This window comes from Giraffa tippelskirchi, chromosome 10 (assembly GCF_054371585.1).
Source record: "Giraffa tippelskirchi isolate mGirTip1 chromosome 10, T2T-mGirTip1v1.2.pri, whole genome shotgun sequence".
NCBI lineage: Eukaryota > Metazoa > Chordata > Mammalia > Artiodactyla > Giraffidae > Giraffa > Giraffa tippelskirchi.
Genome location: NC_137284.1, coordinates 5,554,592 through 5,675,075, shown reverse-complemented (window position 1 = coordinate 5,675,075; position 120,484 = coordinate 5,554,592). Strand labels below are relative to the sequence as shown.

General features: G+C 57.4%; 12 protein-coding genes and 1 long non-coding RNA gene across 35 annotated transcripts; 5 read left to right on the top strand and 8 right to left on the bottom strand.

Annotated features, from left to right (window-relative positions):
- Nucleotides 1–10,315: 10,315 nt before the first annotated feature.
- Nucleotides 10,316–12,033, bottom strand: POLD4 (DNA polymerase delta 4, accessory subunit). The gene is made up of 4 exons (XM_081531955.1): nucleotides 11,775–12,033; nucleotides 11,465–11,554; nucleotides 11,146–11,257; nucleotides 10,316–10,811 (listed from the first exon to the last, which is right to left on the bottom strand). The coding sequence occupies exons 1-4, from the start codon at nucleotides 11,869–11,871 to the stop codon at nucleotides 10,787–10,789; spliced, it is 324 nt and encodes a 107-aa protein (XP_081388081.1). The 5' UTR covers nucleotides 11,872–12,033; the 3' UTR covers nucleotides 10,316–10,786.
- An 8,496-nt stretch (nucleotides 12,034–20,529) lies between these two features.
- On the bottom strand, nucleotides 20,530–30,189 carry CLCF1 (cardiotrophin like cytokine factor 1). 10 transcript variants are annotated; one of them, XM_081531951.1, is made up of 4 exons: nucleotides 30,078–30,189; nucleotides 28,586–28,878; nucleotides 23,797–23,963; nucleotides 20,530–21,969 (listed from the first exon to the last, which is right to left on the bottom strand). In XM_081531951.1, exons 3-4 carry the CDS (start codon nucleotides 23,947–23,949, stop codon nucleotides 21,475–21,477), a joined length of 648 nt encoding a protein of 215 aa, XP_081388077.1. In that variant the 5' UTR covers nucleotides 23,950–23,963; nucleotides 28,586–28,878; nucleotides 30,078–30,189; the 3' UTR covers nucleotides 20,530–21,474. The 10 variants fall into 10 exon arrangements, with proteins under 10 accessions (XP_081388077.1, XP_081388071.1, XP_081388075.1 ...); XM_081531945.1 differs by having other exon boundaries at nucleotides 28,780–28,878; XM_081531949.1 differs by lacking the exon at nucleotides 30,078–30,189 and adding an exon at nucleotides 29,704–29,787 and having other exon boundaries at nucleotides 20,530–22,397; nucleotides 28,780–28,878.
- An 8,375-nt stretch (nucleotides 30,190–38,564) lies between these two features.
- Nucleotides 38,565–43,425, bottom strand: LOC145522856 (uncharacterized). Its single transcript, XR_014066194.1, has 2 exons — nucleotides 41,373–43,425; nucleotides 38,565–40,818 (listed from the first exon to the last, which is right to left on the bottom strand). It is a non-coding gene; the product is annotated as an uncharacterized LOC145522856 (long non-coding RNA).
- Nucleotides 43,426–43,537: 112 nt separating this feature from the next.
- Nucleotides 43,538–48,992, top strand: RAD9A (RAD9 checkpoint clamp component A). 2 transcript variants are annotated; one of them, XM_081531940.1, is made up of 11 exons: nucleotides 43,538–43,709; nucleotides 43,795–43,865; nucleotides 44,357–44,485; nucleotides 44,935–45,049; nucleotides 45,140–45,239; nucleotides 46,627–46,736; nucleotides 46,851–46,960; nucleotides 47,042–47,106; nucleotides 47,198–47,338; nucleotides 48,053–48,269; nucleotides 48,532–48,992. In XM_081531940.1, the coding sequence occupies exons 1-11, from the start codon at nucleotides 43,676–43,678 to the stop codon at nucleotides 48,625–48,627; spliced, it is 1,188 nt and encodes a 395-aa protein (XP_081388066.1). In that variant the 5' UTR covers nucleotides 43,538–43,675; the 3' UTR covers nucleotides 48,628–48,992. The 2 variants fall into 2 exon arrangements, with proteins under 2 accessions (XP_081388066.1, XP_081388065.1); XM_081531939.1 differs by having other exon boundaries at nucleotides 46,851–47,106.
- A 256-nt stretch (nucleotides 48,993–49,248) lies between these two features.
- PPP1CA (protein phosphatase 1 catalytic subunit alpha) lies at nucleotides 49,249–52,695 on the bottom strand. 2 transcript variants are annotated; one of them, XM_081531941.1, is made up of 7 exons: nucleotides 52,570–52,695; nucleotides 51,922–52,053; nucleotides 51,545–51,775; nucleotides 50,812–50,916; nucleotides 49,990–50,213; nucleotides 49,774–49,908; nucleotides 49,249–49,696 (listed from the first exon to the last, which is right to left on the bottom strand). In XM_081531941.1, the coding sequence occupies exons 1-7, from the start codon at nucleotides 52,622–52,624 to the stop codon at nucleotides 49,586–49,588; spliced, it is 993 nt and encodes a 330-aa protein (XP_081388067.1). In that variant the 5' UTR covers nucleotides 52,625–52,695; the 3' UTR covers nucleotides 49,249–49,585. The 2 variants fall into 2 exon arrangements, with proteins under 2 accessions (XP_081388067.1, XP_081388068.1); XM_081531942.1 differs by lacking the exon at nucleotides 51,922–52,053.
- Nucleotides 52,696–53,703: 1,008 nt separating this feature from the next.
- TBC1D10C (TBC1 domain family member 10C) lies at nucleotides 53,704–59,563 on the top strand. Of its 2 annotated transcripts, none has more exons than XM_081531936.1 (10): nucleotides 53,704–53,732; nucleotides 53,989–54,167; nucleotides 54,880–54,979; nucleotides 55,189–55,296; nucleotides 55,383–55,489; nucleotides 55,695–55,809; nucleotides 56,508–56,573; nucleotides 56,685–56,874; nucleotides 58,426–58,580; nucleotides 58,875–59,563. In XM_081531936.1, the coding sequence occupies exons 2-10, from the start codon at nucleotides 54,016–54,018 to the stop codon at nucleotides 59,220–59,222; spliced, it is 1,341 nt and encodes a 446-aa protein (XP_081388062.1). In that variant the 5' UTR covers nucleotides 53,704–53,732; nucleotides 53,989–54,015; the 3' UTR covers nucleotides 59,223–59,563. The 2 variants fall into 2 exon arrangements, with proteins under 2 accessions (XP_081388062.1, XP_081388063.1); XM_081531937.1 differs by having other exon boundaries at nucleotides 53,891–54,167.
- A 6,698-nt stretch (nucleotides 59,564–66,261) lies between these two features.
- CARNS1 (carnosine synthase 1) lies at nucleotides 66,262–75,254 on the top strand. Of its 3 annotated transcripts, XM_081531928.1 has the most exons (10): nucleotides 66,262–66,338; nucleotides 66,779–66,816; nucleotides 68,130–68,403; nucleotides 69,190–69,279; nucleotides 69,537–70,024; nucleotides 70,259–70,433; nucleotides 70,519–70,604; nucleotides 71,310–71,541; nucleotides 71,651–71,931; nucleotides 72,991–75,254. In XM_081531928.1, the coding sequence occupies exons 2-10, from the start codon at nucleotides 66,814–66,816 to the stop codon at nucleotides 74,215–74,217; spliced, it is 2,856 nt and encodes a 951-aa protein (XP_081388054.1). In that variant the 5' UTR covers nucleotides 66,262–66,338; nucleotides 66,779–66,813; the 3' UTR covers nucleotides 74,218–75,254. The 3 variants fall into 3 exon arrangements, with proteins under 3 accessions (XP_081388054.1, XP_081388055.1, XP_081388056.1); XM_081531929.1 differs by lacking the exon at nucleotides 68,130–68,403 and having other exon boundaries at nucleotides 66,269–66,338; XM_081531930.1 differs by lacking the exons at nucleotides 66,779–66,816; nucleotides 68,130–68,403 and having other exon boundaries at nucleotides 66,270–66,338.
- Nucleotides 75,255–76,868: 1,614 nt separating this feature from the next.
- On the top strand, nucleotides 76,869–83,171 carry RPS6KB2 (ribosomal protein S6 kinase B2). Of its 4 annotated transcripts, XM_081531932.1 has the most exons (15): nucleotides 76,926–77,056; nucleotides 77,402–77,442; nucleotides 77,541–77,661; nucleotides 78,078–78,146; nucleotides 79,143–79,290; nucleotides 80,352–80,409; nucleotides 80,504–80,604; nucleotides 80,689–80,779; nucleotides 80,864–80,954; nucleotides 81,070–81,177; nucleotides 81,854–81,916; nucleotides 82,049–82,126; nucleotides 82,210–82,317; nucleotides 82,415–82,527; nucleotides 82,751–83,171. In XM_081531932.1, exons 1-15 carry the CDS (start codon nucleotides 76,979–76,981, stop codon nucleotides 82,938–82,940), a joined length of 1,458 nt encoding a protein of 485 aa, XP_081388058.1. In that variant the 5' UTR covers nucleotides 76,926–76,978; the 3' UTR covers nucleotides 82,941–83,171. The 4 variants fall into 4 exon arrangements, with proteins under 4 accessions (XP_081388057.1, XP_081388059.1, XP_081388058.1 ...); XM_081531931.1 differs by lacking the exon at nucleotides 77,402–77,442 and having other exon boundaries at nucleotides 76,869–77,056; XM_081531934.1 differs by lacking the exon at nucleotides 82,049–82,126 and having other exon boundaries at nucleotides 82,213–82,317.
- Nucleotides 83,172–83,264: 93 nt separating this feature from the next.
- Nucleotides 83,265–85,366, bottom strand: PTPRCAP (protein tyrosine phosphatase receptor type C associated protein). The gene is made up of 2 exons (XM_081531943.1): nucleotides 85,306–85,366; nucleotides 83,265–84,113 (listed from the first exon to the last, which is right to left on the bottom strand). Exons 1-2 carry the CDS (start codon nucleotides 85,306–85,308, stop codon nucleotides 83,502–83,504), a joined length of 615 nt encoding a protein of 204 aa, XP_081388069.1. The 5' UTR covers nucleotides 85,309–85,366; the 3' UTR covers nucleotides 83,265–83,501.
- Nucleotides 85,367–85,809: 443 nt separating this feature from the next.
- CORO1B (coronin 1B) lies at nucleotides 85,810–91,139 on the bottom strand. Its single transcript, XM_081531935.1, has 11 exons — nucleotides 91,084–91,139; nucleotides 90,107–90,306; nucleotides 89,577–89,699; nucleotides 89,324–89,453; nucleotides 88,978–89,159; nucleotides 88,766–88,885; nucleotides 87,980–88,084; nucleotides 87,750–87,895; nucleotides 87,437–87,494; nucleotides 86,356–86,634; nucleotides 85,810–86,196 (listed from the first exon to the last, which is right to left on the bottom strand). Exons 2-11 carry the CDS (start codon nucleotides 90,302–90,304, stop codon nucleotides 86,071–86,073), a joined length of 1,467 nt encoding a protein of 488 aa, XP_081388061.1. The 5' UTR covers nucleotides 90,305–90,306; nucleotides 91,084–91,139; the 3' UTR covers nucleotides 85,810–86,070.
- Nucleotides 91,140–95,427: 4,288 nt separating this feature from the next.
- Nucleotides 95,428–103,680, top strand: LOC145522847 (calcium-binding protein 4). 2 transcript variants are annotated; one of them, XM_081531927.1, is made up of 7 exons: nucleotides 95,428–95,538; nucleotides 97,592–99,838; nucleotides 100,224–100,254; nucleotides 100,340–100,483; nucleotides 101,857–101,966; nucleotides 102,289–102,436; nucleotides 102,548–103,680. In XM_081531927.1, exons 2-7 carry the CDS (start codon nucleotides 99,461–99,463, stop codon nucleotides 102,574–102,576), a joined length of 840 nt encoding a protein of 279 aa, XP_081388053.1. In that variant the 5' UTR covers nucleotides 95,428–95,538; nucleotides 97,592–99,460; the 3' UTR covers nucleotides 102,577–103,680. The 2 variants fall into 2 exon arrangements, with proteins under 2 accessions (XP_081388053.1, XP_081388052.1); XM_081531926.1 differs by lacking the exon at nucleotides 95,428–95,538 and having other exon boundaries at nucleotides 99,628–100,254.
- GPR152 (G protein-coupled receptor 152) lies at nucleotides 95,987–98,649 on the bottom strand. Its single transcript, XM_081535390.1, has 2 exons — nucleotides 98,554–98,649; nucleotides 95,987–97,441 (listed from the first exon to the last, which is right to left on the bottom strand). The coding sequence occupies exons 1-2, from the start codon at nucleotides 98,647–98,649 to the stop codon at nucleotides 95,987–95,989; spliced, it is 1,551 nt and encodes a 516-aa protein (XP_081391516.1).
- Nucleotides 103,681–108,420: 4,740 nt separating the features above from the next.
- Nucleotides 108,421–113,443, bottom strand: TMEM134 (transmembrane protein 134). 5 transcript variants are annotated; one of them, XR_014066192.1, is made up of 8 exons: nucleotides 113,204–113,443; nucleotides 112,205–112,269; nucleotides 111,684–111,773; nucleotides 111,451–111,527; nucleotides 109,413–109,970; nucleotides 109,198–109,242; nucleotides 108,938–108,991; nucleotides 108,421–108,825 (listed from the first exon to the last, which is right to left on the bottom strand). XR_014066192.1 is itself a non-coding variant. In XM_081531922.1 (8 exons), the coding sequence occupies exons 1-8, from the start codon at nucleotides 113,375–113,377 to the stop codon at nucleotides 108,743–108,745; spliced, it is 624 nt and encodes a 207-aa protein (XP_081388048.1). In that variant the 5' UTR covers nucleotides 113,378–113,443; the 3' UTR covers nucleotides 108,421–108,742. The 5 variants fall into 5 exon arrangements, 4 of the variants coding, with proteins under 4 accessions (XP_081388048.1, XP_081388049.1, XP_081388051.1 ...); XM_081531922.1 differs by having other exon boundaries at nucleotides 109,413–109,448; XM_081531923.1 differs by lacking the exon at nucleotides 109,413–109,970.
- Nucleotides 113,444–120,484: the final 7,041 nt, after the last annotated feature.

The following is a 120,484-nucleotide window of genomic DNA, read 5'->3' as shown; positions in this document are numbered from 1 at the left end:
ATTAAAAAATAATATAAAAAGTAGAACCACTTTGGAAAACAGATGAGCAGTTTCTTGTAGAATTGAATGTATATTATATTACGCCTCCCAGCAATTTGACTGACTGACATCTACCCGAGAGAAATGAAAATGTCCACCCTAAAGGAGATCAGTCCTGGGTGTTCATTGGAAGGACTGATGTTGAAGCTGAAACTCCAATACTTTGGCCACCTCATGCAAAGAGTTGACTCATTGGAAAAGACCCTGATGCTGGGAAGGATTGGGGGCAGGAGGAGAAGGGGACGACAGAGGATGAGATGGCTGGATGACATCACCGACTCGATGGACGTGGGTTTAGGTGGACTCCGGGAGTTGGTGATGGACAGGGAGGCCTGGCGTGCTGTGATTCATGGGGTCACAAAGAGTCAGACACAACTGAGCGACTGAACTGAACTGAACTGATACAAAGACTTGTACCTAAATATTTACAACAGCTTGATTCATTAGAGTCCAAAACTAGAAATAACCCAAATGTTCATCAACTGATAAATGGATAAGTAAGTAAGTAAGTGTTAGTCATTCAGTTGTGCCCAACTCTGCGACCCCATGGACTACAGCCTACCAGGCTCCTCTGTCCATGAGATTTTATAGGCAAGGATACTGGAGTGGCTTGCCATTTCCTTCTCCAGGGGATCTTCCCAACCCAGGGATCAAACCCAGGTCTCCTGCACTGCAGGCAGATTTTTTACTGACTAAGCTACAAGGGAAGCCTGCTACATTTTAATATATTCATACAATGAAATATTACTCAGCAGCAAAGATGAATGAGGTGCTGATATACAATAACGTGAGTGGATCTCACAGATACTTACTATATTGAGTTGACATCAGCCAGATATGCTGAATGGTGGCATTTATATGAGTTCCAGAAACAGCAAAACAAATCTTTGATTATAGGAATCAAATTGTCTAAGGTGGGAGAAGAGAGAGAGACTATGTGCAAAGGAGAGTGGGGGAACTTTCTGGGCTGATGGAAATGTCCTAGATCTTAATTGGGTTGGATTGGTAGTTACACTGGTGAATAACTGTTATCTTGGTGGTGCAGCCAAAATAAAAAAATAAATAAAATCTATGTAGTTTTGTTGTAGATAAATAATACTTCAATAAAGTTAATTAAAAAAAATTCAACATACTGATACCTCCAGTTCAACTCCAACACTTCAGGACTCTTCCCCACTTCCCCCATTCCAATTCTTTTTCCCCTCTACATGGCTTCATGGCTTGCAGGATCTTAGTTCCCTGACCAGGGATCAAACCCATGCCCCCTGCAGTGGAAGTGCAGAATCCTAACCAACGTACTGTGAGGGAAGTACCCCTCAATTCCGTATTTTATCTCCCTTTTTTCACAGTGAAGTCTCTGGTTCCCAACATCTATATATTTATTCATTTTTTTCTATTTTTAATACTAAAACAAACAGTTTTAGAATTTATATACCAATACCATTTATCAACAACAAACCTACTAAGAAAAGCTCAAGATTTCTTTTGTGTATGGTTCTTTTGTTCTCACAAAGTCCATGAATGTGTTCAAAATTTACAATTCTTATATTCTTTTTCTGTGAGGTTATATTATTAATGTAACATATAGTTGGATTCATTTGCTACCATTTATATTCAACTTTAGGATTTTTGAACATCTCTTTTGATATATTTTTAAATATGCAAAATGTTTATGTGGTTCAAGAGCTGAAATTATATAAGAAAGTATATTTAGGGACTTCCCTGATGGTCCAGTGGTTAAGACTTTGCCTTCCAATGCAGGGGGTACAGATTCAATCCCTGGTTGGGAAGCTAAGATCCCACATGCCTTGGAGTCAAAAAACCAAAACATAAAAACTAAAGTGATATTGTAACAAATTCAACAAGGATTTTAAAAACGGTTCACATGAAAAAAAAATCTTCAAAAAAAAAAAAAGAAAGAAAGTATATTTAGAGAAATCTTATTCCCATCCTATCTCATCCACTCTCTTCTTACCTACCCCAAACAGTAACCATTTTATTTGTTTCTAGTTTACTCCTCCAGTGTTTCTTTTTTCAGATATGTATCTCATTTCCCATTCTTTCTTACCCAAAGGTAGTATGCTATGTATTTAACAATTTGTCCTGGTAATCACTCCATATCAGCTAATAGAAATCTTCCTCATTTTTCAAAATAGCTACACAGTATTCCACCGGAAGGGTTTGTTTAATCTGTGGACCAGAATTTAGGGTGTTTCCAATATTCTGCTTTCACGAATAATGCTGGTGAATATGCTTTTGCATATTCTGTTTCATGTTTGTCTAAGTGACTTTTCAGGGTAAATTCCTAGAAGTGGGGTTACTGGGTCAAAGGTAAATGCCGTGTTGTCTTGTCAGTGCTACCAGATTCCCCTCCGTGGAGGCTGTGACGTTTTCTGCTCCTGTGTGTTTCCCCCAGGCCTTGTCAACAGAATACACTGGCCAAATGTTTCAGCTTTTACCAGTCTTTTTTTATTTTCTTATGTATTTATTTATTTTTGGCTCTGCATCGCTGTGCAGGCTTTTCTCTAGTTGTGTTGAGTGGGGGCTACTCTTGGTTGCAGTCCTCCGGCTTCTCATTGTGGTGGCCTCTCAGGTCATGGAGCGTGGGCTCTAGGGCGTGTGGGCTGCAGCAGTTCTGGCATGTGAGCTCAGTATTGTGGTGCACGGGCTTAGTAGCTCCGAGGCGTGTCGGATCCTCCCGGACCAGGGATCGAACCCATGTCTCCTGTATTGGCCAGGCGGGTTCTTTACCACTGAGCCAGTAGGGAAGCCCTTTTGCCAGTCTTATTTGGAATGAAGTGGCACATTTTTTGATGTATTTAAGAGTAGACTGAAAACTCTTTTAGGCTTGGGAGCCAAGCCACATATTCCACACACTACTCACGCTAGCAGATGCCCCATCTGCATTTGTTAAATGAATAAATGAATGAACTGGTTGGACTTATATTGGACTCATCATGTTTGCACTCTTGTGAAACCTGTTCCCATGTCATGTTGCCTCTTGTCCCAGTGTAGGGCAGTGCCTGCCTGGCAGAGGTCTAGTGAACAAGGAGATGGGCCAGCTAGAAGGAGTGAGTCCTGGACCTTCCCACTGCCAAGACCCCACCATACGGACAGGTAGAAGCCCCTTTTCTCCCTATATTCTCCCAGTGGAATGTAGTTAAAAGAGTGTGGCATCATGAGTGCAGAGTATGCACAAGACCATCATAGTGCATGATACAAAACCCTTGTATGCTAGTGGAATTGTTTCTATTGTTTTTATTTGTTTTGTCCATCTCCAGGCAAGAATACTGGAGTGGGTTGCTATTTCCTTCTCCAGAAGATCTTCCCAACCCAGGGATTGAACCCGGGTCTCCTGCATTGTAGGCAGACGCTGTACCAATACATAAAGAGTTTCCTCAAATTTTTCACAGGGTACAGTATCCATCATGGACTACTACTTACTTTCTGGTTGCCTTATTGATAGGTGTTTAGGCAGTTTATAGTCTTTGCTATTGCAAACAGTGCTATAATGTTATTTTATACATACAAGAGTATCTGTAAGGTACATTTCTACATACGAACTGAAAGGGATCTGTGTCCTGGTAATTGTGATAAACAAGGCCAAATTTGTGTCTTTGGGGTTGTACCAGTTTACACACCAGCACTATGGGGGTGAAAAGGATCCTGGGCATCTGTGCTCTTGAGACCATGTAGAGACGTTGGCTGGATGTTGTCTCCACTCCATTGAGAGGTAGTGGTGGTGGTTTAGTCACTAAGTCGTGTCTGACTCTTGTGACCCCAGGCTGTAGCCCAGCAGGCTCCTCTGTCCATGGGACTCTCCAGGCAAGAATACTGGAGTGGGTTGCCATTTCCTTCTCCAAGGGATCTTCCTGACCCAGGGATTGAACCCAGGTGTCCTGCGTTGCAGGCAGATTCTTTACCAACTGAGCTACAAGGGAAGCCACGGGACCTCAGATGAATGCTCAGTGGGCTGGCCCAGAGAGGGCACAGGCTTCAAAGCAGGAATTGAACAGAATCCTGCTTCAGAAGTCGACAGCCTTGATTCCTTCCTTGACGAGAAGGCTCTAGGAAAAGACGGTTCCTGCCATCGAGGTCACACAACCCCAAGAAGTGACTTAGAAGGAGACCAAATTTCACTGGAGTTCAGTACTGGTCTTCAGAACTGGGACCTAAATGATTCTCACAGGCTGGACGGGACCAGCAGATCAAAGAGTAGATGCGAGTGAAGCAGGAGGGTTCTTTCAGCTCCGAGCGCTTTGTTGCTGTTGTCCAGTCGCCCACTCGTGTCTGACTCTTTGCAGCCCCATGGACTGCAGCACACAAGTCCTCCCTGTCCCTCACCATCTCCTGGAGTTTGCCCAAGTTCATTGCATCGGTGGTGCCGTCCAGCCATCTCATCCTCTGATGCCCTCTTCTCCTTCTGCCCTCGATCTTTCCCAGCATCACAGACTTTTCCATTGAGTCATCTGTGTGCATCAGATGACCAAAATACTGGAGCTTCAGCATCAGTCCTTCCAGTGAATATTCAGGGTTGCTCTCCCTTAAGATTGACTGGTTACTATGCAGCAGTGCCTATTCTGGTTACTCTGGTGACAAGGATAAAATACTCTCCAGCAGTGGAGATGCTGAAATAAAATATGGGCTTCCCTGGTGGCTCAGATGGTAAAGAATCCACCTGCAGTGCAGGAGACCTGGGTTCTATCCCTGGGTCAAGAAGATCCCCTGAAGAAGAGAATGGCAACCCACTCCAGTATTCTTGCCTGGAGAATCCCATGGACAGAGGAGCTTGGCGGGCTATAGTCCATGGGGTCATGAAGAGTCAGACACGACCGAGTGACTAATACTTTCACAGGAGGAGGGGGAACCCTTAATTCTCCTCAGGGAAAGAACCTGGAGAGAAGAGAGCATGCAGTCAGTGTGGGACTCGCAGGAGGAGGAGCCAAGGGAACCTCCTGGTGAGGTGAGAGGCTTCCTCCTCATAGGAGGTCTCTAGGAAATGCCTGTCCCTTCAGAAGAGAAAGGACCGAAGTAGGGCTCAAGAATTACCCAGGAGTTGTCCACCACGTGGAAGCCCCTACTCATCCTTGAATGCTGAGCTAAAGGGCCATTCTCTGGAAGTCTGAGTTCCCAGAGTTCAGTTTACACCCATCTTGTGGCAGTGTTTACCATCCTTTGGCACATCTTTTCTCTGTCTATCTCCCATTGTAGTAAGCTCTTGGAGCTTAGGGACTAGGGTTCTGATCTGCCATGACCAGCACAAGACCAGCACAAAGCTGTTTTCTAATTTAGGACTCAGGTGGATGAACTGGAGGCCGGCCTACCTGCCGAGGAAACTAGCAATCATGTTGCAGATCCCCTAAGTCCTCGAGGTGGTGTCAGCCCTGCTCAAGCTGGCACTGCTGTGGCTTCCATCTGCTTCTAGACTAATTCAGAAACATCTTCCTTTCCCTGTTGACTCAAGTTTCTTGGTAAATTAGCTCCCTAAGCCCTCACGCTACCAGCGAGTTTGTCTGAGTTTGAAGGTGGATAAACGTTGCCACACCTGAGTCAATAAAGAATGAATCAGTGTGCCCCTCATTGATGGGTGTGGCATGGTGGTTACTATGACAGCTGAGATGCCAGTGAGAACCGCAAAACAGGGACAGAGGGAAGTAGGAAATATGGGGGCCAAATTAAGGTGAGCCATCCCGTTCCTTTCCATCTCCTCCTAACGAGATCTTCCTTGATGTCTCGGCATCATCACACCAGCGCTACCACGTGTGAAGTTCTCGGGAACCTCCCGGATGCGACATGGCCTCTCCTGCCACTCTGACCCTCTCCCCTCCTCTTTGCTAGTCTTATTCTACCTTCTAGAGAGACTTTTCCCAAGTGTGACCTTTGGTCCTATCCTTGCCACCTCCCCCTGTCTCCCTTTCCTCTCTCAGAGAACTCATCCATGCTCATGGGCTCAAATGTCAGTTCCAGGCACGTGATTCCCCTCAGTCCCCTGGATTCCACACACTCTCTGTCCTTGCTTCAGCACTTGACCTCTGGCTTCCCGTTGCCTAATAGATGTTTCCATTCGGACGTCCTGTTGTCATCTCAAACTAAACATGCATGAAATCAAGCCTGTCTTCCCCTCCCAGTTTCCATTTTATTTCTGCCCACAGCACCAGCATTCTCTCATCCATCCACGCTCAAAACCTGAGTCATGTTTGACCGCTCCTCCCCATCCTTGCCTTCCCAAAAGCCAGTCTTGCCAGCTTCCTTTGTGACTTCTCTTATAGTTCTTTGTCCTCTGCATTGTTTGCTCATCTGGGTCTCAGCACCCATGTTTTGAATATTTTAGAGCTTCTTGCTTGGCCCTCCTGCCTGCAGTTTGTTCCCCATCTAGTCTCTCATCCTTGGTCAGACAGATTCTCCAGAATGATTATTTTATCCCGCCCTTTTCTGCTCAGAACCCTTAGGCACTGTCATCACCATCGAGGAGTCCACACTGCAAAGGCCCCAGGCTCAAGCCCCTGTGTCGGTCAGCCCCAGCCCCCTCACTAGTGTCATCCCACACTATATGAATGCAGGCTGTGCAGCGGGACTCCGGGATCAAATCCTGTCCCTCACAGTCACGTGCTGTGTGATCCTGGGCAAGTACTTAACGTTTCTGTGCCTGAGTGTCCTCTTTAGATTGCCTTATAAAATGTTCATAATCGTTTCTAGGATTGCTGTGAGGATAAAGGGCACTTGGGACAGTGCTGGGTGCGTAGCAAGCACCAAAACGTTAGCTTTGGGCTGTGCTGATGTTCACAGAGCAAGCGCTGTGGTCCCCACACCTTTCCCCTGGGGGCACACACCCACCCCTCCTCACTCCCTCAGTCTAGGAGGTTTTCCTCTGTCTGCTGACTCTTACTCACCCGTCGAGGGCCACTGACCTCCCATTTCCTCCCAACACACACTCGTTGGGTGCTTTTTACCTTTCCGCTCAGCCTCGGCTGGTGGCAGTGGGTGTGTCATGGTATTTGAAACCAGCCGTAGGCCACACACGAATGCGTCTTCCTGGGGTTCATTTGACTTGATAAATAAGTTCAGCCATTTTTGTTTTGCTTTTGGCTGCGCGATGCACGATGGGGGATTTTCATTCCCCAACCAGGATTGAACCCACGTCCCTGGCAGTGGAAGCTGGGAGTCTTAACCGCTGGACCACCAGGGAGGGCCCAGGTTCAGCCGTTTTTATGTTACAGCAACTACTTCAGACATACCGTGGAGTAGAATATGCAAAATTTGCTGAAGATAAAACACAACTACTAAGAATATTCGGAGTGGTCCCGGGGTGAGTTATGCACTCACTCTGAGGTGGAAAGGTCTGGGAAGCAGGGGCCTGGTGAGTTGAGGGGCCAAGTGTGATGAGATTGAGCAGGGGTCACGCAGCAGGATGTGGCAGACCTGGGCTCAGGGCCCTTGCAGTGAGGGTCCCTGTAACACGCTGTGCTCAGTCCCTGCTGAGAACTCTGTCTATACCTTCCTACCTGCCCCAGGGTAGCGCTTGTAGGACATTGTTTTTTCACTTTCCACATGGGTAGGTCTTTTCGATGCCACCCTAAACACCTGGAGCGCAGGTGTGGGTGAGAACGCAGGTGTGGGGTCTCAGAGTGGGAAGGCAGACCTGGGTGGGGGTTGAGCCCTGGTGTTCACTGATGAAGCAGGGCACGTTTCCTCTCAGCCTCGGTTTCCTTATCTGTGAAAGTGGCTGATACCTAACGAGACTGTTCTGAGCAGTCAGCTGGGTGACGTGAAGTGCAGCAGAAGGCACGGGTCACTGCTCGGTAAACATCCGCTCCCTCCCAGCGTACCAGGCTGTCAGCAAACACCTGACTCTGAATGCTCCCTCCCCCGCCATGTCCTCTTCCCTGCATCTGCCCCCCACTCCCTCTGCCTCCCTTCCTGTCACTGTGGATGCTCTAAGGGCACACTCTTCCCTGTGCACTGGTCCTGGCCCTCCTCACCTTCACAGAGACTCCACTCATCACGCTGCCTCCTCTGTCTCCCGGCCTCAGCGCCCCACCCCATCGGATCTCTCCCTTCACCGGGTCACTGTGCTGCGCTATCACTCTGACACAAAAGATGGAACAAGTTCCTTGACCCCACATCCCCTCTAGTTGCCACTCACTTCTCTGCTCCCTTCACAGTAAAAGGTCCCTGAAAGGACTGGCCTGCTCCTTGTCTCCACTTCCACCGCCCCTCCCTGTGCGCCCACTCCAGGCCCAGTCCTATAACCACCAGCCCGGGGGACTGCTTGTCTCCAGTGACCGCCACGTGGCCAAGGGCAGTGTGCACTTCTCAGGTTTATTTTACCAGCCTGTCAGAAGCATCTGAGACCTTGAAACACCCTCTGCCCGGGCCTCCAGGCCCTCCTCTCTCCTGACTTCCTCCCGTCTTGCCCCTGCTCAGTCTCCTTGCTCAGGCCCTTGCCTCTCACTGTACTCACTCAGGTAATCTCATGCCCACACATGGCTTTCACTGCCACCTAAAAGATGCCCAAATTTCTACCTCAAATCGAGAGCTCTTCCTGGAATTCCAGACTTACGTATCCACTACTGCCTACTCCCCAGCTTGGATGTGTCACAGACCTCACATCTGAACTCTTAATTCCCCGCCCCACCCTCCCCTTCCCGCAATCTTTCCCATCTTAGTAATGGGAACTCTGTTCTTCCAGTTGCTTAAGCCAAACCCTTTGGAGTTATCCTTGGCTCCTCTCTCTCTTAAACCCCATAGCCAACCCATCAGCAAGTCCTGTCAGTTCTTCCTTCAAAATACAGAAGGAATCTGGCCACTTCCTACCTCCATCTGCTACCCTGGTATCCATCACCATCACCTCTCACGAGGCCAACTCCAGCAGCCTCCTGAGTGGTTGTGTTGCCTCTTCTGCCCCCCAGCCCCCACTGTTTTCTACCAACAGCCATCGGTTTGTCATCTGTTGGCTTAAAACCCATTGACGAGTTTCTCTCTCAGAACAAAATCCAGACTCCTCACCCTGGTCTGCAAGGAGCCCTGGGACCAACCTGGTTATCCCTCTGTCCCCGTTTCCCCTCACCCTCCCCTCGCTCCCTCTGCCACCGGCAGCCCTGGTCTCTGTGCTGCTCCTTGACCAGGCTGGAAGCACTCCTGCCTCGGGGAGGGTGTGCTTGTTGTCTCTTCTGCCAGAAGTCCTCCTGATGCCACCCTGTCAGAGAGCCTCCCCTCATAGCCTCTCTAGCACCCTTGGCACTCTTTGTCCTCTCACCCTCATTTTGCCCAGCACTGACCACTGCCTGACATAATACTTATGTGTTTGTTTTTGTCCATCTCCTCACCACTAATAATACCCCCAGAGGACCTCTTGAGTCTAGCACATAGCAGGTGCTCAGCAGCCAGGCAGGGGCAGGCGGAGACAGGAAGAGCCTAGTGCACATGACCCCTAGTCTCTGCACCACCACATACCTGCTGGTACTTCTGGGCAACTCTGCACAACAGTCTAGGCTTCAGTGTCCTTCTACGTAAAACCTACTGTGAAGATGTTTTTGGAAACTTAGAGATAATACATTCAACGTACTTGAGGCATGGTCAGTGCTCAATAAAATGGGGACTAAAAAGACCACTTGGCTGCCCCCTGGGCCTGCTTCCAAGGAATTAATAGTTCTGTCTCTAGCTGCCGCAGGACAGAGCGCTGAGGCATCAAATGAAGGTAACACCATTATGAGTAGTACTGATTGCATTCTCCATGTCCCAGGGTCCCCTAAGCGTTGTTTGTCGACACAGCCAGTTCTCCTCCATCTCCAGAACCTGTCAGTTCCCTACCGAAGCTCCTCAGATGATGGCCATCTCTGAGCAGGTCCTGCGGCTTGAAACCCTCCCCCAACCCTGCTTTGGAGCCAGGTGGCCCCCAGCGGCCAGTGGAGGTGCTTGCTGGGAATGTGATGTCTGTCTGGACCTTATAAGTGGGCCCATGGGTCCTGCTCCGACAAAGGACCCATTTTTGTGAGTTGAGCAGCCCTGGGCAGGCTAGGTGATGGGTTCAGCGACTTTTTCCTGGCTGGTCGGTGAAGGTGGCTAGAGGCGTTTTCCTGTGCACCACCAGGGGGCGCCAGAGGTTGCCCGGCGCTTGTGAGGACTTAACAGTTGTTTTTTTTTAAAGTGTGTCTCCTTCCTCTCCGGTCTGGGGTTAGGAGTGGAAGAGGCACAAACACCTTGCAGGAAAGCGTGGTGCTGGTTCTCAGCCACCTATCAACAGCCCCAGCAGGGCCACATAAAGAGACTGGTCAGGTTTCCAGGCTCAGAGTTCTTTATTGAAAAGCACTAGTGAACCCCTTGCCCTGTGAGCTCAGCCAGTTCTGCCCTCGGGTTCCCAGCCCGAGGTGAGGGTGCATCTTGGCCTCTGAGGTCATCTGCCTTCTGCCGGAGTCTGGTTCTGCCCAAAGCTGCGCCTGATTTGCCACATCATGCCAGGGACCACGGTGTCCAGGTCAGGGGTGTGGCAGGCTTCAGAAGGGTCATGGCCAGGCCCTCGTCCTCAGAGACCACTCTCCGTGTAGGGGGCACCTGGCTTCAGCTGTGGCGATTCTCAGAGGGGGCCCTGGAGCCCTGCTGGTTAGACCTCCAGATTCAGCCTCCTTCCTTCCCTGTGAGCCTCTTTCCTGCCAAATGTTCTCCACAGCAGAGCTGAGCCGAGGGGCAGCAACTGGCTCTTGCTTGTGTCCAGTTCTCAAGTAGCAGGCGGGAGGTCTTCAGCGGTGCGTCAGAGCGGGTAGAGATGCCAGAGGCTGTGCAGGGGGGTTGGGATGGAGGGAAAACCGAGTCAGTGAAGTCTCTCCATTTGCTCTCACCAGCCCCAGCTCTTGGCCAACCTTGGATAACCAAACAGTCCCTTGGGCCCCAGGAGTACTCTTCCTCAACCGTTAGCTCAGAGCTAAGAAGGCAAGCTTCTGCCTCCTGAGCCCAGCACCTTGTAGAACCTTCTTGCCTGCCCAGTGATGATCCCCAAGGCTGCACCTACTTCTCCCGCAGGTCAGGACAGCCCCCATCCAGGGCCAGCAGGCGGGTGGTACTTGAAGTCCCTGCCCCACCCCCCAGAGCTCTCCCCGGCTTGCCTCTGACCTGCACTGGAAGCGGGGGTCCCCAGGGTGGCTCTGCAGCACCTGACGCACTTCTGGGGGAGGCTTCAAGCCCATCTGCTCTGCCCGATGCCAGCGCTGCAACCGTGTGATCCCTGTCGGAGTGGAAAGAAGACAGTGAGGCCTCGAGGAGGGCAGGGGAAAGTCCAGGCTAGAGAGTATGTTTGGAGGGGAGTGTCAGGACCTGCACCCCCGGCTCAGGGGACAGTGCCGAGGGTCAGGCAGGGGCTGGGGTTGCTTGCGAGACGTGTGGGTGGCAGGACTGACCCCTGGGTGTGCTCTCGGGACTGAGGGGCTCTCACCTGTGCAGGGACCGTACTGCCAGGCCAGGTCAAACTGCCTCAGCAGCTCCAGCTCCGCTTCATCCACGCTCAGGGGTAGGGGCTCTTCCCCTGCAATGATATGCTGTTCCTCAGGCGTGCCCAGGCCTGTGCCCTGCCCCTTGCCTCACAGCTGACCCACTGTTCCCCAGCCCTCACCGCCCCTCTGCCTCTGGTGTAGGAAGTAGGCCGGGTGTCGGAAGTAGAGGACATACTTCACTTCCCCTTCCACTGCCCACGTCCTTTCATGTCCCTCACGTCCACTCCTCCCGCCCTCCCACATCTCAGAGACCTAGCTCTGGTGCCAGCTCCCCCTTGCTGTGCCCAGCGGAGCCCTCCCTCCTCTTCACTACAGGGTAGGAGTCAGTGATGAGCCGTTTCCGGCCCATGGCGGCCACCCAGGCAGGCAGAGGAGGAGGCGACTGCCGGGAAGGAGAGGCAGGCCAGCGGGCACGAGAGAGACAGCTGCTGAGAGAGAGGGCTGGGGCCAGAGAGCGAGCCTGGGGCCAGCGATGGGCAGACAGACGACCCAGACAAACAGCAAGGAAGTCGGAGGGTTCCAGGGAATGACGCGTCTCCCCCACCCCCGCAAGCATGCAAACAGCGAAGACCTAAGCCAATGAGAGGCCGCCTCTGTGGGGCGGGGCCTGGTCCCAGCCAATGGCAGGCGGTGCAGGCAGGGGCGGGGCAGTTGATGCAGCTGTGCTCTGTGGGAGGGGGGAAGGCTGAGGGGGGGGACCTGTCACGATGCCCCAGACGGCACCACCTCCTCCGGCCACCCCCCACTGGTCTGCAGTGGGTCTCGGGGGACTTATAGAGCGTTATCCTTGGCCTCTCACTTCCCGTTTTCCCTTCCTAGGCAAATGTTCTTTTCAGCCTCACTAATCCCCGTGGCCGGTCTGTAACTCCCCAGAGCCCAGCCGGAGACTTCCACTCCCGCCCCTTGGCCCGAAGAGCGTTGTGGGGGCAGGTCTGGAGGTCCGGAGAGAGTTTGGGCTAATCCAGACCCCTTCCCTGCTCCCACCCCACCCCCACCGGCCCCAGGAGACCTGGCTGGCCAGAGAAGCCCAGGGGTTCTGAAAGCTCATTTCTCACAGTCTGCGCCCAGAGATACTGCCCAGTCTTAGTCCAGGCAAGTGCTTGCCTCTTCAACTGTCCCGGGGTCGCACAGCCTGGCCCTGCCCACCCTCTGTTCAGGAAGATTCCACACGGTGCAGGAGGCCAGAGTGTGTTTGGACCCCTAGTCCTTTGTCAGTAAAATCTGTCCCAATGTGAGAGTATGAGCAGAAAATACCGACAATAAACCTAACACTTCCACAGTGCGCCAAGTTCTCTCCTGAGCACTTTCCCACATATTCTCTCAACTAAAATAGACAGAAATGGTTCTTGAAAGTAGGAAGTACTGAGGACTTCCTTGGCAGTCCAGTGGTTAGGACTCGGTGCTTACACTGCAAGGTGAACAGATTTGATCCCTGTTCTGGGAATTAAGATCCCACAAGCATCCCAGTGCAGCCAAAATAAAGTAACAGGAAGTAGGAAGTCACAGGCACTGTGGGGCCCTGGTGAAACCACTGTCCCTCTGTGTCCCCCAGCAGCTCACAGGCCAATAGGCAAGCAGGCAGACACACAAATGTCAGTGCAAGGATAAAATTCCTAACAAACTAGAAGAGGATGACAGGGTCAGAAATGGGTTGCACCGTGAGGCTGGCTTAGCACTGGAAGTCCTCCTGGAGGAGGTGGGCTGCTGTAAACAGTGTCTCTCAATGCTCAACCCATGACCTTTGTCCCCTGGGCTCCTGTCATCGCTGACTCACCCCTGTACCCGCCTCCTCCTCACCAACTTCCTGGCAGCAGGCAAAAGTGCTGGCCAGTGGGAGTCTGGGAATCAGTGCAGGGCCCGGCCCAGCGCTAATCACCCTCTACAGATCCCGTCCGAGGTTCTTTGGTTCTTCCTCCCAGGGGCACAAGGGCCTGCTCAGGGGCTTCTGTTTCCCCCTCTCCCACCGCTCTGGGGTCTGGGCTCTCTGTCTCAGGAGGAGTGTGGGCATAGGGGAGGAGAACGCTCTGGAGAACAGACCACCAAAGAGGAGGCGCAGGAGCAGGAACAGGCCGTGTGTCTTCAGGGGCCTCCTCCTGCCCGGCTCTCCCCATCCCTTCCTGGAGGAGAGCGGAGTGGAGGAGTGAGAGCTCCTGGGTGCACTGCATGGAGCTGGAGGGCCCTTCCCTGCTTTATTGTTTGGGCTGGGCCTGGTCTAATCCCCCCATCTGCCTCCTGGACTCAGTGGGGCCCACAGGGAGCGGAGACAGGGGCCCTGCTGTGACGGGGAGGAAGACAGGGAGGCCCTCTCCACCAGGCGTGGGAAGGGCTTCGCTGTGGGGTCCCATCAGGCAAAGAGTACTCCAGGGAGGGACGGTGCTCAGGCTCTGTGGGTCTGAACACCCCTCCCCAGAGGGCGTGTCCGGAGGTGTGTGGCACCCAGCTTCTGAGCCCACAAAGCCCTGAGGGAGTAAGGAGCCATGGGTGGGGCAGACCCCTCCTCATTCCCGGTCCCTCCCACCCTTGAAAGCTGATAGCCGTGGGGCCCTGCCACCGCCCAGGGAGCGTGAAATGGGGTATGCGGCTGGGCGGCCACAGTGGCTCCTACTGCCGCCTGAGCTAGTCCCTCTCCCCTCTGGCACCCCGGCTGGCTCCATGGGCACTGTCTGGGCCATCCCTGCCAGCTGCCCCCAGCCCTGCCTGATCCAGCCCGTGCTAGCCTGCCCTACTCAGCCTGGAAGATGTATCTCTTGGCCTTCGGCTTTTCCCGGTCCAGGTCATCAGTTCAAGTACCGGCACCCTAGGATGGGCTTTCTGGCCTGGAGTTGAGCAAACTCTCCACAGGCAGCGTGGCCTCCTTTCCTAGTCACATAGCAGTGGGCTCAAGCCCCAGGGCCTGGAGGAGTTGGCACTCAGGGGTTTGGGGGCCTTCTCTGTTGTTGGCATCCTTGCCCAACTTGGCATCTGGATTCCTAAGTTGTGCTGGCAGCTAGGCCAGACGTCTGCCTGCCCATCCTCAGGTGTTTTCCTTCTTTGCTCCCCAACCCTGTCTGCCTCTTTTGCCCTTCCTTCCTGGAACCTCTGTCCCTACTCAGGCAACCTCCTGGCCTAGCCCCAAAACCGCTGTCCTGGGGCCTGTCACGGTTCAGGCTTCAGGCCGGAAGGCCAGGCCAGAGGTCTGACTTGGGGGCTGAATTCTCTCTCTTTCGGGGAATTTCCTGAGACCCAGGTGTAGGTTCCTTGTCAGCCCTGATCCCCAGATGCTGGTGATGAGACTAGCAGGAACGACCTCTACACCTTGGCCTGGGAACACTCAAGGCCCTTGCCTCACAGCCAAGTCCAAAATCTTGCGGGAACCCAAGAGGAGAAGAGAGAAAAGATCTGGAATAGGATCCCAGCACCTTCCTGAGGGCTGAGGCCTGCCACTGACTGCTCCGAGGGGAAGGGGGATTAGGCCTGGTTTAGCTCAGACAATGAGGCAGGATGGGGGGCCTCAGCACTGCGCATGCACCCTAAAAGCCCTCTTCCCCCCCCACAATGGGGCCTGCGGGGAGGGCCCATCAGAGCTCAGCAGGGGGGGCAGGTGTAGAGAGGGGAGCAGCTGCCTGGGGCCCAGTGGGCGGTGGCGCAAAGCCGCTCTCCTTCCCTCCCCAACACCCCCCTTCCTCAGGCCCTCAGGCCCTGCCACCCACCCTGAGCTGGAGATTCTGGGCACCAGACTCACACCCCTGAGCCCCGTTTCCCACCCTGTGGGGCCAAAATTCTTTCAGGCAGCTCCTCCAGGTCCCTGCTGACCCTCTCAGACATCCTCCTTCCTCCTGCTCCAGGTTCTCTGGCCTCGTGGGCTTCAGGAGCCTGGGGGAAGGCAGAAGTTCCCCTGGGTCTGGGTTCCTGACGTTGGATGTCTCTTCTGCCCTGTCCCAATCACCCCATCCAAACCTCCCTCCCATCACCTCCCATTTCACCTTGGCCTTCCTGGCTCTAACGAAGTCCTAGGGGACTCTGAAAAGGGGCCTTTCTGGCCATTCCTCACCTTGGCCACCAGGTGTCAGACTTTGTCCAGCTGGGAGGAAGGTCCTCCTTGACGTCCACCCCATCAGCCTGGCCTTGTGGAGATGAGGGCCAGGTGGGGAGGGGCCTAGAGGTGACCTCTGAACTAGGAAGGCTGAGAGAGGGGAGAGGGCTGCAGCTCTGGTTCTAAAGCTCCCAGCGACTCCCTCACTGCCCCCACCCCCACCCCACTGACGAGGGCTTTGTCCACTGCTGGGAAACTAGGGAAACAGGCTGAGTCAGGGCGCTCAAGACTTGAAGGGACAAAGGCAGGGACAGTTGTGGCTCCAGAGAATAAGGGGGAGCTGAGAGGGAGCCACCCGTCAGAGTGCTCAACCAGGCCTGGATCACTCGCCCTTGCCCTCTAGGTTAGGAGGAACAAGGGCCTCCCTTGGCCCTCTCCCATGTGGCAAGCGGGTGAAGAATATGCGTTTGTGTGAGAGCGAGTGCTTGAATGAATCTCCCCACATACCAAGGGGGACCGAAGTCCTAGATGTGGGTCTGTATTTACAAAAGCAGGAAGCTGGCAAAGCATGACTACCCTCCTGCCACCTCCCAGCAGAGTCTACTATACCCGCTCCTGCCACCCCGAACAGTTGCCTCACCCAAGTCACAGTTCTCCTCCATCTGATAGGCGTCCTCTCAAACACAGGTGTGTTCACAGGCACCCAACATAGGGGTGAGATTTCTTCATGCGCTGTCGGGGAGGGGGCGACAGGGAGGAGGGCCTTCTCTCCTTCCCTCCCATCCTCCCTGGCCTTCCTGGGGACAGAAGGAGGTCTAGACGTAATGCCCTACCCCGCCCCCCCCATGACTGCGGGGCCCTGTATTTCAGGTTCTTAAATTGACCTCTGCCTCCCTGGGCCTCTGGCTATCAGTTCAGTTCAGTCACTCAGTCATGTCTGACTCTGCGACCCCATGGACTGCAGCACGCCAGGCCTCCCTGTCCATCACCAACTCCTGGAGTTTACTCAAACTCATGTCCATTGAGTTGGTGATGCCATCCAACCATCTCATCCTCTGTCATCCCCTTCTCCTCCTGCCTTCAATCTTTCCCACATCAGGGTCTTTTCCAATGAGTCAGTTCTTCCCATCAGGTGGCTGAAGTATTGGAGTTTCAGCTTCAGCATCAGTCCTTCCAATGAATATTCAGGACTGATTTCCTTTAGGATGGACTGGTTGGATCTCCTTGCAGTCCAAGGGACTCTCAAGCGTCTTCTTCAACACCACAGTTCAAAAGCATCAGTTCTTCGGTGCTCAGCTTTCTTTATAGTCCAACTCTCACATCCATACATGACTACTGGAAAAACCATAGCTTTGACTAGATGGACCTTTGTTGGCAAAGTAATGTCTCTGCTTTTTAATATGCTATCCATTCACAACTTTTCTTCCAAGGAGCAAGTGTCTTTTAATTTCATGGCTGCAGTCACCATCTGCAGTGATTTTGGAGCCGGAAAAAATAAGGTCTGTCACTGTTTCCACTGTTGCCCCCTCTGGCTATAAGATCATATTTACGAGGTGGAGCATGAGATGACCAATGACACTAACTAATGAAGATAATCAGTGAAAACTCGTCACCTCTCCTGAAGCATCTGTGGGTGGAGAACCCATGACAAACCCATTCACAGAAAAGCCTGACGAGCTGTGGTTTGTCAGGAGCTGCCTGCCTCGTGATCCACAGGGCCAAACCAAAAGGAAAGACTCAGCCCAGATGTCATAGTAAGGAACTACTCGGGGGAAAATGCCCTTTCCGGCTGGGTTCTCCTCTGAGTCCGCTGCCTGCCCCCTCACCCCGCCACCATTTCCCTCTGTTCCCTGCCCAGCACCCCTGCACACAACTCACCAGCTCACAGCCACTCAACATGCACTCTCTAGCCCTCTAGAGCCTCTCACCCCTTGATTCTCTGCCATCCCTGCCTTGCCAGTTCTCAACCTTGGAAGTAACCTCTCTTCACTCTGTCCGCCACCTCTGGCTCGCTAGGAAATGTCAAAGAATGTCACAATCCTGCCGAATAGTCCACAGCAGAGAAGTGTTCGCTGATGTCACTGGTGCCCCAGCAGCCCTTTTGATTCTCCTCTGCCTGTCCCTGATTCCACCCCCCAAACCTCTCAGTCCTTCTCCCCCACCACCCCTCACATAGCACCAATGTGTCCTGACCTCCTGCAGATAAAAACGCCCACAGCAAAGCACCCAAGCAAAACACCTCCTGTGATGCTGCTGCTCGCTTTAGATATTCCATTTGCCACCAAACTCTGGAGGAAATAGGTTTATTCTTCTACCTTCCTTCTCACCACCTCCTTCTTTAATCTCACAATTCACTGTCTCTCAACTGCTCTTGCAAAAGTGGCCTATGACTCCCTGGTGACCAAAGCCAGTGCAGTTTCTCCCCCCATCTCCTCTCCGATCTCCTGGGGCTGCCTCCTTGAAATGTTCCTCTCTGGGCTTTTCACATACTGTTGTCTTGACGCTCTTCACATCAGATCACTGAGTACTTTATCCTTGTGGGAAAATGCTTCAAGGATGCAACAGTGAATATACAGTGGAGCCTGCCCTCAAGATGCTACCTCGTTAAAAAGGAGGTGGACACAACCAGCCCCGGTCCTGCCCACCCTCCAGGAACAGTGTCCAGTCCCCCTCAGGAGCACCCGCTGTGTCCTGGATGCTGGGAATACAGTGGGGACTTCAGACGCCACTTCCTCCCCAGTGGGGCTGGCAGACCAGCAGGGCCCTCGCCCGCCTGGATGCCATCACTCCTTTCTTCAAATAGTATTTCACCTGCGTCCCTTTGCACTTAATCAAATTCTGCCTTGGATTCTAGCATTTGGCAGGGGGTGGAGATGGGGCGGGGGCTGGTCCCTTTTCCTGGACTGTTTAGTTCCACAGGCTTATTGAACACCTTCTTTGGGCTTGAGCTTGAGCCTGAGCTGCGTGCTGGAGAGGGAGATGGGGAAGATTCAGAATCTGCCCCCAGGAAGCACACAGCAGGCAGGAAGCACCTTCCTTCAGCCTGCATCCTGTTTAGCCCCTTGCCTGGTGCCTCACAGAACAACCTCTGCATGGAGACAGCCCAGATGCCCTTTTCTTTCTACCTCCTTAGGCTGGTGGGTGGTGGGACCTGCATGTGTGTTCTCCCCACTTGGGTCAGGTGATTCAGGGACCTTTGACAGAGCCCAGCTCACCCCGCCCACAAGCAGGAAGCAGGTTCGTGGCTCCTGCACCTATGCTCCCAGATGTCCGGCTTCCGGTGACTCTGCACTTGTCACCACCTCCCAGGGTCTGTCTGCAAGAGTAGGCTTTTGTGCTTTTCTTCCTTATCGGCTCAGGCGAGCCCAGTTTCTTCCCAGAGAGATTGCAGGCTTTGTAAAGGCAGCAGCCGAGTCAGGTCCTGGCCTTCTTTTGGCTCTTCTACACCAGTTAGCACAGTGATGGGCAGGTAATTAGGTCTTCAAAATATCTGTCAACTGGTTGACATCACCCTCATTTGTTACTCCCTTCGCTTAGGGCACTGCCTGCAAGAGGCCCTGGTAAAATATCCCCGTATTACCTGGGAATAATTAGCCCATTGATCCACCCAGCGGCTCTTCACCAGAGCATCCTGACATGCTGACATCAGTCATCTGTGATTATGGATTGCTGGTGCCTCAGCCAAGCATCTTACCTTCATTGTGTCTCTTATCCCTTCCAACATTCTTATAAAGGTGTTAATTTTAACCATTTTACAGATGGGGAAACTGGACAATAGAGAGCTTTAAATCATTTGTCCAAGGTCACCCAGTTGGTAGGTTATGGACCTGGAATTTGAGCTTAGGTCCTCCTCGACTGGGGCTTTCCAGGTGGCTCAGCGGTAAAGAATCTGGCTGCCAAGCAGGTGACCAGGGTTCTATCCCTGGTTTTCATCCAGGCTTCTATCCCTGAGTCGGGAAGATCCCCTGGAAAAGGTAGTGGCAACCCTCTCCAGTATTCTTGCCTGAAGAATCCCATGGAGAGAGCAGCATGGCAGGCTACAGTCCATGGGGGTGCAAAGAACCAGACAAGACTGAGGGACTAAACAACAACATCCTTGAACAGCGTCTGTCTTATTTGCTTGCATTGCAGTGTGAGTTCTTCTCTCTCCTCTACTAATTTTATGTTGTAAGAGCAAAGTGTAGAATCACAGCTGAGGCTTGTGACTTGGCCTCAGTCTGTCGTGCTCCCTGGGAGATGAAAAGTATCTAGAAGGTGAGGGTTACTGCTGGGGGAATCAGACAGGCAGCCACAGGTAGGGGTCCTGGGGAAGCTGAGGGACTTGGAAAAAGCGCCAGAGGGCAGACAGACAGCTTTGCACAGGGACAGACCTATGGGACCACTAAAATGATCCAGAGGAGTGAGGTGGATTAGCAAAGGCTGGGAGGAGGAAGGGAAGCAAGAGAGGGGAAGATATTTGGGAGGACTTCCTGGACAGCAAGGAGATCAAACCAGTCAATCCTAAAGGAAATCAAGCCTGAATACTCATTGGAAGGACAGATGCTGAAGCTGAAGCTCCAGTACTTTGGCCACCTGATTTGAAGGACCAACTCACTGGAAAAGACCCTGATGCTGGGAAAGGCTGCAAGCAAAAGGAGAAGGGGGCAAAAGAGGATGAGATGGTTGAGTCCACTGACTCAATGGGCATGAGTCTTGAGCAAACTCAGGGAGATAGTGAAGGACAGGGAAGCCTGGCATGCTGCAGTCACAGGTCACAGAAGTCAGACATGACTGAGGGACTGAACAATAAGAGGAGAGGGTGGGTGAGGGGCAGAGGCGTCTTCCCGGTGGACACAAGGGAGAGAGCCTCTTCCCCGGCGTCTCCTGGGTTAACCCTTGGGCTTCTGGCCCTCCACCAGCAGGTGTGGGAGCCTAGGCCTGGGGGTGGGCGGAGGGAAGGCCAGGAGAACACGGATGAGAGCCAGGGGCGGGGCAAGGTCAAGCAAAGAGATGACATTCTGGGGCAAGCATTTTATTTGTTAATACAAGAATAGAAATTCTGCAATAAATATCATCTAATAAATAACATCTCCAAATAAATAAATATTAATACAACAAACTTAAAAGAGTCATGAGTTGGGTGGGGCTGGGGGGCAGGGCCTAGGGGAGCTGCCCCAGTACCCCGAAATGCTACCGCAATGTAAACTTTCAGGAAATTCTGTGGCTGTGGCTATGGTTGCCCTCCCCAGCCTGGGCAACCCACAGATACCCTGGGAAAGGGGGTGGAGGGGAGGCACCCTGAAGCTGGCAAGAAAATTCAAGGCCATGTCCTTTTGGATGACACCCTGTGCCACGGATTGCCTTGGTGACCCCTGGGTCCAGTCTGTCCCTGCCCCTCTGCTTTCAGTATTACCTCCAATGCAGACCCCACCTCTTCCATTTTTCATCCCATCTCTTCCGTATGGACTTGGCCACTGTGTGTTTCCTGAACTGGATGCATTGAGTTGTTTGAGGGGTGGGGGAGCAACATCCATCTAAGGAGAGCGGGGCAGCCAAAGGGTTTCACCCCAGAAAGGCACATGTGATGGTGCCCCCTGTCCCTGCCCTACAGGCACGCTTCCTGGAAGTGCCACTCGAGGGGCTGGGTGGGCACTGGCAAGTGGTGGGCATGAAGCAGGAAGCTGCAAGAGCCTCACACCGACTGCAGCCACCCTGGGTGCCCTTGAGCGTGACGTCCTGTGGAAATGGGACGGGGCCTATTGCACCTCTTCCTCAGACCCGTAGGACTTAGGGAGGCCAGGAGGGGATGGGCCTTATTGCATCACACCCTCCTCCAAGTCCAGGGAGGCTAGAGGCTCATGGCTTCTGTCTCCTGCTCAACAAGTGTTGGTGTATGCGTTTCTCCCTCCTAGAGTGGGAGCAGGGCTGGAAGAAGGAGGGGAAGGAGAAGGTGGTCAGAGATCAGAAGCCATGGGCCTCCAGGTGCAGGGTGACCGCGGTGGCCGGAGGCTGCATCTTCTTCTTGAGTCGGTTGAAGTCCTTGGCCGAGCGCCACAGCCAGGTCTGCAGCTCCTTCAACAGCCAGAAGTCGTCCATCTTCTGGAGGAAGTCACTGTGGGCAGGGCCAGGGGCCCAGGTGGGCTCAGTCCCGGGCAGAGGCTGGGGCAGCGGGTAGCCCAGAGCTGCCATGACGCCCGCGATGCTGCCCAGCAGGCCCTGGAGGCTGGTGCAGAAGTGGGCCAGGCTGCGGCGCAGCTCGGCCGTGGCGGCCTGGCGGTTGAGGCCACGCAAGTAGCACAGGAGGTGGCTGTAGGCCTCGTAGTTCTGGGTCAGCCGCAGTTTGTCGTTGAGGCTTCGCCACACCTCCAGGTTGACAGTGGCCTTGGGCAGAGTCTCCACCCCCAGCCGAGGTGGGTTGAAGTCAGGCTCGTTGAAAGGGGGGCCCAGGTAGTTCAGCTGTGAAAAGGAGAGGACGATGGGGAAGGAGGGGGGGCGGAGGAGCCAGCTGGCCTGCTGGGAGATGCTCGCCCCCAAAGCTTCTATTTCCTGCGTCCCCTGACACTGGCCCCATCTCCATGCTAGGCCTTCCCTAAGTTTCTCCAGGGATGTCATTGGCATGGAGGTGACAGTTGAAGCAACGAGGGCGATGCGCTCCCCAATGGAGTAGTGCAGAAAGAGAAAAACACGCAGGAGAAACTCAGGAAGGACGTGCTGACTGGCTGAGAGCACAAGCCTTGGGAGAGCGCCCCGCGGGGGGGGGGGCAGAGCGGAAGAGGAGCCCTGAGGACCCAGGAGGCCAGGCCAGCCACAGAGGTGAAGGTGGACCAGGAGAGTCCAGAGCCAAGAAGAGGAGCTCGAGAAGGCAGCAGGGCTCAGCAGCGGGGCTGCAAAACAGAGCGAGGAGAGTGAGTCTCAGGAACACCGTTGGGCTTGGCAAGAACGAGGTGCCTGACGACCTTGGAGAGAACCGTTCCAGTGGCCTGGAAGCCAGATTGCAGGGGTTAAGGAGTGAGTGGGTGGAAAGGAAGTGGAGGCAAAGGGTGTAGACCACTCCTTCAAGAAATTTGGCAGGGAAAGCCCGGGGAAGAAAAAGGGTCGGGAGCTGGAGCGGGTAGCAGAGTCAAGCAGAGGTTTCCTGGACAGGAAGGCAGAGAGGAGCCCGGGTGGAAAGGCAGAGGGCCCGGGAGCACCCAGGCTACGCCTGCCCCTGACGAGCCGGGGCCACTCGCTGGGGGGCAGAGGCCACGGTCCTCGCTGAGGCCCCCAGAGAAGGGCTCAGGGGCGCAGGGCTGCCGGAGGCAGAAACGGGCCATCTCAAGAGCTGGGCAGGAGGAAGGGTATGAAGACAGTCTCGGGAAGAGGACAGAGCCTTGCCAACCCTCAGGGGAGAGGCCTGGGGCCCAGGGAGAGGGCGAAGGAGCCGGCTCAGCTGGGAGAGAGGGGGAGAAGCAAGGGGCGAGGCCTGGGATAGGCAAGGGCCCAGGGGGAGGTTCACACGCTGACAAGCTCAGAGACGAACTAATTTCCTCGGTGTATCCTGGGGCTGGAGCCAGCTCCCCCGCCACCCTCCTCCCCCTGCTTTCCCTGGCTCCAGAGTAGGGTCTGGGATGTGGAAGAGGAACACGGGAAGAGGGGCCAGTTCCCCACGGTCCTCGGCAACCCCGAACCTCCTCCCTTCTCTCCTGGGCTCTCCGAGCACCTCTGGACCGCTCCCAGATCCTGATGGCATAGCTTCCATCCGCACCCCAAACCCCCTGCCACTCCTGGCCGGGGTTCCCTCCAGCCCCCTTTCCCCCCCAAGTCCCCCTTAGGAGGCCCAGCTAGGATGGGAGAGGCAGACAGAAGGGGGGCCCATGGGTCCAGAGCAGCAGGGCCCCAGGTCTGGGGCAGAGACGAGCTGGAACACAGGCATGGGGGGTGGGGCCCTCCAGCCCCACCCAGCCCCACCCGGGCAAGAGACACCACAACACGGTGTAAACAGAGGAGACTTCCCCGGCCCTCGGGGGAGGCGGGCGGCCGGGCGGGCAGCCAGTGCGGCAGTGGGCCAAGGCGGGTGCGAGGCCTGCCCACATGCCTAGTCCTGGGGCCAGGGATGGGGAGGAGGGGGCACCTTCCCCAAGAGGGAGGGCAGGAGATGGGCCAGCCAGGGGGACTGCTGGGAGCCCACGCCCCTCCCCATCACACCCCGTCCTTCACCGGGACCCCCACTCTCTTGGTGTTCTCTCTTCCCCCACCCCTGTTCCCCACCCAACTCCCAGCCCCTGAGCAGCCCCGGATACTCACATAGGTCCCAGCCAAGCTGCGGAGCTGGTGCTCCAGGTAGCGGGTGAGGTCATAGGTTTTCTGGATGGAGGGGCCGGGCCCCGGGTCTCCTGTGCGGTTGAGGGCTGGCACTGCAGGGAGCTGCCAGAGCACAGTGCAGAGGCACGCGAGCATCCCCCACGAGTCCCCTGTGGACAGGACAGCGAGGGGCGTGAGGGTGGCCTGGCCTGGCCCAGGAAGCAGCTGGCCGCCCCTCAAGTGTGTCTCCTCACCTTGGGCTGGGAGGGGGGTGAGGGTGGGACACCAGATGGGAGCAGGCGGAATGCAGGAGGGGCGCTTCCCGGCCTGAGAAAGTGTGTTCGTGGAGGCGTATTTGTGTTTGAAGACGAGGACTTGGCCTGTGTCTACCAGGAGGTACTGGAGAGCATTTGTGTGTCAGCTAAGAGCTGCCGTGTGTGTGTGTGTGTGTGTGCGTGCGTGCGTGCGTGTGTGTGTGTGTGTGTGTGTGTGTGTATGTACGTGGGGGGACAGGCGGAGGGGCTGCGAATCAGAATCAGTCTTCCCGGGTTCCAGTGGTACCTCAGCCTTCTCCCCCACCCTCTGGGTCCCTCTGCAGCTTAGGGGGAGCCCAGGGGTTGGGAAACAGCACGTGTCAGAGATTCAAGTTGAGAGAAGTCAGCCCTGAGAGGGACGCGCCAGAGGCAGCCACGAGTGGGAGTCAAGCCAGAGGCAGGATGCAGGGTCAGACCACCAGGGTCAGAGGCAAAGTGTAGCTGTGGACACCAGGGCCGGGCGAGCTGAAGGACGTGGGGCTGGCTCAGGTCGGTGGTGGAGACTACATTCTGGGATTTGATTCCGGCGCGTGGAAAGTGTAGGATCGAGTTAGACTGAAGGAAATGTGGTGTTCACTCTGAGAGGCTGGCTGCAGTGAGATTTGCCCCATGCTCCTCTAGGGTATTGGATGGGGGAAAGTTAGACCTGAATGAGACCTGGTGATCGGTCTGCCTGCCGTGAAGACAGGGCGGGGGGTGGGGAGGAGACAGCATATGATGTATTTGATGACTCCCGCTTGTCCGCTGATGGTGCTGAAGAGTTTGGGCGCCACAGGATACCAGAGGCCAGGGGTCAGAGCTATGAGGACAGACTCGACAGTTGGGAAACATGATGTTCCCAGCTTTTAGGTGAGGTTCAAGGTCAAGAGCCCTAGACCAGGATTCAGTGGGCCTTGGGATTGGCAGTGGCAATGAGGGTTAGGAGAGAGTAAGGCTGTAATTGGCACTGGGCTAGATTAGGTTTAAGGACTGGGCTCCTTTTAAAGTTTCAGGTTAGTTTATTGGGATCTGGCTGACTGAATGTGGTTGAGGTTTGAGTCCAGCTGGGGGATGTGGTTATGTTTGGGCAGGCAGAGGGTTGGGTAGGGCTGAAGTTTGTGCATTTGTTGATGTAGCTGTCTGATGGGGTGATACATGGCGTGTCACTCAGAGTAGGGCTAGTTTGGGTTTTGAGCTTGGGGAGGTGTGAGGTTGAGAGTGGTTTCCTTCTTTTACTTTAGATTATATCCTGTCAAATTTCTACAATGACATATGTTGCTTTGATAGAAATAAGTTGGATACGGGTTTAACAAGTTGATTGTACTTAGAGTTATGGTAAGTGTGGAGTTAGAAAGGATTAAGACCAGGTAGGTTTAGACTTAGTCATATGCTGGGTCAGGGGTTTAGAGAGGGTTGCAGCCTCGGAGCGTTTAGGATTCACACGGTCTGGAAGGTCTCTGTGGAGGGCAGGGCTCAGGTGGGAACTTCTGCAGTGGCCTGCTGGTCAGTCTGACTCTTTCAGATAATCTACTGGCCGGCTGCACTGATGGAGCATGGTAACTGGGTGCCTCTAGTCTCAGGGATTCTGCCGTCTTGAGTGAAGGGCTCTTGTTTGAGGATATGTGTGTGCGTGCGTGCATGCACGCACGCACACACATGCCCCACCCATGTGTGTTTTAGGACAGAAGGCAGGGCCAGACCCATAACTGCTGCCTGGGGAGACAGGCTCCCCTTTTCCTCTTCTCCATTGCCTGTGGCATCCCTCCCAAATGGTCCTCTCCTCATCCTTCCTTTCCACCCCTAGCTCTTGCTGACTCTGAGTTCCCTTCTTTTTCCTCCCCCCCCTCTCTTTTTTCGGCTGTGCTAAGCAGCATGTGGGGGGATCTTAGTTCCCCAAGCAGGGATCAAACCCGTGCCCCCTGCAGTACACGTGTTGAGTCTTAACCACTGGACCACCAGGGAAGTCCCCCGGAGTTCCTTTCTATTCCCTGTTCTTCACATCCCCAGACAACTCCAGGCCCTTCTCCTCTGCTGCCCTCAGCCTGGCTGTCTGGCTGAGTGCCCAGGATCCTATGGGCATAGTGAGGGGTTAGTTTCAGGGGTTGGAGACCTGCTGAGTGGGGAGCGGCCCTTCTGGGACTGAGTCTGGTCTCTTCTCGCAGTTAGTGATAACGCGGAGAGTCCCAGCAGAATCAGCAGTTAGGAGCTAGGCTCGGCTCTACCCCACCCTGCTCTGGGCAGCCCTGCCAGCCAGAGTTCTAGGACTGGGCGCTGCCTGGCGCACAGAGGGTGGGGGTGGGGGGTCAGGAACCCAGTTCTGGGTCTTGTTCTTCCCTCCCTCTCTGGGCCCTGTGGGACATCCCTGGGGAGAACTGGCTCCTTACACAGGGACGGCACAGGGAGAAGCCTCTGGAAAAACAAGAGCGAAGTCGTCTGGGCAGAAAAACGGCTCATGAAATTAACCAGACAAGGCCGGTGTTTCCAGGAATATTTCAGTTCTGAGGTAACTGTGTCACTGAAGGCTGGGGGGTGGGGGGGTGGGGGGAGAGAGCTGAAGGATCTGAGGGATCAAGAGGGAAGGAGCCTCAGAAATCCAGAGGGAGAAGAGGCAGGAGGGGAGTAGAAGGCCAAAGGGCTCTCCTTTCTGTCGGGATGGCCACTGCTCTGGGCAAGATGTCCCACATCTCAGGCAGCAAAACTGAGAGCTGTCTGGGCAGAGAACACCTGTGGTTCAGTCGTGGGCCCTGGAACTCGGGGCAGCTTGCCTGTGTCCCTAGGAGGGCACGTGCTGTGGGCACCCTGGAGTCCTCACACTCCCCCCTCCTCTGCAGGCACAGAGTGTGCAGGTGGGCCGGCCACTGGGGGGCTGTGTCCTGGGCCCCCTCCCCCAGCCCTGGCCCCCAGCCCGGCCCCCACCCCAGCTCTGCCTCTGGCTGCTGCCCACTGATTGTTTACATCCCGTCTTCCCCTGTGTTTATAAATCCGGCTGAGCACGTGAGGAGCTAATGAGAGCAGCTCACATTTCCTGCTGCGGGGGCCCCCCGCCACCCCCCCATCCTGGCCCCCGCCCCGGCCAGCCCCTAATTCCATCCAGATCCCTGGGCCCTGGGAACCGAGGCCCCCCTCATGAACACACACACACACACACTCAGCCCACGCACACGCATGGCCACCCTGACACGGCTGCACAGGCAGGCAGACCCCATGGACGTGTGTCTCTAGGCAGCTGCCCCCCTCAGCCCCGTCTCCCCAAGTCTGACCTCAGTCGGGAAAGATAGGGGGCTCAGCAGTGCACATGAGCCAGGGTGGTCACGGTGGGGAGGACCGGTCAGCCAGGAGACTCTGCGCCTTGGACTGGTGGCTCAGAGCCGTCAGCCCAACAGGTAGGAGCCGGGAGGCGCTGCCCAGAGGCGCTGGGCTGAGGGCAGGAGCAAGAGTGAAGGCCCTGCCTTGAGGCCAGGCCAGGCCCAGCACCCTGGTGACCTTGGAGGGGTCAGTGGGGGAGCACCGCGGGAACGCAGCCACTGAAGGGGTGCAGGGTCCACGGTGGTGAGAGATCCAGGGAACGGCCCTGGGGGCCACCCCCCAGCCCTCCTTCTCAAAGAAAGGCCCAGAGGAACAGCCCAGCTTTCCTGGTCTTCTGGGCTGGCTGCACCTCTCCCTTCCATCCTCTCCTTGGTTCCCTATGCCCTAGGCAACTGAGAAGCGGCTTAGGGAGTGGGTAACGGGTGGGAGCGGGTACGCGTGGGCCCAGAAGTCAGGAGACCTCTCTCTGTCACCAGCCCATCCAGTGGCTGGGCTTGTGTGATGGGGTCGCACTGTGCGGCTACACTTCAAACCACGTGGCACTCCGGCTCTGCCGTCCTCTTCAGCAGCCCCCTCCCTGCCCTTCTCTTCCAGCCTAGATGACAGAAGAAGAAACCAAGGCCCAGGGAAAGAAGCAGATGGGCGGCCCGAGTCCGTTCCCAACCAGGAGTCGGGCTTTTGTTGGAGTCAGGGTCGGGGCTGTGCCACAAGAGGACCCTGGGTGGAGCCGGGCAGAAAGCAGGCATGGTGGGGGGTGGGGGTGCAAAATGAAGGAAACAGTCCAGCAATTGTGTGGGTGTGCTTGAAAGGGTGTTGTTATCCAGAGAGGGTGGGAGGGGCTCGGGGAGCGTGCAGGAGCCAGAGTGTGAATAGACAGGTGGGATTGTGGGGAGGAATGTGAAGTGTCACTAACAAGAGTAGCTAGTGCCGAGGGGGGTGTGCAAAAGTGTGACCGGGCCGCGCAGGGCTCTGCCAGGGGGAGAGGGAGCCATTACATCAGCTGGGAGCGGAGACTTCTTGGGGCTGCGGCGGCGGGACAGTTGCTACCACCTCTGCCTGGTGCCCGCTTCCTCCCCCCGGCTGAACGCCCGGCTCCAGGGCAGCGAGGGTGTCTGAGCCATTGAGGGGACTGGGTCTGCTCTGTGTGGGGGTTGTACCCCCGTGTCCCGCGGGAAAGGCAGATGTGTACTCACGCAGCTGGGAAGGGGCTCCGTGGGGACAGGGAAAGCACAGAGGTGTCAGCCCGGAGGGGTCAGTGTCAGAGAGCGCCCGACCGAGGAGCGCGTCCAGTGCCCCCAGCCCCCCCACAGCCGCTCTCCGAGGCTCGGACAGCGCCGGCCAAGCCGGACCTCCAGCCGCCCCTCCCCTCCCGGCAGCCCCCTCCTACCCCAGCGGGGCGGGCCGGGCCGGGCGCAGGAGGAAGCGGGGACGCGTCCTCTGGGAGGTGGGAGTCTGGGGAGGGCATCTGGAGCGCAGAGCGGAGTCGCTGGGAAGGAAGGTGGGGAGAGCCGGGATGAGGGGACTCTGGCGAGGAACCCCCCGGGGCCTGGGGGTTCCCTCGAGGGGCTCGGCCCGCTCGCCCGCCCTCCCCCCTCGGCGGTGACCTCTGGCTCCCGGCCCCCTCCCTGCGGCGACGGCGGCTGCGCCTTCCCCCTATGTGGCCCCGGCGCCCCCGGCCCCGCCCCCGGCCCGCTCCCTCCCGGTCGCTCCCTTCCCGGCGGCGGGGGCGGGGGCGGGGTCCGGGGGCGCCGGGGCTCCGGGCTCGGCCCGGCCGCTGCCCTTTCCCGCGCCGTCCACTCCCTGCCCGCCCTCCCGCGGGCCGCCGGGGCCGGGCGGCCGCCGCCGCCGCTCCCCGGCCGGTGACAGACTTTGCTGCCCGGTCCGGCCGGGCTGCGCCCGCCACCGCCCCCCCCACTACGCCCGCCCGCACTAATCACTCCCAGGCCACGGCGGGCCGGCCCGGGGGGCTCGCGGCCGCCGCCCGGCCCCTACCTGCCGCCGGCTCGCCCGCCGCGGGCAGCATGGTGGGCTCCGGCCGCGCGGCGCGCAGCGAGGAAGCCGCGACTCCCGCGGCCCGGCCCGGACCAGCCCGGCGCGGCTCTGCCCTCCGCCCTCCTCTCTCCGCTCGCCCGCCCTCCTTCCCGCCCTCCCCTCCCGGCGGGCCGGGGAGGGAGAGCGGCGCGGCCCGAGGTGTCGGCCTCCCCTCGCCTCCCGCCGGCCCGGCCTCGGGCTCCCCCGAGCCCCCCTCCCTCCCGCCCGCTTCCTCTCCCGGCCCCCTCCTCCTCCGCGCGCGCCGTCTCCTCCCGCAGACCCGCTGCCTCCTCGGACTCGCTCTCCCGACTTTGGTGCGGGGCTCGGTCCTCCGGGATCCCGGGACCCCGCCTCGCCGGGCTCCAGGTGGCCGCCTCCCAGGTCTGCGGGACGCCCGGGCTGCCCGCCGCGCTCCGGCCGCCTCCCGGCCCCGCCGAGCGGACTCCAGGAATGCCGCGTCCCCGCCCGGCCCCTCTCGAGGGCGCCCGGCCCGGGCCCCCCCGTCCCCGCCCCGGCCCGAGCCCCGCGGGCGGGGGCAGCGCCCGGATCCCCGGCCCGGCCCCGGCTCGGGACTCCCCGGGGGAAGGACGGGAACCGGATCTGGCGGCTCCCGGGCGGGGGCGGGGGCCGGGGCCTCGGACGCCTGGCTCCTACCTGCTCTGAGGTCCATGGGGCTGGGGGCCGGGCGGGCCGGGCGCGGCTCCTCTCCCGGAGGCTGGCGGAGTGGGAGGGCGAGCCGCGGCTCCGGCGAAGCTTTAATAATCCCATCCGCCAGGCCCACTCGCAGGTTTTTTTCGCTCGGTTTCGGATTTTTTTTTTTTTTCGGTGTGGGACATTCTGCAAACTTTTTTTTTTCTGACGTGTAAAGCTGTAACCACAAATTGTAGCGGCCCTCCCCGGGGTGGGGGGAGGAGGGGGGAGGAGGGAAGGGAGGGCTTCTGGGGCTCCTCTCCCTCCCACAACACCGAGGGGGGGTGAGGTGAGGCGAGGCTGCGGCGGTACCACCCCGGGCCTCCTGGGGGAGGGGGCGGGAGGGCATCAGTCCGTCGGCAAACTCCCCAGAGGCAGGGGAGTGAGCTGGCCGTCCCTTTCCTTCTCCCTGAGTGTCGGCCTGGGGAGCCGGCCCCCGGCCCGGCGGGGTCCGCTCTCACCCTACCTCTGCCCCAGCATCTCTAACCTCCCACCCCTCCCTCCCCCCCCACCCCGAGTAAACGCAATGACACATTCTCCCAAATGCCAGTGAGCTGGCTTCGAAGCAAGTGATGGTGTTTTTCCTGCTGCCCTTTGTCTGGGCTGACCGCCCCCCTTGCCTATTGTCCCGCCGCCTGTCCCATTTCCAAAAGCCGAGGCTAAGCGAGGCGCCCGGGCTGGGGCAGGTGACTAACCGGCTCACAATGCCCCCCCCCGGGGGGGCGGGCAGAGGGCACCACAGGCCCACTGCCCAGTGCAGAGGAAAGAAGAGGGCACTTGGCAAAAGGTTCTTCCCTCCAGTTCACAGGGTTCTTCATTCTTCCTGCCTCTGGCCAGGAGAGTGCTCATGGGTGGGGGACTCCTAATTCATTAATCAGCACGAGGCACCGGACCAGTTTCAACACCAGAGGTTTCAGGGGTGACTCAGCGAGACCGCTCGGGTGCAAGGCGATGGAGAGACCTGGAGTCCCCACTTGTGAAATGCTTCCCCGTGAAGTCTCTGCTTTCTCCTGCCTTTGGGGTTGGGGCTGTGGGCTTTCCGGGTGGTGGAGTCGCGGTGGCTGGGCTGTGGAGGGCCCTCCGTCTGTCCTTCCCTCGGGGCTGGACAGGGACTCGCCAGGCGTGATCCCTAGGGGACTCAAGCCCAGACCCTCCCTGGAGGGTCTCCCTCTCTCCCTGCACAGAGGACTGCCAAGGAGAGCGCAGAGGAAACACTCTCATCTGGGGGCGTGCAGACATCCCCACTCCAGGACTTTCCTTTGGTCATTTGGTCTCCAAGGCTTGAGTGCTCTAGAGCCAGACCACCAATTAAATCACTTGGTAATAAGTTGCTTTTGTTGTGGTCTGTTCGCCGCCCCCAGGAGGGAGAGGTGGTGGTGGGCCAGACCGGCACGGTGACTCTGCTCAGAACGGCATCAGAGCCTGCACCCCCCATGCCCGCCCTGGTGCCCCCAGAGAAAGAAGGGTGCCCTGCCGGCCTTGCCCTAGCCCCTCGAGGCTGCGGGTCAGAGAAGGAGGCACGGTCCTGCCCAGAGCGGGGTTCCCAGGGCAGCTCTTCCCTTTTCTGTACTTCCCGAACTGAGGTGGGGGGGTGGGGGGGTGGGGGGGTGGGGAAGAAGTTTGTTTTCAATTACCTCACTGGAGTGGGACAGACTTTGTTGTTGGTTTTTTTTTCTCCCCCTCTTCTTTCTTTTTTTTCCCTAAACGAGGAGAAAAAGAGCTGGGAAAGGGGAGCTGGCCTGTGGTAGGGGGCAGGGGCTTTTCTTGGGAGTCAGGAGCAGCTCTGATGAAACCTGCCTTGGGGGGGGCCCTTGGAGAAGTGCTCAGGGGGGCCTCCTCCCGCCCCTCCCCCAACCAGAATGCTGGAGTTTCAATGACATTCTTGGTCAGCGAGCCCAAGAATCTTTTGATGCTCATGCCAAGGTCAAGGAGGCAGATGCCCAGTGGGTGACGGGCACTGAGGCTGGCCTGGAGGTCTAGCAGCTACCCTTTTGGAGGGAGGCGGGGCGGGGGAGGGGGAGAGGGGAGCTGCTCAAGCCCTTCTCCCCGGGTTTGCAGCCTGCTCCTTGCGGAGAGTGTCTGCACAGACAATGTGGTTTGGATTTGGCCGAGCCCCTCAGCACCTTATAAAGCACCTTGCTGAGTCAGGGAGAAAGCAGCCCCAACACGGGAGAGAAGGAGGGGGCCTGGAGAGAAAGGGGAAGGAGGGAGAGGGGAGCTAAGGAGGGGGGCGCTGAGGGAAGAGGAGGGAGAAGAGAGAAGAGAGAAGGGACAGGGCAGGAAAGAGGAGACACAAAGAGGCAAATCGGTAGGTGGGAGCGGGAAGGAGGAAGAGGAACCCGGTGCAGTGGAAGGGAAGGGACGCGTCCATGCCCCCTCACCCACACCCCGGCAAAAGTTCACCTCGGGAGTCTAGAAAGCATTGGTTTGCAGGAACTGAGGGTTGCAGCTCTGGAATGGGGACCCAGGCCAACTGGTGCAGGGACAAGTGGCTTTCTACATAGCCCCCCCACCCCGGGGCTTGACACCCCGACCCCATGAGCTGGGGAAGCCCTGTTTTCCCTCGGCCTCTTGTCTGGACTTGCAGCCCTGCCCTCTCCCCTCACCTGGGGGGTGGGGGAGCAAGCCGCTCCCCTCACCTGGGGGGTGGGGGAGCAAGCCGCTCCCCTCCCCATCTTCCCCACTGCCCAAGGGAAAATCATCTCCATCTCCAAGCTGCCAGTGCCCCTCTGCCATGTCTGGGCAAAGGCAGCATGCCGGCGACGAGCTGCCAGTTGGGCCGGGGTGGGGGCTGGAATAAAGACGGTACCTTTATTCTGCCAAATCCCCAAGGGGGTGGGCTGGTGGGGGTGGGGGTGGGGAAGGAAGAAGGGAGGGGTGGAGAACGGAGAGCCCCGCAGGTTTCCGTGGGGTGGCCGAGGCACAGGTGGCTGCCCTCTGATTTCCAGGTGGAGACCTTGGGGGAAGTTCCTGCTCCCCCGTGGCTCTCAGACAGGGAGGTTTGACCGGGGCCCTTCCTGCTCTCACCGTCTGAGATTCCTGGTGGGGGCAGGGCAGAGGTGAGATGAGGAGACGCTGGTGGGGGGCCGGAGGGGGGCGCAGATCCATCTGTCCCATGATGGCTCCTACAGGCATTTCCTGAGCCCCAGCTGGGTGCCAGGTCTTGTAAAGGACAGAAGAAAACCCACCCCTGCCTTCAAGAATTTCAGAGTCTGGTGACAAAGGACACTCATTAAACTGAGTTCAGAGAGCGGGAAGGCCAGCTCTGGGAGGAGGTGGAGCTTTTGGGTGGACTTGTGGCTGGATGGCAGGAGGGGTGGCTACAACCACTGGCTGAAGCCCTGAGGTCCCACGAGCTGAGGCGGGTGGGTGGAGGCCAGGATGGGGAGTCAGGATGCTGGGCTTCCAACTGACTGGCATGGCCTCGGGACAAGCCCATCACCTCTCCGTGGAATGGTATATGACCACCTCCCCAGGGCATGGTGGGAGTATCCGTGAGCCAATGAGGAGGATGTTGCTCTGATGCCCTCTCTGGCCTTCTTCCAGACTTCACTCCTTACCATCCGCAGGGGTTAGCCGGTCAGGCCTCAAAGGGTGTGGCTGGGTAGGGGGCAGGGCTGGCACTCAGAGAGGACGGAGCTGCCCTCCAAGGGGGTGGGGGTGAGTCAGTGTTGACTCAGGGATGGGTTAGGGTTCCACCCCTCCCTCCTGCCTCCCCACCTCCCCCCATAACTGGCACCCCCAGGGAAGGCTGTCTATATGCCCAAAAGACACCATGTCCCACACAGCTGCAGAACTGACCCTGAAGGCACCCTGGCTCTGATCAGTGCCCTCTTGGTGGGTGAACAGGAGTGTCATACTGGAGAAGCCCACGGAAGTGAGTAAGGACATCCATCCATTCATTCATTCATCTATTTGTTCACCAAACCTTCATGAGCTCCTGCTCCATGCCAGGTGCCAGGGACCAGAGCCCTAAGAGGATGGGAGCCCTAAGAGGCCCTGGGGTGGGGTGGGGTGGGGTGGGGTGGAGGCCCCGGGGTGGGGGGGGGGGTGGAGGCCCCTCCCAGGGGGGGTGGAGGCCCCGCCCTAGAGACTCTGCCAGCCTGCTGCGATGCCTGGTGTTTCTCAGTGACACGCTACTCTTTCGCACCTCTCGGGCTTAACTCATGACAAGTGTTAAGACATACTGAGCTCTCACCACGAGTCAGGTCCTGCGCTAAGGCTTATGTGAATGATTTCATTCCATTTTTACAAAAACCCTAGATAGTAAGAACTCCCTCGTGGCTCAGCCAGTAAGGAGTCTGCCTGCAATGCAGGAGACCCGGGTTCAATCCCTGGATTGGGAAGATCCCCTGGAGAAGGAAATGGCAACCCACTCCAGTATTCTTGCCTGGAAAATCCCATGGACAGAGGAGCCTGACAGGCTACAGTTCATGGGATTGCAAAGAGATGGACACGACTGAGTGACTTCACTTCACTTCAGATAGTAAGAACTGGTGTTTCCCCATTTGATACACGAGGGGATTGAGGCTTGGTAAGATGAGGCCACTTGGCTGAGGTCACACCAAGAGGTAGAAGCAGGGCTGGAACTGAGGACCGTCGGCCTCGGGCACTGTTCCCTCTTTACCGCACCCGTCGTGCAGGGACCCTTGAGAAGAGAAGGGGTTGGATACAGAGACAAACAGCATGTGCTGAGTACCCCCTGGCTCAGTCAGTTCAGTCCAGTCGCTCCATCGTGTCTGACTCTTTGCGACCCCACGGACTGCAGCACGCCAGGCCTCCCTGTCCATCACCAACTCCTGGAGCTTCCTCAGACTCATGTCCATCGAGTCGGTGGCTAGGAGGCATCCAACCTGGGGCACCCCTGGTCTCTTCGGGACACTAGCACGCCCTCTGGGACAGAGAGTCCCCATGTGCCTGGAGCAGTAGACCTGGGCTCTCCTGCCCACAGCCCCCACCCACGACTGATGGGCCAGGCACCCTACATGGGCCTCCTGGGTGGGTGAGAGGCACCCACCGGGAGCACTTGCGTCCCTTCAGTAGATTCCATGAGCAGAGCATGGAGTTAGAACCATGGAACGAGCACTGAGCTGGGAGTCAGATGGCGGCCTGCCCGCAGAACCAGAACAAGGGCTTCCCCGTGCCTCCTGAGGGCCTGACTCTGCAGTCTGCAACATCCCAGGAGGAGCTCCCCCTCAGGGTGTGGGGGGCCACAGAGGGCAGGAGAGGGAGGAAAGGCAGCATGCACTTCCCCTTTTCCTCCAAGGGCAGGAGCCCAGAGGGCTCTGCCTCGCCCTGAGCTGGCTGTGATGTCAGCGGAAACCCCAGGACTGAAGGCCTCCTCCTACCTTAGCCCTACCCTGTATCCCCCACCTGCACCTGGCCCAGCTTGGGCCTCCTGAAGACACCGCGCCCCCAGCCCCCTGCCTCCTAGCAGCGGAGAGGAACCCGGCTGCTTCCTGCCTCTGCCCTGCCCTACGGGGGCAGGGAGGTGCGGGGGGGGGGCTCACTCCCCCATCTGCAAGGATGTCAGGGTGATGGATGTGTGAGGAGGCCAGGGCAGAAGGGATACCCCCAGCTGCTCCCCTACTCCCCCGCATCCGTCCGTCCATCTGTCCGCCAGGAGATTTCCCCACCATTCTCTGGGATGTTCCACTGCCCTGGCCAACCCATGCCTCGGGCTCTGTGACTCCGTCTCCCCTGGCAGAGGAGTGGGGTTACCTCTCCCTGGGCTGGAAGATCCTTATCCTGCCCTGCTGAGTCACTGCCAGTCCCCTCCCTCCCACCAGCCTTCTTTCTTCAGTCTTTCTCCAGACTGTCTGGGTTGCACAGGGGCCCCTGGGGGGTCAGAGGACAGCCAGCAGCTGCTACCTCCTTGGGGCCATCCCAGAACAGCTGGGAGCTGCCTTCACCAGCTGCGTGACCTTGAGCGAGTCACTCGACCCCTCCACACTCTGTCTTCTCTTGCATAAAGCAGGGTGATGATGATGGTTTCTTCCTCAGAATAAGGGATAATTGACTTCACATGGCAACCCACTCCAGTATTCTTGCCTGGAGAATCCCATGGAGCCTGGCAGGCTACAGTCCATGGGGTTGCACAGAGTCGAACACAACTGAAGTGACTTAGCACCCATGCAATGCTTAATACAAGTCAAACCTCTGGCACTTAACGCACAACAATGTTACGTTATCATCTCGCTCTGTCCTCCCGTCTCTGCTCACGATGCTGCCCTGACTCCTGACCCCTGCAAGCCCCATGTTAATCTGCCTGCACCTCTGTTCTTTCCCTTTGGCCTTCTTCCTGAGCCCTGTCCCCAGCACCCCCACTCTGACACCCCACACCAGGCACAGACACGGAACCCTGGAAAGTTCTAGAGCTGGGCCACTGCTCAACTTTCCTCCAGCGGGTCCTGAGCATTGGCCTCGGCCTCCTGGACGGCCTCCTCGTAGACAGTCAGCGTGTTGGAAGATGGACACAGGCACAGTGAGCTCTGGGGCGATGAGAGGAGCCACCCGCCCCCCAAGCCGTGCCAGGTGCCAGCCCTCTTCTGTCTGGGAGGGGCTCCCCCCTCCCTGGCCCCAACAGACACCCTTCCGGGGCCCACCTCGTGGTCCCAGGCAGAGCACCCTGAACACGTGTCAGCTTGAGCTGCTGACCTCTGTGAAACTTGTTCAATGAAACCTGCGCTCAAGAGCTCGGACAGGTGCGCGAAGGGCTGTGGTGCCCAGAAGGCCGGGGTCAGAGGTCAGGAAGATGTCAAGGGAAACTGAGGTTGGAGAACAGCACTTGGCCTGGAACGGGCTGCTGGGCCGGGAGGACCTGGCGCTCGGGCCTTTGGGGCCCAGTCACCCCCCACGGCTGTCTGAAGCACCTCCTATATGTGCCTGCGGGACAGTGTGGTCCTACAGAGACCCGCACCCTGCCCGCCAAGGGCTGGGGTCTGCGGGGACAGAGGGGAGATGGCTGCAGAGCCGCCTTGCTCTTAATGAGCAGTCTCCTCCCTGCCCTGACCTCAGCTCTCTGAAGTCTCTCCTCCCCCCCGCCCCCGCACTGTAGTAAGCCCACCTCAGCCAGGGAAGATGGCTCCTGGGGCCCTCTCCCTTGGGTGCCTAGCACAGTGTTGGACACCCACCTGGGACCCTCGGGCACCCACTTGCCCTCCCCAGGGCAGCCTGGTCTCTGAGCTGGAAGCAGGGACTGGACACGGTGTCTGTCTCCCTCTGCTGGTCCCTGAGGGCACAGCCGGGCTGGGCTGCTTTCCCAGAGCTGGCAGTGCCCACGGCCCCCCAGACAGCTGACAGCAAGCACTGGGGACACTGAGGCAAGGGCCTGGGAGTGAGACTGGGCTCCAGGCTGTAAGAATACGGACGCTGCCTCTCGGGGCCCAAAGCCTGCCTCCAACAGGGGCCCGGGGGTGGTCTTAGGGAGGCCAGGTTGTCTCCCTGATGTCCTCCCCACGGGCCAGCAGGCCCCAAACAGCTTCCTTCCCTTCTAACCCATGAATGGAGCTGTCATCCACAGATTTATCTAAACCTTTTGCGAAGCTATTTCTGTTTCCAGCCGAGACCACATCTTGGGGTAATGAGTTCCATCGAGTCCTCCCCTGCTGGGGAAAGCACGCTGCCTTTGATTTGTCCTAAACTTACCTCACTTGCGCTCCGAGGGGGCCCTGTAACTCCAGCGTGCCAGGTTCTGGTGAACAAGCCTGAGCTTTCCCCTTCCCATCTGCGGCCTTTAAAAATTCCATCTCATCTCCCTTTCACCTCCAGCCCTGCAGACGGAAGGGACCTGGTGTCTCAGTTGTGCTCGGAGCCTAGCAATGCCAGCCCCCAGCAGCTGACCAAGACGGCGAGGGTTCATCTTCTCCCCACAGGGGCAGAGGGCCTGCCGAGGGCCCAGGATCGAGTGGGCACACAGCCCCCACCCTGCGCCTCTTCCCGGGGCTGGCTGGCTTCTGCCCCTACCCGCGCTCTCCCTCTGAGCATTCTCCAGTTCCTGGCCTCCAGACCTTTCCTCTGTAATGCTACGGTGGGGGGCGGTCCCTCCCAGAGTGGATTCACCCTGGCCTCATCCGTGTTGATGATTTATTCTGTCCCCGGTCCCGACCCCAGAATACTGTGAGGGGACACTCCAAAGACAGAGAAGCCAGGACACAGTGATCCGAGTAACAGCTACACTGACCGTGAGAACGAAGGGCTTTATGAACATTGAGAAAGTTAATCTTCGCCACGGCCCTCTAAGATAGGGACTGTTAGCTGCTCCTCCCCCGATTTACAGATGAGAAAACTGAGGTTCAGAGAATATAAAAGTAAAGTGTTCATTTGCACAGAGCCTGAAAGTGATGAGGCCAGGATTCAGACTCAGGCACACAAGGGCCCAGAACCCCATGGTCCACCTCAACAGACGACGTGGCTTCAAGTCTTGTGAACTTTCAGAATCCGACACTCTTCGGTCATCCAACCCATGTTTATTAAACCACTGCTATGAGCCAAGCTTGTTCTGGTTGCTGGGAGAAATGCCAGGGAACAAAAAAGGCCCAGGCTGGGCTTGCCTCTGAGGGCTGGAGGCACCCACTGTACCACAAACCCATCGTATGTGGGCAAGTAGAGCCCTACCAGCTCAGTGCCCGTCAGCTCAGAACTCTCTCACACACTGGAAAACCCCAGAGTCACCACGCACACACCATTTCCCATGTGTGCACACCCCATTTCCCATGAGTGCACAGCCCATCTCCCGTGAGTGCACAGCCCATCTCCCGTGAGTGCACAGCCCAGCCTCTGCAGCGTCATGCCCTCTGTAAGGGATTTTTGTCCTGGGCTCTCTTTCCCACACCTAGAAAAGTGTGTCTAACATGTTTGTTTGTTTGTTTTTTAGTGTGTATTCAGATTGGCCCTATTAGAAATGTACATTTTAAAAATTATTTATTTATTGATGGTTGCGCTGGGTCTTCCTTGCTGATCCAGGGCTTTCTCTGGTTTCAGTGAGCGGCGGCTACTCTTGGTCGTGTGCAGGCTTCTCATTCTGGTGGCTTCCCTTGTGGAGTATGGGCTCCAGGGCCGGCGGGCTCCAGTAGTCGTGGTGCACAGGCTTAGCTGCCCCTCGACAATGTGGGATCTTCCTGGACCAGGGACCAAACCTGTGTCCCCTGCATTGGCAGGCGGATTCTCATCCACCGTACCACCAGGAGAAGTCCTAACATGTGTTAAATGAATGAATTACTGAGCTCTGAGGATTCTGTGATTTCAAACCTAACAAGTTGGGTGAGAAGCGGCAGTTGAAATTTCCAGACACATAGTTATTTTAAAAGTTTGAAATCTGCCCCCGAGACACTCACACACACACACACTCCCACATAATCACATACTGTGTTCTTGCAAGAGGCCATCTCTAACGTGGGGTATGGCGAAGACTGTAAGAATGTGGGGTTTTAAAAACTCTTGAGACAGCATCTCATTCAACCCGCTCACTTTATCAAGGAGGAAACAGACCCAGAGCAGGGCCTTGACTTGCCTGAGGCCATCTGTGAGCAGGGAGAAGGGCTGGAGTCCCCCTGTGCCTCTTCCCTTTTAGACCTGGAGGGCCTTCTTGGCTACACCAATTGCCAGCCTGGAGAGGCTGCCTGACCTCCGATGGGAGAGCTCCCTTCCAGCTCCACAGCCTGGGGGAGCAGGCCTGCCAGTTCCAGCTTTTCCCCAGAGCGGGGGTGGCTAGGAGAGAGGCTGAGGGCAGCTGGAGGGCCCCTTGTGATCTCAGCACATCAAGTTGGGAAGGGGCATCTCATGCCACCAACCACATTGTACAGTCGCAGACACGGGAGGGACTCACCCAAAGTCACAGTAGAGTCAGCGTTGAGGACAGACCAGAGACCCAGGACTCCTGATTCCCAACTCTAAGCTCCTTTCTGGTGTCTGAGCCCTTCACAAGGGTCAGGAGATTCCTGGATTTGGCAGGTATGTGTGCATGCATGCACACACACACATAGTTTAGGAAAGACTCATCAGAAGTCCAAAAGCATTTCTGTCTCCTTCTCCCTCCGTACAGTCAGAGGTATGGTTTTTCCAGTAGTCACGTATGGATGTGAGAGTTGGACTGTAAAGAAGACTGAGCACTGAAGAACTGATGCTTTTGAACTGTGGAGGTGGAGAAGACTCTTGAGAGTCCCTTGGACAGCAAGGCGATCAAACCAGTCAATCCTAAAAGAAATCAACCCTGAATATTCATTGGAAGGACTGATGCTGAAGCTGAAGCTCCAAAACTTTGGCCACCTGATGTGAAGAGTCAACTCATTTGAAAAGACCCTGATGCTGGGAAAGACTGAAGGCAAAAGGAGAAGGGGGCAACAGAGGATGAGATGGCTGGATAGCATCACTGACTCAATGTACATGAGTTTGAGCAAACTCCGGGAGATGGTGAAGGACAGGGAAGCCTGGACTGCGTGTTGCAGTCCATGGAGTCGCAAAGAGTCAGACACGAATGAGCAACTAGACAACAACTTCCGCCCCCCAGAGCCTTGCTCCAAAGCCTGGAGGCTACAGGACCCTACAGCCCCATAAGGGTCAGGAGCAGAGACCCGGCTGTTCCATGAGTCACAGCTCCCCTCCCTGCCTTCCAGGGAATGTTGGCTCTCTCCCCTGTTCCAACTGGGCTGCTCAGGCAATGGCTGGGGAAGCAGTGGAGAAGCCACGAAGGCTCGGCTGATTCTCACTGGAATAAAAAAGAGAGAGGGTGAGATCCAGGGAGGATGAGCAAAGTAAGGAGTAGAATAACGAATGCTAGGTTCTTTGTGGGCAGGGTGTGGACTGAACAGAATGTGGGGTGACAGCTATCATCCACGGAAGGGTAGGACTGTGGGCAGGGCTTGGAAGTTTTCTTTATTTAATCACAGCACTGTGCTAACAGGCTGCTGCTGCTGCTGCTGCTGCTGCTAAGTCGCTTCAGTCGTGTCCGACTCTGTGCAACCCCAGAGACAGCAGCTCACCAGGCTCCCCCGTCCCTGGGATTCTCCAGGCAAGAACACTGGATTGGGTTGCCATTTCCTTCTCTAATGCATGAAAGTGAAAAGTGAAAGTGAAGTCGCTCAGTCATGTCTGACTCCTAGCGACCCCATGGACTGCAGCCCACCAGGCCCCTCCGTCCATGGGATTTTCCAGGCAAGAGTACTGGAATGGGGTGCCAGTGCCTTCTCTGGTGCTAAGAGGCAACCGGAGTCAATTCAGTTTCACTTGGATCACACACCTATTCACTGAACGCGTACTTACTGATCACCTGCTGAAGGCCGGGCCCTGTGCGAGGTACGGTGACACAGTAACAAACGCAACAGACCAGTCCTGGCCTCATGGGGCTGACATACTAGAGGCAGTACAGAAGTAGACACACGTGAAATAATGTTGAGTTGTGCTAAGTGCTGTGGATGACTCGGAGCAAGGGATTAGCTGGATGATGGGGAGGGGGCCTGGAGCGGGGAGGCAGAGAAAGCCTATCTGAGGATGGGCCCCTGAAGCTGAGCCCTAGGAAGAGAAGGTGCCCGCATGTGAGGAGGAGGGAAGAGCATTCCAAGTGGTGGGAATAGCTTATGCGGAGAGCCCAAGGTGGAGAAGGATGTGGTTGCTTCAGGAAATGGATGGGGCCAGCCCAGCTGCAGAGGGAGGCCAGAGACAGGTGAAGAGATGGGCAGGGCCAGCTCCTGCCTGCAGGTTTGGGGTAAGGGGTTTAGTTTTTGGTGGCTTATTTATTTATTTAGGCCACGCTTCATTCCCTAACCAGGGACTGAACTCGCGCCCTCGGCAAGCTCAGAGTCCTTACCAGTGGAGCCTCAGGGAATTCCCAAGGGATTTAGGTTTGATGAAGTACAGTAGTTGGAAACCACTGCAGGATCTAAACTGGAGAAAGGCGTGACATGACTGACATTTTAGGAAGGTCATTTTGGTGCTGTATGGAGAGTGGAGTGGAGGGGTAGGGAACCACTCAGAGTGCTCCTACCATCATTCAAGTGAGAGATGATGGTGGCCTGAGCCAGAATGATGGCTGTGGACATGGGAGAGGAGGACCACGCTGCCATCTGTTTGGGAGGCAGAGCACTCAGGGCTTGCTGAAGGATTGTAGTATGTAAGGGGTGGGTCAGGATGGAGTCAAGGATGAGTCCCAGTTTACTGACCTAAATGCCTGGGTAGAAGTGGTACCATTTACACTGACCCCCTTACAAGGCAAGAATAATCTCCTCCAGTAATCCAGGGAAACCTGGTGAGGGAGGAAAACTGAGGGTAAGGAGAGGAAGTGGGGTCCAGAATTGCAGGCCAGGAGCAGGAGGGCAAGGGTCCCACAAACATGGCTTCCTCACTGGAGACAGTGACAGAGGGGCAAGGCCCTAAAGGAATGCAGGGGTGCCCAAGGGTCCCTCAAATCACACCGGGTGCTGCAGGAAACCAGAGGTCAGGAGCCCCTCCGTGACTTGCCCTCTTCTTCACACACTTGAGGACCGAGGCTGAGGGCAAGGGGAAGGCCTGACAGGCTGACTGGTGTATACGTGCTCAGTCGTGTCCCACCCTTTGCGACCCCGTGGACTGTAGCCCACCAGATTCCTCGGTCCATGGGGTTTTCTGGGCAAGAACACTGGTGTAGGTTGCCATCTCTTCCAGGGGACCTTCCCAACCCAGGGATTGACTAAGCCCCTCTTTTGGCACTCTCCCTTGGTCTTTTTCAAACGACCAGAGACGCAGGAGTCTATCCTCATAAAATGTTTCCAGCGCTTCCCATCAGTGACCCTCATCATTCAGCAGCCCCCATCCGTCCTCTCACACCCACTTCCCTCCCAACGGAGGGGAAAGCCCCACGCGCTGCTGAGTCTTGACTTTCGCCTTCTCCCGCCGGCCACATCCTTCTACTCCTTTCCGTCCGGAGAAGCTTCTGTTCTTTGGGATCAAAGAAGGATCGTCGAAGCCACGGCGAGCAGCCACTTCCCACCCCGGGATCCTGTAGCAAGGTGCGTTACTATCGTTTCAGAGCTGGTAGTTGCTGCTTCTGTCCGCGTCCCCGGCCCGCCCGGACAGGGTGAGACGGTCTTGCATCGACTCCGTACGCACCCCCCGGCGCTGGACAGACGTCCAGGAAATCCGTACTAAATTAATGATCCGGGCCGGGCCCGCCCGCCCATCTGCGGATTCCGAGCCCACTGTTTGCTCCCGGACACCCTCTGGGCGCCTCGCGTTCGGGCGCGCGGCCGCCGTGTGGCCGGTGACCAGCCCGGCAGCCCAGGGGCTCTCGAGGGCTGAGGGTGGGCCTGGACCGCACGGAGGAACCGGGTTCTCCCGAGTCACGTGACAGGACCGGCAGCGGGCGCAGACTCCCTCACGTGACGGCGCAGCCGGCGAGCGTCTTTCTCACGTGACGGAGCTGCCGGCCTGCGGCCCAATCAGGAGGCGGGGGCGGGGCTGCCGGGGGCGGTGCGCGGGAAGGGAACCCCTTCCCGGGAGCCGCGGGAGTGACCCGGAGAGGACCGTTGAGCTGGAGTCCGGCCCGGGGCCCGGGGTCCGTCGCCCGCCCCATCCCGGTCACTGGGGGCAGCATGAAGTGTCTGGTCACGGGCAGCAACGTGAAGGGTGAGTCTGGGCTGGCCGGGGGCTGGAACCACGTGGGACGGCCCGAGGCGCCCGCAAAACCCTGTCTCTCCCCTCCTCCCCGCAGTGCTCGGCAAGGCCGTCCACTCCCTGTCCCGCATCGGGGACGAACTCTACCTGGAGCCCCTGGAAGACGGGGTGAGGAGACCGGGTTTGGGGGAGTAGTGTGAAAGTCCCAACAGGGAGCCCTGATCGGGGCTCGAGTCTCGCTCTCATCAGGCAGGGTGCCCGGTGGACACGTTTGCTGAGTTTAGCAGCACCACCCCCCCCCCCCCCCCGTTGCTGGAGCGTCCCTTTGGGCCCTGTCATCTTCCCAGGCCGGTGTCTGAATCGAGAGCCCTTGCCCTCCCTAAAGTGCCTGGTGGTGGGTGGGGGTGATTAGGTAAAAGGCATGGGGGCTGAAGGCTGGGTCGTGCTCTTGCCGTGGAAGCGGCGGCTCTGAGGCCCACTTGGGCCTTGGGGAGGGCTGCACGGAGGACACCCCCGATGGCTGGAAGGAGAGGGCAGGCTTCTGCAGGTGATGGTAGAACGGAAGCCGTTGGGGCAAGTGCCTGGGCAAAAGCTGGCCTGAGGGCTGGGCCCAGCACTGCTGGTGACCGCATCTTTCTCCCCACTTCTCCTGGCTCCAGCTCTCCCTCCGGACCGTGAACTCCTCCCGCTCAGCCTACGCCTGCTTCCTCTTTGCCCCCCTCTTCTTCCAGCAGTACCAGGCGGCCACCCCTGGTCAGGACCAGCTGCGCTGTAAGATCCTGATGAAGGTGAGGCGGGTCCCTCAGCAGCGGCAGGGCACTCCCCCAGGAACCCCTCCCCGCAGTGCAGTTTGCTCTGGGGCACACAGCAGGTGCCTGCAGGGGGAGAGATGTATACTGAAGCAATCTGGTGCAGAACACAGGGCCGGGCTGAGCAGAGACATCCATGGGGGTAATGGGCCATATGGAGAGGGTAGCTCAATCTGCCAGGGACCTGCAGGGAGTAAATGACTTTCAGGTTGGTCCTTGAAAGATAAGTAGGTCTTTTGAAAGCATTCCAGACCAGGGTAAGAGCACGAACGAAAGCCTGGAAGGGTGCAGATATCTGCGTGTGTGTGTGGGGGTCCTTTCCTGGTGTGACAGTGCTGAGCCCATAATGGGCCAGAGCCCAAGGGGACTGGACATGAGAGCCGGTTGGTGGAGGTGCAGTGCTGAGCAGATGTGTTTCCCTTGCCTAGTCCTTCCTGTCTGTCTTCCGCTCGCTGGCAATGCTGGAAAAGACTGTGGAGAAATGCTGCATTTCCCTGAATGACAGGAGCAGCCGCCTGGTAGTTCAGCTACACTGTAAATATGGTGAGTGAGCAGCAACTGGCTGACCCAGGGGTCCTTGCGGTGTGGGATTAGAGGTTGGCAAGCCCACTGAGACCCTGTCTGCCCATCCAGGGGTGAGGAAGACTCACAACCTGTCCTTCCAGGACTGCGAGTCCCTGCAGGCCGTCTTCGACCCAGCCTTGTGTCCCCATGTGCTCCGTGCCCCAGCCAGGTGAGCCCGCCCCTGGATGCACGCTGAGCCCTAGGCTTTTCCTTCTTTCGGCCTCAGGAGTCACCTCCTCTTTAAGGAGGCACCTTCTCTGTTTATCCTGCAGGGTATCTGTGAACCTCCAAGCGTTCATCCAACCTGGTTTGCTTTCAGGGCCTTGACTGGCCCTTTAAGGGCAGAGGCTGGAGTGAGGAGGGGCCAGATGTTCCCTTGTCCCATGTTCCTCTCTGTCTCCTGAGTCTGTATTCTCCACCTCAAAGTCTGACTTGGCTTTCTGACCACTCAGACCCACTCTGACTCCTCTTTCAAAGAACAGGTCTCCAGCTTGCCCTCACGTCTCCTCTGACCTGAACACCTTTGAAGGTCCGTTAATTTTTGTGGCCCTGGGACTTGTAACCTTTCTCTAACCTGGTCATCCTTCTGGGATGATCCCCATTCAAGGACAGCCTCTCTTCCTACCCGGCTGGGTTCTAGCCCTGAGGGGTCCTCAGGCCACGGCTGGACAGGGAGGTCACAGTCCTGGAGGGCTGCCTGAATAACCAGCTATGGGAGAGGAACCATTCTGGGCAGTCACCGGGGCCGTGCAGGGCCTGGGAGATGGGGAGCGCAGCAGATGCCAAGGTCCCTGGAGAAGACCAGAGAGGAGTGGGTCTCCTCCCACCTGCCCACATGCAGGGTGCCCCGTGCACTCGAGTAACCCAAGGTCTCACGTTTCTTTTCTTTTGGTAGCCGCAGGACGTGGTAACCTGAAGGTCCCTTTGAGCCCTGACTTTGTTTTTCTGAGTTCTGTTGAAATAGCACTGCCCAGGATCCCTTTGGGTAGAGAAAGAGGGAATCAATCTGTGGTCTGGGTTTTGAGGATTTTTCTTTCTTTTAAAATGAGTGATTGTTTTTCTTGTCTTACGGACAATTTCAAATTCATATAAAAGCAGATAACCAGCTTCTGTCCCAGTTGTCTTGAGGCAAATTCCAGGTGTTATTTCACCTGTAACTATTTACCAGCCTTCTACTAGACAAGGACCTGAGGATTCTTTGTAAGGCGGTATTTATGCGGACAGTGTGGGTCTGGTCTCCCGACCCTGGATGGGCAGGTGCGACCTGCCTGGTTCAGTTCAGCACAAACCGCCTGAACTTCCTGCTGCCTTCCGTGGGCCTGTTCTTGTCTGCTTCCGTCTCTTGCAAGAGGACTGCTCTCCCACAACATCCTGGGAACCTTGGATGAGGCAGGGACTGTGTCCTGCTGCTCCCGTGCTCCACCCCGGGGCCATGCTAGGCCTGGCCTGGTTCTCTTTGGGTGTTGGTGTGCCCTGCTGTCCCGCCTCAGGTCCTCTGAGAGCAAAGCCATTGGGCAGGGCCGAGCCTTGGGTGTGATGCTGTGCCCTCCCCACAGGGTCCTGGTGGAGGCTGTCCTGCCTTTCCCCCTTGCGCTGGCTGAAGTGACGCTGGGCATCGGCCGTGGCCGCAGGGTCATCCTGCGTAGCTACCAAGAGGAGGAGGCAGGTGAGGGGACTGATGGGGCCTGGGGCAGAGAGCAGAGGCTGGGGGGGTTGCGCAGAGAGCAGAGACGGGCTGGGGGGAGTAGAGCCCGGCTTCCTCCTGTCGCTGCTCCCCCAGACAGCGCCGTCAAAGCCATGGTGACGGAGATGAGCATCGGAGAGGAGGATTTCCAGCAGTTGCAGGCCCAGGAGGGGGTGGCCATTACTTTCTGCCTCAAGGAATTCCGGGTGAGGTTACTGCCACGCACTCACCGCCCCATCCACCTCTCCTCCCTGCCCAGCCTCCATGCTCTGCTTCTCCCTTCCCAGGGGCTCCTGAGCTTCGCAGAGTCAGCCAACTTGTCCCTTAGCATTCACTTTGATGCCCCGGGCAGGTAAGGCCCAGCCTTGGGATAGGGAAGGGAGGGCTCTGGGGTGCCAGAAGCCAAAGGGCCTTGACCACGCCGGGACCTGTCGTGTGCCCAGGCCAGCCATCTTTGCCATCGAGGACTCTCTGCTGGACGGCCACTTTGTCCTGGCCACGCTCTCAGAGCCGGACTTGCACCCCCGGATCCTACGTGCCCAGGAGGAGCTCCAGCAGCCAGAGCCCCGGCTTCAGGCTCACAGGTGACAGCTCCTCCCACCCTGTGCACCCAGGCTGGAGCCTGCCGCTTCTAGCGTCTGCACCCCCCACCCCATGCACACCCCCATCCCTACTTCCTGTCGGACCCCAGCCCCTACAGTGCTCACCACTTCCAGCCCTGCAGGCTCAGCCTCACTGGTCAGCTGTACTCAGAGATCCCCCCACCCAGGGAAGTGTCCCCAAGGTCGGGCTGGCTTCCTTCTCTGGCTGAGGCCTCCTCCCAAGCCAAGGAGGGAAAAGGGCTGCCGGGAGGCAGGGGGCTGCCTGGGATGGGGGAAGCAGGTGGCTGAAAGGGCAGGTGGGTTGGGGAGGATGGGCCCAGCGTAGTTTAAGGGGAGGAAGTTTGGCCTGGCCCTCCGCCCAGCATGTCCCTGGGCCCCAGTGCTCTCCAGTTCCTGTCCCCTGGGAAGGTGGGGGCTTGGGCCCCAGGTGGCCCAGCTCACTGGACTTGCCGCTCCCCTCCCTTCCCCGAGCTGAACCAGCCCCCCGGTTAGGCCTCTACCTGAACTCTGATCAAAGAATTCTAGGTTGACCCCCTCCCGGAAACAGCCACTTAAAACACCACCCCCATCCTTTCCCCTCCCACCAAATCAGGAAGTAATAAAACGCAAGAGGTCACCAGTGGTCACTAGGCTCCTGCAGGCCCTGGCTGAGCCCTCCAGGTGGGGCCCTAACTCTGATACCGTCTCTGCCTGTAGCACGCCCCACCTAGACCTGGATGACTTTGCTGTCGATGACATGGACTCTTACATGATTGCCATGGAAGCCACCGTGGGCAGTGAGGGCTCCCGGGCACTGCCCTCCATCTCCCTTTCACCTGGCCTCCAGTACCCCTGTAGCTCCAGCCCCCACTCGGAGGAGGAAGATGACGACACCGAGCCCAGCACAGTGCCTGGGACTCCCCCACCTAAGAAGGTAGGGGCTAGAGGCAGGGGAGCTTCCCTGGTGGCTCCAACGGAAAGAATCTGCCAGCAATGCAGGAGATCTGGGTTCAGTCCCTGGGTGGGGAAGATCCCCTGGAGGAGGGCATGGCAACTCACTCCAGTATTCTGGCCTGGAGAATCCCTGTGGACAAAGAGAAGCCTGGTGGGCTACAGTCCATGGGGTTGCAGAGATGGGAGGTGGAGGGAGGGAGCAGCCTCCGGAGCTCACTTGGCTTCCTCTGTTCTCTCGCCAGTTCCGCTCGCTGTTCTTTGGCTCCATCCTGGCCCCTGCACACTCTCCCCAGGGCCCCAGCCCTGTGCTGGCTGAAGATAGTGAGGGCGAAGGCTGAGCCGAGAAGTCCCTGTTGTGAGGACTGGGCCAGATGAAGCCCCGCCCTACCCCTCTCCCAAGGCCAGCCAGGCAGGTCCACTCTCCTTCTTGGGGGGCGGTCCTGCTGGAGCTGAGCTGACTGGTCCTGCCACCTCCCCCAGGGCCTTGCCTGGCCTGGGTCTTGTTTCTCTTCAACCCCCAATCAATCATTCAACCCCCAGTCTATCATGTCTGTTCCCAGTCTGGGTGCTGAGCTGCCCTCTGTAGGGAGTTCCCTCACCTCTTAATCCAATCCTGTGGCCAGAACTGGGGGACTGCCTTCTCTAAGCCCACCTCCCTAAGAAAGAAAAAAATCATTGTGGGGCTTCTGCCCCTGCTGATCCACCTTCTGCCAATCATGACCTGTCCCTCCCTCAAATCCTGAGCGCACCACTGGGATCCCCTGTGACTGGCACACAGTTTTGCTTGCTTTCTCTGAACTCTCTGCCCTGGCTTGGAAATTCCAAGGGGCCCTGTGGACCTGAGCATGTGACTGGGGTTTTCCTGGCTGGGGCCCCAAGCCCAGCAAGCCTCCCAAGTGGCTCTGGCCTGAAGGGTTGCCAGGCCCAGTGTTTGGGACAAGGGAGACAGAGGCTATGGCAAGAATCCAGCTTTGACCTTTATTCAAGAGACCAGATGGGTTGCCCCAGGATCCGGCTGCCAGCCCTGAGGCCAAGCAAGGCTGGAGATCCCCAATCTGGCCCTGCTTTGCCCTGAGCTGCAGCCTTAGCCCCAGGATCCTGCCTGCAGCCACTGCAGGTACAAGCGGGAAGAGCCCTGGGGGACTGGATGCTGCTATTGATTCATAAAAAAAAAAAAGTACACCAAGGCTCCATGTTCCCCATGATGAGTGGGCCTGGGGGGCCAGCATGAGCACCCTGCAGCCACGTGATTTCTGTACAATCCACCATGTGGGGCAGAGGGTGGGCACATGGAGGCTATTTCTTGGCTTTGGCAGAGTTGCGGGGTGGGGTGATGGGCCGGCCTCCAGGGTTCAGGCCACTGAACTGCCCGTATTTCCCCTTGTTCTTGTCGGCGGGCTTGAGGATCTAAAAGAGAAACTGTTCAGGCTCAGGGGGCCGAGCCATAGGCCCCTGGGCCCTCCCACCCCCAGCCCGACCCCCACCTGGAAGGAGCACATGAGCGTCTCGTCCACGCTCATCATGGCACCTGCGTTGTCAAACTCGCCGCAGTAGTTGGGGGCTGAGAAGAGTGTCACCAGCTGCCGCTTGGCAAAGAACTCGTAGCCATCTTCTACTACCTGGACGAGGGTGGAGGTGGTTAGTTCAGCAGGAGCTGGCTGCCAGCCCTGGTCTCACCCAGATGGGGGCTGCCAGCCCACCTGGTGTGCCCGGCAGATGAGGTCCAGGTCATGCTTGTGCAGGAACTTGGCCACCACCTCAGCTCCAAAGGTAAAGGAGACGCCACGGTCATTCTCGCCCCAGCCCTGCACATCCTTGTCAGGGTCAGACCACAGCAGGTCACAAAGCAGGCCCTGATCAGGCACATCTGTGGGCCGCATGATACGCCGGATCTGCTCCATGGACTGTAGGTCTGGGGACAAGCCTGGAGGGCACAGGGGTCAGGTTACCTCCTCCTCCAGGCAGCCTCTGCCAATCAGCCTTTGCCCCCCACCTCTCCACCCTCTCCAGGATTCCTGGGAGCCTACACAGGCAGAACTCATCACCTTCTGCCTCTTCCAAGTCCCTGTCCCTTTAAGGAGCACAGAGCTCCCTGGAGAAAGTGTTAGTCGCTCAGTCGTGTCCGACTCTTTGCAACCCCATGGACTGTCCAGGCAAGAAAGCTGGAGCGGGTAGCCATTCCCTTCTTCAGGGGATCTTCCCAACCCAGGGATCAAACTTGGGTCTCCCGCATTGCAGGTAGATTCTTTACCATCTGAGCCACCAGGGAAGCCCTGGAGAAAGGGGACAAGCAAACTCCATGCAAGAAGGCGAGGTCACGACATGACAGTGAGTGCAGCCTAATGCTGCGGTGCGAGGGGACTTCGTGGAAGAAGTACTACCCATACGAGGACTCCAGGGAGAGCTGTTCCTGGTGACTGGGAACACATCTTCCAGCTGACGCCTGTCCCGAGGTCCCCATGGGTGCTGACCCTGGGAGGCTCATCCTTCCCAAGCATTCACACGCCCAGAGCCGTGCTCACCTCCATGGCAACAGAAGATCTTCTCGTCCACAATGGCAGCAATGGGCAGGCAGTTGAAGCAATCGGTGAAGGTCTTCCACAGTTTGATGTTGTAGCGTCTCTTGCCTGCCCGGGGGAAGGAGATGGCTCACCAGAAGGCCTCTCTGCCCCACCCTCAGCCCGGGTCTCCAGGCCTTCCAGGGCACATTGGGTTGTTCAGACAGCTAGGAGGAGAGAATGGAAGGCAAAAGAAACCGAACCCCCACCCCTAACCCCTACTACCCCCACTGCTTCCCAGACAGAATTCTAAAGCAGCCGAGTCCACAGGAATCGCAGAGTTCCACTTCTGGAACGACCTCAAGGTTGGCACCCACCCCCAGCACAAGAGCAGGGCCAGGTCGAGACTGGGTCTGGTTCATCTTGGCTTCTGGCTAATAGAGTCCAGTCCAGACAGGCATCCTAAGTGCTTAAGTACCGGATGCACTGGAGGGGGGTTTCGGCAGGTGAGGCCCTGCATTGGAATACTGGCAGCCCTTCAGTCAGCAGCCACTGGCCAGGTTCCTCCTGAGTGCCAGGACCTGCTCTAGGAGGGCAAGGTAGGGCGGCATGAGCTGGTGCTACCTTCACGGCGCTCAGCTTAGCAGGTGTTTGTCAGACGCTGACACCGCAGCCACCAGGTCAACACGAGGGTCGCACTGAATGGCAAGGAGAGCCCTTCAGGACCAGGGCAGCCCCAGACGCTCTGCCCACTCACACTCGTCATAGAAGCCGTAGATACGGTTGATGCTGGCACACTCGTGGTTCCCACGGAGCAGGAAGAAGTTCTCTGGGTACTTGATCTTATAGGCCAGCAGCAGGCAGATGGTCTCCAAAGACTGCTTGCCCCTGTCCACGTAGTCCCCCAGGAACAGGTAGTTACTCTCTGGAGGGAAGCCACCGTACTCGAACAGCCGCAGAAGGTCATAGTACTGGCCGTGAATGTCACCTGGGACCCAGGGAACCAGGTGAGCACTAGGGGCAGCCTAAATGTGAACCCAGGGTCAGGGCTGGGCCCAAGGGAGGAGGGACTTGGGAAGGGTGGGGGGCAAGGCCACTTTCAGGAAGCCACAGGGACCTGGGCTGAGGGCTCACCGCAGATCTTGAGGGGTGCCTCCAGCTCCAGCAGGATGGGCTGGCTCAGGAAAATCTCCCGGGATTTGAGGCACAGACCACGGATCTCGTTCTCCGTCAGCTGTACATTCTTTCCAGGCCTGGAGCCCTGCACTGGGGGCGGAATGAAGCGTCAGGACCCTGGTCCCTCAGGCGAGAAGAGGGTGAATGACATCGGTGGCTCCACAGGCACTTCTGGGTGGGGGCGCATGGGCCTCCCGGCCCCGCCTTGCACAGGGACAGCTGTTGCTGCTGAGCCTCCTGCGACCCCCAACTGCCCTCAAGGCGCTCGCGAGGGGACTGCTGTGCGCAGAGGCCACCCAAAACCTCAAAGCACAGGACCCCTTCCTGGAGGACTAGGCTTCTCGGGTTTCTCCCTCAACCAAGAGCCCAGGCCAATCCTTGCGCACCGCCCCCTCCCGGTCCTGCTCTGGCAAGGGGAGCAACCCCAGACCTCCCAGCGCGCCGCGATTGGGGGGGGGGGGACGATGTGGCCACGGGACCTCGCGGGCCGTCCCCGCCCAGTCGAAGCTGGCCCTGGGAGGGGCAGGTCCACCCGCGCGCCACTTCCGGGCCGGGCAGGGGACCAGGGCGCGGCGGGCGCCCACTTCCCTCGCCGCCCCGGCCAACCTTCCAGCAGGCGTCCGATGATAGAGTCCAGGTTGAGCTTCTCGCTGTCGGACATGGCGGCGCCGCCGCTCTGGCCCAGCACCTCCGGGCCCAGTCCTGCCTCCCGCCCTCCCGCGGCCTCCTTCCGGCCTGGTGCTCCTTCCGCCCGCCCGGGCCCGCCCCGGCCCGCCGCCCCGCCTCCTCGGCCGCCCGCCCCGCCCCGCCGCACCCGGCCCCGCCCCGGCCCGCCCGGTCGCACGCCGCCCCAGCGCTCTAGCGCCTCCGCTGGACGCCAGGCCCGGGGCCCGCGGCGGCCCGGGAGGCGGGGCCTCGGCCAGGGGGCGGGGCTCGGGCTGACCTGATATGCGGGGGCGGAGCCTGCTCGGGGCGGGGCTTCACAGGGCGAGGTCGACTCTAGTTCCGCCCTGGAGGAGTTACCCACCCTTGCACCGAGGATGTGCGGCCGGAAGTAGTGTGAAGTTGTTTTTCTCTTTTAAGGGCCCAATAGTTCTTCCCACTTCTGCCCCGGGCTAGGAGGTGGTGTGACCTCATTGGTATCTCATTGGGTCTCCCCAGAGAGCCCAGATTAAGTCCACGAAGTGCAGGAAAGGAAACAGGCTCAAAGATAGCGAGGGTTGGCTTCAGATTCACGGAGGAACTCTCACCTCTAGGATCCCTGTGGCCTGCGGGTGGCTGACCAGGCCCAGACACCTGTCGCTGAACTCCGAGCTCATTTTGGTCCCCATTGCCTGTGGTGCATGCTGCATTATTATTATTATTTTTTAATGTCTCGTCCTTGCGTTTTGAGTAGCGCAGTGATGCCTCACTGTTTGACTTGTCGAAAGCATTAACAAAAGAGGAAACGTTAAATAAAGCGTAATACTCAATGGAACCCTGAAATGAGTATTTTATTTGCCGGTGACCTCAAATCTGGAGGCAGCATGACCTCTCTACCTCTGGCAGGCCCTGGCTGCATCACACCCAGCACAAGACCCCAGGCCTGTACTCACCCAGCCCACCCGGGTGGTGGGAGGAGCCCATGGCCCAGGGCCACTGGGGCTGGCCGGAAGAGCCCTGGAGAAGAAGGGGTAACCCCCCCCACGCACTTGGGAGGGGCCCCCAGCGGGTTGCTGAAGCTGTGGCTGAGGAGGAAGTGAGAGGAGGAGGTGAGGTGCAGCAGGGAGGTAAGCTGGGCTGCTGGAGACAGGGGCTGGGCCTGGGTCTCCGGTAGGGGGCCTGCCCTTTCTGCCCTTCTGGGCCTGTGCCCCACCCCCACCCTGGAAGAGGAGAGGGGACCAAAGGGGTATGGTGAGATACCCTGCAACCTGCCCTCTTTGACCAGGCAGGCAGGTCCTGGGGCTGAGGCCTGGCTGGAGAGGCACCCCAGCCCCACGCTGGCCAGGAACCCCCCCCGACACTGGCTGTCCCCACATCTTGCAGCCTGCAGCACCAGGGGTCGGTGGCGCCATGGCCCAGGCCCTGGGCGAGGACCTGGCGCAGCCCGGTGAGCTGCAGGATGACTCCAGCTCTTTGGGGTCCGACTCAGAGCTGAGTGGGCCCGGCCCGTATCGCCAGGCTGACCGCTACGGCTTCATTGGGGGCAGTGCAGCAGAGCCCGGGTAAGTGGGGAGGGGATGAGGGGGTTACGGACTGCTGGGCATAATGGTGGAGGCTGAGAGCTGAATTCTAGAGTGAGGCCCAACGTCAAGGGTCCTGGAAGGGTCTGGGGACTCAGCCAGTATCACCTGTTCTTGGGTTCTAGATGGAATCTTAAGGGTAGCAGGGCTGCGGGGGGTGGGTCCCTGTTGTCTCTTACTCCCAGTCTCTGAGGGTTACCAGAGGGGCTGAACCTGCTCTCCTTTCAATCTGGCCCAGGAATCCCGAGGCCATAGAGCTCACACTTCTTCCTCTACCAGTCCTCCCCTTCCCCAGGTGTTGACAGGAAGACAAGTTCGGAGATAGATAGGGAGGTCACACCGCCATCAGAGACAGAATCAGGCTCAGAGAAGACTCCTGGTTTCTAGCTCTTGGCTCTGTCTACTCAACTTCCCCGATGAGTTGTCTGTGTCCCCATCCTGGGGGACAGTCAACCAGCCCCTCCCCCCGCACACACCTACACACCCTCTTCAGTATCTTCTGCTTCCGCCCACATCAGAGCCACATCCTTTCCTGTACCCATGACAACCACTGGCAACTCCAGGGTGACAGGTCACTCCCCACCCCAGAGATTCCCAGAGATCTCCAGGGCCAAGGGTTGGGCTCACCCAGGTAGCAGGAAAGGTGGCGGATGTGGCTGTCCAGTGTCTGGACATTTGTGCTGTGTGTCCCCAGGCCGGGCCACCCTCCTGCAGACCTCATCCGCCAGCGAGAGATGAAGTGGGTGGAGATGACTTCACACTGGGAGAAAACCATGTCTCGGCGGTACAAGAAGGTGAGGGGAGAGTGGTCCCATGTGGGCCTCCTTGGCTCGTCCCCCTTGGCCTGGCAAAATTGAGCCTCCTGTGTCCCAGCACCTCCTGCCTGCACTCCCTGCTCCTCACGGAGACTCTTGCCCAATAGCAGATTGTGCCTGAGGTCTGCTGAGAGGAGCAGGGATATCTGGCACGGCTGGCTTAATGAGTGCCCTGGCCTCACTCGCAGGTAAAGATGCAGTGCCGGAAAGGCATCCCCTCGGCCCTGCGGGCCCGGTGCTGGCCCCTGCTGTGCGGGGCTCACGTGTGTCAGAAGAACAGCCCCGGCACTTACCAGGTGAGGGGACCGGCGGGGGGCCCAGCCCCCTCCCCTGGCCCTTCACCACTCTGGGCCTTCACCGCCACCTTCTTGCCCACCCGCAGAACCTGGCTGAGGCCCCAGGAGACCCACAGTGGATGGAAACCATCAGCCGGGACCTGCATCGCCAGTTCCCGCTGCATGAGATGTTTGTGTCGCCCCAGGGTCACGGGTACGAGGCCGGGGATGCCCAGGGACCCCCAGCCCCCAAACCCCCAGGCGCTTTGGCCAAGTCCCCAACCCTGCCCTGGCTTTATGTCTTTGCATCTCAGAGGACCCAGCAAGGCCCCTGAGGGGCCAAGGCCTGGGCAGGGGCCACCACAGGGTGCGGGAGGGATGCCCAGAGGACTGGCCCGTGATGGGGTCTTCTGGCACAGGCAGCAGGGGCTCCTGCAGGTTCTGAAGGCCTACACCCTGTATCGGCCGGAGCAGGGCTACTGCCAGGCCCAGGGCCCTGTGGCCGCCGTGCTGCTCATGCACCTGCCCCCGGAGGTGAGTGCCCTCAGCCCTGCAGCAGGGACCCCAGACCCGGATGCCCACCCCCAGGAACTCTGACTTCAGTTACCTGAGACCCTGGAGCCCCAAATCTAGTGACCTAGGGACCAAGGCATTCTGTGCCCTGTACCGTGACCCCTCTATCCCCCGGAACTCTGGCCTCCGGGACCTAGGATCCTCAAGTCCCATGCAGACCTGTCCTAGTGAGCCAGGGCCTCATGATTGCCAACCTTAGTGACCGTTAAGCCCAATGACCTTGATTCCAGGAACATTGAACCCTGACCCCTGACCTTTGGCCCAGTGATCTAAACGTCTGGATGTTATCATTTTGACCTTATGACCCCTGATTCTGAGCCCTGTGACCATGATCCCTGACCCCAATGACCCCAAGAACCCAAAACTTGAGCTTTGGGACCTCCACTACCCTTGACCAGTGAGCCCCCACCCTGTGACCCTCAAATTCAACCCTCTGAGCCCTGTGACTTCCGACCCCTACACCCCTTGATAGGCCTTTTTCTAGGCAACGGGAAGCTTTTTGGTAAGACTCACTCCCCTCAAGCCCACCCCCAGCACTGAGACCAGGCTCCTGGCTCCAGAGTCACCCCAGATGGTGTCCCGGTCCTGCCCATGCCCCTCTCCTCCCGCCCTGCGGTCCCCTCTGCGGTGGGCACTCAAGGCCTGTGCCCGCCCCCCAGGAGGCCTTCTGGTGCCTGGTACAGATCTGCGAGGTTTACCTCCCCGGCTACTACGGGCCCCACATGGTGAGAGGCTGGGATGGGGCCCCAGGGCACAGGGGGAGGGGCGGGGGGGGAGCCTGGCGACTGGGTGGGGCCTGGGGTCGTCAGCAGCGGTGCTGATGGACGTGGCCACAGGAGGCTGTACGGCTGGACGCCGAGGTGTTCATGGCCCTGCTGCGACGGCTGCTCCCACGTGTGCACAAGCACCTGCAGAAGGTGGGCGTCGGGCCCCTGCTCTACCTGCCCGAGTGGTTCCTGTGCCTCTTCGCCCGCTCCCTGCCCTTCCCCACTGTGCTGCGTGTCTGGGACGCTTTTCTTAGCGAGGGTGAGTGGGGGGCCGGCCAGGTGGGCAGGGGCAGGAGGGGGAACCTGGGGCCGGGAGCCTTGGGTGCCCAGTGGGCACAGAGGGTGGAGGTGCCAGCTCCACTCTGCCCCGCTGCCACCGCTGACCCTGCTCCAGGGCCTGGGTGCTGGGCTGTGCCGAGGGTAACCTGCCCTTGGGCACGTATCACCAGTGGGAGGAATGGCAGCCCCCGCCCCAAGCAGTGAGACCACCACAGGGAGGGCGCAGCATCCGTGTGGGGGAGGGCTGGAGTCAGGGAGGCTTCCCTGATGTCGATGGGGCAGGAGCTGGCGAGACCACAGCAGTGGCACAGCTCGGGGACTGGGCACGGTGGGGGCATGGCAGATGGAGCCCCCGGGCCCTCAGTGCGAGCCCTCGGAGGCCAGGCACAGCTCTGGGAGCCAAGGCCACTTGAGTGAGACCTACATTCTGGTGGGGGTGGGGATGGGAAGCGGCAGTACCAAATTAACGAGATATTTATAGATTGTCATAAGTTCCGTGAAGAAAATAAAACAAAGGCCGTGCCAGAGTGTAGGGGAGCGGCAGGAGAGGGCTGTTTAAATACGCTGGTGGCCGCTCCCTGGAAGAGGCAGACACACGGAGCCTGGTGGAGAAGGAGAGGCAGGCAGGGCCCTGTCCACAGAGTCCCGGCCATAGATGACTTGAGGGGTGCAGGTGTGGGGAGAGGTGCCAGGCCAAGAGCGGGGGGCAGTCAGGGCAAAGCCGAGCTGGACTCTGGGGCTCTGCCTGGTACCCCCATCAGTAGCACAGTTGCATTCGGTTCTATACGGGTTGTCCGGTGGTTGCATGGTAGAAATCCACCAGTACATCTACTGAGCACCTGCTATATGCCCAATTGGCTTGCTGAGCGTTCTAACCACGGATGTCCAAGTCCCCATCTGCTTGTCCTCCCCTGCAGACTCAGACCTCGAGGTTGGGGCGGGCAGGGCCCCCATAAAGGTGGCCGAGCTACCTTTGCCCTTTGATAACAGTGACGGCGTTAGTAGTCCTGTTGTCCCTTTACACGGCACGGTGGTCACCAGGCCTCAGTGGTCCCCTGACTGCTTTTCTCAACAGACCCGAGGCTGCCAGGGAGGGGCTCTGAGGCTCCAGGAGCAGGCCCAAAGTCACGTGCGTGTGTGTGCCTGCGTGTGTATGCGCATGTGTGCCCTGTGCTCTTGGCTTAGGGGTGAGGAGCTCTGGCTTGAATTTTTCTAGAATCAGAAGGTCACAAGTCTGAGCTGGAAAGGCTGTTACGTCACCACCCAGCCCTTCGCTGGATGGGGCGAGGAGCCAAGGCCCAGAATGAGAATGCCTGGCGTGAGGTTGTCAGTAGCCCTTGGCTCCTGGCAGGCTGCGCTGCCCACAAGCATCAGTGGCTGCTGGGACCTGCTGGCCGGTGCCCCCAGGTGGCCATTCTGCTCTCAGTCCAGGCAGCAGAGCTGCAGGAGTGTGGAAAGAGTCTGGCTAAGGACAGGTTCGGGCCCGGACTGAGAACTGGCCCCGCACTGAGAGAGCCCCCCCGGCCTGCAGGTGTGAAGGTGCTGTTCCGCGTGGGGCTGACCCTGGTGCGCTTGGCACTGGGCACCACTGAACAGCGCCTGGCCTGCCCAGGGCTCCTAGAGACGCTCGGCGCCCTTCGATCCATCCCGCCTACCCAGTTGCAAGAAGAGGTCTTCATGCCCCAGGTGGGTGCCCCTTGCCCACCCCCTGCAGTGGCCCGGCAGCCCCCTGCACAGTTGGGGAAACTGAGGCCCGGAGGGAGTAGTCACAGTAAGCACGGGGCTCCGTTCTTGTCCTCTGAGCAGCAGAAAATGTGGAAACCCCAGGCCTCAAGTGGCTTTTTGTGGCTCCGTTAGTCTGTCTCTTTGTCTGTCAGCCCCTCAGCCCTCAGCCACTTCCTGGGGCTGTTATTGCCCGCTCTGTGGGGATCTCTTTGTTTCCTGCCCTCCCCCAGGCTCAGTATCAACCGCTCCCTGCAGGTGCACGGCGTGGCCCTGTCCGAACAGGACCTGCAGCGGGAGATCAAGGCCCAGCTGGCCCAGCTACCTACGTCGGCATCCGAGCCACCCCCGAGGCCGCAGGCCCGCCTGCCCGGGGCCCCAGCCATCTTTGAGGCCCAGCAGCTGGCAGGAACCCGGGTGAGCCCCCGGTCTGAGGTGCCCCGCATCGTGGTACAGCCCCCAGAGGAGCCCCAGCCACCCCGGCGCAAGCCCCAGACCCGAGGCAAGACTTTCCACGGGCTGCTGACCCGGTCCAGGGGCCCCCCTATCGAGAGCCCCGCTAGGTCCCATCGAAGCTCCACCTCCTTTCTGGACACCCGATTCTGAGGGTAGGTCCCACTTCTGAGGGTACCACGGACTCAGGGTCCCCCGGTCCCAACTGCCTGAACAGTGGATGCCAGCCTCGAAGTGGGCACCGCACTTTACAGCTGGGGTTGGATGCCTCACTCCTTTCCTGTGGACTGCCTCAGGTCTGAGGAGGACGGAAGGGTGCAGAGTGGAGTTTGGGGGACCCAGGCGGTCCTCCACCCACAGGACTGCCCCGGTGCCTGGGCCCTTGCACACATCAAGCTCACACTGGAGGAGTGTGCAAGAAAGGGCACTGGCTGGGCCACAGGGACCTCAGAAGGCTCCTGAAGGGTCTGGAATAAAGTCTGAACAGAAGCCTGCATGCGGTCAGATCAATGCCCTCTGCCCCCAACCCTCCACCAGCTGCCCCCTCCCCTCTGGCCTTCACTCCCCTCACGGCCCCGCCCCTCCTAGTCCCGCCCCTGCTCCCCAGGGCACACGAGGCTGCCCTTTGGCTGCTGGAAGGTGTTTACCAGCTACAGGGACCAATGGCAAGCCGCAGCGCCCAGCCTCTTGGGGCCAGGTGAGGCTCCTGTGCCTGGGGGAGGAGGGCTCCCTCAGTGGACGGTGGGCCCACTCTGCTCCCTCCCCTTGCCGATTTCAGGAGCCCCCCAGTGGTGGGAGCACTGTAACCCAAGTCCGCCCCCCCTACCCCACCCCGGGTTCTGATCCCATCCTCAGAGAGAGCCGGCTGAGAACAAAGGCCTAGTGTGCCCAGACAAAGGAGAAAGGCCCTGCCGGCCCTTTCCCCTCCCGAAACCCCAGCCACAGCCCCTGGGGACTGCCACCATGGAAACCCCCTCCCACACTCACTAATTGCCCCCGTGGGTGCCCGAGGTGCCTGGGACAGGAGCCATCGCCAGGACAACGGGGCTGGTGCCCTGCCTCCTTGGGTGTCCTCCCCTGAGGGTGGAGGGTGGAGGGTGGGGGCATGGTCGGACTTGGGAGTACCCGGAAAAAGTGACTGCAGTCTTGCTTAAATGGTGGAGTGTTCAGTACCCTTCTCAATGGCTGTGCTGGAACACGTTGGCACCCTCAGACCCCTGATTCCAAATGGGCTGGTGACAAGTCCACGGCCGCAGGAAGACGCTCACTCTGTGTTATTGTTGTTTAGTTGCCAAGTCCTGTCGGACTCTTTGCAACCCAACCCCATGGGCTGCAGTATGTCAGGCTTCCCTGTCCTTCACCATCTCCCGGAGCTTGCTCAAACTCATGTCCATTGAATCAGTGATGCCACCCAACCTTCCCATACTCTGAGTCCCCTTCTCCTGCTTTCATTTTCCCAGCGTCAGGGTCCATATATACTTTCCTTCTTTTAATATTTATTTATTTGGCTGCATCAGGTCTTAGTTGCAGTACAAGGGATCTCTAGTTGCAGCATGTGGGTGGGATCTAGTTTCCTGACCGGGGATTGAACCTGGGCCCTCAGCATTGGGAGCGCAGGGTCTTAGCCGCTGGGCCACCAGGGAAGTCTCTGTGTATATACTCTTAGGGCGCTTACTATGTGACTGGCCAGGTCCCGGGTCCAGGGGCAGACCATCCCACTTTCAAGGAGCCTTTGGTCTGGAGGAGGGACTCACATGGAGGTCCAGACCCAGAGCTAAAGTTTGGGTGGAAACTGAGTTTGCCAGGAGGAGAGACAGTTGGGCCCAAGCTTTGCTGCCTATGGCAACCCACTCCAGTATTCTTGCCTGGAAAATTCCATGGGCAGAGGAACCTGGTGGGTTACAGTCCATGGGGTCACAAAGAGTCAGACACGACTGAGCGACTAACTTTCTTTCTTTTGCTGCCTGTGGCAGACCCAGGGTTCACCCCTCCCCCACGTCAGCCACCACGAGCCTGGCACCCGCCTCCGCCCGTCCTCCAGGGGATGCTCTCTATCTCTCCTGTCCCACCCACGCCCCCGGTTTTGCTCCAGCCCCGGTTCTGAGTGTGGGGCAGCAGCTGGGCCCTGGGAGTTAAAGAAAATTTTCTGAGCCCCTCTTCCCTCCCAAGCCCCCACCAGGGTGCTCAGTCGCTTCAGTCGTGTCCGACTCTTTGGGCTCTTTATGACTTTATGCCTCTTTCTGACTTCATGGACTGTGGACGAAGTCGTGTCCGACTCTTTGGACCCTTTATGACTTCGTGGACTGTGAACAAAGTCGTGTCTGACTCTTGGGACCCTTTATGACTTAATGGACTGTGGCCCACCAGGCTCTTCCATCCATGAGATTCTCCAGGCAGCAATACTGGAGTGGGTTGCCATGCCCTCCTCCAGGGGGTCTTCCTGACCCAGGGATCGAACCCCCATCTTTATGTCTCATACATTGGCAGGTGGGTTCTTTACCACTAGTGCCACCTGGGAAGCACCCCCACCAGGGTGCTTGGAGCTTAATAATAACGCCCTCCCCTGCAGTTCACAGACCACTTTCTCAGATCCCCACCCACCCACACACCCTGTCTCCGCAGGGGGACCCGGCCAGGTTGAGTGTCCAGCCCAGGATCACAGAGAGAGGCAGGGCCAGCTAGATTGTGCCTTAGGCTTAGAGCCAGAGTCTGATGGACTCTCAGGCAGGGAAGCAGGTAGGTGGGGGCCTGCAGGGAGTTTATGGGATCCTCCCTGAACTCTCTGCCTCCCGCCACTCAGCTCTTCTGCCAAGAGAGGTTAGGGGAGCAGGAAGAGCAGCCTTGGTCCCGGGCTGAGAACCCATCCCAAGGCTGGAGGGGAGGCCACGAGGCATTCCCCACGGATCCAGACCCTGGGGCAGGCGGTCTCCAACAGGGCCCCTGGAACTGGGGCTGAGTCACGGCCTTATCTATTCAGGGAAGTATTTCCTGGGCAGTCCTTCTGCAGGTCCTGTTATCAACCTGGGAAGCCTGGGCCAAGGGGTCAGGCCAGAAGAGGACCACTCCCTCCTTGTGTGAACACTTTTACACACGCCGTTCCCACAGGGCTGCGCTACCCCTATGGCACCTGGGTGCTAGTTAGGAAAAGATGTCCCCCCTCCAGGTACGCGCAGCCCTGCAGGACCACAGGGAAGTGACCGCTCAGCAGGGCAACTTGGTGCAGTGAGCAACCTGCACAACCGCACTCAGGGGACTAGCAGCCCCAGCTCCCTACACCCCTGCCCGGAAAGAGGCTCAGAGAAGGCAGGGCACACACGTGAGAGTACTCAGCCTGTGGGAACTAAAGCTGGGCTGGCATCTGCCTGGGTCAGCCCAGGGGACAGGGACGGGAGTGTGGGGGCAAGCAAAGAAGTGGAAGGGCAGATGGACCTCTCGTGGTTGGGGGGCATGGTCTCATCTCGACTGCCACCCGCCCCAAACATCCCCCCATCCCCACACTGTCCAGAGGTCAAGCTTGGACTTCCTGCAAAGTCCTGCTCAGTGTGGAGTCCTGTCCCCCGGCCACAGGTGGCCTTGCAGCAAGGCCACAGAAGCGGAGCCCAGAACAAAGGTCACCTCCGAAGCTGACTGAGCCCCTTTGTAACCGTTGCCAAAAGCACCCCTGATCATCACTAAGAAGCTTCCTGACTCTTAATTTGACAAAGATGCCCACTCCAGCAAACACCCTATGGCACCCCAACCAATCACCTAACGCCCACCTTCCAGCAGGAATCTTCTTTGTCTTGAGGCTATAAAAATTGCCTATTAATCCGCGAAAACTGTCGGCTTTCTCTGCTCTGTCAGGAGGTCGGCCCACTGCGCTCACGGTGCCCACTTTCTCTGTGATCTTTGTTCTTAATAACTCACTCCCTTCTGAAATGCTCTGTGTCTGGAAATCCTTTTCTAACCCGCGTTCGGACTGCCGCAACACACAGGAAAGGCCATCTCACTTTCTCTGAACCTCCGTTTCCTCCTACAAATAGTGGGATAACAGCAGCTCCCACCCCAGCCCCAAGAGCGCTCCGCCGGGGTCATCTTTACTGGAATTACTGTCTAGTGGAGCTGGGCAGTTGCTCGGGCATGGCCTCGCCTCACCCCGCCCCTACCTGGCTCAGCTCGGCCTCGAGTGACCTCCAGGCTCTCCTGGCATAGACAGAGCAAGACTGTCTTGCCAGCCTGCTTGCCCCCACCCCCACCTGGTCCCAGGGCTGTCATAGCTCGACCCTGACTTTCCTATCTGTGTCCACAAGGCAAATGCCATCAGAGCTGGTGCCCAGTCAGGGCAGTCTGGGAGTGGGCACAGAACCACACTGCTCTGTGTGCATATGCTCTGGCAGAGGGAAGACCCCAGCCCTGCCCCTCATCAACTGTGTGACCCTCGGCAAATCACATCACCTCTCTGAGCCTTGATTGCCTCATCTATAAAAGGCAGAGAATCACAACTGCTATAGGGTAGGGTTAAGTGAGATACGGAACATAAAGCACTCCGTAGTGCCTAGGACAAGTCAAAAAACGCTTGCTAACACTATTGCCTTCTGCCAGGCGCCCCGTGTGCAGTCAAGCCTGGGCTAAAGTAGGCATCATAATCCCCATTTAAGGATGAGAAAACAGATGCTGCACTGCTGGTGTTAAAAACAAGACAGCAGGAACTTCCCTGGTGGTCCAGTGGCTGAGACTCTGATCCCAATGCAGGGGGCCCAGGTTTTATCCCTGGTCAGGGAACTAGATCCCACATGCCACAGCTAAAGATCTCACATGCTGCCACTAAGACCTGGTGCAGGCAAATAAATAAATGTTAAAAAACAAGAACAAGACAGCAGGCTCAAGATGGAGTTACTGATGCTAAGCCGTACATCACACAACTGAGACAACTTAATTATTGGCTCAGTTGGTAAAGAACCCACCTGCAATGCGGGAGACCAGGGCTCGATCCCTGAGTCAGGAAGATCCTCTGGAGAAGGAAATGACAACCCACTCCTGTATTCTTGCATGGGAAATCCTGTGGACAGAGGAGCCTGGTGGGTTACACAGTCTGTGGGGTCGAAAGAGTCGAACAGGACTTAGCAACTAAACCACCACCACCAATACAGTTCCAGCTCTCCTGGAAATTCTCTCTTTTAAAGCCATCAATCAGGAATCACCTGACCAGCACTAGTGAGGTCATCTACCTGATACACTCCTGCTGTCCCCCCAAAATAAAGTGACTTTGTCGGGAATTCCTACAAAGGAATTTGCAGGAATTAGTTAGGACTCTGTGCTTTCACTGCTGAGGGCCCAGGTTCAATCCCTGGTCAGGGAACTAAGATCCCAAGCCATGCGGCAAGGACAAAAGAATAAGGAGGAGAAAGTGACCTTGCAATAACCAACCCACTTTTTTGCCTAAGTGTAACTTTTGTGTCTGCTCCCTTCTGCCTATAAACGTTTTTCATTTTGTTCAGCTCCTTGGAGCTCCTTTCTGTTAGCTCGATGGAATGCTGCTTGATTCATCGCCCGTTGGATAAAGCTGACAAGATCTTTAAAATGTGTTCTGCTGAATTTTGGTTTTTAATACTGTTAAATGTCAATGCTCATGCTCTTTGGTGACGTCCATGCCCTCATCCCTCACCCCTTCCATGGATCTCCGTGGAGCTCAGGGTACTCACGCAGCGAGAGGATGGATCTTCTAGGGTGGCCGTGCCTCATTCCAGGAGCCTGGGCCGGCCACGGGGAGGAGCAGAGTGTGGATCTGGAGCAGGGGGGCCCAGAGCAGCCCTGGAAAGCTGGGTGGGAGGCTCCAGATAAAGCACTTCTCCCCCCAGTCCCTGCTTTGGTAGACACGAGTAGTCCTTACAGGCTGCTCTGTCTATAGCTGTAGAAAGGGCTCAAGGCCGCCATCTTTGCCCCCACAAGTGCCGCGGGGTCATCAGTCCTTCCCCTCCAGCCTGGGAGGCTCTAAGGATCCACCAGGGGGGTCTCTGGAGAGAGGATCTGCAGCTGAAGACCTGTAACAGTCGCCTCCCTGTCCTGGGCGCCCAGCACAGGGAGCTGTGATCACTTCAACCCAGTCCTGGGAGGCGGAAACGCACATCATAGGAGGAGGAGATGAAAGGCGAGGTGCCAAGGTGCTGGAGCAAGGGGGGAACTCACCTAGGGGGACACACGTAAGGAGAGGGTGTGAATCTCTGGGTGTGTTTTCTGGGGGGGACATGTGAGTGAGCCAGTCTCTTGCGGTGTGCTTCTGTGGCTGTTTGGATGGGTATGTCTGGGGGTAAGGATGTGTGTCTTGGGGAGATAGTGGGTATAACTGTGGGTGTCCAGAGGACCTGAGAGCTGATAGGCAGGGCAGATTGTGTAGACGCCCCCTTTCCTTTCCTGTGCTCAGATCCACGGGAACTCCCAGCCTGGCCACCCCCTTCCCTCCTGGCCCCGCCTAGGGCAGAGGGCGTCCCAGGGAACTGGGACTGCCCTCATGGGGCCATCTCACCCAGTGGTCACTACTCTGGAGGGGCCAGGAGAGGTCAGGAGGGGACCCCGGGGATGTACAGGGACCCCTGTTCCAGAGAGCCTTTCTGGGCGTGCCATCTGCTATGGGGCGGGGTGCTCCTTGGCAGACAGCTGTGGTTGGGGGTGCTGGGGAGTTCAGGACTCCATCCAAGGGCAAGGCACCAGACTGTGAGCCCCACCCGCTCTCCTGGGCACCCCACCCCGGGGGCAAGCCCTGGTACCAGTCTCTGCCAGCTTTCCCTTCCCTCCCCTTCCTCCCCCTCTATCCTCTCTGCATCTCTCTTCCACTGTGGGTCTCTCTATTTATCCCCCTCTGTCCTCTGTCTTTACTGTAGCCCCTAAGTCTGTGACCCTCTCGGATGCTCGCTCTCCGTTAGAACCTGACCCTCTTTTCGACTTACTGTGGCTCTAAATGTCTCCTCTCTGTCCCCTGTCACTCTGTCTCCCTGGCCCGCCCGGCGCCCTGCCTCTGGCCAGGTCAGGCCACGCCCAGCCCCGCCCCCGGGGACCCCAGGTTGGGATGGGTGGCGGAGGTTTTGGCCGGAGGAGTGGGGCGGGTCCCCTGGCCGGAGGCCGGCGGAGCCCGGCCCCTGCGCCCCGCGCCGCCTCCGCCCGGCACTGGGCATGCCCCGGCAGCTTCTATATAAAGCGGCGCCTCCAGGGCCGGGCTCTGTGCCGTCGCCGCCGAGTCCTGCCCAGAGTCCCGCCGGGTCTGCACGGCCCCGCAGAGCCGCTACTGCGCTCCAGGTACCCCGGCTGCAGCCCGCGCCCCGGGGAGAGCCAGGGAGGGGGCTGCGGGGCAGGGGCCGCGGGGACAGGACTTTGAGCGCCCGCGACCCCCGGGGGGACCCGCGACACTACCTGCACCCCGCCACCCTGCCTTTCCCAGACAGCGCGTGCACACACGGGGGACCCGGTGCGCCCCGCCGCTGAAAGGGCTGAGCGCCAGGACCCCCAGCGCGGCCCGCGCAACTTGAGATGTGTGAGCTCTGGGTGCGCCCCCTTGGGGTCCCGGCGTCAGAAATCCCTCTGTTTCCTTGGAGTGGGGGTGGGGCAGCCTTGGACACCTCGGAGCTCAGGCAGGAGAGGCACGGTGGCTGCCACCTCTCCAACCGCAGAGTCTTAGGGGCTGGACGCCGGGTGGAGACCCTGGCTGCCCTGATTCCCGCTCTGTCTCTCTCCCTCAGCCTCTCCCATCAGTCTCAGCCTCTCCACCTGTTCGATGGTGAGTCTCCTCTCCTCCCTCCCCACAAAGCCTGAGACCCTAACCAGGGGGAGGGCCCAGAGGGCAGCAGCAGGCACTAAAAACCTAACCCTGGCATGGCCTGTGCAGGCAGCTCAGACCCGAGACCAGCTGCATGCACACTCCTCGACTCCCCACCATGTGCCATGGGACAAGCAGCTGCTGGGGTGCCAGGCACTCCGTCTCTTCCCCATCAGCCCCGGGAGGTGGGCCCTCTCCGTGCCCTTTGGCATTCATTCATTCTGCCATGTTCATTATTGCCGTGTGCCCTGCCCCATTCTAAGTTTGGGGACATAGAGTGAACCCAGTATGGGCTCTCAGGGAATGCAACTTCTAAGAGGAGGCACCGGGGCTCAGAATTTGGCACTAGCAAACCGGGATTCACGTCCAGGATGGAGGCCCAGACCTCTATCCTCCCAGCTGCCTGCAACAGGTTGTCTCCTGATGACCGAGGGGATTCTCTGGGTCCAAGCCATATCAGGACCCCGGGGGTGGACAGGGAGGGCACCATGCAACCCCAAGGCCCAAGGAAACCTCATGACTTGTCCGGGGAGGCCCAGCCTTTCCCCCAGAGGACAGGCCCACCTGTGTCCCCACCTGTTCAGCCTAAGCCTCTGAGCAGGAGTCAGGAGTCAGCCAGCCTCAGAGGGGCAGGGTATAAGATTTCATGCAAAGAGTGCATTTCCATGACTCAGAACATCTGAAAAGAAGGACACCAGCTTTTTCCTTACTGGTGCCTGTCCCAAGACTGGCGCATAGCAGATCCTCAGGCCTACTTGGGGAAAACGCTGGGCCGGGTTCACCTACATATTTAGGTCTCAGCAGAACTCCATGATGGTCTGTGGGTCACTTAGACCAGAGAGAAGAAAACAGCCCAAGAGTGATTACTCGGTTCATTCGTTCATTTATTCTTCATCAAACTCTGAGCAGCACGACAGTGTGCCAGGGCTGTTTCAGGTGCCAGGGCTGCCTTGATAAACAAAACAGGCAAAAACCTATACCCCTGTGAAACAAGTTGGGGCAGACCTGGGTGTGGGATGACAGGGCAGCGGTCCTGCTAGCAACGCATTGCTTTCTGCCCCCCCCCCTTGAGGCGCCACACATAGAGTTTGCAAAGCACTCCCACCTGCATGTTCCTGATGACAGGCCTTCACCCTCCAATCCAACTCCATCCTCTTTGGTTCCTAGGCCTGGGTCTACCCAAGGTTAGGAGACTGGGGGGCTTAGACCCTTGGGTGACTTAATGTGGCCCTTGCCCACCCTGCCCAAGACCCACCACTTCTGCCCCCCCCCAGCTCTCCCTGGATCCGCTGGGTCCCGAGTGGGACTGCCCCCTGGGCTCCAAGGACCTGGAGGAAGAGGAGGGCCCGTGGGGCGGGGGCTCTGGCCTGCCGCCCCTGGGCTGCTTCCCTGGTTCCTGGCGCCACGACGTGGGCCTGGACTGCAAGGGCTCCCCCGAGGGGGCGGACGCCCAGGCCTGGACTGTGTACTACTACAGCCTCCTGCAGAGCTGTCTGCAGCAAGCGGGCCTCCCGGAGACCCAGGACCGCAGCCAGGTGCCCCGCACAGGTGCTCGAGGGCTCCAGGGAGGTGGGGGGCACCCCTTGGGGGAGGGCGGCACCCTCAGGCCAGCCTGCTTTCCATCTCTGTCAAGGTCAGCCCCTTCCCCCCAGGCTCAGGCTCAGTCTGAAGCCAGGGAGGTGAGGTCAGTCAAACTCCGGCAGGCAGGCATTTCAAAGGGCAATTGGCACCAGTCAAGTCAGAGATCAAGGCTTCCCTCCCACCCCCAAAAGATCCAGCCCTAGGATATGCAATCCATGTTCAGTGGAGCCAGCACTTCTGTAGAAGTGTCTTGGGAGTTGCCGTGGAGGCAGCTAGCAGTTGGGACCCAGGACATCTCCCCTGCTTTATCTGTTTTATGTATCAGGCAGCCACAGAAGAGTCTGTGTAGACAGAGACTTTACAGCTAGAATAGGTGAACATCACAGACTTGGTCTCAGTGTAACAGACTGGGAAACTGGGGTGCAGCGACTCCTCACCCCACTGCACAGGGACCAAGGGTCGCACAGAAAGTGGCAGAGTTCAGGCTAGAACCCAGGTCTCCAGGCACCCAACCTCCAGCGTCTTCTGGATCAGCTGCAGAGAGAAGGGGGCAACCTCACAGAGCGAGGGTGGGCAGGCAGCCTCCCCTTCCCTCTCCAGCCTCCTCTGTCCCCTTTACCGTTCTCATCTGATAACCGGGAAGGACCTTGGGGTCCGAGGGTGAGGCCAGGGCCATGGGGGCAGGGAAAGGTGGGCAGAAAGACAGCAAGGGGAGCCCCTGGTGAGCTTGACATCATTTTCTTCTCTCTCAAGGCTGCCCTGGGGCAGAGGTGACCTTGTGCATTCTGGGATCCCCCAGCACCTTTCTGTCCGTGCTGCTGGAGGCTGGGGTCCAGAGCCCGGGTGAGTGTGTGCCCAAGTTCCCCCACCCCCTCCTACGGAAAGGGCAGCCCTGCCCTGGCCCGGCCACATCCCAAAATACCCGCCGACCCTGGCAACGGACTGCATTCCACTGGACCAGCTGCCCTGCTCCTGGGGCGGGGGGTGGGGTGGGTTCTGGGAGCAGCTGCCCCCTACGACCCAGGGGCCCAGGCTGGAGGTGGAGGGCATGGGGGCATCAAGCCTTCCCTGGCCAGAAATCCTCCTCTCTCTGCCCATAGGAAACATGCTCCTTTGCCTGTCCCCCGCTTGGCTGACAAAGGTGCCAGCCCCAGGGCAGCCGGGTGAGGCGGCTCTGCTGGTCTCCAAGGCCGTGAGCTTCCACCCGGGGGGCCTGACATTCCTGGATGACTTTGTCCCCCCTCGTCGGGCCACCTACTTTCTGGCTGGCCTGGGGCTGGGGCCTGGCTGGGGTCGAGAGGCTGCTGAGCTCGCCCGCGACCTGACCTGCCCCACCGGAGCCTCAGCCGAGCTGGCCCGGCTGCTGGAGGACCGGCTGCTGACGAGGCGCCTGCTGGCTCAGCAGGGCGATGTGGCCGTGCCAGCTACCCTGGCTTTCACCTACAAGCCACCGGCACTGCTGCGGGGAGGGGATGCCAGCCCAGGACTACGGCTGGTGGAGCTGAATGGCAAAGAGGGCCAGGAGACACTGGTGAAGGAGGAAGTGGGGGCCTTTCTGCATTCCGAGGCCCTGGGTAATGCCTTGCAGGTAACCGGCTCCTGCCCCTGAGCCTGTCCAGATGCCAATGGGAGGGGACCCCCCTGGATGGTTACAGGTCGTGCCGGGAAGCCGTTCCCAGCTTTGAGCCCCTGCCACTGCCCATCTCTGTGATAGCCGCCTGCCTTCTTACCTCCATGTCCTCACGGAGGCTCCTATGGTATGAGTGTCCCACCCTGCAGAGGCCTGGGTGGTGAGGGCACCGCCTTCCCCTCCCTGTTTCAGGTGGCCGTGAAGCTCAGTGGCTGGCGCTGGCGGGGGCGGCAGGCCTTGCGTCTGTATCTCCGAGCTGAGCAGGGCCTAGTGGTGGACACAGTGCTGGCGTTGCTAGAGAAACTGGAAGAGGAGGAGAGTGTCCTGGTGGAGGCTGTCTGCCCACCTGCCCGGCTCCCCTTCCCAGGTGAGGGCCGCCGGGGCCAGCCCAGGGTGGAGCTTGGCTCGGCCTCCCAGCTACTCTGTGCTCAGGCCTCACCGCCTCTCCCCAGGCAGCCCACCACCCGGCCCTGAGCTGGCCCTGCGGATCTGTGCGGTGGTGTGTCGGACTCAGGGTGACAGGCCCTTGCTGAGTAAGGTGAGCCTGGCCCGGATTCAGGTCACGGTCCTGCTGCTGCACCCCAGCTTATTTCCACTGAGCTTCTGAGGACCCCTGGGCAGGGAGGACAAAATCTTGGGGGTGGGGATTTTGGTTGCCTCTGGAAGGCCTCCTGGTCTGACACCCTTTTCTCCTCTCCCACCCATTAGGCACCTCTCCCACATCAGGAGCCCTACCTTGTATGCCATGCTGGGTACCAGGGCCCAGGGCTGAATCCTCTTCCCCTGGAGCTCTTGCCCACAGAAGAGACTGACCCTGGGTCCCCGATACCCTTTAGGAGGGGTCTCCAAGCTGGGGAGCTCAGGGAGGCTTAGGGGCCCTCCTAGGTACACAGCTCTGGGCCAAACCGAGGAGAGATTCAGCCTTGCTCTCAGGGAGCTCTAGGGTTGGGCCCACCAGGCTGGCACAGGCCCCGGGGGGCTGAGGAACTAGGAGCAATCTTACTTGGCACCCTTAGGGAACAGAGCTCCCCAGCTGGGCCTGGAAGCCTGGAGAGAATCCCCGTAGGCGACAGATGAGCGGTGACAGGGGAGGGTGGTTTGTGCAGTGTAAGTCACACACTTACACACTGGACAGGACTTGTTGAATGTCCAGTGAGGAGTGTGGCCTGGATCGTGGCGGGGGGGAGGTGTGTGGGGGCCAGGGATGGGAGGCACCAGCCCCCTGAGTCGCCTCCCCGCGCAGGTGGTATGCAGCGTGGGCCGTGGGGACCGGCCTCTGCGACACCAGAGCTCCCTGCCCCGTACCCTGGAGGCGGCGCTGGCCCAGTGCGGCCTGGCGGAGGCCTCGCAGGTGGCAATCGTGCAGCAGCGCGTCAAGGCGGCGGCCGAGGCCGCGCTAGCCGCGGTGCTGACCCTGGAGGCCGGCCTGAGCGCTGAGCAGCGCGGCGGACGTCAGGTCCGCACTGATTTCCTCGGTGAGTGCGGGGTCTCCCGGGATGAGGACAAGCGGAGGCCGGGGCGAGGGAGCCCCCGGAGGCCCGAAGGCGGCCTGCACTGAGCCCGCGCGCCCCCTGCCCGGCCCAGGGGTGGACTTCGCCCTGACGGTGGCCGGTCGTGCGCTGACCCCCGTGGCCCTGGAGCTGAACGGAGGCCTGTGTCTGGAAGCGTGCGGCGCGCTCGAGGGGCTGTGGGCCGCGCAGCGCCCGGGCCTGGCGGCCGAGGAGGCGGCGGCCGCGCCGCTAGTGGAGACGATGCTGCGGCGCTCGGCGCGCTGCCTCATGGAGGGAAAGCAGCTGCTGCTCCTCGGCGCCGGCGGCGTCAGTAAGAAATTCGTGTGGGAGGCGGCTCGCGACTACGGGCTCAAGGTGGGCGGGGCTTTGAGTCCCGGTGGGCGGGGAGGAGGCGGGGCCCGGGGCGGGGTCCCGGGAGGTGTTGGCCTCGGGGCGGGGCCTATGCGTGGGCGGTCCAGCTTGGGGCTTCCCAGGTGGAGCTAGTGCTTAAAGAGCCCTGTCGATACAAGAGATGTTGAGAGACCAGGGTTCCGATCCCTGGATCGGGAAGGTCCCTTGGAGGAGGGCACGGTACCCACTCCAGTATTCTTGCCTGGACAACCCCCATGGACAGGGAAGCCTGGCAGGCTATGGTCCATAGGGTCGCGGAGAATCGGACACGACTGACCCTACTTAGCACAGAGCCTCAGCGTAAGAAGTTAGAAGTCTCAACTTTTTTTTTTGGCCCCTAGCTGAATTTTGTTCCCGCCGGGAGTAAAAGCCACCCCCACCCCCACCCCCGGGACACCAGGCCACCAGTCCCAAGCCCTAACCCTATTGGTTTCCCTACCAACCCAAGCCAGACTGTGCCTGCCAGTGGGAGCTGACTAACCCTTTCTGACTCCTCCTCCCACCTAGATCACTCCCCCCACCCACCTCCCTCCTGCAACTGTCTTTCCTCGGGCTAAATCTTATCAGGCTTCCCTGGTGGCTCAGGCAGTAACGAATCCATCTGCAATGCGGGAGGCCTGGATTCGATCCTTGGGTTGGAAAGATCCCCTGGAGGAGGGCATGGCACCCCACTCCAGTGTTCTTGCCTGGACAATCCCATGGACAGAGGAGCCTGGCAGGCTACAGTCCATAGGGTCGCACAGAGTTGGACGCGACTGAGCAACTTAAGCACAAAGCACATCTTATTCAGCTCCCAGTTTAAGCACTGCCTCCTCTAGGTTGCCTTCCCTCCCCTCTAGGCTGGATTAGGTGTCTCACCTCTGTGCTTTCCACTCAATCTTCATCAAACACGCTTTGAGCACCTAGGCTGGTGAACTCTTCTCCCCCAAGGGCTAGGGCCATATTCCAGGCCGCATCCCACTGCCCAGCGCCCCGCCCCCCCCAAGCTGATCTCGGTGTGCCACCATCCTGTGGTTTCTGCAGCTACACCTGGTGGAATCGGACCCCAACCACTTTGCGTCCCAGCTGGTGCAGACCTTCATCCACTTCGACGTCACGGAGCACCGGCGGGATGAGGAGAACGCCCGGGTGCTGGCGGAGCTGGTGCGGGCACGCGGCCTGCAGCTCGATGGCTGCTTTTCCTACTGGGATGACTGCCTGGTGCTCACAGCCTTGCTCTGCCAGGAGCTGGGCCTGCCCTGCAACCCGCCGGCCGCCATGCGCCTGGCCAAGCAGAAGAGCCACACCCAGCTGCACCTGCTGTGTCGCCGTGGCCCACCCTGGCCCGCGCCCTCCCTCTATGCTGTGCCCTGCTGTCCACTGGAGAGTGAGGCCGATGTGGACAGGGCTGTCCGCCAGGTGCCCCTGCCAGGCGTCATGAAGCTGGAGTTCGGGGCTGGCGCGGTGGGTGTGCGGCTGGTGAAGGATGCCTCGCAGTGCCACGAGCACTTTTCCCGGATTGCCCGAGACCTGCAGGGCGAGGCTGACCACCCGGGCATCGGGCTGGGCTGGGGCAATGCCATGCTGCTGATGGAGTTCATTGAGGGCACGGAACATGATGTGGATCTGGTGTTGTTCGGCGGGCGGCTGCTGGCTGCCTTCGTCTCTGACAACGGCCCCACGCGGCTGCCTGGCTTCACTGAGACTGCAGCCTGCATGCCCACTGGGCTGGCCCCTGAGCAGGAGGCGCAGCTGGTGCAGGCCGCCTTCCGCTGTTGCCTGGGCTGCGGGCTGCTGGACGGGGTCTTCAACGTGGAGCTCAAGCTGACCGGGGCTGGGCCACGGCTCATTGAGATCAACCCCCGCATGGGCGGCTTCTACCTGCGAGACTGGATCTTGGAGCTTTACGGTGTGGACCTGCTGCTGGCTGCGGCTATGGTGGCCTGTGGCCTGCGACCTGCCCTGCCCACCCATCCCCGCGCCCGGGGCCACCTGGTGGGTGTCATGTGCCTGGTGTCCCAGCACCTGCAGGCACTGAGTTCCACTGCCAGCCCCGAGACCCTGCAGGCTCTTCACGACCAGGGCCTGCTGCGCCTCAATCTGCTGGAGGAGGCCCTGGTGCCTGGCGAATACGAGGAGCCCTACTGCAGCGTGGCCTGTGCTGGGTCCAGCCCAGCTGAGGCCCGTCACCGCCTGCTGGGCCTCTGCCAGGGCCTGGGCATTGATGGGCCCCACTATCCTGTTGCCTACTTCTTGTCCCACTTTAAATAGCGCTGGGGCAAGAGGGCAGGGGCAAAGTGCTGGAGGGGGCGCTGTGGTACCCTCTGCTCCCTGGAGCTCTCCCTGCTTCTCTTCCCATGGCCCCGCCCTACCCTGGGCTGGTCCACTCCAAGGCCCCAGGTCTTTCCAGAGCCCAGGGCTCTTTCGACACCAAGGCCTCCTGGACTTGAGGGCCACAAAATAAAGTATCTGGCAAGCCGCCGCGGGGCCTTCTTGCCCTCTCGAAGGCCTCCATCCAGCCCCACGGCTGGACTCTCCATCCAGCCCCCCAGGACTCTAGCCACGGAGAAGCAGCACCTGCACAGGCAGACACACACACACCCTGCCCCCAGGTTGGTGGGAGTAGGCCCAAACCCAGCCCATCCTTCCCACCCCCCCAGGTCTGCTTCTCTTCCTGCTGCCTACAGAAGAGAGCCTGGCTGGCCCCTTGCCTTGAACAAATCCCAAGAAACCTGAGACTAAACTCATCCTCCTACTCTCACCCCCTCATTTAACAAATTCTAGATAGTTCTAGAGCCTGCTGACAACTTTTGGCAGTGCCCCGTCAGCCTCATTCTGCCTGAGCAGTAGAAGCGGGTGACCTGGGGTCAGCAGTAACCATCTCCCCTCCAGGCAGACACTATTGCCCCATTCTACAGATAAGGAAACAGGCTCAGAGAGGAACAGTCACTGCTTCAGTGTCTTGCCACTGTGACCGAAGGATCGAGGACAAGATGCACCATCCAGATTTCCACTTTTACTAAGCTGTACCCACCTACTCAGCTTCTTGGCCCTGTCCACCTCCTTACCCTCATTCATATGGGGTCCTGAGACAGGTGAACACCCTTCCCATGCACTGTGCTCTGGTACATCCACCAAGCTCTGGTACTTTGGCCTCAGGCACACCTAACTTGCACTGGCAGAGGAGACTACACTCCTGTCCTCATTCAGGGGAGGCTACTCTAAGAACTCTTTCTCCATGCAGCACAGGAGCTGTGGACAGCTCCACAAGCATCCTTCTCCAAATAAAGGCTTATGGACTAGTGACATGTGCAGAGTCTGGGCCAGGTTCTTGCCACTTGGACAACACTTCTCAAGCCTGGGTAGACAGGGGACGTGGAAGGGGGAAGGAGAGGTAGTTAAGGGCTAGCTGTAGCATCTAAAAAGTCAAAGTGCTAGTCGCTCAGTAGCTGGCCAGTCTCCTCTGTCCATGGAATTTTCCAGGCAAGAATACTGGAGTGGGTTGCCATTTCCTTCCCCGGGGGATCGTCCCAACCCAGAGGATTGAACCTGGGTCTCTTGCTTTGCAGGCAGATTCTTTACTGTCTGAGCCACCAGGGAAGGATAAACTGCTACACTGCCAGGCCTCTGGGTTCACCACTGGCAAGGAGTGTGCCAGGGGCACCCACACCAGGACCCAAACATGAAGGTTTCCTGAAGGTGGAATTACAGCAAGGGCCAACCCCAACCAGATAACCCTTCTCCAGGCCGGAGACTCTGAATTCTGTTCATTTAAGTTCATATCTAGCCTCCCTGGTCCAACTGGAATGCACATCCAGACAGCTTCCAAACTGTCGGAAATCATCCAAGGTCTGGTCTGGTCCAATTCACACCCCCAGAGTCCCATCCAACAAGAATCCGGGCCCACATCTAAACTGACAGACCGGGTTTGGCATGTTCATTATTGTAGTGTTGCCAAATACAAGTTCTTGTGCCTGACGCACAGCCCAAGCCTGCATTTACGGGTGGGTTGATGAGACTCGAATGAACCCTTTTGGGGAGGAATCTGTGGCTCAGAGAGTAAAGAATCTGCTTGGAGTGTGGGAGAAAGTGAAAGTGAACTCGCTCAGTCGTGTAGGACACTTTGCAACCCCACGGACTGTAGCCTATCAGGCTCCTCAGTCCATGGCAATTTTCCAGGGAAGAGTACTGGAGTGGGTTGCCATTTCCTTCTCCAGGGAATCTTCCCGACCCAGGGATTGAACCCGGGTCTCCCGCATTGCAGCAGACGGTTTACCGTCTGAGCCACCAAACAAGTACTCAGGTTCAATCCCTGGGTAGGGAAGGTTCTCTGGAGGAGGTCATGGCAACCCACTCCAGTATCCTTGCCTGGAGAATTCCATGCACAGAGGGACCTGGTGGGCTACAGTCCCGTGGGCTTGCAAAGAGCTGGACAGAACTGAGCGACTAACACTTTCACTGGCAACAAAGCCCAGCAGTGAGCTGAGTACAGAGCAGTAAATGCTCTGACTTCCAAGTCCTCCAGCCGAGAGGCGCATTAGGGAAGCCATGATGCAGCCGCTGGCTCCCTTTCAGCGTCGAACAGAGATACTGGACCTGCCTCTCGCCGCCCCCCAGACAGCCTGGCAGCGCAGGGCTCCAACGGGGCTGGTAATTGTGTTTACGCTCAAACCTGCATGCACTTCCGACTATGTCCCATCAACGCTCAAACTCGCCCCAGAACCAAAACAGTCGCCTCCCAGGAGGCTCTTGTCCGGTGCCGCCCCCAGGGAGCTGTGTTGGGAAGACTCAGCGGCCGGCCGAAGCCTGGGTCCGGCTGGACTGCGCACCTCGGCACTCTGGAACTACCATTCCCGAGATGCCTTACGGCAGACGCCATCTTTTCCCGCCGCCGGGTCGGGAGCGGGGCAGTCTCTTGCGTTATAGGTGCGCGAGGCTGTCGCGGAGTGATGACGCACGCCCCCCGGCTCCCGGCCTGTCAGTCAGAGCGCAGCTGGGTACGCGCCGGTGGGCTCGCCGGGACGGCGCAGCCATGGCAGCGGTGTTTGACCTGGACCTGGAGACCGAGGAAGGCAGCGAAGGCGAGGGCGAGCCAGAGCTCAGCCCCGCGGTGAGTCGTCCGCCCGGGCGCCGCTTGATCCCGGCTCGATCCCGTCGTCCAGGCGGTGGGGTCGCCCGGGCACCCCCTAGCAGAGTGGGCTCGGCTCCCGCAGACGCTGGTTTGTCTCAGATCCCAGTCACTGTTAAGATCTGACCCTACCCACACCCCGATCTATCCTGCACGCTCCCAGCCCTTCCCCTGCGTCTCCCTATACTGCCCTCGCCTCTCGTCCCCAGTCCTGGTCCATCGCCTATCAGCTCCCATTCCTGACCCTCTCTTCTGGGCTAAGCAGTCCAGCTTCGGGGAGAGGGAGCCTGGCACCTCCCTTGGCTCTTACCCCTCGGTTTCTCACAGGACGCGTGTCCCCTCGCGGAGTTGAGGGCGGCTGGCCTGGAGTGAGTGAGGGTTGTGTTGGGGGAGGAGGGAATGGGCTGGGGAAGGGACCTAAGGAGCACAGGAGCGCATTGCCCCCGTTAACCTCCTGTGTCCGCAGGCCTGTTGGACACTATGAGGAGGTGGAGCTGACTGAGAGCAGTGTGAACCCGGGCCCGGAGCGTATCGGTCCCCACTGCTTTGAGCTGCTGCGTGTGCTGGGCAAGGGGAACTATGGCAAGGTACTGGCTCTCCTCCTTCCTGACGGGCCTCATAGCCTGAGTCTTGCTGCACCAAAGGGTCTCAGAACTAATTAGACTTGTAGGGACTACCCTGGTGGTCCAGTGGTTAAGACTCTGCACTTCCAGTACAGGGGTGCAGATTCCATCCGTGGCCAGGGAACTAAGATCCCACCTGTGGAGCTGCCAAAAAATTTAAAAAAATAAAATAAAATTAGACTTGTAAATCAGCAGAGGCTCTGATTGAACTCAGAGGGAAGGAAGGAAGAGCAAATCCTCTCAGAATTGGACTTGAAATCTTTACTGCCCCACCCTTGGGTGGGCCTAGGCCTCTGGGTCCCAGTACCAGAGCTTCAGGGTGGAGCTTTTTGAAGATAGGTATGGAGAGGGAGGTTGATCCTGTCTCCCCTGCCCTACAGGTGTTCCAGGTGCGAAAGGTACAGGGCAGCAATCTGGGCAAAATATACGCCATGAAAGTCCTGAGGAAGGTGAGTCATTCATTTTGCCAACAGCTCATCACTGAGTGACTGCCATTCCCAGTGCACTATGCCAGGCAGTGAATGTGGGAGAGGAGATGGTCACTGTCTTGAACATTTGCTTGTTTATTGTCAATTTCTATTATGTTGTTTTGCTGTACTTCTCAACTGTGGACCCTGTTGCCTCCCAGGGGACATTTAGCAATGTCTGTGTACATTTTTGAGTCATGACTAGAGGGGGGATGCTATTGGTACCCAGTGGGTCGAGGCCAGGGATTCTGCTAAAGATCCTGCAGTGCAAAGATAGCCCCCCACCACAAAGAATCATCTGCCCCAAACATCATGAGTGTGGAGGTTGAGAAACACCATGTTGTTGCTCAGTCGCTAAGTCGTGTCCGTATGGGTTCTGCTTCTGCGAAGAACTGACTCACTGGAAAAGACCCTGATGCTGGGAAAGATTGAAGGCAGGAGGAGAAGGGGACAACAGAGGATGAGATGGTTGGATGGCATCACCGACTCGATGGACATGAGTTTGAGCAAGCTCCAGGAGTTGGTGATGGACAGGGAAGCCTGGCATGCTGCAGTCCATGGGGTCGCAAAGAGACGGACACGACTGAGCGACTGAACTGAACTGAAGTCATGTCTGACTCTTTGTGACCCCATGGACTGCAGCACGCCAGGCTCCTCTGTCTTCCACTATCTCCCAGAGTCTGCTCAAACTCTTGTCCATTGAGTCAGTAATGCTATCTAACCATCTCATCCTCTGCTATCTCCTTCTCCTTTTGCCCTCAGTCTTTCCCAGCATCAGGGTCTTTTCCAATGAGTTGGCTCTTCGCATCAGACAGCCATGCTACTAGGATAAACAAGTCTCTGGAAAGGATGGTTGCTGATAGCAGTAGACTGTGGAGAACTATAGCGGGGTGATAGAGGCTGGCCAGGGAGGGTCATGACTGCAGGGACTGAGGGAGTCCTGGGCACCCACCTTCTAACCCATCCCTGCCTCTGCAGGCTAAAATTGTGCGCAACGCCAAGGACACGGCACACACGCGGGCTGAGCGGAACATTCTGGAGTCGGTGAAGCACCCCTTCATTGTGGAACTGGCTTATGCTTTCCAGACTGGTGGCAAGCTTTACCTCATCCTTGAGTGCCTCAGTGGTACGAATGGGGATGCAGCTGGGGGGTGGGCAAGGCCAAGGAACCAGTGCAGGGAGCTCTGGGGGGGAGCCGGGAGAGAAGTAGGAAGCAGAATGGCGGGGGCCCCACCTCATCCATCCCTCCACCCTTCCATTCATGCATGCATACACTCATTCATTCAGCAAACGTCTGTCCAGCGCCTCTTGTGTTCCTCCCCCGTGTTGGGGTGGATGGGAATGGTGGGAGTTGGTAGAGACGTCCATAGGGTTGTTTTGTCCGTTTCCACTACTACTCTGTCATGTCCTGGTCCTCTCTCCTGCGTTCCCTGCATCCAGTTAGACCCCAGTCCAGGTGGCTTATTCTCTACAGTGTCCTCCATTCTCTCTGCTCTCTCAGGGGGAGGGGAGGAGTCCCCAGCGCTTTCTTCACTGGCCTTGAAGGCTCCAGCTCACTCCCTTTCTAGTGTCTCCTCCAGGAACTCCTAGGGTCGGCACCTCAGAGCATGGGATTGTCCCCACCCTCCTGCTCAGAGCTCCATGCCTCCCTGTACCTGCCTGGATGGCCCCCTTGGGCCCGGTGTCTCCTGCTTGACAGGAAGTGATCGGGGCTTGTTCTTCCCACTGATCCCAGCTGTACCCACGAACCCCGGGGGCTTCATTCCCTGCATGCCATCTCTGCATGCCCTTAAGTCTCACCGCTGCCATGGACTTTCTCTGTCCGCTCACGTGGGGGTGGATTGTGTCTGCCTGTCCCCTCTGAGAGTTTTGGGGTTAGGCTCTCGGAGCTGTAGCCTCGGGCTGGTGTATCAGAGCGTCCGTGTGCGTCTGTCTCCCCATTAGACTGAGCGTCCTGAGGGCCGTGGCTGGGTCTCTTCATCTCTGTCCCCAGCTTCACCCCACACAGGGCCGGTCACCGAGTAGGCGTCGGTAGATGTTTGCTGAATTGAATTGAACCCCCACGACAGCTCTGGGAGGCAGGTAGGGCGGGAATTCCGAGCCTCACTCTCCCCGAGAACAAACCGAGACTCGGCAAGCAGAGGAGCTTGGTCCTGGCACGCAGCTGCTAACGTGTTTGTGTCACAGGCGGTGAGCTTTTCACGCATCTGGAACGAGAAGGCATCTTCCTAGAAGACACGGCCTGGTGGGTGTTACCTCTTGCCTCCCTCCTGAGGGGGTCCAGGGCCTGGGCCTGGCTCCGGCTCCACCCTGGCCTTCACTCTGTCCTGTCCCTGCAGTTTCTACCTGTCAGAGATCACACTGGCCCTGGGCCATCTCCACTCCCAAGGCATCATCTACCGGGACCTCAAACCTGAAAACATCATGCTCAACAGCCAGGGTGCGCAGGCGTGGGGAGGGCTGAGCCCCATGGAGGGTGGGGGAATGCTGGGTCCTGACCAACCCCCCTAACATCCTTCCTCAGGCCACATCAAGCTGACGGACTTTGGCCTCTGCAAGGAGTCGATCCACGAGGGCGCCGTCACCCACACCTTCTGCGGCACCATCGAGTACATGTAAGTGGCAGCTGGCTGGGCCCAGGGGCGGGCAGGACAGTCAGGCAGGGCTTGGTCTGACTGGCGGTTCCACCTGGCCCCCAGGGCCCCTGAGATTCTGGTGCGCAGTGGCCACAACCGGGCGGTGGACTGGTGGAGCTTGGGGGCCCTGATGTACGACATGCTCACTGGATCGGCAAGTCCAGCCTCCTCGGGAGGGCGGGTGTCGGGGCGGGAGGAGGGGCCCCTCCCGGGGCAGGGGCGGCCCGTGGGAGGCCTGCAAGGCGCCTCTCACCCTCTGCTTTCTCCAGCCGCCCTTCACTGCAGAGAACCGGAAGAAAACCATGGACAAGATCATCAGAGGGAAGCTAGAGCTGCCCCCCTACCTCACCCCGGATGCCCGGGATCTTGTCAAAAAGGTGGGTTCCCTCCTGCCCTCGGTCCTGCCCCATCTCCTCTCCCAGGCCCTGCACGTGTACCTGAATCTCCCTGGGTCGGGGTTGCTGGACACCCCCCCAACACACACACACCAAACACTGTATGTTTGGAAAGAGAGCACTTGCTATGGGGTCTGAGACGTCAGCTGTGACGCAGACCAGCTGCCGGCCCTGGACAAGTCTCTGTGTGTGTGTGCTAAGTTGCTTTGGTCGTGTCTGACTCTTTGCGACCCCATGGACTGTAGCTCGCCAGGCTCCTCTGTCCCTGGGATTCCCCAGGCAAGAATACTGGAGTCGGTTGCCATGCCCGAGTCCTAATCAGTGAGACTTGTACTAGCTGCTCTCCTCAAAAAGGCGATCCTTGGGGATCGAGGTTGGGAGGGCAGGCGCCCCATCCAGATTGCAAGTTGCACCCCCATGAATTTGCCTTTGGGGCAATGCCAGCAACCAGACACCTTTGCAAAGGCTTCGTGGAGAAGGGGGGGCCTTTGGACCAAACCTTGGAAATCCTGAGGGTGTCAGTAGGGAGAGACCACACTCCAGAGCCCCCACCACAACCCACACCCCCCATGTCACTCTTCCCCTCCCCGGGGCCCATTTCGGAACGCTCGATCCGTAACTCTGCCCGAGACAGTGACCCTCTGCCCTTGTCCTGCAGTTTCTGAAGCGGAATCCTAACCAGCGGATTGGAGGGGGCCCCGGGGACGCTGCTGATGTGCAGGTGAAACCATCGTGAGGGGGCACAGTGGAGCTCCCAGGGTGCCTGAGTGCAGCGGGTGGGGCCTTAGGGCAGAGGGTGTTCTGAGGGAGCCAGGGTTTGAAATGTTGGCATGTCCCTGGGCGCTCTACTCAGAGGCACCCCTTCTTCCGGCACGTTAACTGGGACGACCTCCTGGCCCGCCATGTGGACCCCCCTTTCCGGCCTTCCCTGGTGAGTGGAGGCCCCACTGGCCAAGGGGTGGGTGGGGGCCCCTTTCCTGGACACCCCTGACTCTCCCTCCCGGGCGCCCACAGCAGTCGGAGGAGGACGTGAGCCAGTTTGACTCCCACTTCACGAGGCAGACGCCGGTGGACAGTCCAGACGACACGACGCTCAGTGAGAGTGCCAACCAGGCCTTCCTGGTGAGGTTGGGGGGCCTGAGGGATGGGGGACGGGGCAGAGGCCGGGGCCGAGGAGCCACTGACCCCGAGCGTCACCCGGCCCGGCCTCTGCCCCCAGGGTTTCACGTACGTGGCGCCCTCTGTCCTGGACAGCATCAAGGAGGGCTTCTCCTTCCAGCCCAAGCTGCGCTCGCCCAGGCGCCTCAATAGCAGCCCCCGGACCCCCATCAGGTACTGTGGGGGCGCGGCCGGCTCTAGCTGTGGCTCTGCCGCCAACCCCAGGGCCTCCCTGGCCATCTCGTAACCAGCCTCAACCTCCGTTTCTCCGCTTACTGTGGGGACTCCTGCGGGTGGGCACGTGACCGCACAGCCTGAGCCCCAGGCGGGGGGACAAGGGGTGGGGGAAGACACCCTGGGCCAGAAGACACTGATTTGGCCTCGATTTCCCCTGCAGCCCCCTAAAGTTCCCGCCCTTTGAGGGGTTCCGGCCCAGCCCTGGCCCACAGGAGCTCATGGAGCCCCCACTACCTCCTCTGCTGCCGCCGCCGCCAGCACCACCACCCTCGAGCACTGCCCCCCTCCCCATCCGACCCCCCTCAGGGACCAAGAAGTCCAAGAGGAGCCGTGGGCGCCCTGGGCGCTAAAAGAATGGGTGGAGGTGAGGGCGGCGGGACCCTGGGCCAGTTCCAGAGACCCGGGGCCGTGCCTGGGGGTGCAGGAGTGACTGGTATGAGTGGATCCCGGTTGGGGTGGCCGTACCCCAGAATCATGACCACCAAGGGCTGCAGGCTACGGCTGCCGGTCGAGGGGCCACCTGCCTGGCCTCCTGCAGTTGAGCCGTGCCCTTGGAGAATTAAAAGTATTGAATCATGGCACTGACCTGGCTCTTCCTTGACTTCTGGGGCAGAGGTGGTACCCGGAAGAGTCCCAGCTCAGAGATGGGCAGGGTCATGACAGGACCACAGAACCGCGGAGCTGGAGGGGTTTTATTTCCGTTGATTGCCCAGAGCCCCTGGGGATGGACAGCCTTCCTGGAGGGGCCGGGGATACACAGACTTGGGGACAGAACTCCTGGGGGGGGGGGGCGGGTGTGACAGTCTGAGGCTCTCCAAGCGGGGGTGACCTGAGTCCAGGGCAGCTGCGTCCAGCTGTGGCAGCTCGGAAGCAGAGGGACGGTGGCCAGGATGTGGCCGCAGGGCCCGTGCCTACAGCGCGGTGACATGGAGGCCCTGGCCCCCAGCTGCCCGGGAGCTGTCGTCCCAGGCTGCGCTCCCAGCGAAGGCGTGCAGGTCACTCAGCAGGGCCTCGGCGCTGCCCCCCGAGCCCGCCGGCCCCTGGCAGCCGAGGCCCAGGCCGCCCTCTGTGTCTTCCTCGTGCTCTGCCTCTGCCAGCTCAGGGGCCTGCGGCGGGCTGGGCCCCACTCCCCGCCGCTCTGCTTCCTGGGACCCGGGCTCCTCTAGGCCACCGACCAGGTCATAGTCGTCTTCCACGTCTGGCTCGTCCTCCTGCTGCTCTGGGTCCTCATCTGGTGAGCCCAGCTCAGGCCGGAGCCAGCGGTCCGGCAGGCTGGCCCAGAGCAGGCGGCGAGTGCGGCCCCAGAGCGCAGCGCCCAGGCGGACCGGGTGGTAGTAGCCCCCTGAGTCTCGGCTAAGGCGGCGCCAGGCCAGCGCCAGGCCAGTGACCAGCAGCAGGAGCAGCAGCAGCAGCAGGACAACGGTGACCGAGGAGCTGGACTCTGTGTTCTTGGCACTGCTGCCGGAGCCCAGGGCCATGGGCAGGGCCAGCAGCATCCAGAGCCCTAGGGCACAGGGCAGATCCTGTGGGGAGACGGGCAGAGGCTCACTGCTTGCGTTGTCTCTTGGGCAGGTTTGGGACAGTCTAGCAGAAAAGCCCAAGTGCTTACTCAGTCACGAAGGCCTGTCCTGGCTCTGTGATAGCCGGCCACCTGTGCCCCCCTCCCTCCCATGGCACCACAGAAGCCTGCTCCTGCCTGGGGCCTGTGCCCTGGCTGTGCCTTCTGTCTGGAACGCTCAGTCCCCCTGAGTGCCACCCGGCTTCCTGCTCGTCCTGGCTCAGGGTGCTCAGTGAGGCCTCACCTACGTGGATCCCTTCCTTGACATTCACCCCTGCGGCCCAGCCCTGTGCACCCACCCCTTCCCAACATGGGATCGCTCTGCTTGTGTGCCATGCTTATTGTTTTATCTTCCCACCCGGAAAACAAGGATCTTTTTGGCTTAAACACCTGCACAACTCCTAGCCCAGAGTAGGGGCTCGAGAAATATTGGTTGAGTGTGTTAAGACTCTTCCCCCCAGGAGGGCGGGGGATGGAAGGGAAGGAAGGCGAGGCTGGCTCTTCCTGAGGCTCAGGATGGAGGCACCCAACCCCGAGGTCACTCCTTCCTTCCATTTGGCCAAGTCCCAGGACGGGGTCCACTGGGACCCCTCTCCCTCCCTCCCAGCTGTGGGGCTGCCCCAGCTGCAGCGTTTCCGTTCGACTGCGTCCCTGGGGGCCTCAGGCTTGCAGGGCCAGGGGCTGGGGAGGCGAGTGCAGCTGCCTGAGGAAGCCTGCGGTCGGAACAAGGCAGGTGGGGGGGTGGGAGGGGGGAGGGGTGCGAGGTGCGGGCAGGCCTTTCCCCACCCAGGCCGCCTGCCTGGCTCCAGGGACGCAAGCAAGTCGAGCCGGCGCGCATGTCCCAGGCTCCAGAGCAGAACAGGTGAGAGAGAGTCCCTCTGGGGTGGTCTCGAGGAGGGGGTCGGGCACACAGAGTGGGGCGCTGAGGGCCACCCCCTGAACCCCCTAAGGTGAGGTGAGCGAAAGGCCTAGTTTCTGCCCCGTGTTCGTCCTGCCCAGGTCTCCCGCCTCTGCCCACGACCAACCCTACCTGAGGGCTCAGTGTCCCCAGGCCTGTGGGGGATTCTTCCTTAGCTCCCGGGGGCCCAGACATTCCAGCCCTGACCTCCTGCAGCCCCCACCCCCAGGACCCAGTCGGCTCCATGCTCCATGCTCACCATTGGTCTGTCGCCTCTCAGCGCTGGGTTCCCACCTCCAGCTCTGGCTGTGTCTGAGTGCGAAATGAGAGCTCCCGCTCTCAACAAGGCAGCTGGGGTTCACCGGCACTTCCGCTTCCTGCCCAGAACACCCTGCCCAGCCCTCCCACCACGGGACCCCATGGGCCCCTGGGGCCTCTCAGGACCACCCTGATCCACAACAGATCCTCAGCGGCCTCTCCCCCCGGCCAGGCTGGGGCGATGGGGCCTCTGGCCTGGCCTCCGAGAGGAGGAGGAACTGGGCATCCGGCTCAAAGCAGGGCAGGCCCTGGAGGCGTCCTCTGATCTCCTACCCGACAGAAGTCAGGGAAGACGGGGGTGGGGTGGGGTGGGGTGGGGGTGGTGGTGTAATGGATGCTCAGGGCCCCCTCTCTCACGTCTGTGAGCCCTGGGGCTGTCCCATGTCCCCAGGTGCTCAGACTTCATTTCCCAGCCCTACCCTTGCAGCAGAAGGGCCAGCCTGGCTTTTTAGAAAGAACATTTTATTTGGAATGAAAATATAGAGCCCACCCCTCCTGCTTCCTCAGAGGAGGGAGCAGGAGGGCTGGTGGGGGCGGGGGAGGTGGTCCCTCACAAAAATCCTCCAACAGTAACGATGACCAAAGCCTGGCGGTGGCTCCAGCCCGGGCCCACGGGAGGGCCCCTCCGGAACCTGCCCCAGACAGGTTGAGTGAGAAAGGGGTGGGGGGAGGAGGTGACGGGGAGCGGCGTCCGCGGGCCGGGGACCTAGGCGTCTCCATTCTCCAAGCGGCCGAGCTGCTCCTCCAGGCGGCCGATGCGCTCGCCCTGCTCCTGGACCAGCGCTCTCAGCGCCTGCAGCTCCTGTATCACCTCCTCCAGCTTCCCGGCCTCCTGCGGGGACACCAGCAAGGGGCCCTGCGTTGCTTGCGGATCTGCAGCCCTCCCCAAATCTACCATGGGGCAGGGGCCTGGGGCCCAGAGAGGGCAGTGAACGGTTCAGGCGGGTACAGCAGACCTGGGCAACACCACCCTGAGCTGAGGGGCACATACCCAGGCTCCGGCGAGGCTGCCGCTGAGGGCGGCGATGTTGGTGGAGGCCACAGGCGTGGAGGGCCCCGGGCGGGGGGTACCAGGGGCCGCAGCAGGCCGGCTGTCCGACAACACGTTGCGCCGGTTGACCTTCAGGTCCCGCTGTTTGCTGGGCACGTAGGCCTCCCGCAGGGAGATGAGGATGGGGCTGGCGTCCCGCCCGCTCACCCACTCCTCTGCCTCCAGGGCTGCCTCGGGCCCAGCCGTGTCGGGATACAGATCATCCTGGAAGAGGTCCGACTGCCCCGGGGGGCGGTGGAGGGAGGCCCGGGTCAGCTGGGGGCCCACCTGCAGAGTCCTCTTGTCTGGACCCTGAGCAGCCACTTCCTCGCCACTCTTCTGACCTCCAGGCTGGCAGCCTGTCAACCTGTCTTCCACTGGCCTGATCCCTAGTGACCTTTCTACAGCTCCAATCTGTCCTTTCACTTCCCTTCTGGAGGCCACCAACAGCTCCCTCTGAAGACTCCTCCCACCTCCCCAAGCAGGGCCTCCAGCTATGTGCTTTGTGGGACTCTGGGAGCCACATCTGTGCCCTGTGGATTGTGAACTTCTGGGGCAGGCCCCGCTCCCTGGACGGGCCTGGTACGCTAAACGGCACTCAGTTAACGCTGGCTGCAGAGAAATGGAGCTCGTTCAAGGCTCTCGGTGGGGGCCTGAGGCCAAGCCACACGTGGCTGAATCCTCGTTTCCTGGGAGCCTCCACTGCAGCCAGACTCCCTGGCTCTCACCGCTCCCACCTCCGTGCCTTCGCCTGGCTTACTACCCACCCTTCATGGAGATTCTACCCCAGCCAGGAGGTGGGTCCTTCCATGCCTCCTACAGCAGAGACCTCCAAGGCTGCCCCGCGTCTGTCCAGAGCAAGGCCTCAGCTCACCCTGTGTCTCATCGCTGCTTGCCCTGGCGGGACACACTGGCATCCATGCGGCCCACTGGCTACACTCACACTTAGGCATGTCCCACTTACAGGCCTCACCTCGGTCACCCCCGTGTAGTCTGTCTACTAGAGAAGGGAGCAGGTGGGCAGGGAACAAAGCGGCCTCACCTTTCTCGGCACAGTCATGACAATGGGCTCACACTTGCGCTCATGAAGTTTGTAGAACCTGGGAAAGGGGGCAGAGGGAGGACTCGTGGGTGGAACCGCCCCTCTACCAGCTCTCCCGGCTCCCTCTGCCCTCCGTATCCAGTCCTTCCCCTGGGCTCTCCCATGGGCTGACCCTGACCCCGGAGCCTCTGTGGGCCAGTTCCTGTTTCTGAGCAGCCTTCTATGATCTGACCTTTCACCCTGGGTGCCTAGGATCCAGCTCCTGCCTCCACCCCATCCCTCTACAGCTGGCCTCCTCAGCGGCCCTTCTTACCGGGCAATCTCACACTTGCTGACCTCCAAGCCCCTCTTGGGCATGCTCCCCATGCCCCTCTGGGGCTCTTTGCTGGTGAATGTATTCAGGAAGTGGATGTAGGGGGGCTCGTCTGTAATCTCAAAGTACCGGATGCTGGAGTCACCCTGGAGGGCGGGAGGGGCAGGGGTCAGCACTAGGGCGTGCCTCTGTCTTCTCTACCACCCCGCCCCCGCCCTGCCCGGCCCCACCTTGCCGCAGACGTAGACCACGTTGGTATCAGGGTCGTAGAAGGGCAACAGAGCTCCGTTGCTAGAGTCCAACTCCTGCAGGGCCATGGGCTCCCCAAAGTTTTCCTGGCACGTGGGTTGAGGGGCGATCAGGCCAGGTCAGAACCTGCTTCCTCCCCTCACCATCCCAGCCCTGCTTCGAGACTGGCCCTGACTAGCCTCACACGCCAGCCAGCACTGCCCCTAACACTCTCACCCTCTGGCCACACGCTGTGCCCCACTGGGCCCCGCTGTGTCCCCTCCATTCCACAGTCCCATTTTTCCCTGCCCATTCCAGGCCATCAGATGACTCCCAGGCCACCAACCAGGTGCTGAGAAAGTTCCCACACTTCGGGAGCCAGGCTGCAGGGCAGCACTAGCCCCTTCCCTGAGGGGCCCCTGGAGGTCACTATACAGGATAAGGCTGGGGGACAGAGCACTTCAGAGGAAGGGCTGGGAGGCTTCCTGGAGGAGGGGGCCTCTGCACTGGGGCTCCAAGGATAGCCAGAGTGGAAACAGACAAGCAAAGGAGGGAGGGGCCTTTCAGGGGCCAAAAATGCTGCTGCGGGCAGATGTGGAGGCAGGCGGGGGAGGCCAGAGAGCAGGGACAGGGAGAGAAGAGGCCGGCAGGGCTGGGGTCCTGGGTGCCTCAGCGGCCAGGCTGAGAACCTGGGAGGGACAGGCCTCTCTCTAGGTGACTTCCGCCCTGCTTGCCCAGGGTGGAGCCTGTCCTGCATCCGCCCCCTCAGGGCGGCCACAGCTACTCACTGGGTCCCAGAGCGCCAGCTGCCGCTCGCTCATGCGGCTGAAGCCCGTGGTGAACACCTTGCCGTCGGCCAGGAAGATGGCCCGCATGGGCCGGGCTCCCTCGTGAGCCTTCTCCCGCTCCTGCGAAGGAGACGGAGGGATTGGTCTGTGCAGTGCCCCGAGAGAGCCCCTCGGCAGGTCCGCGGTTGTCCTCACCCTCCAGGGCCACGTACCGCCACCAGGGTCCCCCGGCGGGGGTCAATGACGCGCACACTCTTGTCCTTGCACGCAGTGCAGAAGAGGCTGCCGTTGCGGTTCCAGCTGACGTTGTAGATGAGGTCGGGGTGCAGGCTGTCCAGGCGGTACAGCTCCTCCGCCGTGCCGACGTTCCAGATGAGCACCATGTTGTCGCAGCCTGCCGGGCGGGGGTGCCGTCAGCTCTGACCACCCTCTGGGGACCAGAGCCGGCGTTTTGACCTCTGTGGGCCTCAGCTTTCACGTGTGAAGGGGCTGGGAGAGGGTGTGGCAAGGGGGCGTGGCGAGGGGCCATGGGGCAGGGCCAGGGGCCACAGTGCAGACCTGCGCTAAGCAGCACATTGCGGGCAGTTGGGTGCCAGGTGACGATGCCCACTCTCTTGGTGTGCCCCTCCAGCACCACCACCGGCTCTGTCAGCGGGGAGATCAGCCCGTTCTCCGGGATCTGCCACACCTGTCGGGGCGCGGGGGTGGGGTGGGGGAAGCAGGGAGGTCAGCGGAAGCCCATGCTTGGCCCCACTGCCAGGAGCCTTGAACCATACCTGCGACACCCGCCCCACCACCGCCCCACACTCACCATGACTGTGCAATCCTCCGAGCCGCTGGCGATGACTTCGTCATTGTGGGGGCACCAGTCGATGTCCAGGACAGGTCCTGTGTGTCCACATACTGTCGGGTAGGCCTTGTCAATGCGACCGGTCTGCAGGCATGAGGGGGAGCAGTCAAGGGGGCCCCAGGAGGCCCAGGCTCCGTCCCTCCCAGAGCTTGAGTCTCTCCGTGGACGGGGCATGACGGGGTGATACGGTCCCGACTGGCACACAGGTGCCCCAGGTGTGACTCTCGCTCTGCCTGCTCCTGACCCAGCTCCTCCTCACAGGTGTCCCCGAGTGAGCAGGAAAAGTTGCCTCTGACCCTGATTCCTTGGCAATAAAAAAAAAAACAAACCACCTTCTCCATGCGTGTTAGCACCTCCTGAGCAGTAAATCTGGATTCTAACACCTGCCTAGCAGTGTGGGGATGGGCACTTTATGGGCTGTGAAGTGAGCAGAGACCTGGCAGATATGACCAAGCTGCCTCCGGTCTCTCTCCAGCTGTGACGGGGCCCACCTTGCTTAGGGGGAGCACCAGGAAGGCGCCGCCCCCGCTGGCCTCCACAATCACTGCCAGGAACTTGGGGTTGACGGCGCAGAAGGCGCTGTCCCAGGTGACACGGGACACTCGGATGTCCTCATAGCACTGGTCATTCTTGACAGGCTGCCCAAACACATGTCGGAATTTGCTCTGCCGGACCACTTTTCGAAACATGACTGCAGGGTGGAGAAGCATAGGTCAGCTTGTGCCCATCCAGACAACCCCTAACCCTCCCAGGGCTGCACGAAGGGTGGTGGGGAGGATGCAGCAGGTGATCTGGTCCTTATAACCCGCCCGGCTCTCAGTTTCCCCGGTTACAAAATAGGGTCACAGTGCAGGTCTGGCTGCCTCTCTTCAAGGGGGATCTTAAGGGAGAAATTCATTGACCTCCAGCAAAGCCATTGCTGAGTCCTGAGGGGCTCTGGGGGCCTCTCTCAGGCTCTGGTATGTGTGGGGGAGGTGGGAGGTACCCAGCCAGTGCAAGCCTAGCTTCTGGGTGGGTCTCAGTCGCCAGCAGGGCCCCTTCCCCCCAGGATTTGGTAGCAGGGTGATGGGGAGGACAGACAGAGGAGGCAGGAATGATCTCAGCTGCGGCGCTGCGCTGGGACACAGCGCTGGGTCCCACGGAATGTGCAGTGCCTGCAGGAATGTGCAGGGAGCCCCAGGCCGGTCCAGGGGGTCTGGCAGGACTGGGCGGGGTCGGGGCGCCGCTCCCAGCCACCGAGCCTCGGAGCTGGGAACGGGGTCCAAGGTGAAGCCGGAGTCTAACTTCAAGGACTTTGGCTCCTCAGAGGGGAGACTGAGCAGCCAAAGGGAGTTGGGACTGACTGGGGCGCCGCGAAGGCGAAGTGCTCCTCGGACTTGAGACCCCCATCCCAGCTCCCCGTGATCTGCCCCCGAAGTCCCGCCCAACCCCCCCACCCGCGACCCCCGCCCCGATCCATCGCGCTCACCAGGGACTCCGAGAGGCTGCAGCACCGTCCTCGGGTGGCTCCGGATCCCAGTCTCTGGGAAGCAGGAAGCGGGAATCAGGAAGTGACAGAGGAGCAAGAGGCGGGGGGCAGGGGGCGGGGCGGGGCTCACGGGGGCGGGGCCGAGGTCATGCGTGGAAGGGCGGGGCTAGAACCTGGTGTCCAGGAGCGCGAGGAGCGCGGGGAGCGCGGGGCCGAAGACTACTGGGACAAGGGGGCGGGGCCTGGCGAGCCCCGCCCCTCGGACCCCCGGGTTCCTCTAGGGCAAAGGGGCAGGAGCCGGGATGAAGATGGGGCCGGAGTGGTGCAGCCGGGCCGCAGACTCGATCCGGTTCCCCGTCTTGCTCCTCTTGTCGGCTTCCTCAGGAGTCGCTAGGGTCGGGTGCAGCCCTGCCCTCCGAGTCCCCCACCTCAGTGCGTACTTCCCGATGGAGCCCACCTCGACTCCAAAATATACCCTGATACTGGGAAAGATTGAGGGCAGGAGGAGGAGGGGCGACAGAGGATGAGACCATTGGATGGCATCACCGACTCAATGGACATGAGTTTGAGCAAGCTGGTGAAGGACAGGGAAGCCTGGCGTGCTGCAGTCCATGGGGTGGCAAAGCCAGAGTCAGACAAGACTTAGCGACTGAAGGACAGTATATTCATGTGCTTCTTAAGTTACAAAGGTACATACTCTTGGTACAATGTAAATAAAACAACCGTGTTTTATGAGGTGAGTGAAAGGCCCAGCCCTCCCATTCTTCCTGATGCACACCTTTGAGTCCTGCCCGGCCTCCTTAATAAAAAGAGAAATAGTGCTATGACCTCCAGATCCCTCACACCTCCCCCGCTTTCCTCAACCACCTCTCTGCAAAGCCTGGAAGTTTGTCCACAGATGCCTCCCTCCTCCTGGCTAGTTCCTGAGACTGGCCTACCCGATATACCCATCCCCCTCCCACCCAGGGAGGCTTCAGTTCAGTTTAGTTGCTCAGTCGTGTCCGACTCTTTGCCACCCCATGGACTGTAGCACACCTGGCCTCCCTGCCATCGCCAACTCTTGGAGTTTACTCAAACTCATGTCCATTGAGTCGGTGATGCCATCCAACCATCTCATCCTCTGTTGTCCCCTTCTCCTCCCGCCTTCAATCTTTCCCAGCATCAGGATCTTTTCCAATGGGAAGCTTAGGTGTCCCTGTAAGTCCCACAGGCAGGATCTGCACCCTCCAATCGGGTATTCAGCCTCTGTTTGATGCCAAAGCCCTTGCCTTTCCCACTGCTCCATAACTTCTAGGACAGGCCAGTCCTTCTAGCCCAGGACAGAGTGGGGGTGGCTTGGAAGAGGGAATGCAGTCACGAAACTTCCTTCTCCATCATGTCCCCCCAAGCAACAGCCAGAGGTCTTACTAAAGCCCACACCAGATCCCCCGTCCCCCTCCCTCTGCCCTTCATCACCACCTGATGGAACACCCACAGTCCTCGCCCCTCCTCCACCTGTTACCATCCTCTATCCTCCCTGTGCACGTAGCCCAGTGACACTGACCCTCCTATCCCTGCAATATACCACCTTCCTTCCCACCCCAGGGCCTTGGCACATCCTGTTCCTTCCATCTGGAAATTATTCCCCCCACCCTCCGTCTTGAAAAGGCTCCATCCCTCACTTCTTCCAGGTCTCAGCTCAAATGTCTTCTCCTCTGAGGGCCCTCCCTGACCATCCCTCTCACCCATCACTCTCTGGTCCTTACTTGTTCCCCCTTGTATGTTCTTAAACACTACCTTGTGTTATATTGTATAACTATTGTATATTTGCTTTCATCTATTCTTTATTTTTGGCTGTACTGAGAAGCTTGTGGGATCTTAGTTCCCGGATGAAGAATCAAACTCACACCGTCAGCAGTGAAAATGAGAGTCCTAACCACTGGACTGTCAGGGAATTCCCTAATTATCTGTGTATTTGCTGATTGTCTGCCTCGTCCCACTAGGATGTCAGCAAATTGAGGACCATACTTGGCCTTGTTTCTCTCTGGATCCCTGGTACCTAGAACAAGACCTAGCACACAGTCTGTGTTCAATTAATGTATATTGAATGAATGAATGAACAGCAGCTCTGAATGTGGAATTGAAAAATGTTCATATTCGCAGCTCTCAGAATCCGTGTCTGGTCCCTATGAAGGAGAGCGAAGTGTGTCTCTCACCTGTAGAAGGCATGAGTCTTCCAGTGGGTCACAGGAGCCCAGCCTCATTGAGTGTGTTAGGAGTGAGGTGGAGGGGCTGTGGAATGTGGGGAGTCGGCCCTCCTTCCATCCCCTCTGGCCTTGGGTGTGTATGTTTCCTCCAACACAAAACCCTCCTGTGTGGCTAGCGGGAGAACTCCTCTTTATCTCACAAAAGACTTCGTGATGCTGCTCTTTCTCCTGGATAGCAAGTACCCATTATGAGTGGGGGTCCCATCTGGGACCTTGAAGGAGGGACTCTCCAAGAGGTGGGGTTAGGAGGATGGACCAGAGTTGAAGCCAGGTGGCTGGCACTGAGGATTTCATCCCTGATCTGCCTGCCATGTGAAAAGGCTTTAGGATCCCTACCTGGGAGAAGGAGGAGGGTCACTCTGCAAGGGGGCCATAGTGCAGACTCTGCCCTCAGGAAGTCCAATGGGGTGGGGAATGTGAAAACATTTGGAAAGTGGAGGAGGAGGCTGTGTGGTGGTGGGGGGCAATGCCTGGTGCGCAGGATGCTGCCACATGGGCTCTGGTGGGTCAGCACTCTCCTGGGCCTGAGTGAGGCCTGGGGATGGCCACTGGCATAATCAAACTAATGGCTAACAATTATTAAGCACTTACTCTGTGCCAGGCAAGGATCTGTGAACTTCACAGGGATTAACACTCAGAAAATGGAACCATTATTATGATCCCCATTTTAAAGATGAGGAAACTGAGTCTCAAAGAGGCAAAGAGCCTTGCTGAGGATCGTACCTCTGGTGAGTCATGGAGAACCAGCATTCAAACAACCTCTGAGGGGCACTGGAGGCCACGCTCTAATCCCATTCAAAATGGAAGGCTGACTGGAAAAGCAGTTGACAAGTGCTCGATAAATATTTGCTGAATGAATGAATTCAACAAATTTGTGCCTGTCCAGAAATCTCTCTCCCACCAGCTTCGGTGGCCAGAGTTCCAGGAAGTACTATGATTATGTTGCTAGTATCACCACCACCCAGCCTGCTTCCATCCCTGGGTTTGGTTAATGATCACAACAGCCAAATTTGCAAAGGGAACATTATCACCCCATTTTACAGAGGAGAAAACTGAGGCAAAGTCAGGCCTGGGAACCAGAACCCAGATCTGACTGCACCACTTCAGCCTGCCTTTGTAGCAAGCACTGCTGGGAACGGTAGCACTTAAAAGGTCATTGTCCTTTACACCTACTGGTAAGGGCATTTTTCAGCTTCTAAAAGTCGCAATGCTGAGCTCAAGGGAAAGGGTGGGGGTGGGGGTGAAAAGAGAAAGAGTTCATGATTTTGGAACCCCAGGGACTGAGAGAAAGCTAGGTGGGGTGAGTGCCAGAAGAGAGTGACAGGTATGAAAAGGAAGTGGGGTGGGGGAGTCTGAAAATAGACCTTCAGCACTTCCTAGTTTTTCTTGCAGGGTCTGCAGCTGGAGACGGAAGAGGCTGGTTCTGCTTGGAGACATCGTGTGACCTCCAAGGGCCCTGTGCTGTCCCTGGAGCCACTGGTCCCCGGAGTTCTCTGCTGGGACATCTTCCTGTCTCTGCATCTGGGCTGAGAGTGTGGAAGGGGCTCAGGCAGAGGCAGGACCAGGGCCCTCCTCCGTGGTGGGGGGTGGGCAGGTGAACACTCATTGACCCCTCAGACGTAGCAGACCTTGAAGTCCTCTGGAGCTGCCCAAGGCACAGAGGTGGCCCCAAGCTTCCTGGCCATCTGCAGGCCAGAGCTGGTCATGGGCACACCTGATCTGCCCGGAAGCTCACAGGATCCCAGGTGCTCCGGCCAGGTGCTCCCTCCTTCCATCATCCCCAGCCCCTGCATCCCTGGATGTCCGTGAAGCATCTGTTCACTGAGCCCCTTGTGTGTGTCAGTTCCTGCCAGCACCTCACACACCTTCTCATTTAATCCTCACGATGCCAGATGCAACAGGAGCTCAGAGGGTGAAGAGGCTTGTCCAGAGTCACCCGGAGCCGGATTGGAATCCAGGCTTGCTCGCTCATGCCTCTGTGCTCACCATCTTGCTGAAGGAAGTCTGGCCCCAGCCTCACTGCCTCATGCCTCTGTGCTCACCACCTTGCTGAAGGAAGTCCGGCCCCAGCCTCACTGCCTGTTGGGGTGGGGGATTGGAGGAGAAGGCTGCCAAGTCTGCTTGTGGGCCCCTAAGGCCCCAGGCTTCCGATGGCTCCTGCATTCCTCCCTTCTCTGTAGGGACTTTCTCTTGGGCTCCTTGCATCCAGGTGAGAGGTGGGGATAGGGAGGAGGGCAAGGAGGGAAGGATCAAGGGAAGGTCAGATCAAGCCTGGGAAAGTCGCCCTGTCCATCTTTCTCCTGCAGGACTGAGGCTAAGGAGGAGGCTGTCCGTGGGGTCTGGGGGGCATTGGAGAGCCGAACCCACAGGACACCATCACCTGTGGTAGCTTGGGGGGTGGCGATGCTGGGCCACTGTGTGGGGGCCAAGCCCGCAAGAGTTTGCTGGGACCAGGGACGTGATGTTCAACAAACCGTACAGGATTTTGGCTGCTTCATGTTCACGTCCCCAGTCTCATCTGCCAGGCCCAAGGGACTCGGTAGGGGTTTTCCATGCGAACTTCCCCCAAGGTACCCATCCTCCTCTCTGACTGGCTGGTTCTTCCGTCTCCCCCCGGCTCTTCTGCTGTCCTGGCGGGCCTGGGCTTTCCCAAGCCCTCACGTGGGGCCCGCGCCCAGGGCCGCTTCTTGGGGAGCGCCGCTGGGGCCTTCTCTCTCAGAGGCAGCAGGTGCAGCCGGGTTCACAGGGGCCTCTAGGGTGGAATCCATGGATGGCGTGGAGGGGGCTTCCTCACAGGCACTGGAGGATGAGCTGGTAGTGGGCCCGGGGGGCTGGGCCTTGGGGCTTGCATGTGACTGGGCCCCGGAATCCAGCTGGGGTGGGCCCTCATCGTCCTCCTGTGGCTGGGCCGTGGGGTCTGCCTGTTGCTGGGCCATGGGGTTCCCTTGTGGCTGGGCTGCGGGGTTCACCCGTGTCTGGGCCATGGGGTTCACCTGTGGCTGGGCCTCAGTCACTGGCCCTGGTAGCATCTGATCCCCAGAGTCCACTTGGGTCTGTGGCTCAGCTGGCATGAAGCTGCCCGGCCGCTCCTCACAGAGAGCGGCTGCAAAGGAGGAGAGCACGGCGCGCAGCAGGGCCCGGAGGTCGGCGCTGGCCAGGAGGCAGAGGAAGGGACTGAGGCAGCTGTTGAGCAGGATCAGGTAGTCAGAGTAGACCAGGGCCTCCCAGAGCAGGTAGCCGGGGTAGAAGTCCCACAGGAAGGCCAGGTACAGCAGCTGTGCCAGCTGGTAGGGCAGCCGCAGGACCACGTAGGCTGACAAAATGGTCTTGGCCACACGGGCGAAGCCACGGCAGGCCACGGCCCCAGGCTGGTGGCGGCGGCAGGGCCGGCAGGTGGCGGCCTGGGTGAGCACGTGGCAGACGAGCAGCACAAGGAAAGGAAGGAAGCCCCCCAGGATCTCCAGCATCCGCAGCGGCAGCTCCTCGCTGTCCCAGAAGTCCAGGCAGATGACCAGGTCGTACCACCAGACTGCGGCCTCGGGAAAGACCAGCCAGGGCACACTAAAGAGGGTGGCCAGCACCCAGACCCCAGCACAGACCCAGAGGGGCAGGCGGGCTGGGCGGCGCCCAGGGTACCAGCGAGGGCACAGCGCCAGCAGGCAGCGGTCCAGGCTGAGGGTGGCCAGCAGGAAGAGGCCGGAGGAGTAGGACACCCCCCAGAGGAAGTAGTAGAAGCGGCAGGCGGCCGTCCCCAGCGGCCAGTGCCCGCCATGCTGGATCTCCATGATCTGGAAGGCCGCTGCCGCCAGGAACAGAAAGTCAGAGAGAGCCAGGCTGAGCAGGAGCAGAGCGAGTCGCGTGCCCGTGCCCTGCCGGGCCTGCGAGCCGGCCAGCCACGCCATGAGCCCGTTGGCCGGCAGCCCCAGGAGCAGCAGGGCCACCAGGAAGACCGTGTCCCAGCCACCCTGGGGGTAGTCCTCATCGTCGAGCTCTGTGCGGGGCCAGCGGCCAGGGGCACCCGGGTTGGCTTCCATAGCAGTGTCTATCTGGGGTCCCCAGTGTCTTACTGGACATGGAGTGGGCACCTGGTGAATCAATGAAGGCATGAATGACTGAAAAGGAGAGAGAGGATGCTGAGTGAGCATCTCCGTGAAAGTCGCTGTCCCTCTCTGGGCCATCATCATCACCTTTGGGGTGGTTAGTCTTTGCCAGGGACTTTAAACAGATTACCTTACCCAGTCTTCCTGCAATCCATCCTACAGGTCAGCAGAGGAAGGTGCGGAGGAAGGTGACTTATGCAAGGTCTGAGATAGGAATATGGGCACCAGGACTCTAATTATTTTGCTGCCCGGAATCCCACTGCATCCACGCAGACCAAACCAGAGGCTTTCAAATTCATTTCAATAAGATATTATACCAGAACTCCTATGTGAACTAAAAGGGCATGCTCAGGTTAAAGGGGGGAGAGCACCCTTAGGACTCCAGGGAACACAGTTTAAAAACCACCTGGGAAATCCCCAGTGGCCCACTGGTTAGGATCTGGCCTTTCCCTGCTGTGGGCCTGGGTTCAGTCCCTGGTGGGGGGACTGAGATCCCTCAAGCTGCATGGTGTGGCCAAAACAAAACAACCCCAAATGGTCAAGGCATCACAGGCTCCCTTTTTGTCCATATCCTGTGTTCAAGAGTTTGAGATTCAGACTTCCTTGGTGGTCCAATGCTTAAAGATCCATGCTTTCATTGCAAGGGACAGGGGTTCAATACCTGGTAGGGGAACTAAGATTCTGCAAGCCATGTGGTGCAGCCAAAACAAACAAACAAAAAGATTCCAAAGGGAAAGGCTTAGGGTCCCCTGGGCCCAAGAGTGGACAGGGAGTCTGGGGCAGAGGTGGGGCTCCCTTGTCCCCTGGGGTTACTCATTAGAAAAGGGGGTAAGGGGCTCAGCGGCATGATGGGGATGAGGGTGGCTGAGTCCCAAGAAGCCTGCTGCCCTTACCCTACCTCCTTAGTGAGGGGAGGGAGACTCCCTCTGAGGTGGAAAAACCAGATGTCCCAGAAAGCCTGGGTTCTGCCTGTGGCACATAGCTCAAGCCATTTGACCTTTAGCCTGTAGTCTCCCCACCCTCAGGGCCCTTACTCAGGCAGACCCCACTCTGCAAGCTCCAGCCCTTACTGGATCAGAGCCCAGGGCACCCCCCAAGGCCCCAACTGGTGAGGCCTGGCTTACCTGTGAGGTGCAGGCCACTGGCTGGAAGGAGCAGGGGGTGTCTGCCTGCCCAGAGGTCCAGTTGTCCACACAGCCCCACGCCGGGGCCTGCTGCATGGTGCCTGGCGGCACTAAGGCTGCTGACATGAAACCCAACCTGAGAGGACATCAATCTTTCATGGGGCTGCTCGCCGGGGAAACCCTAACCCTGGCCCAGTAGGGCCAAGTGACCAGCCAGGCCCCCCATCCTTGACAGAGCCAGATGGCCGAAACCCCTCCGCCTGGGCCGCTCCAGCTCAGAGCAGGCTCAGGGTCCCCCAGGGTGCACCTCCTCTGATGTCACCTCCATGACCCTCAATCATCTGTGATTCCAAGCCCCTATGATCTGGCCTCTCTTCCTTCCTTTCACACACCCGCTGCTTTGGTCAGGAGGTCACCCACAGAGGGGTCACTTGTCCTCTCTCCCGCCTCCCACCTTTGTACACACTCTTCCTCCTCCCTGAGATGCTTCCCCATGTCCTGTGGTAGCTGAGTCCTGCTCATGTCATACAACTGGGCTCTCTGATGCTTCAGCAATACTGCTCCCATTTTATAGATGAGGCAACTGAGACTTAGAGAGGTGAGTCTGCTGGGTCTCCCAGCTCATGAGTGGCAGAGCTGAAGTCCGAAGCTCACTGTGGCCTCCGTGTCCTGGCACCCCATGTTGCTGAGGATGGATCCCTTGACTGATTGGCTCTGCCCTGGCCACCCCACAGGCAGAGGGCGGGATTAGGGCCTGGGCTGCCTGACTCACTTACCCTAATCCCCCTCAGGGCCTGATCCCTGGTCATCAGCCCTCGGGGTAGCAGAGTATAAGCAGCTTTATGGGTCCTGAGAAGCAGGGGTGCTCCCTGGTGTCGCTTCTCTGAGCCTTGTCACCCCTCTCCACATGGCTGAAGAGCAGGTGAGGGGGCGGCATGGGCCAGACCTGGCCCCCGAACCACAGAAGCCCCCCGTGGGGGTCCTGGCTTCCAGTAGTGGCGCTGAGGGGCCCCCCTTGACGAGGAAGAGAAGCAGCAAGAGGGAGAAGGGGATCCGAGGGTCCCAGAAGGGCACCGGCAGCTCTGGGGAGCAGAGGCCTAAGCAGGGCCCCGAGGCCCCAGAGAGGAGCAAGAACCCCTCCAGGACCGGAGAAAGGCAGGAGGGGCCAGTCCCTCCAGCCTCTGGACTGGCCCCTCGCCGCCAGTCCCACCGGCACCGTCCTGGCCCCCAACACGATGCTGCTCAGAGGACATATGGGCCCCTGCTCAACCGCATCTTCGGGAAGGTCAGGTGGGCCCGGGCCAGGGTTGGGGGACCTGGGGGTGGAGTTGGGACTCATGGGCTCAGGTTCAGCCCACCCTTCCCCTAATACTCAGGCCTCCTCCAGTTTCTGCTCCAGATTCAGGAGCCGGGCTTTGGGGCATGGTTTCTGCAGTTGGGGGTGTGTGGCCTGGGCAGTGGGTGGAGCTAGACCACTAACCCAGGGGTCTGTGGCAGCTTGGGGCCCCCAGGAGCAGGAAAAGGGTCACCTCTTCTCCTGGGACTTCAGCTGCCTTCTCCTGCCCTTGCGGGACGGGCCCTGCCCAGGCCACCGTGGCCCGGGGCTGGAGGAGGAAGGCTGGCCAGAGCCCCAGCTGGCCCCGGGGACATGCTGGACTATGCCCCTGCAGGACCGAGAGCTGGGCCCCGAGGAGCTGGATGGTGAGTGGCCCCCGCTGGGAGCGGCGGGTGGGAGGTGTCCCAGAGCCTGGCTGTCTGCCTGCGCCTGAACCTCCCTCCCCTGCAGAGCTTCAGGCCGCCTTCGAGGAGTTTGACACGGACCACGACGGTTATATCGGCTACCGGGACCTGGGCGAGTGCATGCGGACGCTGGGCTACATGCCCACGGAGATGGAGCTCATCGAGGTCTCCCAGCACGTCAAGATGCGGAGTCAGTGCTTGACCCCGCCTCCCCGGGGCGGGGCGGGGCGGGGCGGGGCCACCTGGCTTTGCCGCCGGGGTCCTTTCCCAGCCTCAAGTTTCCCGGAACGGAGGGGTGTTGGGCGGTGGCTCTGGCAGTCAGACAGGGGTGATGGTGGGGAGACAGGAGTGAAGGGGAATGGGGTGGCAGTTTCCAGGACAGTTTGACGACATTGGCCCCAGGACACAGAGGGTAGGGGGACTAGGAAGGCACAGGGTGATCCACGAGAGGCCCTCGGGACTCAGGTTGGGGACTCCCATCTCTACTGAGATAAAACGATCCGTGCTGGTACCAGCCACCTGGGCTGTCTCTGCCTCTCTCTGATCATCCTGAAAAGAGTCTTTTAAGGTTGGTGAGGCTGAGCGGGACAGAACATTGGCCACTTCTTGCTAGTAAATGTCCGACGGGGAGCCCTTGTGTGAGTATCAGTTCAGTCCAGATGCTCAATCGTGTCCGACTCTTTGCGACTCCATGGACTGCTGCACGCCAGGCTTCCCTGTCCATCACCAACTCCCGGAGCTTATTCAAACTCACGTCCATCGCGTCAGTGATGCCATCCAATCATCTCATCCTCTGTTGTCCCCTTCTCCTCCTGCCTTCAATCTTTCCCAGCATCAGGGTCTTTTCCAACGAGTAAGCTCTTCGCATCAGGTGGCCAAAGTATTGGAGTTTCAGGTTCCGCATCAGTCCTTCCAACGAATACTCAGGACTGATTTCCTTTAGGATAGACTGGTTGGATCTCCTTGCAGTCCAAGGGACTCTCAAGAGTCTTCTCCAACACCACAGCTGATTTATCAAATATCAGGTTCCTTTCATCCCAGGACACCAGCAATTTTTTTTCCCTTACAGTTCCCAAAATGGGATGTGATTTACAATTGATGTGAATATTTAGTGTCATGCCTCTTTCTTTCTCCTGAAGCTATTCATAGACCATTGGTGCTTTTTATAATTGACGGCCTCTTAGAATCCAGGGACTACCTGTGTATGCTTCTAAGGTGTTTTTACTGCTACCTGTGGGGTTCCGGCACTTTACAACCATGAACTCCAACAGCAATAGCACCCTGTCCTCCAATGGGGAGGCAGGTCCAGCGAGTCATCTGAGGTCACAGCATCAGTGGGAGAGCCAGGCTTTGAACCCCGGGCTGTCTGGTCTCAGTCCCCCACACCCGGTGCTTCACTGACAGCCCTTGAGCATCTTGCCCCCAGCAGAGCCCTGGGCTGCAGCCTCCTACCCCTGGGGACATGGAAGCTGGTATCCTTCCTGGATGCAGAGCAGGTGAGGGTCTGGGGTCCCTCCTTGGGCCCCAGTCCTCACCACTGTGACCCTCTGCCTGGGTCCACAGTGGGTGGCCGCGTGGACTTCGAGGAATTTGTGGAGATGATGGGCCCGAAGCTGAGGGAGGAAACAGCGCACATGCTGGGGCTGCGGGAGCTGCGAATTGCCTTCCGCGAGGTGCGGGGGACCCCCCGGGGGGCCGGTGGGTGGGTGGGTGCTGGGTGGCATCCTTACTGGCATCAGGGGAGACTGGCAGCCTCAGCCTCTGGAGGCCCCGAGCCCTGCAGCTGGTGGGACTAGGACCGGGAAGGGGGTCGGAGAGGGTTTGGCTCACTCCTGGCTGGGGGTCTACCTAGGAGGACTTCCTGGGGGGCAGGGGGTTCACGGCCTCAGTCTGGGAGGAGGAGGAGGGTTTGGATGGAGGAAGTGGGGGTGTCCAGGCAAGGTGGCGGCGGGCACAGGAAGAGGGTAGGAGGGCTGAGTCCTGCCGGAATCACAGTTTGACAGGGACAGGGATGGGAGGATCACCGTGGCAGAGCTGCGGGAGGCAGCACCGGCTCTGCTGGGGGAGCCACTGGTGGGTCCTGAGCTGGACGAGATGCTCCAAGAAGTGGACCTCAATGGGGATGGCACCGTGGACTTTGACGGTGAGCCTCCTCCCAGACCAAGCCTGATCCCTCTGGCTCCCGGGCCGAGCCCAATGCTTCCTGGGATCACTGACCTGGACCGGCTCAAGCCCCGCCCCTTCTCTCCTGCAGAGTTCGTGATGATGCTGTCCCGCCACTGAGGCTCCTCTGGCCCCAGACACACCAGCAAAGTTCATGATGTACGTCCTCCCTGGGAGGCCCCAGGATGAAAGAGACCCAGCAGCCCCCGGGCTTCTGCTTTGACAACCTCTGGCTGGAGAGCTGGCTTGTGATGTCACCTGCCCACCCTCATCCTGGCCTCCCTTACACCCAAGCGGCTTGGAGGACACCTGCCCTCGACCGCCCATCATTCCTTAGTGTGACAAGGTTTGACTCTCTCCAGCCCTTTGGGAGGTAGGGAGCTCCCTGTCATCGGCAACATTCAGAGATGGGGCAGTGTAGGGGGTGGTTCTGGTAAAATGGGGAACTCAGAAAGGTGACTGCACTCCTCGCACTTTTTATACATGGAAAAAAAAATTTTAAGCTGAACTTGAAAGACAGAGATGATCCCAGGTACCAGAGACAAAGAGAAAATCCAAAGCTGGGTGCTGGGAGGAATCAGAGGCTGTGGGGACTTCAGGGGTGTAGAGGTTCAGGAGTCTGAGCTCGAACACCCAGGAGGGACCTGTAAGAGGCTGGGGAGCAGGACATGACCTCCATACATTCTAGGGTCTCAACAGGCTACCCTGTTCTTGAAAAGGGGGCCAAAATATACCGCTACCCACAAGCCTGAGAAAGTGACAAGGTGCAGATGTTCAAACTTGAGTGGAAAAAGTTACCCCAGTGAACCTGAAACTCAGGTCTGCACGTCAAGCAGGAGTGTGGTCTATCTCTGTGGTGTGAAAAGCAGAAGAAATAGGAAAAAAAAAAAAAACAACAAAAAACTGCTGAGAAAGATACCCATTAAACCCAGGGCACATAAGACTTAAAAAAACACACCTGAACACCCCTGTCACTTCTGAAGATGAACTCATGACAAAAGATGACAAATCACAGAAGGAAACAAATCACCATGAGGGAGATGCAGCAGATGCAGGAAACAGGAGAGTCAGTGCTCCAACGTGGAAGTCATAAAACACTCTAAAAAGAGACCATGAAGTAAATGCAAAAACAAACAAACAAACAAAACTGAGATAAAATAAACAAGAGAGACCATTATCCGCAACAGCATGGTATGAAAACTGAATGGAAAGATTAAAAAAAAACCCAACCCAATAGAACTTCTAAAAATAGAAGATATGGCCTTTGGAATAAAAAAAAAATCAAGGGATAAATTAAACAGATTGGACACAATTCAAGAAAAGATTAACGAACTGGAAGCTATATCTGAGAAATCCCGCATAGGTAACATTGAGGGATGAATGATAGAAAATATTAAAGAGTAGTTAAAAGTTAGGTGAAAGAGTAGAGTGAAAAAGCTGGCTTAAAGCTCAACGTTAAAAAAACAAAGATCGTGGCGTCCAGTCCCATCATTTCATGGCAAATAGATGGGGAAAAAATGGAAACAGTGGCGGATTTTATTTTCTTGGGCTCCAAAATCACCGTGGATGGTGACTGCAGTCATGAAATTAAAAGACACTTGCTCCTTGGAAGAAAAGCTATGACAAACCTAGACATCATATTAAAAAGTGAGACAACACTTTGCCAGCAAAAGTCCGTATAGTCAAAGCTATGGTCTTTCCAGTCTTCATGACTGAATGTGAGAGTTGGACCGTAAAGAAGACTGAGTGCTGAAGAATTGATGCTTTCGAACTGTGGTCTGGAGAAGACTCTTGAGAGTCCCCTGGACTGCAAGGAGATCAAACCAGTTGACCCTAAAGGAAATCAACCCTGTATATTCATTGGAAGGACTGATGCTGAACCTGAAGCTCCAATACTTTGGCCACCTGATGGGAAGAGTTGATTCACTGGAAAAGACCCTGATGCTGGGAAAAATTGAGGGCAGGAGGAAAAGGAGGTAACAGAAGATGAGATGTTTGGATGGTGTCGCTGATTCAGTGGACATGAATTTGAACAAACTCCAGGAGACAGTGAAGGGCAGGGAAGCCTGGTATGGAGGATTGGAAGTGCAGTCCATGGGGTGAAGAACAGGAAGCTGCAGTCCGTGGGGTCTCAAAGAGTCAGACACGGCTTAGCTACCAAACAACAACAACCACAGTCATTAGGAGTCTCAGAAGAACAAAATGTAGAAAATGGGCATGAGGCAATATTCAAAGAGATGATGGTTAAAATCTTTTCATAAAGACTTCCACAAAGACAAGGGCCCAGACTGAAGGAGCACATTGGAACCGGAGAAGGATAAATAAAAGGAAATGTATATCTAGATGCATCCCAGTGAAACTGCAGAATACAAAAGGAAAATCCTGTAAACAACTTGAGAGAGAAGTCAGATTACTTACCAAGGATTAGGAACTAGACTCTCCAAAGACTTTTTTTTTCACTGACAACAGTAGATGCAAGAGGAAAATGGAATAAATTTTTCAGTGTGCAGAAGAAAAAGAAGAGCCTGCTGAGAAGCCTACACTTAGCTCATCTTATTCAAGAATGAAGATGAAATATAAACTTTTTTCAACAACACAAGGCAGAAAGGGTTTCTCACCCACAAACTCTTGTTGAAGGGATGGCTTCAGTAAGAAGAAAATTCAAGGCAGGGTGTGTACTAAATAATAGTCAGAAAAGAAACCAGTAAATGTACTGGTAGCTCTAAAGAAGCATTAACTATAAAAAAAATAATTTGGGGGATTTTAAAACAACAAGGGACTAAAAAATAGACAAAAATAAAATGGAAGATGGGAAAGAATAGATATGCTGAAAACTTTTTCTTGTTTTTCCTAGAGTAGGAAGATTTACTGAGATTTTGTTAATCATGTAAGGGTAACCACTAATAGAAATAAAGGTAGAATGTTCCATTCTCAACAGTTAAATCGATGGAGGAGGAAAACAGAGAAAGTGAAGAATTCTTGACTAAGCTAGTAGAAGTCTTGGAAAGAGAAAAAAAAAGCAAAGAAAAATCTACAGAAAACATTAAAACAGAAGGTAGAAATAATCCTTTAAAAAATTACAATAAGTATAAGCAGGTTAAGTTTTTTTTTTGGTTAAAAGTTGGAGTTTCAGTCCCAGAAGAAAATATCAGATTTAGATTGGGGTCCCTGTAAGTGATGGAGACCTAAAACAACAATGCCTTAAACTGGATGAACTTTTATTTCCCTCACAGAAAGAGTCCTAGTTGAAATCCAGCTGTATGGTCTTCAGGGACTTAGGCTTCTTCTGCTGGCTGCTCTGCCATTCTGAGGGTGTAGCCACATTTGTTGGTTTCCCACCTGCCAGAATGGGAGCAGAAACAAAGAAGAAAGGGAACAATCAGCCTGAACCACTTGTACCCCCAGGGCTCTGCACCTGGGACACCTGGCTGCAAAGGATGCTGGGAAATGCAGTCTTTATTTTGGGGGACCTTGTGGCCAGCTAGAAACCAGAGGTTCTTGTACTACAAGGGCAGAGAGCAGATCTCAGAAGGCAGATACCCAGGCTCTTCCCCACAGCTGAGTGCGCATATAAGAGACACATTCAAAGCATAATGACAACTGAAAGGCTGAAACTGACAGCTTGGAAAAAAGATTGACTAGGAGAGAATTAACCAAAAGAAAGCTAGTGTGACTACAAAGTGGGCTATGGGGGAAAAAGCATCAGGGGTAAATGGAATCACAATTTGCTAAGGAAATCTAATGTTCTTAAGCTGCATGCAACTATTAATGCACTTTCCAACTAAAAAGAAATCATATTTAGAGTTTGGAGATTCATTATTTCCTGAGGATGGTGTTGCTCTCAATCCAACTTGGATTACACAAACTAACTAGCAAAACTCAAGCACATTAGTTACATTAAAACTTTAAACCTTGTGATTCAGTGTTCTGTCAACACGTTCATATGAACCAAGGGTTGGCATCCTTTTTCCGTGAAGGGCCAGATAGTAGAGTTTAGGCTTTGCGGACCATATGATTTCTGTTGCTCTTTATAGTAGTTTGTATGGCTGAGCAGCCAAAGTCAATATACAAGTGTGGCTGTGTAGGGAATTTGACAAATAATAATTAATTGAATGCAACTTACTGACACCAAAATTTGAATTTCATAAACTTCTTTGTGTCACAAAAGCTTATTATCTATTGGCTTTTTTCCCAACCATTACTAAAATGTGAAAACCATTCTTAGCTGGGGGCTATATCGGGCCTGTGAGGTATAGCTTGCAGATCCCTGAAATAGTCTTTTAAAAAATTTTTATTTTTGGCTGTGTCGGGTCTTAGGTGTGGCACGGAGGATCTTTCCTGCATGGCATGGCCTTCCCTCTAGTTGGGGCGCACCAGCATAGTTGCCCCGCAGCATATGGGGTCTTAGTTCCCTGATCGAATCAGCATCCCCTGCACTAGAAGGTGGGTTCTTAATCAGTGGACCACCAGGGAAATCTCTGAGATAGTCTTACAATATGGAGAATCACCACTTCTGGTTAGAGAAAAACTTCTAACAGAAATCACTTAAGACTGTAAAGGGACAAAAAATGAGCATAGCAACAACTCTATGTTAATTGCTAATTTGCCCACTTTCAATGAATGGTTTTTATAATTTTTCTTTTTTTTCCATGTTTGTTCTATCTATTGAAATGTAATTTTCTGTCTGATTAGTCTGGTAATACAAACTGTGGGCTTATATTCTGTATCTTTTTAAAATTTCACTCTAGTTTTTTATCTTACTAAAGCATTGGTCCATAATGCATTAAAAATGAAAACTGGTCCTTTACCTCCAGCTAACTTGAGAATCACTCATTTAGGAGTTCCTGCATCTAACTGGTGCCCTTCAAAGTGCCTTAATTGGTGGCTGAGAGTGGGAAGTCTGGGTTGGCCAGATCAGGGGCCTTGGTGTTCATTCAACAAAATCACAGAAATCTAAAGGTACTGTCCTGGCTGCTGCAGAAACAGTAGAGGCCACGTCAGACCAAATACCATCTCAATGGCACTCATGTTTTACTGGGGTTGGAAGACTGTGAACACATAAGAATATGAACAGGGTCACCTTGGCCCACTCATTCGGCCAGTTGGTTAGCTGGGGACCATACCGGCTTGCTGACACCTCTCCCGCTCAAGTCACAGAAGCCCTGGGTTATGTTCCTAACTCTGCCCTTGGCTGACCCAGTCTCTCTGGGCCTCGGTTTTCTTGGAGGATGACCAGAAATAACCTGTGTTAAGTGCTTAGCACACAACCTGGTGCTTTATAAGAGTTTGATAAATGGCAGCTATTATGATCTCAGATTTCAGGGTGCTGAAAGATTCTGTTTCCTGGTTATTGAGATCTGGAGATGCTTGGTCCTTCCAAAATTCTGCCACAGTCTGTTTCCAATGTTCTGTGATTCTAAGAGTCTTAATCATTGAGGCTTTCTGTCATACAGGCCCTGCTTCCTATGTCCTTTGCCCCTGCTTTTCCCAACCTCTGGGCCTGGGAAGTAGAGCAGTGGGTGGAGGAGGCTGGGCAGCTGCCTCCTGGTGGCCCACATTCAGAGCTGGCCACGGCAGCCCAGGGCCCCAGGGCCAGGCTGGAACCAGGTTACCAGCCTCCAGGACCCAGGCCTGTGTCATCAGATTGCCCCTCGCCAGGGTCATGGGGGGCAGGGCAGGCACCAGTGCTGCCCCTCTGAGTGGAGACCCAGCAGGACCAACTCAGCTAAGGGTGGGGAGAGCCTTCTCCAGGCTTGCAGGGCAGAAGAACCCAGGCCCAGCTCTGCTGGCTAATGAGCTGTGTGACCTTGGGCAAGTCTTGGAGCGTCAGGGCTGCATGTATACCATAGGGAGGAACAGTCCCAGAGCCCTTCAGCCCCATGGTCAGTCCTTTTCTTGGCCTTTCTGGGAGGAGGCTGTGGCCAGCCTGGTGGGCCGGTGGCAAGTAAAAAGCCAACTGTGGGCTGGAATTAAGCACCGATTTTATTAGCACAAAACATCACCAACCCAGCAACCCCAGGGCCCGAGAATAAGTTAAGGCACAGAGAGGGAAGAGACGACTTTCCCAGGCTCAGGTAGTGGCCCGAGGCCCACATGCTCCAGACTTCCTGAGCAAACTCTCGAGAGGACGAGGGGGCTTGAGGGTCCCGGAGGGGCTTTTCCGTTGAGATGAGGGAATCGAAGCCGGGCGCGGACCCCGGGAGTGCCCCTCTAGGGATGCGAGGAGGCCGCACGCAAGGGGGCCTCTTGGCGCCGACGCTGGATCCCGTCATCTGCCGCAGGTTGCTCACTTCTCGAAGTAAGGCAGGTAGAAGAACTGGAAGCCCCGGTGACCCTTGACGGCGCAGTAGATGAAGATCACGTGGTAGACTGCAGGGCGGGGCCTGTCAGTGCCGGGCCCCGCCCACGGCACGGCCCCATCCTGCCCAGGGCCCGCCCCCGCCCCGCCCACATCCCGTCCCAGCCGGGCGCCCACTCGCACCTCCTGGGACCAGCAACAGGAAGCCCGGCACGAAGAAGATGGCGCTGGAGACACCTGCGGGAGGGGAGGAGGGGTCGGGTCAGGGCAGGGAGGCTCCCGGGCTGGTTCAGTGCCTGGGCAAGCCTTCCTCTCCGAGGTCAAAGGGGCCGTTTCCTGCCGGGAGGGTGCTGACCGCTGGAGGAGGTGGAAGGGCTTGCCGAGGACCCCTGGGCACGAAAGGGGAGTGAGCGCTGCCTGCGGGGGTCGGAGGGGCCGCTCACCTGGCGAGGGGGCCACCTCCAGTCCCACGCCGGTCAGGATCAGCACTGCACACAAATGGAGCCGCGAGGGTGAGGGCAGGCGCCGCAGGAGGCAGAAGCTGGTGGCAGGGTGGGGACCTCCACCCGCAACCCCCTACATGGCTTAGGTCTGAGGAATGGTGTCCCCCACCTAAGCTGAAGGCCCCCTGGGTAGAGAACCTCCAGGGGAAGCTCACCAAACTGTGTTTTCAGAGCAGGACACCTGGCAGGCTCTGGGAAATCGTGAAAGGAGAGATTTTTGTCTGCTCCTTGGTGTGGCTCCGTTAGTCAGTCAGCAAACACTTATGGAGTTTAACTGCTGAGTGCCTGGTATTGGGAATCCCACGGGGAACGGCAGATGAGGTCTCTGCCTTCAGGCCCTTCCAGAGTGGAGCAACCAACAAGAACCTCCAAGCTACAACCACAGTGATCAGGCAGCTCAGGAGCCTGGGGAATCAGAGAGGGCTTCTTGGAGGCAGTGGCATCTAAGCTGAGCAGGGGTAGCAGCAGCAGTAGCAGTAGCAGTCACCATTTAGTCACTTTTTACCAGGTGCTACCAGGCACTGGGCTAAGTGTGTTACATGCAGTGCCTTATTTAATTGTCACCTTGATTGAATGAGACAGGTATTATCATCTCCATTGTGAAGAAGAGGAAACTGAGGCACAGAGTTTGGGGGGAGGGGCAGAGTAACTTGTCCCCCTCTGCATTGGGAAGGTGGAGGTAATCTGACTCCAGAGGCTTTGTTCTGGGCATCCTACAGGCAGAAAAGGAGAGCAGTGTTCCAGATGGGGGAACAGCCTGGCAAAAGCCCAGAGTCTGGAGGGAACCTGGGGCTTTCTAGGAACTTCCAGCTTTTGGGGAGACTGGAGAGGCAGAGTCCAGGTTTCAGGAGTTTGGCAGGGCCTGTAGGCCCTGGAGAAGGATGTGGACTTTGGTTAATGACAGTGAGCACTGAGGAAGCTGAGGAGGTGATGGCTGGATCCATTTTTCAGATGCTGAGAGAGTCCAGGGTCCCCAGTTACAGGATGGGATGGGCACGGAGATGGGGAGCTGGGCTCTGCAGCCCTGAAGATTGGGGGGGTACAGCACAGAGGCTTGAAGGTTTGTGTCCTGCACAGAACACCTCAAAAAGGATGGGATGGCGGCTGAAACTCACTCTCGGTATCCTGGCTCATGGCTGTGGGCTCTGCCCACTCAGAGGAGGCATCTTTTTCTAATTCCTCTTTCTAATTTATGGGTTGTGGTAGCCCACAGCCTGGCAATGTCACTCATGTGGGTTTAAATCCCAGCTCATCTACCTCCCAGCTGTGACCTTTCACCTGTGTCCTTGTTTTTGAACTGGGATAGTAATATTGTTTGCCCTGTTGGGTGAGGAGGATAAAATGAGATAAGGCAGGTAGCCAGTGTGACTCGCACGTGTTGGGAAGGTGGCGGCTCCCTCCCCTGCACACACACCCAGAGCTGAGGCAAGGATGCTGCCCAGCTTTCCTGCTAGGGGGCTCTGACCTTCCTGGAGGACGGAGAGTGGCTGCCACACTTGGGCCCACATTATGGGCTCCTCTTGATCCCAACCCTAGATTTTTTCAGGGGACCCTGATTCCTCAGCCCCACAGAATGAGGAGAAAAGGAGTCAGAAAACATCTGGCTCTGGTTTCTGCCTGCTCTAGGCCTCAGTTTCCCCATCTGAGTAATGGGTGTGGGGGAGAGGTCCCTGTCAGCTCTCAGAGTCCAGAGGAAGGGAACTGACAGGTACCCTGTGGATCAGGCTGGCAGGGTATTCTGCAGTCCTGGCCACTGGGCAGGGCATATCCTTGCTCACCTGCCCCTACATTTAGGTTCTGGGTCGTGGCCCTACCTCTCACTTGCTGTGTGACCTCGGTAAGGAAGCCTGCCCTGCACCTGGTTCAAAGTAGACACAGAATAAATAGTTGCTGTTACTTTCTCTTCCCTAATGGATTAAACAGACTAAAAAAAAAAAAAAAGGAAAGTTTGGAGCATGGAGCCAGTTTCCATTTTCAACTATGTGTGATTTCTTGGCTGTGTAACCAGGGGGCTGCATCTGCCCCTCCCAAGGGCTCAGCTTCCTCGTCTATAAAATGGCGGTGGGGTCATGCCAGCCAGCTGCCTCCTCAGGGTGCTGGGTGGTTCACGGGGGCTGCAGAACTTGAGCAAAAGGAGGGTGAAGCCCTCATGGGGGTAGGCAGGGTATGCAGGGGGCCCCTGGGGGCACTCACCCAACCCCAGCAGGAGAAGCAGGAATGAGGCCAGCACTACCCGGTGGTTCTTCTGGATCAAAGGGTGTTGAGTCCAGCTGGATGGCAGCAGAGTAGGAAGAGTGTGGACATGGTGACCAGAGGCCCACCTCCTCCCGTGGGCACCCTCCCCCACCAGAGGACCGCAGGGGAGTAGCTGGGACTGCCTGTGTGGGGGCAGGGCCACAGGTGGTGGCATCAGGTCAGAGTCTCACCTGCAGCAGGCATTGTAGGAGCGCTGAGTGCTGCTGCTGATGCTGCTAAAGGACCACTGGGAGCTGCGGATGGACGTTCGGCCAGAATCCCTGCAGGAAGAGTGGGCCCGGTGAGGGGACAGGGGAGGTGAGAAAAGGGACCCTTTGGGATAGGAATCATGATGACATTGTGGGGGATGGGGCGGAGACTGGGGCCAGGTGTTCCTGCAGGAGAGGGGACGCTGAGAGGGGACCGGGGTGAAGAGGAATTCAATGGCTGGGGGTTTCTGCAGGACAAGTCACCTGTGAGAAGACGGGCCAGACCAGGCCGGGGGTTTCTGCAGGATAAAGAGCCTGGTGAGGTGGTCGGGTGAGGTTGGCACTAGGATAGGGTGCAGGACAGGGATCCCATGTAGGGGTCTCTTTAGGACAGGATGTGAGAGAGCTGAGTGAGGTGAGGTGGGCGACTGAGCAGGGGCCTGGGGACGGGAGCCAGAAGCATGGGGCTAGGAGTATGGGGTGGGTCCCCACCTGGCCCTGACCTGGTGCTGACTCCCCCATCCGGCTCCGGAGAGGCCTGGGCTCCATCCTCATCGTTCTCCAGGTTCTATTCCAGAACACAGGGCTCAGAGGGGTTACTGGGCTCAGGCCCTTCCTCACTCCCCTCTGGTGGAGAGGAAGAAAGGGAGCCCACACAGCTGTTTGCCTGGCAGCTTGACAGCTGCTCCCTCCACCCTCCCCGCAGAACGGGTTTGGTGATTCACTAAACTGAAACCCAGGTAAGAGTACAAGCTGGGGGCTTTGGCAGGGAGGAGCCAGCAGGGGGGCCAGGAGATCTCCCAAGCTTTGGGAGTCAGAGTGGAGGTGTCAGGATGGTATTTCAGGGGCCCAGTATGGAGACCCTGGATTTGGGAGGCCAGGGAAAGGCAGGCCAATCATTTCCAGGTTTGGGGCACAGGAATTTAGTTCAGGTTCCCCAGACAAAGAGTCTAGAGATGGTGGAGGTCCTCTGGGAAAAGGGGGATTTCCAGTTTAGTGGGAGCCATGGCACGGGCAAGGACTCACTCATCATGTGAGTCTGGGCCTCCAGCTCTGGAGGAAAGGATGGGGTGGGGACTTCCAGAACAGAAAAAGGGGTGCTGGTTCCCGTTGGCTTATCTGGCCTGGGGTTCTCGGGGCTGCTTCTGAGTATGGACAAAGTTTGGTCCAAGTACAGAAGAGTTCCCCATCCCTGTGGGGTAAGGAGAGGGAGGGTCCATACCCAGGATGGATACTGGATGGGGATGGATGGGGACCTAAGGTTGGGTCTCCAGCTGGGGTGGGGGCGAGCTCCTAGGTGTGGGCTCTCCAGTAGTGGCTGGGGACTGAAATCGGCGCTGAGAGGGTCTGAGCAGGGATTTGGATCAGTGGCTACCTCCCGGGGGCGGTCTCCCGCTCCGGCTGAGACCTCTAGTCAGATTCTCGAGTTAGGGTTCTCCAGGGTCCGGCCTGAGGTCCGCCCAGACCCAGGCGAAGTGGGGTAAGGTGGGCCGGGCGGTCACCTGGTAGCGCAGCCGGGACTGCTTGTCCTCGTCGGCCACCTCGAACCGGGCCCGGCGCTCGAAGTGCAGCGGCCCGAAGCGGGCGACCCCGCTGGGCTCGAGCCCAGGGCCCGCGTCCTCCAGGGACAGCTCGAAGGCGTCGTCGATGCTGAACTGGGGCCGGGAGGCGCTCATGGCCCCAGCCCGCTCAGGCGCGCTGCGCGGTCGCCATCTGCGCCCGCAGGCCCCGCCCCCGCGCGCAGGCCCCGCCCCCGTGCCGTCGTCTAGGTTGCTCGACGGTCCGGCGCCCTGGCCGAGGCCCCGCCCTTACATAACGGCCCCGCCCCCCCGCCCGCCTTCAGCAGGCCAGGGCTGCCGAGCGCCGAGCAGACCGATGGACCGGGTCCTCGCTCGTCCGGAACGAGCTGGGCTCACCGCGCCGCCCAGCGGCCGCCTTGGCCAGCGACAGCGGGTGCCGCGCTCGGAGGCAATCCCTGGGTGTATACGAGGGTCTTGGCTGCCACGCGCCAGCCTTCCAGGCCCGAGATAGAGCCGTCTGCATCCCAGCCCGTTCCTTGAGTGCCAAGGAGACTCCTGAGGACTGTTTCCCCACCCTTACTCACCACGGCCCTGCGCGGAGACGGATTGTCGCCACTGTGCAGTTCAGCTCAGTCCAGATGCTCAGTCGTGTCCGCCTCTTTGCGACCCCATGGACTGCAGCACGCCAGGCCTCCCCGTCCATCACCAACTCCCGGAGCTTACTCAAACTCATGTCTATCGCGTCGGTGATGCCATCCAACCATCTCATCCTCTGTCGTCCCCTTCTCCTCCTGCCTTCAATCTTTCCCAACATCAGGGTCTTTTCCAATGAGTCAGTTCTCCGCATCATGTGGTGAAAGTACTGGAGTTTCAACTTCAGCATCAGTCCTTCCAATGAATATTCAGGACTGATTACCTTTAGGATGGACTGGTTGGATCTCCTTGCAGTCCAAGGGACTCTCAAGAGTCTTCTCCAACACCACAGTTCAAAAGCATCAATTCTTCAGCGCTCAGCTTTCTTTATAGTCCAACTCTCACATCCATACATGACTACTGGAAAAACCATAGCTTTGACTAGACTGACCTTTGTTGGCAAGGTAATGTCTCTGCTTTTTAATATGTTGTCTAGGTGCAGATGTGGAAAAAGAGAGCTTATGTGGCTTGCACTGGCTTCCACTCAGCAGGCAAAGTGGTCTTTTAAAACATGTCTGGTCCTTTTCTCTCTGTGTTAGTCTTAAATAGTCTTTTTGTTTTTTAAATATGCTGCCAAATCACTCCTGTACATAAAACCATCCCTTGGTTTTCCACTGTGATTAGAATAATACCTGAACTCTTGACTAAAGCCCACACAGAGCTCTGAACGGTTGCTGCCTATTTCTCCCAATCTCATCAAGTCCTCCTCTGCCCCTCTTTCACCTCATTCAGCCACACAGGCCAAGCTCTTTCCATCTCAGGGCCTTTGCAAGTGCTTTTTTCTATGCCAGGAAAGCACTTAACCTTGCTCTTTCACGGGGGTGGGGGGGGTGGGGGGGATTTTTTCATCATCTGTGTCCCTGCTCCAATGTCACCTCTCAGAGAAGCCATGCCCGACTATGCAATCTAAAGTCAGTTTCATATCACACAGCACTTACCTGAAATTATGTTGTTTTACACTGTCTTATTCAACACTGTGTCCACTGTGCCCAGAACAGTGTTTGGCACTAAGCAGATCCTCAATAAATATTTGTGGACGACATGAAAGAGTGCTTCATTCACAGTTCCCAAATGCTTGCGAGTAGTAGGACTGGGATTTGAACGCAGTCTAGGGATGCTCACGCTCCTCCACCCACCCACCCTCTTTCACTTTGTGACTCCGTGTACAGAGCTGAGCCAATCCTGCAGTGTGTGACACATCATAACTATAAACAAGGCCCCTCTTGAGTTATGTTCATTTATTTTCCTTCCTTCACTCCTGTTTTTCCTCCTGCCTTCCGTGGGACCCCACCTCAGTGTGCTCAGTCCGCTGCTTTGAATCCTGTCTGGCCCACTACTCCATGTGGCATTGGCTCATTACGTGGGTGTGTTTGCAATTTACAAACATGGTATCGTGTATAATACTCATTCTGTTGTTTACATTTTTACACTCAACGCTAATGTTTTCCACCCGCACCTCATTTTTGCTTCTACTAACTACATTCGGCATACTGTGTTGAGCATCCAGCACTTTTATTATCCACCACAGCCCTAAGTGATATACACTTAGCTTGGCCTCAATGCCCCCATCACATAAGTCGCTGTTGTGAACATCTTCACACTGTCCCCTTGAAGAGTGGAAAAACCCCTCTTGAAGTAGGACTCCCAGGCTGTAGGGTACATGCGCCATAGACTTCACAAAGTATCATGGATGGTCTCTTGAGTAGCTGTACAAATTTTCACTCCCACCATACAGGTTCCAGTTTTCTCTAGGCCCACAGTATTCCAACTTTGTAATGGCCAATTAATCTAGATTTTTTGAGGGAGCTGCACCCAGAGGCACGTGGGATCTTTGCACCCTGACCAGGGATTGAACCTGTGCCCCCTGCAATGGAAGCATGGATTCTTAACCACTGGACCACTAGGAAAGTCCAATGGCTGATGAATCTAAAGTTGGGTCTCTTTTTCATCTGGTGTCTCTGACAACGGGAGAATTTGAACAGCTCTTCATGCACATGTCAGTTCACGGTGGTTCCTCTTCCGCGAATTGTCTGTTCCGACCCTTAGATCATTTTTTTTTCTGTTGTGTTTCTAGCCTTTTTCCTGCAGCATTGCATGTCTGCACATATCTAATTATTAATCCCTTGCTGGTTTTTGTTGCATATATCTCCTCCCTGTTTGTCTTTGTCTCCTTACTTTGTCTAAGTTGCCCTTAAAGAACCATCCTCATTTTTGTATAGTCAAATCCATCAGGTTTGTCACACTGGAATTCCAGCCTTCTCTGAGCTAGCTTTGGGATCTCGGAGGGCCAGGGCAAGGTGGAGGGGAGTGAGGCACTCATCTTGGGTGAAAACTTTAAGGTGACACCAAAAAACTCAGTAAGCAAGATCAACAATATTTTAATACATTATTTTTTAATATTTGTTTGTTTGTTCAACTGTGTCATGTCTCAGTTGTGCACACAGGGTCTTCATTGTGGGATGTGAAATCTTTTCATTGTGTGGGCTCCAGAGCTCCAGGGGCCAGGAGTTGTGAAGCTCAGGTTTAAGTGCATGTAGGATCTTAGCTCCCTGACCAGGGATCAAACCTGTCCCCTGCATTGGAGGGCAGATTCTTAACCACTGGACCATGAGGGAAGTCCTTAATGCATTATTTTTAAAAAATCAAATTGAAGGTAAAAATCCACGATGAACAAAATATCAAAATTTTGAATAAAAATGGGATTAGATCTTACATGACCCACTGTACCCTGGTCATGACCTTGCTTTGAGCAAGTTACATGACCTCTCTGTGCCTCAGTTCCTCCTTTGTCAGATAGAGCCAATAACAGTGTGTTTCCTTCTCAGGACATTAATTTAAGATTACATTAGTACATAATCAGCAGCATAACACAGTGTCTGGCACATGTCAATACTTGATCAGTGTTAAGGATTAAAACAATTCATGAGATCCTTAACCCTATAGTTTCTACCTTTGAACAGGGTGCAAGAAGACATCCAGATTTATTTCAATGTAGAGTGAGTTTGTTTCCTCAGCAGTATCTACCAAACAATCAGTTCTTTCTCCTTCTGAACTGTGGTGCCATTTTTTTTTGTTTGTTTGTTTTTTTTGTGGTGCCATTTTTATCAGACATCATGTATGTTGTTGCTAACATACATATCTATGTTAAGGTCTAATTTTGGTTCCTTTGGTTTGCTTGATTAATTCTCAGCCAGTACCATGTGCTTTCTATTACTATGGTTTGCCCTGCGGTTTAATATGGCAGGGAAAGTCCCCTGCTTTGGTCATCTTTTTCAAATTTGATCTAGCTTTTCACAGACTTTTATTCTTCTACAAAAATATTACAAAAATCTTCTATAAATATCCTCCCCATTATCACTGGGATTTCACTTAATTTTTAGATTAATTTCAGAAGAAATCACAGCTTTAAATGTTAAGCTGTTCTTGTCATTAACAAGGTATCCCACTTCAGTTATTCATATTTTCTTTTATGCTCTTAAATTTTTTTTCTCCAAAAAGCTCTGGGCTGTGTTATTTCCTAAATACCTTCTGATTTTTAATTGCTGTTTATTTTCTACTACATTTTTTGGTGGGTTATTGATAATGTTAAGAGTGTTATTAATTTTGTAACATTGCTGACTCTAATTTATTAAAGTTGTCTGTAGATTCTGTTGAATTTTCTACGTGGATATAATCACTCATTTCTTTTTCTTGGTTTATTGCTTTGGCCAGGACTTCCAATACTTGGCTAAACAACATCATTGATAGGGAGCATTCCTTACTTAGTTCCTGATCTTGAAGGGAATGTGAGTATTTATCCATCACACTTAACTGCATATGGCTTGTGTCATTCTGATAAAGTTCCTCTTTTCCCTTATGAGTTTTTATCATAGTCATCAAAGCAAATTTCATTTACTTTTTCTGCATATTTTGAAATAATTATATGAGTTTTCTCCTTTAATTCACTGATCTGATGAATTATAATGATGGAGTTTTTTGTTTGTTTTGGCCGAAGGGCGTGGCATGTGGGATCTTAGTTGCCCAGCCAGGGATTGAACCCACTTCTCCTGCATTGCAAGGCAGATTCTTAACCACTGAACCGCTGGGAAGTCCCCCTTTTTTTTTCTTTTGAGAAAGCATTTTATTTTTTAATTTTAATTTTTTTTAATTTATTTATTTTAATTGGAGGCTAATTACTTTACAATATTGTAGTGGTTTTGCCATACATTGACATGGATCCGCCACGGGTGTACATGTGTTCCCCATCCTGAACCCACCTCCCACCTCCCTCCCCATCCCATCCCTCTGGGTCATCCCAGTGCACCAGCCCCGAGCACCCTGTCTCATGTATAGAACCTGGACTGGCAATTTGTTTCTCACATGATAATATACATGTTTCAATGCCATTCTCCCTATTCATCCCACCCTTGCCTTCTCCCACAAAGACCAAAAGACTGTTCTATACATCTGTGTCTCTTATGCTGTCTTGCATATAGGATTATCATTACCATCTTTCTAAATTCCATATATATGCGTTAGTATACCGTATTGGTGTTTTTCTTTCTGGCTTACTTCACTCTGTATAATAGGCTCCAGTTTCATCCACCTCATTAGAACTGATTCAAATGTATTGAGAAAGCATTTAAAAATTTTAATTGTGGGTAATACACATGAAATTTATTATCTTAAACATTAAGTGCAAAGTTCAGTAATGCTTTGTTGTTGTTCAGTTGCTAAGTCATGTCCGACTCTTTGTGACCCCATGGACTGCAGCACGCCAGGCTTCCCCTTCCTTCAATATCTCCAGGAGCTTCCTTCAATATCTCAAACCCATGTCCATTGAGTCAGTGATGCCATCCAACCATCTCATCCTCTGTCACCCCCTTCTCCTCCTGCTCTCAATCTTTCCCAGCATCAGGGCTTTTTCCTGTGAGTCGGCTCTTCACATCAGGTGGCCAAAGTATTGGGGCTTCAGCTTCAGCATCAGTCCTTCTAATGAATATTCAAGGTTGATTTCCTTTAGGATTAACTAGTTTGATCTCCTTGCAGTCCAAGGGACTCTCAAGAGTCTTCTCCAGCACCACAGTTGGAAAGCATCAATTCTTCAGTGCTCAGCCTTCTTTATGGTCCAATTCTCACATCCATACATGACTACTGGAAAGACCATAACTTTGACTATAAGGACCTTTGTCGGCAAAATGATGTCTCTGCTTTTTAATATGCTGTCAAGGTTTGTCATAGCTTTTCTTCCAAGGAGCAAGTGTCTTTTAAATTTCATGGCTGCAGTCACCATCCACAGTGATTTTGGAGCCCAAGAAAGTAAAATCTGCCACTGTTTCCATTGTTTCCCCATCTGTTTGCCATGAAGTGATCGGACCGGATGCCCTGATCTTCGTTTTTTGAATGTTGAATATAAGTCAGCTTTTTCACTCTCTTCTTTCACCTTCATCAAGAGGCTCTTTAGTTCCTCTTCACTTTCTGCCATTAGGGTGGTGTCATCTGCGTATCTGAGGTTGTTGATATTTCTGCTGGCAATCCTGATTCCAGCTTGAGCTTCATCCAGCCGGGCATTTCGCATGATGTACTCTGCATATAAGTTAAATAAGCAGGGTGACAATATACAGCCTTGATGTATATTGTAGTAGTGCTTGTAGTAGTGTTGCAGTGCTATTGAATATATTCACAGGAATTCCCTAGTGGCCTAGTGGTTAGGATTCCAGGTTTTTGTTGCCATGGCCTGGATTCAAACCCAGTTTGGAGAACTGAGATCCTGAAAGCCATGTGGCAAAAGAGCAAAAACACAACAACAAAAAACTATGTTCACATTGTTGTATAACCCATCTCCAGAATCTTTTCATCTTGCAAAACTAAACCATACCCATTAAACAACTCCTCATTTCCTTCCCTCCCCCCACTCAACTACCATGTAACTTTGTATCCATGAATCTGACTAGGTAACCTCATATAAATGGAATAATGTATTAATAATATTTGTCTTTTTGTGAATGGCACTCATTTAGCATACTGAGGCATTTTTATATATACTAGTAGATTCAACTTTACATATACTAGTGGATTCATTTAGGATTTTTCATATCTATGTATGTGTGCATGCATGCACAGTCGTGTCGGACTCTTTGCCACCCCGAGGACTGTAGCCCTCCAGACTCCTTTGTCCATGGGATTTCCCAGGCAAGAATACTGGAGTGGGTTGTGATTTCCTACTCCTGGGGATCTTCCCGACCCAGGGATCAAACCTGACTCTCTTGTGTCTCCTGAATTGGCAGGTGGATTCTTTACCCCTGGGCCAACTGGGAAATCCTTCATATCTATATTTATTAGTAAAATTGGTGTAGACTTGTCTTGCCTTATGGTTTAAGTATCATTTTTAGAAGCAAGATTAAACTAGTCTCAAAATATGTTGGTTTATTTTCCCTCTTTTTCCTTTTTCTGGAACAATCTGTGTAGGAATACAGACTACTTGTTGCTTCAGAATTTGGCAGAACTTGCCTGTAAAACTTCCTGTGCGAGTGAAAAACAAAAGCTAAAAACAAAACATGTTTCTCTTTCACCCCAGAGGTTCCACCTCTC

What these genes read in the sequence shown, in the direction of transcription:
- CLCF1 (XM_081531944.1), bottom strand. Translation starts at nt 29,415, where the DNA reads ATGCTGCCCGCGGCGGGCGAGCCGGCGGCAG. An exon ending in GCCCGGCCCGCCCCGCTGGG is followed by an intron (nt 23,964 to 28,779) that starts GTAGGAGGGGGC and finishes TCCTGTCCACAG; the next exon opens with GGGACTCGTGGGGGATGCTC. An exon ending in GCAGCTTGGCTGGGACCTAT is followed by an intron (nt 21,970 to 23,796) that starts GTGAGTATCCGG and finishes TCCTTTTCACAG; the next exon opens with CTGAACTACCTGGGCCCCCC.
- LOC145522847 (XM_081531926.1), top strand. Translation starts at nt 99,789, where the DNA reads ATGCTGCTCAGAGGACATATGGGCCCCTGCTCAACCGCATCTTCGGGA. An exon ending in CCAGCACGTCAAGATGCGGA is followed by an intron (nt 100,484 to 101,856) that starts GTCAGTGCTTGA and finishes CTGGGTCCACAG; the next exon opens with TGGGTGGCCGCGTGGACTTC. An exon ending in TGGCACCGTGGACTTTGACG is followed by an intron (nt 102,437 to 102,547) that starts GTGAGCCTCCTC and finishes TCTCTCCTGCAG; the next exon opens with AGTTCGTGATGATGCTGTCC.
- POLD4 (XM_081531955.1), bottom strand. Translation starts at nt 11,871, where the DNA reads ATGGGCCGGAAACGGCTCATCACTGACTCCTACCCTGTAGTGAAGAGG. An exon ending in GGAGCTGGCACCAGAGCTAG is followed by an intron (nt 11,555 to 11,774) that starts GTCTCTGAGATG and finishes ATATCATTGCAG; the next exon opens with GGGAAGAGCCCCTACCCCTG. An exon ending in GCAGTACGGTCCCTGCACAG is followed by an intron (nt 11,258 to 11,464) that starts GTGAGAGCCCCT and finishes CCACTCCGACAG; the next exon opens with GGATCACACGGTTGCAGCGC.
- RPS6KB2 (XM_081531931.1), top strand. Translation starts at nt 76,896, where the DNA reads ATGACGCACGCCCCCCGGCTCCCGGCCTGTCAGTCAGAGCGCAGCTGG. An exon ending in GCAAGGGGAACTATGGCAAG is followed by an intron (nt 77,662 to 78,077) that starts GTACTGGCTCTC and finishes CCTGCCCTACAG; the next exon opens with GTGTTCCAGGTGCGAAAGGT. An exon ending in GTGCCAACCAGGCCTTCCTG is followed by an intron (nt 82,318 to 82,414) that starts GTGAGGTTGGGG and finishes CTCTGCCCCCAG; the next exon opens with GGTTTCACGTACGTGGCGCC.
- PPP1CA (XM_081531941.1), bottom strand. Translation starts at nt 52,624, where the DNA reads ATGTCCGACAGCGAGAAGCTCAACCTGGACTCTATCATCGGACGCCTG. An exon ending in TCATCTGCCGGGCACACCAG is followed by an intron (nt 49,909 to 49,989) that starts GTGGGCTGGCAG and finishes ACCCTCGTCCAG; the next exon opens with GTAGTAGAAGATGGCTACGA. An exon ending in CGCTCATGTGCTCCTTCCAG is followed by an intron (nt 49,697 to 49,773) that starts GTGGGGGTCGGG and finishes TTTCTCTTTTAG; the next exon opens with ATCCTCAAGCCCGCCGACAA.
- TMEM134 (XM_081531922.1), bottom strand. Translation starts at nt 113,377, where the DNA reads ATGAGCGCCTCCCGGCCCCAGTTCAGCATCGACGACGCCTTCGAGCTG. An exon ending in AGTCCCGGCTGCGCTACCAG is followed by an intron (nt 112,270 to 113,203) that starts GTGACCGCCCGG and finishes GTTCTGGAATAG; the next exon opens with AACCTGGAGAACGATGAGGA. An exon ending in CCTGTTGCTGGTCCCAGGAG is followed by an intron (nt 108,826 to 108,937) that starts GTGCGAGTGGGC and finishes CCCGCCCTGCAG; the next exon opens with TCTACCACGTGATCTTCATC.
- TBC1D10C (XM_081531936.1), top strand. Translation starts at nt 54,016, where the DNA reads ATGGCCCAGGCCCTGGGCGAGGACCTGGCGCAGCCCGGTGAGCTGCAG. An exon ending in ACAGCCCCGGCACTTACCAG is followed by an intron (nt 55,297 to 55,382) that starts GTGAGGGGACCG and finishes GCCCACCCGCAG; the next exon opens with AACCTGGCTGAGGCCCCAGG. An exon ending in AAGAGGTCTTCATGCCCCAG is followed by an intron (nt 58,581 to 58,874) that starts GTGGGTGCCCCT and finishes CGCTCCCTGCAG; the next exon opens with GTGCACGGCGTGGCCCTGTC.
- RAD9A (XM_081531939.1), top strand. Translation starts at nt 43,676, where the DNA reads ATGAAGTGTCTGGTCACGGGCAGCAACGTGAAGG. An exon ending in CACTTTGATGCCCCGGGCAG is followed by an intron (nt 47,107 to 47,197) that starts GTAAGGCCCAGC and finishes TCGTGTGCCCAG; the next exon opens with GCCAGCCATCTTTGCCATCG. An exon ending in GGACTCCCCCACCTAAGAAG is followed by an intron (nt 48,270 to 48,531) that starts GTAGGGGCTAGA and finishes TTCTCTCGCCAG; the next exon opens with TTCCGCTCGCTGTTCTTTGG.
- GPR152 (XM_081535390.1), bottom strand. Translation starts at nt 98,649, where the DNA reads ATGCAGCAGGCCCCGGCGTGGGGCTGTGTGGACAACTGGACCTCTGGG. An exon ending in CAGTGGCCTGCACCTCACAG is followed by an intron (nt 97,442 to 98,553) that starts GTAAGCCAGGCC and finishes TCTCCTTTTCAG; the next exon opens with TCATTCATGCCTTCATTGAT.
- CARNS1 (XM_081531928.1), top strand. An exon ending in CCCTGGGTAATGCCTTGCAG is followed by an intron (nt 70,025 to 70,258) that starts GTAACCGGCTCC and finishes TCCCTGTTTCAG; the next exon opens with GTGGCCGTGAAGCTCAGTGG. An exon ending in ACAGGCCCTTGCTGAGTAAG is followed by an intron (nt 70,605 to 71,309) that starts GTGAGCCTGGCC and finishes CTCCCCGCGCAG; the next exon opens with GTGGTATGCAGCGTGGGCCG.
- CORO1B (XM_081531935.1), bottom strand. Translation starts at nt 90,304, where the DNA reads ATGTTTCGAAAAGTGGTCCGGCAGAGCAAATTCCGACATGTGTTTGGG. An exon ending in AGCTGGCGCTCTGGGACCCA is followed by an intron (nt 88,085 to 88,765) that starts GTGAGTAGCTGT and finishes CCCACGTGCCAG; the next exon opens with GAAAACTTTGGGGAGCCCAT. An exon ending in TGGTCTACGTCTGCGGCAAG is followed by an intron (nt 87,896 to 87,979) that starts GTGGGGCCGGGC and finishes CCCGCCCTCCAG; the next exon opens with GGTGACTCCAGCATCCGGTA.